Source organism: Lepus europaeus, chromosome 5 (genome assembly GCF_033115175.1).
Source record: "Lepus europaeus isolate LE1 chromosome 5, mLepTim1.pri, whole genome shotgun sequence".
Taxonomy (NCBI): Eukaryota; Metazoa; Chordata; class Mammalia; order Lagomorpha; family Leporidae; genus Lepus; species Lepus europaeus.
In genome coordinates this window covers 29,404,708-29,541,874 of record NC_084831.1, presented here as the reverse complement: position 1 = coordinate 29,541,874, position 137,167 = coordinate 29,404,708, and the positions used below count along the sequence as shown (strand labels likewise).

Here is a 137,167-nt window from a genome sequence, read left to right as displayed (position 1 = left end):
TGCTTGCTGAAGGGACAGACACACCATTGCGCATGTGACACCCGGAGGTGCCCCCCTGAGGAGCACTGCTTTGGAGAAGCTCCCTTGGGCTGATGGAGAATTGGGCTCCCCACACCCTCTCTGTCTCCAGCTGAGATTATGGTGGATTTGGGCTCCGGCCCAGGCCTGGGCCTCCGGCTGCTGACCCAGCCCCGGAGGCGTTAGCAAGAGCCCTGCGCCATCCCCAGACACCAGCCCTCCTCCCAGGGGCCTGGAGCTGGCGAGTGACTATGCGGCTTGGACTGTGTGTGGTGGCCCTGACTCTGAGCTGGGTGCACCTTGCTGCCGGCAGCCGGGGGATCAGGGGGAAGAGGCAGAGGCGGAGTAAGTACCGGAGTGGGCTGGGCCACAGCTGGCCTTGGCAGTGGGAGGGGGCCGCCTGGGGATGCGGGGGCTCGGGCAGTTTCATTGACATGACCGCCACTGGCTTCTACTTTGTCTCTTACAGCTTTGTAGATCACGCAGAGGATTATCCTGGTTGTGTATTATCCAGTGGGTGGATTAATTAGCTGCGATTACCCACCCTATCCATTACTCACTTTGTTTTCCCCCGGTAGAAGGCTTCCTAGATGAAGCCCTGTCTTGGGAGGATCCAGTGCGTGGATTACGCCTTTGGGGATTATGCCCTTTGACATAACACCAGCTTTGTGTGGTATCCATGGAGATGCCCCCACCCCCGCCCCGCCGTGTGCTTGCTGGGTTGTCTCCTCGCTGTCCCGGGAGTTCAAGGCCCCTTTCTTTTAGTGGGAACTGAAGTGTAGCCCTCAGCCCTTTGGGCCTGGAAGACCCCATCTTGCCCACGGGTAACAGGGCTTCCTCTGTCCCGGCGGATGGGGCAGGAGCAGTGGGCTGGGGTGGGGGGGGTTGTTGACTCTCCTCGGCTTTTAAACCATGATGGGGGGTGGGGATTCGGGGAGCAGCAGGGAGGCAGGCAGGCAGGGGTCTGGCCTCCTGCTCTGCGGACCAGGGGGGCTTTGCTTTTCTGTGCTTCCCGTCATGGGCTTGCATGGAAGCTATCACTGGATAAAGGATTCTCGCGGTTTGCAAAGGCAAACAAGATCCTGTCGTGGTCCCGTGGTCCTGGGTGGGCGCTAAAACAGGGGAGAAAGTGGCCTGTGGACACACAGTGTAGGAAGGGCACGGCAGCTTTCTTCAAAACAGAGCTTGATAGAGTTCAAGATGGACCCGCCCTACCCCTGCCCCCACCCCCACGGCCCCCTGGCCGGGCATCTTCAGCTGCTGCTGGACACTGACAGAGATAGGGCCGTTCTGTGTGGGTGTGGCCTCCAGGAGGGAGCAGGGAGGGGAGGGCCTCTCTCTCTAGACATCCCCCCCCCCCCACAGAGGCTGGAAGTCCTTCCCAAGTCTAGCCTACTGCGTCTTGCTTTGCTTTTCCCTGAGGTTGGCCCCTGGAGTCTGACAGGCCGCTTGGAGTTTTGTTGGGTCTCCGAGGGAGTGGCCAAGGCCAGGACTCAGCCCAGGGAGAGGAGCTCAGAGAACTGGTGAAGCTGAAAATCCCGAGCTTAACAAACAATTAGAGACAGCTCGGTTCCATTGGCCATGGTTTCCCTCCGTCCTCCTCTGCCGGGGTGGGGGGGCAGTGTTTGGGACGCCCCGGGCCAGGCGCGGTGTAGCGGCCACAGTTAGTCCTCTCTGCTTCCGAAAGGAGAGGAGCTGCTCACACTCAGGGAGCACACTCGAGTGGCTCTGTTCACATTCACACGCGCCACACCCCCACCTAGCCTGGGACCTAAGGCCCGGGTTCAAGTCTGTGGAACTGAAAAGGAAGTACTGGCTATTGCAGAGGGCCTGGTCCTAGCAGTGGCCAATGCAGTGGACTTTCTAATGCCCCCTTTAAAAGCATGTTTATTTATTTGAGGGGCAGAGAGGCAGAGAGAGCTGTTTCCTGCTGGTTCACTTCCCAAAGGCCCTTGATGATTGGGGCTGGGACAGGCTGAAGCAAGAGGCCTGGAACTCAGTCTGGGTCTCCCATGTGGATGGCAAGGGACCCAACACTCCAGTCACTCCCCGCCAGCCATCACCTGCTGCCTCCCAGGGTCTGCAGAAGCTGAAATTGGGAATGGAGCTGGGACTCAAACCCAACAAGTCAAACCCAACCACTCCCTGATGAGATGTGCGTGCTCCATTTTTTTTTTAAGATTTAACTTTTTGTAAGGCAGAGTGACAGAGAGGAAGGAAAGGAGAGAGCGAGAGAGAGAAAGAGAACTTCCATCCACTGGTTCACCCCCTAAATAGCCACAACAGCAGGGGCTGGGTCAGGCCCACGCCAGGAGCCTGGAACTCCATCTAGATCTCCCACGTAGGTGGCAGGGCCCAAGCATTTGGGCCACCTTCCTCTGCTTTCCCAGGTGTATTGGCAGGAGGCTGGATCAGGAGTAGCCAGGACTTGAACCATCAATACGGCATGGGATGCCAGCCTTGCAGACGGTGGCTTAATCCACTGTGTCACAAGGCCGGCCCCCTCACAGCCATTTAAAAAATGTCTATGTTTTATTTTTTGCTTGAGAGAGAGAGAACTACGCCCACGTTTGGTACAGCCACCTTGAGCAGCCTCAGCAGCACGTAAACCAGCTGTTATTACAAAGCAAAGCAGGGGACAGATGCCCCTGATGGTGAGAGTCAAGGGTGTGGGAGGTGTAGGGGAGGCCTCAAGGGTGCAGCCAGAGCCCCGGATGTGTGGGGGCTCAGGGAGATGTGAGAGAGACTGCGGTGAGGTAGGCCTTGTTCACAAAAATCACCGTCCTAAAGCTGAAATGTATACTGTATTCCTGCACAGGACTAGAGTAAGGATTACATAGAATTAGATATTAATACTAGTAGGTATAATTAATTGGAGAGAGAGAGAGAAAGACAGTGTGTGTGTGTGTGTGTGTGTTCCCATCCACTGGTTCACTTTCCAAATGCCTGCCCTGGCCAGGGTTCAAAGCCAGGAGATTGGAACTCAATCCAGGTCTCTCACATGAGTGGCAGGGACCCAAGAACTGAGCCACAACCTACTGCTGCCCAGGGTCTATATTAGCAGGAGGGCTGGAGTCAGCTGACAGCAGGTACTTCGGGTTGAACCCGGGTACTCCAATGTGGAACACAGGCCTGTTAACTCGTGTCTTAACCACTGGGCCAAGTGCTGATGCTGTATCGATGTATTGTTAACAACCTTTGTAAGATGTGTAAAAATAAACAGCTTGTGGGCCATTTTGTCCCAGGGTTTCCCAGGGAGTCGGGGGAGAAAAGAGGGAAGACCGGGACACTGTGCGTGCTGCCGGGGCCTCCTGACAGCAAGGAAGGTCCCTGGGCATCCTGGGGGCAGCCGCGGGCTTGCAGTGTTGGGCAGCCCTGGGGCCATGACTGACAGCCCACAGCTGCACCTCAGTGGCACTGGCAGGACACCATGGGGAGACCTGAGCCTTGGTCAGGAATGTCTGATCTCCGTGTCCCACTGGGGGTCTCCCTGCACCGAGGGAGAGAAACTGAGCAAAGAACTCCTCTTTGGCCATGAGCTGTGACCACCCCCGGCCAGGACGCCTTCCTCCTCCTCCTCCTCCTCCTCCTCCTCCTCCTCACTCATGCAGGACCGTCCCCTCCTTGAGCCCCTGGCTTCTCACTGGCCTTTGTGACTGCCTTTTCCCACCTGGAGTCCCTGCACCTCCCCGACACCTCCTTCCCGCCCCATCGCGCTCCCGAGTACTCCCCTTACCCAGCCCCTTCTATCCGCTTCCTGGGTGCCTGCCCGGTCCTGCCCCATGTCTTCCCTGAGCCCTGACTTCCCAAGAGCTGGAGTTGCCCCTCCTCACCACCCACCAACACTGACCATCCTTAGGGTCCCTCTTCCTTCCCTGAACCCCCGTTCGTTCCCGGGGTCATTCAGCGAATGTTCCCCAAATCCGCAGATTCTGCCTCTGGAGGGCAGACCTGAATGTTGAGGAGCCCACACTAGGGGGGAGGTGCCAGTTCACCCCCATGTCGTGACGACTGCACACGCAGGAAGCTGGGGGTCCCGGAGCAGGCACAGCGTGTGTGTTCAGGAAGTGTGGGGTACAGCTAGGAGCAGAGTGGAGCTCTCGGGAGCCCCCAGGGCTGGAGCAGCTGTGCTCCTGGTGGTTTTGAATACTGGGGAGCTTTTCTGCCAGAAAGCAGGGTTCTGCTACTCAAAGTCAAGCCCCAGGCCCCATTAGGATAGAGCGCCATGAGCCGCCTGGGGCTGAAGGCAGGCTCCCGGGGACAGGGTGCTGCTGCCACAGTGGGCACAGCTCAGACCGCGGTCAGCTCTTGCCCTGCAGAGGAGTTTGGACTTGACCTGCCTTGAGCTGCAGGTGACCTGGAGCCCTTGGGGGTTTTTAGTCCAGGGAGCACCTGTTCCAGCTGCAGTCCAGGTCGGGGAAGGGGGCCTGAGGTTAGAGGTAAACGGGCTCCTTTGAAAGGCTGTTTGGCCCAGGTGAGAGCAAGCGAAGGTGCGAGCCCACAGCTGAGCTGCAGTCCTGGGTCTTCCCACGGCGGCAGGCTGGCGGCTTGAACGGGCAGCAGATGACCCTGGGCGAGAAAACTGCAAGTCGAGACGGGAACCTCCTGGAAGTTCCTGTGCCCCTTCCTCTGGCCCCATCCTCTCTCCCCCATCCTGGCCAGTGGAACACAGGTCTCTCTTTCCGAAACTAGGTCCTCCCTCCTAGGCCAGACTCCACCATCAACCCAGGTCATCCCTCCTCTGGGTCAGGATGCGTTCTCTCTACCCCTCCCCCACTGACCCGGTCTAACTCTTCCTAACCAGCTCCCCTCCCACGCTTGAGTGAATACGCTCACCACCCCTACCCTGAGCCGCTCTCTTGCTATATCCCAGACCCTGCAACCCCTGGGCAGCCCTATTCAGCGGGGAGAAGGGAAGGGACCCCTTCACTGGGCTCCCATCCAGGAATAAGACGGTCTCTGCCCTCTCTGGTAGAGACAAAGACATAGCCGTTAATAACAATATGGAGTGAAGTTTGCCATGACGGATTCAAGCTCTGAGGGTTCAGGAACAGAGATTAATACTCCCCTAGACTTCCCAAGGATGTGGGATCAGGGAGGGCTTCCTGGAGAAGGTGATTTTAGTTCCCAGTCTTGAAGGAGTCGGTCAGGCTCAGGAGCAGGCAGAGAGGAGTCCAGGCAGGGAGGCCAACTTGTGGGTAGGTTTTGTGGGCACCATGGGTTAAGCAGTCTCTTGGGATGCCCGCATCCCAAATCAGAGTGCTGGTTCAAATTCCAGCTCCAATGCTTCCAATCCAGCTGGGAAGGCAGTGGATGATGGCTCCAGTACTTGAGTCACCTGTCACCCATGTAGGAGACTAGGATGGAGTTCCCGGCTCTGGTCTTTGGCTGCCCCAGCTCGCTTGCTCTCTCTCAGTATGTGTGTGTGTGTGTGTATCATTCTGCCTTCTAAATAAATAAAGCATTAAAAAAAAAGAAGAAGAAGAAGGGCAACTTGAGAAAAGACCCATACATGTGAAGGCGTGCGATGTGTCCAGAGAAACAAAAATCCTCCGTACAGCTCAGGGGCAGTGTGGAGCGAGGAGGTGGGTGGGGTCATCTTGTCCAAGCATTGGAGGCCAGATAAGACGCTGGTATGTATTCTGCAGGTGTCTGGGAGCTGTCGGCTGGGTAGACGTGCTGCTGTCAGAGTTCTGGTTTGTGAAAGTTGGGACCTAGGAGCAGTATAGCCTCTAGGGAGTGTGTACCAAAAGTCATTCCTCAGGGAGGGGCAGGGGCTGGGCCAACCTGGGGCCAGGCTGCGTCTCAGCTTAGCGACTTGGAAGGGTTTTGCACAAGGATGAAGGAGGCTGAGGAGGGCACAGCTGTGCCTCGCTGGATCAGGGCTGTGCGCTGGGGACGGCAGAGCTGTGCAGGAGTGCGGAGGGTTGGAGCGCACGGGGAGGCAGGCTCTTTCCCCTCCTGAGCCCCTTCCCCTTCACAGAATTCCCTCAGCCTCCTCCTCTGCATCCGTCCAGCCGCCTTGACAGCAGGTGCCCTCCTGGGAGGGAGCTTTCTGGCCGGCCACGCCCACCCTGCCTCTCCAATGCAGCAAGGCCTGTGCTGTGCTCCATTCCACGGATGCCCGGAGCCCTTGCACAGGCTGGTCCTGCTGCGTGCTGGCCTCTCCCCAGCTTACTGGGGCGGCGGGGGTGTGTCTGTGTGTGTGCCCTCCACAACTCACCCGTGTATAACCAGCTCAGCTTCTCTCACTTCTTGATGGACTTTTAAAAGTGTGGGTGGTTTTTGTTGTTGTTGTTGTTTTGTTTTTGCTGAGAAAGAGAGAGAGAGACCTTGCATCAGGGTCTCCCACGTGGGTGACAGGGACCCAAGTACTTGGGCCATTTTCTCTGCCTTAACAGGTGCATTAGCACGAAGCTGGATCAGCAGCAGAACAGTCAGGACTCAAACCAGCATTTTGTATCTATATGGGATGCCAGCATCACAGTTGGCAGCTTAACCTGCTATGCCACAACACTGAACCCCAAAGTTTTTCTTTTAATAGACATTTTTCTTTATGTTTTCGAGAGGCAAAGAGATAGAGAGAGCTCCTATCCTGAGGTTCATTTCCCAAATGCCCACAGTGGCCTGGGCTAGGCCGGGTCAAAGCCAGGAGCTGAGAACTCAATCCAGGCCTTCCACACGGCTGGCTGGGATTCCACTACTTGAGCCACCCCCACCGCCTCTTCCCAGGGTGCACTTTGGCAGGAAGATTAAATTGGGGGCAGAGCCAGGAATTGAACCCAGGCACTTCGATGTGAGACACTAGACCAGACACCTGCCCTTGTTTCTAAAATGTTTAACTGACATATGACGTACGTATTTATGAGGTACAGGGTGCCACTGCAGCACTCGTGTACGACGTGTAATGATCAGAGCAGCATAACTGAGCTATCCATCACCTCAAACATTTATCATGTCTTTGTGTAAGACTTAAAATATGCTCTACTATTATTTTGAAATGTGCAATCAGTTGGTGTTACACTAGTCCCCATTGTTAGTGGGGAGATTTGCCCCTCCACCCCGTATTCAACTGTCCTCTCTCCACCACGTCCCACGTGCTCTGTGCCATGGCCAGAGTCTTGGATCCTCAGGTATTGGCTTGTCGCTGTGCCAAGCCTTTTTTTTTTTTTTTTTTGTAAAGATTTATTTTATTTATTTGAAAGACAGAGTTAGAGAGGTAGAGACAGAGAGAGAGGTCTTCCATCCACTGGCTCACTCCCCAGATGGCCACACTGGCTGGAGCTGTGCCGATTCGAAGCCAGGAGCCAGGAGCTTCTTCCTGGTCTCCCATGTGGGTGCAGGGGCCCAAGGACCTGGGCCATCCTCCACTGCTTTCCCAGGCCATAGCAGAGAGCCGGATTGGAAGAAGAGCAGCTGGGACTAGAACCGGTGCCTATATGGGATGCCGGTGCCCCAGGTCAAGGCTTTGACCCACTGCACCACAGCGCTGACTGCCCCTGAGCCTTGCCGTCCCACCCCCACCTCCATCAGCTCTCCCCTCCTTTCTATATCCCTCCTCTGGCTTCTCCTCCAACTCCGTCCTTTCCACTCGCTCCTCAGCCCACTGTGGTTTGGCTCCCATCCGCCCTTCTCAAGGTCACCCAGTCAATGACTACTAATGGTCGAGTCTTGTAGGTTTGCGTCCAGGCCAGCCAACCTTGGCCTCCTCCCAGCCCTGGTTCCCAGAGACCTCTCCCTTGTCCATCAGCCCTCTCTGGGTATCCTCCCACCTCCCCAAGGACTCCTCATTTTCTTGCCCCAGCCCCTCTCTCCCTCTGCTTCTCTCTTCAAGGCAGGTGTTGCCCCTGCTTCAGCCTCTTCTCACCAGCCTGGGGCTGCCCTTCTGCCGCCATGGGTTTAGCCGCCTGTGACAGCTTGCACGGACCGGTGATCCCCAAGCTCTCTGCTCTCTGCCCTCCGGTCCTTGCAACCCTGCTCACCAGGGTGGGTGACAGCCCGTGTGCTGCTGGTTGATTCTGGCATCACGACAGCGTTCTGCAGGCTGGCGCCTCCCTCTTACTGCTCTTGGCTTCCCGGATGCTTTTCTGTCGCCCCTGCCTGTCTCTCGGCTCCTTCTCGGGCTCCGTGTTGCCACTTCTTTCTCTGCCCCTCTCTTCTCACACTGCAGGCCATTCGTGAGCCATCCTTGGATCTCCGTGCCATGGATGACTGTTGCCCTGAGGAAGACTCCATGTTTCAATCTCCAGCCAAAATGTTTCTCTTGAGTTCCAAACCCACGTGTCCTTCTGCATCATGGGCTCCTTCTGGAGGCCTCATGCGAACCACACACCCGACGTGTGTCTCACACCTACACTCTCGTCTCCCACCTACCCTGCCCCCCTCCTGTACCCCTCTAGCTCCCTTTATTCAAGCCCAGCGCCTCCCAATCACCTTGACTTGTGCTTTGCTCTGAGCCTCCCCCAACTTCCCCATCACCTGTTCCTGTGGATTCTGCTGCCTCACTAGCTTTCCCTCCTCTTGGTCCAGCCTCAGCTCTTGCCCCCTGGAGGGCTAACCTGGAAACCTTGCCCCCACTTTTGCCCGCCTCACAGTCATTCTCCCTTCTATGGGAGTGATCCTGCTACCCTTGGGATCCTGACTGTGTGTGCTGTTTTAACCCTTTCTTTAGATCAGAGTCTGAACTCCTTTACGTGAGCTCGACACCTGTGCACATCTGGCCCCTGCGTCTCTCTCCAGCTGCACAGCTGGCCACTCACTCCGCACCCCTGCCGTGCTGACCCCCGAGTGTGTCACTGACCACTGAAGACAAATGCCCTGGGGATTTCTTGCCAGTTGAAAGGGAGGTAGACAGAGGCAAACTGAGAAGGCCTTTTGCAAATCTGTCCCTTGAAAAGGTGACAGGGAAGAAAGGCAGGAAGGGGTGGGACCGTGGAGCTGTTGCGGGCTGCTAAGAGGACATGGGGCAGGAAGCCCGAAAGGAAGCATTCATTCCGACGATGAATTAAGTAAGAGCAGTGAGTAACAGAGGATGTCACAGCCTTGGAGTGGAAGTGCCACCTAAAGTCCACAGTGACATATTCATCCGTAGCACAGCCCAATCACATGAAGGCCCAAGGTTGAAAAACCATCCTAAGCCCGCCCCCTCCAGCAGCTCCACTGCGATTTGTGCTCAGATAATGACGAAACCAACAAGAACTATAGTAACATAAAAAACTTACTGGTTAATTAAATAGTAACATTGACTCTACAAATAAATTGTGTATTTTTTTAATCAAGGACTGGTGTTTGGCACAGCTGTTAAGTTGCTGCTTACGACACTGGCGTCGCATATCGGAGTGCCTGGTTAGAGTCCCAGCTACTCCACTCTGACTCAGTTTCCTGCTAATGCCCACCCTGGGAGGCAGTGAGTGATGGCTCAAGTGCTTGGGTCCATGCCACTCACGGGGGAGACATGCATAGATCCCTGGCTCTTGGCTTCAGCCTGGTCCAGCGCCAGCTGTTGTGGGAGTTTGAGGAATGATCCAATCAATGGAAGATCTCTCTCTGTCTGTTTCCATCTCCCTCTTTCTGTCTGTCTGACTTTCAAATAAAATGTAAAAGATGAAAAAAGTGGGACCGGCACTGAGGCATAGTGGGTGGGGCTACTGCCTGTTGTGCCAGCATCCCATATGGGCACAAGTTCATGTCCCGGCTGCTCTACTTCCGATCTAACTCTCTGCTATGGCCTGGGAGGGCAGTAGAAGATGGCCCAGGTGCTTGGGTCCCTGTGCCCACATCAGGAACCTGGAGAAGGCTCCTGCCTCCTGGCTTCAGATCCGCCCAGCTCTGGCCATTTTGGCCATTTGGGGGGCGGATGGGCCAGAGGATGAAGGATCTCTGTCTCTCTGCCTCTGCCTCTGCCTCTCTGTAGCTCTGTCTTTCAGATAAATAAATATTTAGAAAATAAAAAAAGAAGAAAGTAGAAGTTAATTGATCAGTCTGTCTGTACTCTCAGTGGTCATGCCCCTACTGTTATCATCACTCTGGCTTTTCTGTGCTGTTGACTCTCTATATCTCTGGGTTCCCCATCCCTGGAGTCAACTAATTGTGGATCAAAAATACTTAGAAAAACAATTGTGCCGTCCTGAGCATGTATAGACCTTTTTTTCCTAGTCCTCATGCCCTAAGCAAAACAGTACAACAATAATTTCCATAGCGTTTATTAACAATACAGTATAACAATGATTTCCGCAGCATTTGTTAACAATGAAGTATAACAATGATTTCCATAGCATTTATAAACAATACAATATAACAATGATTTCCACAGAATTATTAACAATACAATAAAACAATGATTTCCATAGCATTTACACTGCATTAGATTTTAGAAGTCCCCTAGAGGGCTGGTGCTGTGGTGCAGTGAGTCAAGCCACTGACTGCAGTGTAGGCAGCATCCCATATGGACGCCAGTTCGAGACCTGGCTACTTCACTTCTCATCCAGCTCCCTGCTAATCTGCTGGGAAACCAGAGGAAAATGACCTGAGCACTTGGGCCCCTGCACCCACATGGGAGAACTGGATCAAGCTCCTGGCTCCTGGCTTCAGCCTCATTGCAGCCTTTGGGGAGTGAACCAGCAGATGGAAGACCTCTCTCTGTCTCTGCCTCTCTTTGTAACTCTGCCTTTCAAGTAAATACATAAATCTTAAAAAGAAAAAAGAAGTCATCTAGAGATAACTTAAGGTATATGAGCAGGTGTCTGTAGGTTGTATGCCCACACCATGTTGGTTGATTCGTGCGTTGGCAGATTTTGGTACTGGGGTGGGTGGGGGGAGCAGTCCTGGCATCAAAGTATACTTTGTCCCCTCTGCCTGCTACCCAAGCTGGCTGAGAAATCTTGTTCAAATAATTTAACCTCTCCATTTCATCTATAAAAATGAGGATTAATAATAGTAAGAGTTCCTTCCTCAGGGGTTGTTGTAAGGACTAAATGAGTTAATATTTACCAAGCTCTGAGAACAAGGGCTCAACATTTGGTGATAAGCTGCTGTCCTCATTATCATTGTGTGGCAATGATGATTGGTGTCTTTGTTTTTCTCTTCCTCTTTCTTCCCCTCGGCTTCCTAGCTCTTCCCCGTCTGTTGTTCAGAAGCCAGGAAGCATCTTGGGGCAACCAGGGGACTTTAGAAAAATCCGTGGAGAATGAAATTACTAGAAAAACTTATATTGGTGCCAAAAAGTTTGAAATCCCATGCACACAAGGGGTCTTCAGAATGTTTGCGGAAAGTGCATGTTATGCAAAAACTGTGCACGAATTTCAGGGATTTTCTTGCACCAAAAATAAATGGATGTTTCCATTTTGTTTCCCCATGAACCCTTGGAAGTGCCCTCTCAGCAGCCATCCAGAGTGGCCCCTGTATCAGTCCTTTCCATGGGCGGGGAAGGGAGGCAATTCCGGGTTTTTGCCAGGTTTTTCCCAGGATTCCGGGTTTTGCCCAGGCTCAGACTGAAGTCTACTTTTAGTGTGGGTCTGCCACACTGCGCCATCTCCTACCACCTTGCTCCTGACTTTCCTAGCTCCCTGTCTCCAGCCAACATCAACAGCTGCTTGCTGCCTGGGTCTCCTAAGCGGCTCATAGCTACTGTCTTTCCTTCTTCACTCTCTTCTCTTCCCATGGGCCTCTTTCACTGTCTGGCCCCATGGTTCACACCCTGGCTGGACACCTGGGTTCCTGGGCTCTGCACGCCTCTCCCTGCCTGTTGGCCTTAATTGCCTACCAGTCGTATTCCCTGAGCATCCCTCAATCTGTCCTTTCCTCCCCTTCTCCACTGCACAGCCTTGTTAAGTCTGTCTCACCGTTGTGACCTGGAAGCTGCATCAGCTTCCTTGCAGGTGGTTCTTGGGTCTCGGGTCTCTGCCCTGGTTGCCCGAGGAACCTTTCCACTCGGTTCCTTGGACCACCCTTACCTCTCCTTAACATTTTCCCAGGGTTCCCTGTCGTCCAATCAGCTCTGAAAAGGTTCCAAGAAAAACTCAGCCCAACAAGGGCTCTGTGGCAAGACTGTTGGGGAAATGGAGCCTACTCTGTCCCTGTTTTCAAGAGTCACTTGTGTAGGAGTGTGACAAAATTGCAAGAAGCCTTGTCCCCAAGGATCCTGTCCAGATTTGTCTGTTCCCCTGGTTCCAGACCTGACAGGTTGCGGGAGGATCTTGCATCCTCCTGTTAACGCTTGGAGGAATGGTGCTCTGGGGAGCACTCAGGGGGAATGGCCACTACAAGCCTGACTTCTCTTTCCCTAGTGTGGTAAAAAGTGACGTTACATTGCTGCTCCCTGCTGGCGCGCCCCTTCCCACCCCCACCGAGCATTATCTGCCGTTTTCCTGTGGGTAGTTCTATGCCTCCGTGGTCCTGCCTCTACCACAGCCCTTTCCTCTACTCCCTGCAGACAAAACTCCATTAATTCTTCAGGAGTTGGCCCCACTGGTGCCTCGCTGGTGAACCCTTTCCCTCTCTGCATTTTGGGTGCACCACTGCCTGGCCTGGGGCCGTCAGCCTTTTCCTGTTTGCAGGCCCAGTGGAAGGACCAGCACCTCTCCTGTTGGGTTTCTTTGCCTCCCTGCACTCACAGTGGCCTGGCCAGTGGGAGGCACTTGGTGACTGCCGGTAACTAGTGAATGGCACACAAGATCCAAGGAACGGAAGGGTCACACTGTCCCAAAGGATGGGTCTAAGCCAGACTCCCTCAACCCCAGCGCCATTGGCATGTTGGATCAAACAGTTCCTGGTCATGCCTCCTACATTGTCAGGTGTCCAGCAACAACTCTGGTCTCTACTCCCTTGATGCCAGCAGCAAGCCCTCCGCCACTGCCACCCCAGCTGTGACAATCAAACTTGGCCAAATGTCCCCTGGGAAGCACAAACCTCCTGGATGAGACCACCGTTCTGGACGTGGGCTGCTCCAGTTGTCTTCCTGCCTCTGGGCAGGTGGTCCTATTTTCAGGCAGTTTAAGTCAAATCACAGTTGTCTCAAGATATTCTCAAGGTTAAAAAAAAAAATCCTCCTTCCATACCTGGGGCTCCATTCCTTTTACTCTGGGGAGAGTCGGGCTCAATCCCAGGGAAGGAGTAGCTCCTGGGGATGGTGGAGCAAACAGAGGTGGGGGCGGGGGGGCAAGCTTGTGTTGTGCCTCGAGCTAGGGAGGCCTCTGGCATCCGTGGATGCCCTTGCTCCAGGCCCCTGAAAGAGGATTCTGGGAACTCATGCAAAGTAACCTGCAGAGAGCTGCCAGGCTGGCCGGGGCTTTCTAAGAAGCACGTTCTTTCTGTAACAGAGATGCCCATCTCCTGACTTCCCTCTTCCTGGGAGCCGGGGGCACGGGGTTGGGGGGACAAGGGTTGCTCCTGCAGCCGCCTTTTCACCCTCGCTCCACCCTTGCAGTCAGTGCCGAGGGGAGCCAGGCCTGCGCCAAAGGCTGCGAGCTCTGCTCTGAGGTCAACGGCTGTCTCAAGTGCTCGCCCAAGCTGTTCATCCTGCTGGAGAGGAGCGACATCCGCCAGGTGGGCGTCTGCTTGCCGTCCTGCCCGCCTGGATACTTCGACGCCCGCAACCCCGACATGAACAAGTGCATCAGTGAGTGTGGGTGCTCCCTGGGGGGGGGGGGGGCTGCACGTGCCAGAGATGCTGTACTGGGCGTGGGGGCTTTGAACAACTGGAGGCTGGGGAGAGGGGTAGAAGTGACCCTGAAGAGAGGAGAGGATGCTCCTAAGCCACATTTCCAGCTGCTGGCCAGACATCTCCCCACACTTGCAACTCTATGTCCCCAGATCTTCAGAACCTCATCTTGCCCCTGCGCCCCCTGCACCCCCTGCATTGCCTGGGTCATTCCTAGCCTGGTATGCCACAGACCTGCAGCCAACCTGTCGCTTGTCCCACCCACATCCACTCAATCACCACGTCCTGCCTGCTCCACCTCCTTTCCCTGCTCCCCGCCAGGGTCTTGCCCAGGCCCCCAGCACCTCTCCTGGCCCATTGCTGGAGCCCTTGCTCCTCGTCTCCAGCCCTCATCTGGTTCCTCTCAGTCTGCCCTTTGTGCTGCAGCCAGGACACAGCCCATTCCATCACACTTCCACTGAAAAGCCACTGTTGGCTCCACACTGACCACAGGGAAGTCCAAGTACACTCAGACTGCTCTTCCAGCCTCTTCTCCTCACCCCACCCCAAGGCCTTCTGGCTCTGCTTCTCTGTACCAGCTGGAGCTCCACATGCTCCAAGTCACATGTGGCCCCTGTCTTCTTCCCATCTCCGTAGCTGCAGCCTTGACACCGTGGGGGCCATGCAGTGAATGCATGCAGGTGCACAGTGCCAGTGCCCTCCCATCTGCTCAAGGTCTTGGATGCATTTCCAGATCTCGGATCAGTGGAGCCCTCATGACAACCTCTGGAGGTGTCAGGACCAAATGGATGTGCTCCCTGTTTCATAGCTGATCTCTGGAAGGGAAATGAGTGGCCCCAGATTAGCCGATGGGGTTCTGATCTTGACTCTGTTACTTGTTCTTCACGTGACTGTGCCCATGTCTTGGCCTCTCGATGCCTCGTCTTTAGTGTGGGAGCTTTAGTTGTCATGAGACGCAGAGGAGGGTGGTGGTGGGGGGAGAGGAGGGGAGCTTGGGGGATGGACATAGGACCCTGGCACCTGCCCTTTTGGTCCCCAGGGTGTTTGGGACAAGGAGTTCCTGGCCCCAGCTCCTGGGGAACTGGCAGCCCAGGCTTCAGGTGCCAGAGATGGGGGGAAGTCAGCCCCACCCACCATCAGTGAAGGGAGAGGTTGTGAAAGACCCTGGAAGCTTCCAGCCAAGCCCTGGGCAACCCACCCTCCCCTGTTTCCTCGGAGGAGAGAACTGGCAGGAGGGAAGCAGGGAGGGCCCCAGGAGCCCAACTAAAGTGGTTCCTGGAACCAGGCCCTGCACACAGAGAGGAATTTGCCCCGAGGTTGCTCCCCTCTCCTCCCAGCAGACTCTCTGTCCTGGGCAGGGGGAGACCCAGAGTTTAGGAGGTTGTCGGTGCCAGCCAAGGGGGGCAGAGGAGGCCACACAGCTGCTCCTTAGGGACCATTCTGTCCCTCTGTCCCACTGGGAGCAGGCTGGTCCCTGGGAAGCCTGAGATGCTGACCACTCCTCCCCCAACTTCTCTGAAACCAGCCTTCCTGGGTCTCCACCTGAGTCCAAGGGCCTGAGACCAGGTTCAGACCAGGGGTGGACAGCAGTGGCAAGAGCCCCAGCAGTCCCCAGAGAGGCCACTTCAGCCTCTTCTCCCCTGTCCTGCCCTTGTCCTTCCTCTCCCTTCCCTGACACTTCTAGGCCAAGGCCTTGCCCTGCATGTTGGGGAGGGGGGAAGGCACTGGGGCCGGGGCTGAGGGAAATGTGCGTTGCAGGCTGGGCTGGAGGCCCCAATCTGGTCCTCTCCGCAGAATGCAAGATCGAGCACTGTGAGGCCTGCTTCAGCCACAACTTCTGCACCAAGTGTCGGGAGGGCTTGTACCTGCACAAGGGCCGCTGCTATCCAGCCTGTCCCGAGGGCTCCACAGCTTCCAATGGCACCCTGGAGTGCGGCAGTCCTGGTGAGCTTCCATGGGCGCTGGGGGCAGAGGGCCCAGGCACTCCCAGAGGAGGGCTGGCTGGGGCTGCAGCCAAGGGAGTGCGGCCTGGGAGAGGGCAGAAAGGCCGTCTCGTGGCTTCTGTGGTTTCGCTGAGGCCCTTCTGGTCCCAGAGGCTCCCCGGGGGGACTGTGGGCTGGGAAGCATTGCTGACCCCCTGCTCCTCTTCTTTCCCCTTCCCTCTCTTGCGGCCAGCACAATGTGAAATGAGCGAGTGGTCGCCGTGGGGGCCGTGCTCCAAGAAGAAGAAGCTCTGTGGTTTCCGGAGGGGCTCCGAGGAGCGGACGCGCAGGGTGCTCCACGCCCCTGCGGGGGACCACGCCGCCTGCTCCGACACCAAGGAAGCCCGGAGGTGCACAGTGCGAAGGACGCCGTGTCCCGAGGGTGAGCTGCAGCCACTGCCTCCCTGGGATTGGGGCTCAGGACCAGGCACAGAGGGCCACTTGTCTCTGAGATGGCCCCAAGACAAGACCCAGGGCTGTCCAACTGGCAGGGAACGGTGCCCCCAGAACCCTGTGCAGTGGGAGCCAGAAGCATGTGAGGCCACCCTCCTTCCGGTCTCCTCATTTCCTCTGAGCTGTAGGGGTTCATGCTTGAAGGGCCCTTGGAGGTCAGATGGGGTGCTAGGAAGGGGCACAGGGTCTCAGAGAGGTGCAGTGACTCAACCAAGGTCGCCCAGCCTGCACTTGGCCATGAGCACCAGCCCCAGAGGTACACAGTTGGGGACGCTGGGGGCTGTTCTGAGAGCTGCATGGAGCACCTGAGAAGGGCTCTTGGCCCTCCAGGATCCTGGGTCTGAGGGAGGCATGGTGAAGAGGAGAACACCTGATGTGCTTTGAGAAGTGGAGGGTGGAAAGGTTCTTGGGAACCGTCTCGGTCCCCAGGCTGCACAGTACCCACGCCGCGTGGTCCTCTGAAGTGGCTGCTACTCAGAGGTGGCCTCGAGGTGACCCAGTCTCCAGGCCTCCTTCCTGCCTTGCCCCGCCCCAGCCTCCTCGCCACCCCCTCTTTGGGCCTTGGCCCAAACGAGGCCCACGTGCTCCCGGTACACCTGCTGATTCTTCCCACCGATGGGGTCATTACAGGGCAGAAGAGGAGGAAGGGAGGCCAGGGCCGACGTGAGAACACCCACAGGAACCTGGCCAGGAAGGACAGCAAGGAGACGGGCGCTGGCTCTCGGAGACGCAAGGGGCAGCAGCAGCAGCCGGGCACAGCCAGGCCGTTCACGACTGCAGGGCCCACCTAGGCCCCGGGTCCAGTGCCAGGCCCGTCCGAAAGAGTTCAACGCTGCTCTGTGTGATGAAGCTTTCCTGGACGGGAATGTCGGGGTTGATGGACACACACCTGGCATCCATCCGTGCACACAAACACACACTCAAACCCCTTGTCCCCAGAGGGAACCAGCAGACACACACACACACACACACATGAGGCCATCAGAAGACACTTCCATCCCCCGGGACCAACAGTACACATTGGCTTATGATGCTCGCAGTAGACATGGCACAGAGAACATTCTGGCATCTGAGCCCATCCTTGCAGCACGGAGTCTTCTGGAGGAACTTCTGGGATCAGATCGGCCAGGAGAGGCTGATGGGAGTCCAAGTTGAAGCCTGATGGGGATCCGGGCTGGAAGTGCCTTCCTGCCCTATCAGGCGCTCCCAGCCAAGTGACTTTATCATTGGAGAGAATTGTTACACATCCATGACGCATATCAGGGCTGACCTGACTCTGAAAACTGCTTAAAAGTTTATTTCAAATTAAAAAGAAATCAACAACAACGCCAGCAATAGCTCCTAGCTCTGAATTCCTTTCCAGGGTGCGAGGGTTGGTGGGGTGCTCATGGGAGCAAGAGGTGACAGGGCCACGTTTCCAGTGATCCCAGCTGGGCCAGAGGGTCAGGGGACAGAGCAGTCGGCTGAGCGCGGAAGCCGGGTCCTGCACAGCCGCGTTACTCAGAGCGCCGTCTGTGGCCGAGTGGTGATGTCGTCCCCCAGGTGGCTTGTAGGATCGTAGGTGCCATCTCAGACCTGACGACCGGGGCCTGCATTTTTAACCAGACTCTCGGTGGTCGGCTTGCACATTTAGGCTGCGGAAGCACCGCTCTAATTAGTCCTACAGATGGAAAAAGGGCCCCTGGCAGCTTGCAGTAGGGCGGACGCTGGTCAGCTATAAAGAAGGACTTTACATTAGAGAGGCGCCAAATCTACAGACTGAGGGCTACTGTGGCATTGCCAGGGCAACGGAGAGCTCAGGCTCTCTCAGATGCAGGGCACAGTCCTACCAAGGCAGCGAGTGGAATGACTTCCTGTGCCGTTCTAAAGTGGCCCCGGGCAGCAGTCTGTGTGCCCGGCTCCGGCCTAGGCACCTGGTCTCTAGCGAGAAGCCAGACACAGGCCTTGCTCTCCTGGAGCCTGGATGTTGGTAGGGAAGGCGGGGGTGCATCGAACGAGTCATCACACAAACAAATGTGTGACAGTTACAAATGGACAGAGGCCAGGCCAGGCCAGCACTGGCAAACGCCCATAGCTGTGAAAGCGCCTGAAATGCAATCAAAATACAAACCCATCATGTCGGGGAAGCTTCTCGGAAGAAGTGCTATTCGAGCTAAGCCCTGAAGGATGAGATGAAGGATTTAAACGGAGACTGCAGGAATTGCATTCTAGACTGGCCCTGCCCAGGAGGAATGTAGGGGCCAGGAATGTAACTCCAAATCTTCTCAGCCACAGTTTAAAAAGTAAAAAGAAACAGAAATTTTAATTGTACCTGTTATTTACCCAACTATACTCTTACTTAACATCTGATCAATATAAAAATTATTAGATCTTTTATATTTTTAAAAACTAGGTCTCCAGCCTTCTGTGTGTGTTTTTACACTTGGAGCAAATCTCAATCTGGATGCCAAATTTTCCCCAGGAATACTTGACCTGTGTTCAGATTTCATGAAAATTACAGTTGAACAAGATTTGCCTACCCAAGCTGCTTCATAAATACTTAAGTTTTCTAATAACCAAGTTGAATATATTTTAAAATGTAAATTCAATTGATTAAAATGAAATAGCATTAAAAATTCAGTCCTTCAGCTGTGTAAGCCATGTTTCACATAGCTAGTGGCTACTCTATTGGATAGGCACAGTTCTTTTTATAAAATGTATTTATTATTTGAGCTGCAGAGAGAGAGAGAGAGAGAGAGAGAGAGAGAGAGGCCTCCCATCCTGTAGTTCACTCCTCAAGTGCCTGTGATGGTTGAGGCCGAAGCCAGGAGCCAGGTCTACTGCACAGACGGCAGAAACCCAACCACTTCAGCCACCACCACCATCCCCTGGAGTCTGCACTAGCAGGAAGCTGGAGTCATGAACCAGAGGCAGGCATCAAACCCAGGTGCTCTGATATAGGACGAGGGCATCCCAACCACCAGATCAAATACCTGCCCTTGAGGAGTATAGCTCTCCATGGGAGGCACAGCACAGGCAAATGTCCTGTGGCAGAGTAGCTTGGTATTCAAGGAACTTAGAGAAAGCCAGTACACCTGGAAAGCCCATACGGTAAGCAAAGTGATGTGATTTTAGAAAGGTCACCTGGATTGGGCCTTATTCTCCTGGAGGGTCTGAGGCAGCAGGGCTACATGCCCAGATTTGTGTTTTGCAAAGAACATGCTCTCTGTAGCATGGAAGACAGCTGAAGACGGGGCTGCTTAGGCGGCTGTTGCTGTGGCCCAGGTGAGAGATGTTGGAGGCTTGGACTGGAGGGAGGGGTGTTGGTGGAAATGAGGAGGAGTGGACAAAGGCAAAAGGTGTTTGGAGAATAAAGTTGTCAGGGTTGTTGATACATAAGAGGGGAGGGAGAGCGATGGAGGTATCAAGGCGGCAGCCCCTGGTCCTGGCCTGCACACCGGGGATGGCGCTGTGTTCTGAGACAGGAGCCCATGCAGAAGACCTGTTTGGGAGGAGAAGAAGGAAGCCCACAGGTCTGGTTGTGGCTGGAGTGGGCTGGAGGCGCCTTTGAGACACCCCAGTGGGGACGGTGAGTACACATTGCCTGGACGTAAATGCAGGCTAGGTCGGTCAGGGCAAGCTAGGGCTGGGGTTGAAAGTAGCGTGGAGACAATGAACAAGGGAGCACTACCTGAAGAGCAGTCTCAGGACCCCGCTCTGTGGCTCCTGAAACAGCAGGCTGGATCGTGGAGCATCAGTTGGCACCGTTCTCAGGGAGGGGGCCAGGCAAATGGCAAAGCGGGGGGACAGCAAGCCCGGAAGAACGAGGATCTGCCCTGTGAGAAAGACCGCTGGGCAAGTCACGCCCCCGTCCAGCCTGCGAGATGCACCCCAGCCGGGTGCCCTGTAAAGCCACCCCCAGACCCAAGTCCAGGTTCCTGGCGCCCCGGACTGAGCAGGGGCTGCCCACATGGCCTCGGAAACATTCGGCTTCCCTGCGTCCCTTTCTCAGAGCTCCCGAGGGCTGCTGTGGTCCTGAGGCAGGCGACACGGTGTGGGCATCGGGACATCCGAGTCTGGGCTGCTTCCCTGTCTGCAGGTCCCCTGCCAGGTGCAGCCCTGGCGACCATGTGCCCCACCTGCCATCCGTCTCACTGGGCCCCTTCTTGAACTGGAGGGAGGCGTGGCTTTCACACCTGCTTGTAGTCCTGGAAACAGGCTGAAAGCCCCTTCCAGTTGGGCCAGAAATTGGACCACGTGCTTTTCTGGGGACTAGCAAGTGCTGGAGAGAGGGGATCCATGTGGAGACGGAGGGTTGCCTAAGCCTATGTGGAGACGGAGGGTTGCCTAAGCCCATGTGGAGACAGAGGGTTGCCTAAGCCTACCCCAGGTTGAGGCGTGACAGCACGTGATCGTGAGCAGTTGTTATCTGCCCACACTGTTTTTCGGGAAAATGTTAGCTCTGTTCTCTATGTTGTCACAGTCTTGCCTAGACTAACGCATTTCTGGCCACATCATCCAGTCCCAGCTCTGGTATATTTCAACCCAAGTCTTCAGAAAATGGATTTGTTTTCCATTTCAGTACTTGGGGTGTTGCAGTTGTGTGGTTTGGATTTATTTTTTGTAAGCAGGGATTTTTTCCCCCTTCTGGCTTGCTTGTTTGGTTTGGTTCAGAATGGCTAAGAGGGAAGTTAGGAAAAGGGTCAGCTTCTTGGAGCCAGCTACCCAGGTCGATGTTTCACTGCTTCTCCAGCTGTGGGCCAGACCGGATCGAAATGGGAAACAGGCAGAGACCTCAGCGGGCACTGGTAAGGTAGCAGTAACAGCTTGAAAGAACAGGTTCCACTTCGAAGGACGAAATGGATTTGCTGCAAAAGGGCTGGAGGGCTGTCTAGGACTGCTGTTCACAGCGAGCCAGACAAAAGCCTAGTTATAGGGGAGTAGAGATCTGCAGATTAGATGCCTCTGGGGTTGCTGAGTTGTGAACATACCAGGGTAGGGTGCACCTGCTTTGGTGTGGCATACCTTCCCGCTCTCCCAGGGGAAAGAGCCAACATGGGGTGAAGAATAAACAGATCTTGGCTGGAGGCTCCCCTGAGGCACTCATAGACTCTTGGGTGAGCCAGCACAGGAGAGGATGGCAGGAATTAGAAAATCTGAACTCCCCCCTTCCTACAGCAACCCCGGGGTCTACCAGGTTGGTGGCAGTGATGATAAGAGACCCAGTCCAGTGGCTGGGGATGGTGGCTTGGGTTCTGCCCTAGAGCTTTCCAGAATTGAAGCAGGAAATTGCGAAACAGAGTTACATTTTGAAAGAGAAAGTATGTGAAAAATGGTTCCTCCCTCGCCTGTTCGCTCCCCCGGAGCTTGGTGCGAGGAGGTGGGTGAGATGGATTCTTGGCTGGGTTCATTCTGGTGTGGGAAGGGGGGCATAGCCGGGCTCCCAGGGGCCCCCCAGACCAGGTCCCAGCAGCTGCTTGCCTTTGATTATTGATCACTGTGATTGGGGATGTGCTTTTGCCATCTGTTGAGCATCAGCCTGGCCCATGGAGAAGGCCGGTTCCTTCCTCTGGCTGAGCTCTGTCTCCTGCAGGGGCTGGCTTCTGAGCGCTCCCGCCGCAACCCAATACGTACCAAGGGCTGCTGATTGAATACTTGGAATGTCTTCAGATTGAGCTAGGCCTGTCCATAAAACGGGAAGCATTTTGGCACTTCCAAGGCCCCTGGCACCCAGGCTTGGCCCTGGCAGGATTGTCTTCTTCAAGGAGCTGGGGTGGGCCTCCTGCCAGCATGCTTCCCTGGGAAACATCGAAGTGAGTTAAAGTCAACAATGAGTTCATCTCCAAAAGGAATAAAGCAGCAGCCTTCAGGGCAGGGGAACGAAACGGGAGTGGGGGAGCAAGGACTTGAGGGTAGCGGAGGGGTTAGATGATGGTGGAACAGCCAGACCAGAGCCGAGCCTGTCAAACAAGCTGGCAGCTCAAAGAACAGAGAGAAGCGTTTTCCCAAGCCAGCCCTGGAAGGCGCACTTGGCAAAGGTGGTGACAATGAGGGTGTCACAATCCACGGGAAGTGTTTTCTCAAGCACTGGGGGCTGGAGCGAGACACTGAGATGGAAAGCAGCTGGGGCGGGCAGGTGGGTGGGTCAGTGCGCTGTGGCTGTGCTGGCCCTAGGCCTGTCTTGTGGGTGCACAAGGACGGCCATTTGGCCAGTTGTGGACCGCTGTCTCATCTTGGAAGATTCGAAGGGGAGGATTTGGTGTCAAAGCCAAGTGATAAGCAGGCTTACGACTGCAGAACCCAGCATTTTCATCTGGACATCTCTACTGTTAGCTTTCGCTCTGAGGGCTGCACAAGTGGATGACGGCTCTCGGTGGAATCAGCGTCTCCCTTCTGCGCTGGTCCTTGTCTGCAGCATGAGGCAACCACATCCTCAAGGACGCTGAATTGACCTTGACTGATTCAACCTGATGTACGTGGAGCCAACAGCACAGCAAGCCCCAAGTGAGCCCCGGGATGGCTGGAGCTGGGGCCACCTCTCCGTGGGCACCAGAGCAGAGTCCCAGCCTGCACAGCCACCTCCAAGGCTGGGCTCAGAGGGGAGAAGCCTGATCAAAAGCCACTGGTGCCAGGCTGAGATACACAAACCCATCTGGTTTAGACTTTGGGTTTGCCCCCGGGGCTTGGAGACTCTGTGAAAACTGCCTTTAGTATACACTTGGCCTTCATCCCAAGGACAGGACCATTGCTGGGAGATTATTTTTTTTAAAGGGTTTTTTTTTTTTTTTGAAGGGGAAAGTTAAAGAGAGAGGAGTGAGAGAGGAGAGGAGAAAGAGAGAGAGAAAGAGAGAGGTCTTCCATCCACTGGTTCACTCCCCAAATGGCTGCAACAACCGGGACTGAGTCAGGCCAAAGCCAGGAGCCAGGAGCTCCCTCCAAGTCTCTCACATGGGTGCAGGGGCCCAAGCACTGGGGCCATCTTCTACTGCTCTCCCAGGTGCATTAGCAGGGAGCTGGATTGGAAGTGGAGCAGTCAGGACCCGAACCGGTGCTATTTATTTATTTATCTATTTTTATTATTTATTTATTTCCCTTTTCCAAACCTGCTTCATTCTGCTGACCCTGAACTCTCTCCATGTTGGCATTGGCGTTGGCTGTTTTGCCCTCCTGGAATCTTCTCCGCCCCCTCCATCATCATCCTTTGTGCCTTTTTCCTTTTTTCCTTCTTGTTTCCCTGCTCAGTGCGTAGCCCTAGGATCTGCACGACCGCTCCTGGCCCAGTCTTTCTCCGGCATATTTGGCCAATGGCATTTATCTCTTGCTACCATTTGTTGAATGAGTGAAAAAAACAAGTGAGTGAGTGAAGAGGTGGTGCTGGAATGTGATTTTTTCTTCACATTGTTCCCGGAGCTGATCCGTGTTGAATGGTGCTGACCCTTCTTTCCTCCTGGGAGGAAAAGCCAGCCACCAAGGCCCTGGGCCACCAGCAATCTGACCCGCTTATTCTGTCATTTGCCCATAACTGGTTGTGGTCACTCACCTTTCTGGCGTCTTCTCCTGTTCTTTCCATGCAGAATGACTCCCTGGTGCCCAATACGGGTGCATTTTCCAATGGCACCCTTTGTCCCTGCTGTCCCCTCCTCCTGAGAGGGGTTTCCCTGATGCTGTCACCAAGAGGTCTTCATTCAATTGCTCTTCCTCCATGATGCTGCCCCTGAGCAGCCCCAACTCCCCCTCTACATCTCCATGGACTTCTGTGCACCTCGTGCAATCGGTGCCTGGGCCCTCGGGGATGGAGCGCTCCTGAAAGCCGGGACCTGAGAGCAGGTGTGGTTGGAGACAGAGTAATACAAATGGATGCAGTGCTTACATTGTTTCGTTTAATCCACACCACAGTCTTGTGAGGTGGATACAATTGTGACTCCCCTTTTACAGATGGGACAAATGAGAGGCAAAGAGGTGAAAGGCTGCCAGTGAGGTCAGGACTGAGCTCTGCTACCTCCTAACTGTTTGCATGTCCTTTCCCCACCCACATACACAGCATCAGCCTGTTCAGCAACTCTTTTGCTGGGAGGAGAGAGTGCCAAGGGTGTGATTGCATGGGTTTGCAAATCATGCTGTAGAGGGGCCGGCGTTGTGGTGTAGCAAGTAAAAATGCTGCTTGAAGTGCCAGCATCCCATATGGGTGTCGGTTCAAGTCCCGGCTGCTCCACTTCTGATCCAGCTCTCTGCTATGGCCTGGAACACAGCAGAAGATGGCCCAAGCCCTTGGGCCTCTGCACCCGTGTGGGAGATCCGGAAGAAGCTCCTGGCTCCTGGCTTTGGATCAGCACAGCTTCAGCCTTTGCGGCCAATTGGGGAGTGAACCAGTGGATGGAAGACCTCTCTTTGCCTTTGCTTCTCTCTGTGTAACTCTGACTTTCAAGTAAAATAAATAAATCTTTAAAAAAAAAATAATGCTGTAGAGTCCACACGGGTATTCACCAGGCTCTGCCTCTCTACTCCAGCCTCTCATTAGCATCCAAGCCTTTTTTTTTTCTTTTTTAATTTTAATTTGACAGATAGAGTTAGACAGTGAGAGAGAGAGAGACAGAGAGAAAGGTCTTCCTTCCATTGGTTCACCCCCCAAATGGCCGCTACTGCCGGAGCTACGCTGACCGGAAACCAGGAGCCAGAAACCAGGTGCTTCCTCCTGGTCTCCCATGCGGGTGCAAGGGCCCAAGGACTTGGGCCATCTTCCACTGCCCTCCTGGGCCACAGCAGAGAGCTGGACCAGAAGAGGAGCAACCAGGACTAGAACCCAGCGCCCATATGGGATGCCGGTGCTGCAGGTGGAGGATTAACCAAGTGAGCCATGGCGCCGGCCCCTAGCATCCAAGTCTTTTGAGACCACCTTGCTATGACTAGGGCTGCCAATGTGTCCAAAGGACATGCACAGAGGCTACCCGGGGATGTCTGTGAAACTACCCATGCTGAGCACAGCCCCTGAAGACCTCGGTGCACCAGAACCATGCCGGGCAAGGTGAACAGTCTCCTCTGCTTTGTGTTGTGCTTGGGCTCACAGTCACCAAAGCTGATCTCGAAGAGACTGTGGACAAAGGGGCTCTTCAGGTTTCTGCCCAACACTCCTTTTCCTTTGGGCTCAGAAACAATCTTCGGACTTGGCCAAGGGACAGACAGATCAGTGATGCTCCCCTAGATAGCAATTTGCTCTCCAGCCCAGGCTCTCTCTGCTGCATCCCTGTGAAACTTCAACCTCTGCCTTGTGCTCGCAGCTGATCCACTCAAGCTTCAGCTACACTCAAGGGTACAGAGGACCCCCTCATCTGAATTCCCAGGGCAGGAAATATAAATGAAAATATGAACTGAAAAATATGAAATGGGCAACATTCACTGTCAGAAAGCCACGGCTAATAGTCTCTGTTAGTCGGTTACATGCTTATAACAAACACCAGCATCCTAGGGTGTGCTTGTAGACAGGCTTTTCACTCAAAGGGTCAGGAAACAAATATTTTAGGCTTTGTGGGCCATATGTCTCTGTTTGTGCAGTGTGAAAGCAGCCATGATCATCATAGATCATATGTAAGCAAGTGGTGTGGCTATGTGCCAGTACAACTTAATTTATGAACCCTGAAATTAGAACTTGATATAATTTTCATGTGTCACAGAATGTTACTCTCATTTTGACTTTTTCCAACCATTTGAAGACACAAACCATTCTTTGCTCATGGGCCATATAAAAACAGGCAGCTGCTGGAATGTGGCCCACAGGCTATAGTCTGCCTGCCCCTGCACTTGAAATAAGCTACTCGATTCCGTTCTTAACCTTTCTGTACAGTGGTGACGTGGGGGAGGGGAAACCATAGCAGACACCTGAGTCCCCATGTCTTGGGCACCAGTGGTTGGGCATCCTGTGGACCTTCCCAGCTTTAGCTGGAAGCAAAGCTGACAATTCTAAAGTCTCTCCAACAGGCATTTAAAGCATCAAGATTCCTCCGCCCTGCATTGCACAGGGAGTTGGAGGGATCACCTTTTCCTAAGGTAGTGGCAGTAAACTTGTCTTTTTCTCATCAGTGCTCTAAAAAGTTACATAACTAAAGGTTTTGACCAGCTTGTGCTCTGCTGTTTGGGAAGGGATTTGCCCTAACTTTATCCCATACCTTAGCTCAAACCTCTATGTGGGAAACAAGATTTATTCTCAGTCTAGACTTGACCAGACAGGGGAGCGAGAGGGACAGTGGAGGTCAAGGGAAACCTTAATGTCTCACTGGGCAGAAGCTGCCCTTAGGGCAAGACTGGCCTCCTGATAGACAGACCTCCCTCCATTCCTACACACACACACACACACACACAACTGAGTTTTTAAATTCCTTAACGAGACATTATTCTTCTGGAAACAATCCAAGGGACCTGGTTAACATTTTTAAAAATGTTTTCCTAAGGAGAAACGGGGAGGTGGGCAGGAGCCGAGGGATAAAGAATTACACAAAGATTGGGTCTAACGGCGTAGACATCAAAAGGATCACTGGACAGATAGATATCGAGGGTAATAGGAAACACGCCGATCTTGGAGAGATGACTGAATATGGGCCCTCCAGTCTCCTCGGAGCTTCCACAATCACCTACGATGTGGAATTCTGCCTTTCAGTTCCCACATCCGTGTGTGCTCTGGATGCACCTCTCGGGATGCAGCCAGCAACATTGAGTTACCCAAAGCAGGCTGAAAATCTGAGGCCACCAGAGGCATCTCTTCCAAGCGCTTCTCAGGTTTTTGGAAGTGGCATGCGCTGAGGACCACGGGGACTCCGCAGGGGGAAGCAGCAGAGCGCCGCTTGCTATTTTCCAAAGATTCCTTAGGAATCTTTCTGAAGAGCCCCTTACCCCGCTGTGAGGTGAACACCAAGACTAACACAGGCGATGTTTTTCCCACTTAGAAGCAATGTCCAGATACATCCTCAATGAAGAGAGGCTTCCCAGGGTTCCCAGAGGTGAGCCTCCACACCCTCCCATGCTGGACAAGCTTGCTAGATCCTTGCCCAGACAATTCCCAAGCACCCCACACTGAAAACAGAAGGCAAGGTGGCCGAGGGAATTCCAGTTTCTTACATCTTGGTTTTCTTATTTTTGCTGAGAAACTGTTTTCTTTGTAAAATAAGTTTCTTATTATTTTCATTTTATTTGAAAGGGAGAGAGAGAAAGTCTTCCATCTGCTGGTTTACTCCCCAAATGCCCACAGTAGCTAGGGTTGGGCCAGGCCAAAGCCAGGAGCCAGGAACTCCATCCAAGTCTCCCATGTGGGTGGCAGGAACTCCAGTACTGGGTCCGTCATCTGCTGCTTTCCAGGCACATTAGCAGGAAGCTAGATTAGAAGCAGAGTGTCCAGTACTTGAACCAGTACTCTGATATGAGATGTGGGCTTCCCAGGTGGTGCCTTAACCCACTGCACAGGGACCCACGCACTTGAGCCATGACTTACTGCAACCCAGAGCGCATGTTAACAGGAAGCTAGATCAGAAGTAGAGTAACTGGGACTTGAACCAGGCACTCAGAAATAGGATGCTGGTGTCCCAAGCAGCAACTTAACCACCCCACCAAATACCCACCCCCATTTGCCGGTGAATTGTTGAAGTTGTATGAGGGGGATCTTCAAAGAGTTCAAGGGGACTGGCGTTATGGCATAGTGGGTTAAGCCACAGCTTACCATGCTAGCATCTCACATGAATGCCAATTTGCATCCTGACTGCTCCACTTCCAATCCAGCTCCCTGCTAATACACCTGGGAGAGCACTGAAAGATCGCCCAAATACTTGGGCCCTTGCACCCGCTTAGGAGTTCTACTGGGGCCATTTGGGGGAGTGAATCAAGCAGATGGAAGATCTCTCCCTTTCTCTCTGTTGTTCTCTCTCTCTTTAACTCTACCTTTCAAATAAATAAATAAATCTTTTTTTAAAAATTCAAGCAAGATGCATATCATGAAAAATCTGCACATGGATTTCAAATTATTTTTGTAAAGAAATAAACTTATCTTTTAATTCCATGTTTCACAAACTTAACAAAAAGATTTATTTATTTATTTATTTTTTGAAACTCAGAGTTACAGAGAGAGAGAGAGACTGACAAAGGGAGAGAGAGAGAGAGAGAGAGAGATCTTCCATATGCTGGTTTGCTCCCTAGATGGTGGCAATGGCTAGTATTGGACCAGGGCAAAGCCAAGAGCTTCTTCCAGGTCTCCCCTGTGAGTGGCAGGGGCCCAAACATTGGGCCATCCTCCACTGATTTTCCCAGGCCATTAGTAAGGAGCTGGATCAGAAGTAGAGCAACTGGGACCAAAACCAGCTGCCCATATTGGATGCTGGTATTGCAAGCAGGGACTTGAACTGCTATGCCACAACCCAGACCACTCCACCAATTTTTTTTTAAAGTACCCGCATATCACCAAGAACATTTTTTATTTAGTACAAATGAAATAAGACAACAAAACCCTGAAAATATTTTCTGAGCCCGTGCTTGCTCTCCATGGCATACCATAGCCTCCTACCTGGGGACTGGATCAGGTTCACATGGAGCAGTAGCCACTCTAGGAGCCCAGCACTTGGCCCCAGCAGGCAAGGGGTCATTGTGTCACGGACGGAGCGGAGGCGAGACACAGAGGGCTCAGTCGAGGAACCTCTGCTTGCAGCTGAACTGGTGAGTATAAACCAACAAGCTGGCACTAATTAAGAGCTAATGGCCCGACAATGGAGCTTTGCCAAAGGATAACGACCCTCTGGCTGCAGCATAGATATCGCAGCATTTGGGGAAGAGCCAAGACGTAGATCTTTAGAGTGCCTTAGACGTGGTTGCAGCCTGCGTCAGTCTAGCTCTGCTGAGAAGAGCGACAGAACAGCAGCGAGGTGGGAGGCGGCTGGATCTCCTAGGGCTGCCTTCTGGTCAGCTGAGCAGAAAACTACAGGTGCCTATGGGAAAAACTTGGCTTTTCAGACCTAAAGCCTCGGTGTCTACAAGAACCCCTGAAATATAGATTCTCTGGGCCTCCCCTCGGGGAGGGTCTGACTTCCCGAGGCTTTGGGGTGAAGCCCAGCAGTCTGCATTTTTTTAAACAGCTGTCCCCAAGTGATCCCCATGTTAGTGACCCTCAGACCACGCTTGGAAAATGCTATTTTAGGAGCTGCTAGTATCTGTCCATCAGACGCCAGCGACCACGTCTTTAATGGGATGAAGATGAAAGCGAGGTCAGTCTCCTGTGCTTCCCGTGAGAATACCAGTCCAGAACACAGCACGGGGCTGTGTGGCGTTTCCAGCTCATCTCTACTGGAATTTTCCCATTCACACCCACTGGGGTGTGAGTAAGATTCCAGGGGATGGGGGCTAACCCTGGGTCCGGAGAAAAAACAAAGCATCCCAGGTGTGTAGCAGGTCTACCACACCTTCTCACATCACACAGAGGATCACACTGCAACCTTCCGGTGCAGTGCAGTTACGATGATGTCCCTTTTTAAAAAAAAAAAAAAATACCTATTTTACTTGAAAGACAGTTAGAGAGAGGCAGAGGCAGAGAGAAAGAAAGAGAGAGGTCTTTCATCCCCTGGTCCACTCCCCAGATGGACGTAACGGCCAGAGCTGTGCCGATCTGAAGCCACGAGCCAGGAGCCTCCTCCCAGTCTCCCACGCGGGTGCAGGGGCCCAAGGACTATAGCAGAGAGCTGTATCAGAAGTGGAGCAGCTGGGACTCAAAACAGCGCCCACATGGGACACCGACACCGCAGGCGGTGGCTTCACCTGCTATGCCACTGCGACAGCCCCATCGATGTCCTATTTTAAAGCTGAGGAACTGTAGGCCTGGAGGTGGGTCTTGCCTGCTGTGTTGGACAGGACACCAGGAAGGAAAGTGAAAAGTTAGTCACGGTATTGCAGTTGCAGCAAGCAGAGCAGGCCAACGGAACCAGTCACAAGCTCGAGCCTCCTCAGGGAGGCTCCTTGTCTCCCCGGAGGACTGAGACTGGTTAGGAGGCTGGCAAATACTGTTGTGAAAGGATTGCCGGGTCAGATCGTAAAAATAGATGGGAGCCTTGTAGGATGCATGCAGGCAGAGGATACGAATAGGAGAGAAAGAAGCAGCCGTATCATCTGGGAAAACGAAACTGCTTGGCAAGACTTCACAACAGCCTGATGCAAAATTTCATAATGAAATTATGTCTCTGATCAAAGCCCGAATGAGCTCATGGGCTGATTTTTGCCATTCGTGTTTATTCTGGTTTGCACTAAGTTGAAGCATCAGAAACACATTAACTTTGACTTGTCTGGGGAAGAAGGCGATCATCCCCTCACTTGGGGATCGAGGGGATAGTACCGGGAGGAAGGGGGCAGCGCCGACCCCCACTGAGCACCAGGCATTTTCCACAGCGCGCTCAGAGTCCCTGAGACACGTGTCAGAGTCGGAGCCTTCCGCAAGAGTTGTGTCAAATATCAGGACAGCTGCCCCTGGGGCAAGAAGAGTGGAGCTCCAGGGAGAGAAGGTGCTTCCAGCTCCCGGCCAGGACCTGGCCTGCATTTGCTCTAGAAAGCTTGTTTTTTTCTTGCCTTTGTTTGTTTCAGACTCAGAGAAATGAAGACTCAATCATTCATCCTTCAATTAGAGTGCCTCACTTTATAATAAGTTGTTTGTTTTTATGCAACAGATGACAGTCATGAACCACCCCTCCCTGTCTGACCATCGCTTCCCTGGACAGATCATTCAGGGAAGAGTTCTCCCAGTAGGATGATTACCGGTTAAAATACAGGATGTACAGTCCAGCTTGAATGTCAGATGAACCATGAATGATTTTTTTTAAAGATTCACTTATTTATTTGAAAGGCAGAATTATAGAGAGAGGGAGAGACACAGAAAGAGAGGTCTTCCATCTGCTGGGTCACTCCCCAAATGACAGTGACAGCCGGAACTGGACCGATCCAAAGCCAGGAGCCAGGAGCTTCTTCCAGGTCTCCCACGTGGGTGCAGGGGCCCAAGGACCTGGACCATCTTCCTCTTTCCCAGGCCATTAGCAGGAGCCGGATAGGAAGTGGAACAGTCAGGACTGGAACCAGTGCCCATATAGGACGCCAGCTTCACAGGCAGCGGCTTTACCTGCCACACCACAACGCCAGCCCCATGAATGATTTTTTTTAATAAAATTAAGTCCCAAGGGCTGGCACTGTGGCGTAGCGGGTAAAGCTACCACCTGCAGTGCCGGTATCCCATTTGGACACCGGTTCAAGACCTGGCTACTCTGCTTCCAATCCAGCTCTCTGCTATGGCCTGGGAAAGCAGGGGAAGGTTGTCCAAGTGCTTGGACCCGTGCACTTGCGTGGGAGACCCAGAAGAAGCTCCTGGCTCCTGGCTTTGGATCAGCCCAGCTCTGGCCATTGCAGCCAGTTGGGGAGTGAACCAGCAGATGGAAGACCTCTCTCTCTGTGCCTCTGCCTCTGCCTCTCTGTAACTCTACCTTTCAAATAAATAATCTTTATTTTTTTATTTTTATTTTTTTTTTATTTTTAACAGGCAGAGTGGACAGTGAGAGAGAGACAGAGAGAAAGGTCTTCCTTTTGCCGTTGGTTCACCCTCCAATGGCCGCCGCGGTAGCACGCTGCGGCCGGCGCACTGCGCTGATCCGATGTCAGGAGCCAGGGGCTTCTCCTGGTCTCCCATGGGGTGCAGGGCCCAAGGACTTGGGCCATCCTCCACTGCACTCCCTGGCCACAGCAGAGAGCTGGCCTGGAAGAGGGGCAACCGGGACAGGATCGGTGCCCCGACCGGGACTAGAACCCGGTGTGCTGGCGCCGCAAGGCGGAGGATTAGCCTAGTGAGCCGCGGCGCAGGCCAAATAAATAATCTTTAAAACAAAAACAAAGTCCTAGGCAATACTTGGGACATACTTACACTAAAAAAAATTCATCGTCTGAAATTCAAATTCAACTGGGTATTCTTTTTCTTAATTCTTGCAGCTCTACCAGTAGCTGACATTTGATCTGAAAATTGAGTGATCAGAAGCAAACAGCTATGCATGAATTCAGTGAAGCAGTGATTCAGGAAGAGGAAAAATGCTAATCGTGAGACTAACCAGAGGCAGCAAGGTGCAAACACAGTCAGACAAGTGGGCAGGGGCGAACCCGGAATTCTGTAGGAACAGCAGAGTTTGAATCTCATCCTAAAAGAACGGTAAGCCACTGGAATTTAAAGGAAGAGAGTGACCTGCCCTGACTGATATTTGGAAGAGCTTAGAGGACAAATCCAAAAGATAATTAAACTTGAGCTTGTGTCATTGGCCTGAGAAGAGGCCTTTTTTATTTGGAGGTGGATCCAATAGAAGCGCTGGGCCCCGCGTCCGGGGTAACTAGACGGTTGCTATGGAGGGGCGGCTTGGCGGTTGCTAGGGCGGGAGTGGGCGGGGGCTGGGATAGGGCGCCGCCTAGGCGGCCGGGCGGGGGCGGAGCCAGGGGAGTGGCAGCGCGCGCCGCGCGTCCCAGGAAGTCGCTCGGGGGGAAGGGAGGGGCGCGAGCGGAAGTGACGTAGCCCTTGCACGCGTGGTCCGCTGTGGTTCACGCGGGTCGCCTCGGCTGGGCCGGAGAAGTTCGGAACTCGTCCACCCGACGTGAGCCAGGCCTAGCCCTCGGGTCCCTGTTCGGCCGGCAAGATGGTGAAGCCCAAGTACAAAGGACGGAGCACCATCAACCCCTCTAAGGCCAGCACGAACCCGGGTAGGGGCGGCGGGGCTCGAGGAGGGTGGAGCTTGGCGGAGGCGGCCGGGGCGAGGCGGGGAGGGTGGGCACCTGGTGGCTTGGCCTGGAGGGACCTCGGGCGGAGTGGCCTTGGGGAGTGGGAAGGAAAGCCGCCTTGGCGGTGGTGTCTTCGGTTGGGAAGCGCCGAGGAAGTCTGACGTCTTGCGTGGCTGACAGGCCAAGGTGTGCCTCACCTGGCCTGAAGTCGGCCGAGCGTGGTCGCTCAGGCCGGGCAGCCTCGGGTCCTCTGCCGGTGTGAGAGGCAGAGGAAGCCATGAAGAGCGCGGTAGGCCGACCCGGGGGCCTTTTGCCCCTGACCACACTCCCCTGCCGCCGTAGTTGGACCATTTATGCGGGAAAAGGCTGGTGGATTTGGTTCCTGGCGTTCCATCCGGTAAAGTACATAGAAAACCCTACAGATCAATAAATAGGGTCGTTCCAACACAGACGTTTTGTCCCGTCTGCACTTGCAGGACCAACAGGGTAGCCTTTGGGAGCATGCCTTCCATTCGGATTGAGTTAATAAAGAATTTGCTTCGGAATGCAGTGTGGAGCCTTTGACGACTTTAGTGCGTGGTGAATGTTTTCCCCGGACTGGTCACCAGTTACTCAGTTGATGCAGACGGCAGCCTCCGAACGCTGGGCCTGAACGGGCCCTTAGAAATCACGGTCGTGTAGCTAAGCAGAGCTGAACCCCGGGCGGGGGAAGTGTTGAGTCCCAGCTGGTGCAGCGAGCGAGCCGGAGAGCCCCCCACCCCGGCGCTGTGATTTCAGCCTGCCTTCTCCAGCTCCCAAAATGAGAAGCGAGGCTAGTGTCTACCTTGCTCCTTTGACATTTCTCTTTCTCTCTGAGATGGTAAGAATCGCTCCCTGTTGTGCTGTGTATTCCATGAGAATCAACAGTTTCCTAATTAGGAACCTGGCACATGTGTGTCAGCACTGTGGCCTCCATGGCGCCTGGCATGTAGCAGGCAGGTGCTCAGTGTTTGTCACACTGAATGAAGAGGTGGTGTCTTGGCAGCGCAGAGTGCAGGTGGTGATTGAAAGCCACGTGCAGATTCTGGCTCTGCCGTGTAGGAGCTGTGTGCCTCAGTTTCTCAGCCTCCAGCGTGGGGATTTAGCGTGATTTTTCTGTGGCTTAAATGAGATGATGCTGGTAACGTGGATGATGAGTGCTAGAAAACAGGAGGTAGAATTGTGTGCAAAGGTTGGCGTAGCTTTGTCGCGTCATGTTCAAGTTGTCACGTGTTGGAGCAGCATCCGGAGAAAGAGATTGTTGTGTCGTGGTGAGGTGGCAGCTTGTCTGGTGCGGGTAAGCTACTTGGTGCGTTTTAAGCCATGAGCATTTCCACTTGTCGGTTACCATATAGTGCACTGTCTCTTTCTGCCTCTCTCAGATCGAGTGCAGGGACCGGGAGGCCAAAACATGAGGGACCGGGCCACCATCCGGCGCCTGAATATGTACAGGCAAAAGGAGCGCAGGTAAGCACGGGGCACTGCCATACTGTCCCTCCTGAAATGCCCTCAACTCGGTGCCTTTTGATCTTCCCACCCCTGCTCCAAAGAGGAGTGTTTTGTAGGAGCGGCGTTCTGTTACCAACTTTTGATTAAAGGCGTGGGTAACGGGTCCTGAAGTGGCGGCTTCACGGGTCTCCAGAGCAAGAAGAGGTCTTGGTGTTCACAGCCCTGGCCTCTGTGAACAGCACGTTAAGTCTCAGAGTTAAGGATCCGTGAGCTAGAGATACATTGCATGTAGGACTGTGGCTACGAAAGCAGCCAGGGAACTTGTTTCTCATGCCAAACTTAAGATCCTGACACTGTGGCCCCCGGAGTCCCATCCCAGCTGCGAGTGGAGCGGACACAGCCTTTGCCGCAGGGACTTGCTGAGTGTGGCACTTTGCTAGCTGTTTTTAATTTGGCCGGTAATTGGATCTTTGTCTCTTCTGAAAGATATGTCTAGAACAAATGTCGATGAACTTAATCTGCCTTAGTCACCTACTTTGCAGTTTGTTTTAGAGTGTTGAGTTCCAGCATCAATCACCCTCTACTTAGAATTCATTTAAAACAGGTTTCAAATAATTACTCAAAAAACTCAAGTATGTGATTTAAAAAAAAAAAAAAAAACAGTAAATGGATTTTTAAACATCAGCATTGTTATTCATCGAGCAGAAATCATTACGTGCTCTGTTGCAAGAGACTAAATGGCTTTTGGGCAATCTGTTTCAAATGTAGAAGTTCTTTTGTTTACTGAAATCTGTATTTCATGATCCTTTGAACCAAAAAAATGAAAAAAGCCCTTTTGATGGAAAGGGTGTTCTGTGAACCAAGCTTTGTGTTGCCTTTCTTGTGTCGTAATCGGAAATCTGTTACTTCCTCAATGTAGGAACAGTCGTGGTAAAGTGATTAAGCCCCTCCAGTATCAATCGACGGTGGCTTCTGGCACAGTGGCACGAGTGGAGCCAAATATTAAGTGGTTTGGTGAGTATTGTCCCCCCTTCCTTTGCTCTCCAAAAGGTGTGTTGTATGGAAGGACTGGAATGTGTAAATATCTACCAGGCAGGATTCTGAGATGAGTGGCACTGTCATGGGTTCCATGGGAGGGAGCTCAGAAGAGTAGTGGTGGTGGGTTTCAAAACGAACTTCATTTTTTTAAAAAAATATTTTATTTATTTATTTGAGAGGTAGAGTTACAGACAGTGAGAGGGGAGACAGAGAGAAAGATCTTCCACCTGCTGGTTCACTCCCCAGATGGCCGCAACGGCCAGAGCTGCGCAGAACCGATGCCAGGAACCAGGAGCTTCTTCTGGGTCTCCCACGTGGGTGCGGGGGCCCAAGCACCATTCCCAGGCCACAGCAGAGAGCTGGATCGGAAGAGGAGCAACCAGGACTAGAACCAGCACCCATATGGGATGCTGGTGCTGCAGGCGGAGGATCAACCTACTGTGCCACAGGGCTGGCCCCCCTAACTTTTGAAGAGAGCTCTCTGTTGTTAAATGTCAGTGGACCCTGCCGTGCCGGCCCGCCAGCCTTAAAGACTAGCCTTCGCGGACCCTGGAGTGATTACTGCTTGAGGCTGGCCTCGGCAGTGCGGTTGTGCTTTTAGATCACAAGCACACTAGCCTCCAGTTCCTCTGCAATACTTTGTCTTAATGAAACTGTATCTGAACCTGCGTGACAGTGAAAGAGCCTCACTATTGGTTGGTCCTTCCAGGAATGGATGGGGTGTCTGGAGTCGCAGGAGGAACGGGGTTTCTTCCTTTGGCATCTCTGCCTTCATCTCAGTCTGGACTTGCCCTTAGCCACCAATAGCCGGGGCGCTAAGGACAGGTCCAAGCTGATTCAGACTGTCAGACCCCACTGCTTGCCTGGTGTTTGATCTCTGTGCTTGGGCACACCTCTTGATAGGACAGCGCCTAAGAACTGCAACAGGAACATGTCCTAGAGGACCAGGTGACTGGGCACGTGACTGCGTAGATGCAGGCTGCCTGAGTTTGAATCTGCTTCTGCCATGCAGGTGACTGTGGGCTAGTTACAGTGTCTGCCCGTTCATCAGTTTCCTCCTCTGCAGTGGGAGTAGAAGTCGTGCCTGCCCCGCAGCGGTGTGGTGGTGATGAAAGGAGAAAAGACGTGGGGTGCTTGGAGGGGCCCCCACGAGGAGGGAGTGCAGTGTAGGCGCTGACTGCTCTTGCCATCACTGCCTGGAGGTTTTGCACTCGTGCTGTAATGCGCTGTTTAATTGAACGCTTCCTCAGGCCTGGTCTCTTACAAGGTGTTCTCCAGGTCCTGTCGTGTGGTCGTGTGGCTCCGAGGTGTAACCTTGGGGAGATTTCTATGTTGATAGCGCCCCCCTCCCCAGCCTCTGTAACCGTGCCTCTGTGCGCCTGACCGGAGACCGATCAGCCGGGAGTGCTCTGGATCCCGTGGCCGGATGGAGCAGGGAGTAGGACAGATCTCAAAGGCAGTTCCCTGCATTGATGTTTGATTTTCAGTTTCATCCAGTCAGGAAATCAGGCTTGGAAAACCATGAAATCCTCTGTGTCTGAGTTGGGTGGATTAGATCATAGTGTGCGAGTGCAGAAGCGGTTTTGTGGTGGTTCCCCGCCTCCGCCCCTCTGAGTTTGAAAGGGCCACAGGAGTGGGTGTGTCTGGTGCTTGGGTGATGGAGAGCAATTAAAGTCTTGCCTTTCCCTGTGCCAGTGGGGAGGTGGCAGAAGCCACACGGAGTTGTTTATTAAATGGCGACACTCTTTGTTTATAAACAGGAAACACACGTGTGATTAAGCAGTCGTCATTACAAAAGTTTCAAGAGGAGATGGAGGCTGTCATGAAGGATCCATACAAAGTCGTCATGAAGCAAAGCAAGTTGCCGATGTCTCTTCTGCACGATCGAATCCAGCCTCATGTAAGCTGTGGGAGATCCCTGGCCATGGAACTTCTGGGGCGGACTCCACACAGATACCTTTCCGGCGTGTTTGTCTCTGGCCTTAATGTAGCAGTGGTGAACTTCCTGAGACTTCCCTGTTCACCTTTGATAGGGGTCTCACCTGTAGTCTGAGTCGAGTTTTGTCAGGGAGGTGCAGTAGTGTGGTGGCTCACAGTACAGGCTTGGGAGTGAGGCCTGAAGTGTAGCGGGTTTTTTTGTTTTGTTTTTTTTTTTTAGATGTATTTTATTTCTTTGAAAGAGTTAAAGAGGTAGAGACGGAGAGAGAGGTCTCCCATCTGCTGGTTCACTCCCAAGATGGCCACAATGGCCAGAGCCGTGCCGATCTGAAGCCAGGAACTTCTTCTTAGTCTTCCACGTGGGTGCAGGGGCCCAAGGACTTGGCCCGTCCTCTACTGCTTTCCCAGGCCATAGCAAAGAGCTGGATCAGAAAAGGAGCAGCTGGGACTCGAACCAGCGCCGATGTGGGATGCTGGCACTGCAGGCCAGGACTTTAACGCACTGCACCACAGCACCAGCCCCTGAAGTGTAGTTCTTGCTCTGCCCCTTAGTGAGGATTCTCTGGGAGCTTACACGTCCCCACCTGTGACATAAAGATGCTTCAGCACCGTGGGCAACTGCGTGCAGGTGCAGCGTGTGGAGAGCACTCGGCCCCTAGTGAGCACACAGCACACCACCTAATGAGAGCTGAGTCAACAGCATTATTATGATTTTTGATCATTTATTTATCTTGGTAGGCACAGCTGCTTCAGTAGTAATTCCATCAAGCTTCGAGGGAATGTAGGATTAGGATTGAGGTGGTGAGGGTCCCTTCCAGCTTCTGTGAGACCCTTGGGGACTTTTCCGCTGAAAAGAAGGTGCTGTCCAGATTGGTGGCTGCCACTGAAGCCTGAAATACGGCCAGGACTGGGTCTGGCTCGAGTGGCCTGAGTTTCACACAGGGCGAAGGGATGGCCTGGCATTTGCCTGCACGTCTTTACTTGCGCTGAATAATAATTCCCAGAAGTGTAGCCAGTGCGTACGCTTCAGTTCGAGCATAAGGAGGGAAGGAGACCGGTGACGTGCGTACATGGATTAAACAGTTCAAAGAGAAGTGTTTACTTGCGGAGCAAAATCAAAACCAAGGCCTGGTCGCTGCCTCAGGTTTTGTCAATTATGTTTTGTTTTCTGACGGCCTAGAAGAATGGCACCTATTAGTGAGATGGCTGTTTTCTTTCAGAGAAGCACATGAGTGTAATTCGTGAACCACAGACAAGTTGCTCATTTCCCTTGTTCTCTTTGTCTGTTCTCCCTAAAGCCATCTTGTAACCAACTCTTGAATCCTGTTTATGGGAAGAACAGAGAAGTTCTATTATGGATTCATTGCTTTGTTGCCTGTTCCAGTGCTCAAGTTTCTGCCCTTAGAACGGCACCCGCAGCTGCCGTTTTGATGCAGCCAGGTTCTCGGAGTCATTGAGTTTTCTGCCTTCCTCCTAGAACTCCTTACATTTTGATGTTAGTACAGTATCTGTTACTTCCTGTGATGTGCAATTTTGAGTTTGTTGGCACAGTAGTGTCAAATCAGACATGCTTTTAACTTGTGCACGTTCACGCCCATGTGTGTGAGAATGTGATTTCTGTAGCAACACAAAGTACTATAGTTTATTTTGCCTACTTAAAATAGGCATTAGTGCATTGCACCTCTTCATGTGTAGGTTTACAGGCACACATCCATGTATCCTGTGCTTAGAGATTGTTAGAGATTGTCAAGGACAGTGTGACTGTACTTGAAGATACCCATGACCTTAGAACCCAGGCCCCATGTACAGTGCTGTTCGTGCCATTCTCTTGTGTGGGAGTTCCGCTGATGCAGGGTGGTTAGTGAAAGTAAGCTAAGAAACGAGCTAGGGAATCTGCCGGAATGATGGTATTTTACAGAGCTCTGGGGCTTGGAAGGGGGGATCATTAAAGTTTAGAAGCCACAAGGTTTGCTCCACCTCCTGAGTTTGGGAGTTAGTGCTTGAGGAGCAGTTTGTACTGAGGGGGAAGTGGATGGTTTTTCTTCCTTTGTTTCTTTCTTTTTAAGGACATTTTCTGCCAGCTGCTGCATTCTGTTACGTGATAGATCCCAACACAAACTTCGCCTTTTATCCTGCTTCAAACATTCCTATGCCTGTAACTCCTTTACAGGCCCATCAAGTTCTAGTTAGTATCAGGTTCCTTTTATCACATCTAAACTTTTATTTTGGACTTTTGCTAGATGTTTTTCATCTGAAGACTTTCCATGTGCATTTAATAAAAGACCTTACCTAAATTAGGGAAAATGTTATCTGAAACTAAAATGCATCGTACAAAACAAGCAATTCCTTTTAGCCATGAAAGAAATTTAACTTCCAAGGAAAAGTTGGCATTTACAGTTGGTTTAAAAAAAAAACACAAATTTGAGTATGATTGTCCCTGACAAAATCTCTGAATTTGGCGAATTTTCCACACTTGCTTGAAAGCTAAGCATAAAGGGTCAGAAATGATAAGTTGATTTTCAGCATCGTGGACAAAAGTTTATGATAAATGAAATAAAGCCGCGTTTTTGGCAAGTCTTCTACCACGGTGCCTATCTGCTCCGGTTGTTTGTGTTACTCTTGTATTTCTCCAGAGAGGCTTACAGAAATTCACGGTGGGGGCGACAGTGCTGTGCTGTTTAAAGAGGCATTTCTGACTGGAAGGCAGCGCGAAGCACCTGCGTCCCGGGGGATTCTGATGTGGGTGGAGCTTTGGGACAGGCTTTTGAGCGTGGTGCCTTTCCTCTGTCCTTTCCTTCGCCTGACCTGTTGTCTTCTCCCTCTAGAACGCAAAGGTGCACATTCTTGATACTGAAAGTTTCGAAACGACTTTTGGCCCCAAGTCGCAGAGGAAGCGACCCAACTTACTGGCGAGCGACATGCAGTCCCTCGTGGAGAATGCTGAGCTGTCCACTGAGAGCTATGACCAGGGCAAGGACCGCGACCTGGTGAATGAGGACACCGGCGTGAGGTACAGTGACAGGGCCTGCGGGGCGCGTCGTCTTTGGCGACCTTCGCCTGCTGAAGCATGGCGATTTGACTGGGGTGGGGCGTTGTCCTCTTCCCCGAGACTAGAATGAATGTGGAAGGCGGCTCCATCGCCCCAGGTCTCCCTTCGCCCTTACAGTGACGTCATGTTAGTAAGTAGGTCACACTGTCCTCTATAGCAGCGGTACGTTCTGGCCTCGATTAGCCAGAAAATACAGTGGAGATGGAAAATGCATAAGCCCCTTCCTCACCTCATAGAGACCCATACCCAGAAGAAGGTCCCTGAAGGGCATTCTTCTAGGTCTCTCTTAGGCTCTTTGTTTTATTTACAAACGTATCTTCAGGCAGTATTTCAACTTGCCTTTTATTTTCATGTGTTTTCCTAAATGAGTTAGAATCTATTTCTAGTCGGCTGTATTTTGTGACGGGCCCATTGTCAGACTGGTATGCTCTTTCTCCCTGTGATAAACAAGGTGAGGGTGAAACATCAACGTGCAAATCTTCCTCGTCCTTGGTTCTTACCAGGGGGCACATGATGACGTCAGAGGGGTGCCTGCTCTCGGATAGGCCCCTACCAGCTTGCTCTCCAGAAAGGGGGCCCCACTTTGGTTTCTCATGAGCAGCAGAGTGAAGGGGATGGAGCGGCCTTGCCTGATCACTGCAGCCATGTTACCCTCATGGCTGTCATCAGCCCGCCAGCTGTGTCTCCTAGGGGTGAGGTCCAGCAGAAGGAGGCAGTAGGTTCGCTCATTCTCAGACTTCTTTGAACTTTCTGGTTGACTCTGTATTCTGCTGATTTGCAATTTTTCCTCCTTCAAAATGTACTGGGGGAAAAGACAAAAAATTTTTTTTTTAAAGATCTGTTTATCTATTTTGAAAGAGTTATGGGGGAGAGAGACAAAGAGAGATAGAGATCAATCTTGCCATCTGCTGGTTGACTTCCCTGTTGCCTGCAACGGCCAGGCACTGGGTCAGACAGGAGCCAGGAGCTGCTTCCTGGTCTCCCACATCAGTAGCAGAGGCCCCGACACATGGGCCATCTTTTGCTGGTTTCCCAGGCCATTAGCAGGGATCTGGATTAGAGGTGGAGCAGCTGGGACTCAAACTGGTGCCCATATGGGATGCTGGTGCTGCAGGTGGAGGCTCCAAGAGAAAGCTGCCATCGTTCCCTTTTTGTTGATTGTGTTTGTGGCTGATAAACAGAAAGCTCATCAGCAAAGGTCAGGCCCTCTGCTGGGCGCCGTGGAGGAGGCTGGTTTGGGTCCTGCCAGTTCTGCTTTGTGTCTGACATGTTACCCATTCACAGTCGTGCTTTTTTTATTGTGGTAAAATGTTCTTGACGTGAAGTTTGCCATTTTGGCCATTTCTTGTGTGTGGTTCAAGGGCACCAACTCCACTTCCACATTCTTGTGTAGCTGTCGCCACCACCCGTCTCCAGGATGTTACCACTCCATGCCGAACCTGTCCCGTTGAGCACTAACCCCACCTCCCTTACCCCGGCCCCTGGCAGCCACTATTCTGTGCCGTGTCCCTCGGGAGTCAGGAGTCAGAGTAGCCAGCAGCGCCTCACAGAAGTGAAAGCTGTGGTGTTTGTCCTGTGTGTCTGAGTGACTTCACTTGGCATCATTTCCGAAGTCCACCTGTGTTGCAGTGTCTGTCACTGTCTCCTTCCTTGTTTGTATGCACCACTCTGATGTCCAGTCATCTGCTGAGGTTTGGCTAGAGTCCCTTTTTTTTTTTTTTTTTAATTTTTTGTTGAGGTTTGTTTATTTGAAACGTGGAATTAGAAAGAGTGAGAGGTATCTTCCATCCTCTGGTTCACTCTCCATATGGCCAAACTAGCAGGAGCTGGGCCCGGCTGGAGCCAGGATCCTGGAACTCCATCTGGGATCTCCCAGGGATTTGGGCCATCTTCCACTGCTCTCCCAGGATCATAAACAGGGAGCTGGATCGAAAGTGGAGCGGCCGAGACTCAAATTGGCACCTGTATGGGATGCTGGCTCTGCAGGTGGTAGCTTGACCTGTTGCCTCTGTAGTTGCTTTTAACACATTCAGTTCGCTGTGCTCTATCCCCACCCAGCTAGTTTGGAAACCCTTTCCTTAGTGTATGGGCTTCTCCCTACAGCATCTTTCCATCTGGATACACTTGCTCATTGGGTGTTTTCTTGTTTAGAAATGAAGCCCAAGAAGAGATATATAAAAAGGGACAATCCAAAAGGATATGGGGTGAGCTCTACAAGGTGAGACCCTCGCATTCTCTCATTGTGTGATTCTGCTGACTTTGTGTTCCCACGTGAAGAAACAGATTTTGATAAACTGCAGCTCTGTCCGATAAAATAGATTCCACTGCCTGCTTTGTCTTCTGCCCCCGACAAAGAAGCTCTGATTGATGCAGCCACGGACATACTACCGTTGTTCCGGCTGACTTAATTTGTACACTCCCTTGTGAGAGAGCTGCCTCATGTACGTTCCTAGTCTGTATTCCCTAACAGTCTACTAGAGTGATGGTGCTGCTTAGATTGCTCATGCCTGGTTCCAGCCAGGTGAGCAGTTCTAAGTTACTTGGTCCAGCCGTCTCGTTTATAGACAGAACACAAGCTCGCCTGCCTTGCCAATGGCAGAGGCTTTGTGCGTCCTGAGTTCTGGCCCAGGGCTCTTTAAGTGCTGAGTTTTATGTCTACAGACTAATAATATTCTTGGGAAGACAGCCCTTTAAGCAGAGTTACGTGTGTAAACAGTAACAGAATAGGAATCCACCACCGATAAGGCCAGCCAGATTAACAGTAGGAACTTACAGAAGGCCCGGAGCCTGGTCCCGCTCTACAGGCCGTGCAGCTGGAGGAGGAGTTTCACCTAAGCTAGTTTCCTGTCTGAAATGTGGCGAGTTTTACATGCCCACAGGCTAACTGGTACCCGATCATGGGACGCTGTTTGGCTACAACCTTCTCCCCCGCCTAACCGTCTTGCCGATGTTTCTGAGTATTATTACTTTTTAGTTTTGTGCTTGTACGGTAGCAGGCCATTTTCCCCTCTGCCATTGCAGGTGATCGACTCATCAGATGTTGTTGTTCAAGTTCTTGATGCTAGGGACCCCATGGGGACCCGTTCCCCTCACATTGAGACTTACTTGAAGAAGGAGAAGCCCTGGAAACACCTCATTTTTGTACTTAACAAGTGTGACCTTGTTCCAACCTGGGCAACAGTAAGTACAGCAGCTAATCCAAAACAGACCGTGCAGGCCACCCGGCCCGGGGAGACTTTGAGTTCTGTTAATAAACCAGTTCATGGTTTTTCCCTAGAAAACATCTGAGACGTTCAAGTGTGGCCGTCTTGAAATTGTAGTCAGTGGAGATCTTTCATGGGAAGACAGAGCTGAAGTGCGCTTTGCTGAGGGTGGGCGGAGCCCCTGCTGTCTTCTGGCAGGCCTGAGGGGGCAGCTGTGGCGCCCCCACCTGGAGAAGGCGTGTGTGCCCCTGCAGAAGGAGACCGCGGCCCTGGCCACCGGCCAGCGTCTCGTCGTGTTAACTGCATTTGGTAGCAGGGAAGGCGTTTTGCGGATCCCGGTTTGCGTTTTTTCAGACAAAAGAGAAAGCACTCGCTGTCGGGGTTGAAGAAGACACACTGTGGAGACTTACATCTAGCCTTTTCAGCACGGGCAACGGCGGACAGCAATGTCTTTGAAACACAGTCCTTCTGTTCTGGCTCTGATTCTTCCCCAGCCTGAAGGTAGACGAGCTGCACTCAGCCTGTTTTCCTCTCTCCCTGTAGAAGCGGTGGGTTGCCGTGCTGTCCCAGGATTACCCGACCCTGGCTTTCCACGCCAGTCTCACCAACCCCTTCGGCAAAGGGGCATTCATTCAGCTTCTGCGGCAGTTCGGAAAGGTATGCGGCCCGAGCTGCTTGTCCTGGGGCGCGCGGCTGCGCTCTGTGTAAGAATCTCCTTCACTGCGTCGTGTCGGAAGCTCCCAGGCTCACGTCCCACACCTGCCTGTGGCCTGGAGGTGCAAGAATGCAGAACTCACGGGAGAGGTGTGCGCGATCGGCCTTTGCCCCATCCCTGACCAGTACGGCTTCCCTTCCTGCCCTTTCCCTGGCCCCTCCCCCCGGCTGTGATTCCCCACCCCTGGGCACTGGCAGTGTCCATCCCTGTGCCCAGACAGGGCCCTGCCAAACCCAAGATCCCTGGGCAAAGCTTGGTTCCTTGGGGACCCCAGCACAAGTGAGCCCTGCCGAGTGTTTGCCAGGTGTCCTGCTCTGCTCCCGTGCTTGTGTACTTGTGTATCTGAGTAACCGTACCTGGCTTCAGGAAAGATGTGCATCTCCTGTCCCGCTCAGCTGAGCAGATGCCAGCGCAGAGCTGAGTCGGGGAGCTGTTCCCCACATGTTTAGTACGTGCTTACCATTTCATCACGACGCCTCCTGCCCCCGGGTTTGGGCCAGTTACTAATTTCCTGCTGTGGGAAGCGGGCACTGAGTTTCTCTTAGCCGTCCTCTGTCCGCACATCCTCCCGTTTCCACTTTGCCATCTTGTTGGGCGATATGTTGGGTTGCCCAGTTTTCTGCATTTACGTGCTTAGGCCTGCGCACACGGTGCACTGTGAGTGTAGTTCCTCCTGAGAGGAGCTTGCCTCGTCTCCCATGTTGAGTTGCTCCTTCGTTGTATCTGTGGAGAAGGAACTGCAGAACATGTGGTCCCACAGAGGGCACAGGCCACCCTGCTCCTCCCTTCCCGTGGGGCTGGCCACTCCCCAGCCGGCTGCAGCCTTCGTCCTGGGCTTGCCTTCCGCCTCTGCCCTGAGGACCCCTGCCTGTGGCTGGTTGCCTGTGTTGGAGCCCTTTTCTTCTCCTCTGGGTTGTGCCTGCCCTTTGATGGAATGTAGTTTTCAAAAGCTTCCTGAGAAGGGGGAGCTTAGAAGGGAGATTATTTTGAGAGGCCCTGTGACTCTGGAAGTCTGCATCCTGTCCCTGCACGGTCTCTCCTCAGTGTCGAAGGCCCCGCTGTTGGCTTCTGACTTCTGGCGTTGATGTTGAGAAATGTGAGATCATTTCGACTCCTAATCCTTTGCAGTTGTATCTTTTTTAAAAAGTCCTGTTTGAAAATTCCACAGTGATGTGTCTGGAAGGGAAGGACTTTGCTGTGCAGCAGGAGGTGGGGCTTTCAGGCTGGTACTGTTTCTTTTTTTTAAAGTTTGTTTAGTTTTACTTATTTAGAAAGGCAGGGAGAGGGGGAACTCTTCCATCTGCTGGTTCAATCTCCAGATGCCCACAATAGGCAAGGTGAGGCCAAGTGGAAGCCAGGAGCTGGGAGCGCCCTCTGCCTGGCCCTCCCGTGTGAGTGGCAGGAATCCAAGCACTTGAGCCATCGTATGCCTCCTTCTGGGGTGCTCATCAGAAGCTGGACCAGAAGGAGGGGCGAGACTCGGTCTCAGGCACCCTGACGAGGGATGTGGACGTCTCAAGCCACAGCTTAGCCTGCTGCGTCACACGCCTTCCCCAGTGCTGTCTTCTGCTATTTGAAATTTCATTTACCCCCTCCAAAGTCTGTATTTTTCTTTAGGAGTTGGGTCCTACCTCCTGGTTTCATTCTAGAACTTTCTTACCTTTTCTTCCTTTCAGTATATACGTGGCGTTTCGGCTCTGTGTTCCGGGCAGCTCCCCTGACTGACTCATCCAGCTGCTGTATCACAACATTTATTTTGCCTATCACTTTTAATTTCTGAGAGCTCTTGTTTAGCTCTGACTCGCCCCGCCCCCTTTTACATCTGTCACAGCTGTGATTTCTCTTCTGCTTCTCCGGCAGTGTTGATGGTGTGTTTTGAAATTTTCTTCTCCCAACGTTAACTCCCTGACCTCCAAGTTTCTTTGTTTTTCTGTCTGTTCTGCTGGAGTCCTACTTCAAATGTCTGCTTAGTCTGGATTCTCCACTCACTTTGAAGAGGCAGGCACGGAAAAGCTGGCAGAGGGGCAGGTTTTGTGGTACAGTGGGTGAAGCTCCTACTTGGGGTTTTCACATCGCCTGGATTGAGCCCCACCTCCGCCTCTGCTTCTGATCCAACTTCCTGCTAATGCATCTGGGAGGTAGCAGATGGTGGGGCAAGTGCTGAACCCATGCCACCCACACAGGAGATCCAGATGGAGTTCCTGGCTCTTGCAGGCATTTGGGGAGTGAACCAGCAGATGAGAGAGATCTCTCCGTCTCTGTTCCTCTGCCTTTCAAATAAATAAACCTTTATAACGTGATAGAGGGACAGGCACTTGGCTCAGTGGGTAAATCCCTCTTTGGGAGGCCTACATTCCTTGTTGGAATCCCTGATTTGAGTTGTGGCCACTCTGCTTCTGATCTGGCTTCCTTCTAATGCACACCCTGGGAGGCAGCAGATCATGGTTCAAGTGCTTGAGTGCCTGCCACTCTATGTAGGAGACCAGACTGAGGTCCAGCTCCTGTCTTCCGCCCAGCCCAGCCCTTGGCTGCTGTGGGCATTTGAGGGGGTGAACCAGCAGATGGGAGATCTGCCTTTCAAATAATATGAAAATAAATGCATAAAAATTTAGACAAAAAACAGACTTTGTTTTGCCAGATTGGGTTTGCTAACTGGCTTCATTGCAGGTTGATTGAATTTTGTTGGTGGACACCCTGTAAGCATCAGATGCGTGGGTCTTTTTTCTTGGGCACGAGTTTGCCCAGAAAAGAGTCTTGTTCTTCAGCTGTAGGGGTGCACAAGCCTGGCTGCTGGGCTTCTGGGAGTCAGGGTGGGTGTGGGCTGGGGTCTCACTGTTCGGTATTTAGACTTTCAGTTTATTGCTCTGGGAACACTGGCCTTTGTTTGCTTTAAAGCGTTGTCAGACATGCAGGGTTTTAACAAATCCCTGTTTCCCCATGCCCTGGCCTTCCGCTGGACCAGGGCAGCTGTGCGCCTGCGCTGGGAGGAGTGGCTGCATCCACGGGCTTGCTGCCTGGCTCCCCTTTGTCTCCCTTTGTGGCCACTTAGCGTTCATGTTTTGTAGTTGGCCAGGTTAGCTTCTGGTGTTTTGTTACCATCACGGGTTCGTTTTTATTGTCTGATCTCTTACTTTTGGTTTTCGAGTGTTGATTTGCACGGCTGTCATGCTGGGGAGGTGGAGGGAGTGAGATCAGCGTGTATGTGGAGGTCACCACCTTTCGTCCCAAGTCCCACCCACCGAACGGACTTTCCTGAACACAAGCTGAGCTCCGCCTCACTGAGACTCCACCCAGTGTCTAACTTTTGAGGTTCCCTTCTCTGAAGACATTTGTCCGTGGGTGGTGGTGGTCTAAGTCAGTGACTAATAAACCAGCTCTTCCTTTGTTCTCAGTCTGTTTACTTGTAACCTTAGCCCATTCAAGGATAATTTCACATGGACAGCTGAGGGATTGACTCGTCTCTGATTGATGCATTAGGACAGGGGTGCTGTGTACTTGACTTGGGAAGGTGTAATGTGATTGGGTGTCCAGACATTTTGTTTTGCACTGTGAGTTAGTTATTTATTTTTTAGATTTGTTTATTTATTTGAAAGGCAGAGAAGAAACAGAAAGAGATCTTCCACCCACTTCTTCACTCATTCCCCAAATGGCCACAACAGCTGGCGCGAAGCTGGGAGCCTGGAACTCCATCCGGGTCTCCCACATGGGTGGCAGGGACCCAGGTACTTGCACCATCCTCTGCTGCTTTCCCAGGCTCATTAGCAGGGAGCTGGACCAGAAGCAGAGTAGCCAGGTCTCTAACCAGCGCTTGGGCATGGGACGCCATAAGCCACAGCTTACCCTGCTGCGCCAGAATGCCGTCCCTGCACTCTGTTCTTTACATTAGCTAGGTAGCACAGCCTGTCTGTCCTGAAGGACACTCATGACTGCATGTCTGTGCTGTGTGTTTTCTTCCTGAGCAGTTGCACACTGACAAGAAGCAGATCAGCGTTGGCTTCATTGGCTACCCAAACGTTGGCAAGAGCTCTGTGATCAACACGCTGCGTTCCAAGAAAGTGTGCAATGTGGCCCCCATCGCAGGTGAAACAAAGGTGTGTCTTGCTTGGGGATCTTACTTTTGCATGTTTTGTTTCCATGGGGGGCTGATTCTTTAAGACATGGAGATTTCTCTTCACTTCTCGCCATGGGGACTTTAGCTTTCCATGTAGTAATTTGGAATGTTTGAGTTTTTTCTGCCCACCTGGATAAGACTGAGTACTGTGTCTGCCCCAGTGTGGCTTTGGCATGATTTGGTTCATGCCATTCATTTCTAAGACTGTTTGAAATGATCACTGCAGCCTTTGGTCAAGAATCGTCATTGCCTGGGTGAAGAAGGGAGACTTGGTGGAGGGTGGTTTCTGACGGTCGGGGCCCTACCCTGGAACCCAGAGTGCTGGGGAGCAGCGTGGCTCTGCTGGAAGGCAATCAGTACTGGGCCAAACAGGACTGTGTTGCAGGCGATGCTGCAAGCCCAGGGAAAGGTCGAGCAGGGTCTCACTGCACAGGGCTGTGTGGAGCTCCTGCCTGTGCAGTGTTTCTAGACCCTTAGGGGATAGAAGCTGGAGTTTGTCCTTACTGGAAGCGTCTCGGGTCTGGCGCAGGCAGAGGAGAGAGTTGGTAGCTTGATTACTCCGCAGGTTAATCTCTCACCTCCCTCCTTCCTCTCGGGCTTGGTATGTGAGTCTCAGGGCTTTGGAAGTGAGACACGCTGTGTGACACAGAGGGGTCCCTGGCTCTTTTCTGTCCTCAGGTCTGGCAGTACATCACCTTGATGCGTCGGATTTTCCTGATCGACTGTCCAGGTGTGGTTTACCCGTCGGACGACTCGGAGACAGACATTGTGCTAAAAGGAGTCGTGAGTACTGGGTCCTGAGGGCCTCCTTGTTTGCTGTCTGCGGGGAGTCCGGGCTGCTTTGCTTCCTGCTCGTTCAGAAGGCACGTTGGGGTCAGTTTGGTCAGCCTGTCCGACCAAACTTTGGGAGCGTGATGCTGAACAGGGCGGCCTCGCCTTCCCACTTCAGCCTGTTGGAGGAGTTAGTGGAACCACGGGTATATCTGGTCAGTATCATCCCACAAGAGGGTTTGTAGTTTACACACTGGGTCCAGAGGGAGGCAGGGCCTGTTTATGTTTAGTGATAATTCATCTTCGTGGGTTTATGGGTTGAGTCATCATGGAACCCAGTCATTTCCTCACTTGTTTCTAAATGCGACCGAAAACTTTGAATGGTTCCACTTAACCTTGACCATGCTTCTGGCTATACATCCTGTGCACATTCCTTCCCTCCTTTCTTAAACTAATCTGTTCTTTTTGTGTCCTGGGATTGGCAGGCTTTTAACCATTTCTGCAAGTAACATGAAGCATCCCAAGCTTAAACTGCTTGCAGAAGCCACATATGGGTAGTTTGTGGTGAGCAGGGTTTAACGGCTAAATTCTGAGCTTCCTGGCACGGCCAGGCTCCCCTTGCCACCTCCCGTAGAGATCTGTTTGCAAACAGTGCTACAGAGAACACTGGAGATCCCACAGCTTCCCCAAGAATGTCCTATTGACATCTAGGTTCAAGTCGAAAAAATTAAGACTCCTGAAGACCATGTTGGTGCCGTACTTGAACGAGCCAAGCCAGAGTATATCAGCAAGACATACAAGATCGACTCTTGGGAGAACGCTGAGGACTTCCTTGAGAAACTAGCTTTCCGGACTGGGAAGTTACTGAAGGTGAGCCGGGGCTGTGAGAATTGAGACTGGTGTGTACCATATGCCTGTGCGTGTGTATATGTGTGTGTGTGTGTGTGAGAGAGAGAGTGAGAGAGAGAGAATGGGCCTTTGGAGTGGGCCTTTCCCGAGCAGTGTGAAATTTGTCAGCTAGGGGTTGATGGACGGCTGAAATGCCCCAGAGTGGGAGGCAGTTTCGTTCGTGGGCTTTGACTGGGAGTCTCTCTGCCATTTCAGGGTGGGGAGCCCGACTTGCAGACTGTGGGTAAGATGGTCCTCAATGACTGGCAGAGGGGCCGGATTCCTTTCTTTGTCAAACCTCCCAACGCAGAGCCTCCTGCAGCCCCCCAGGTAAGACCCGGGTGGCGCCAGCTCTTGGGAAGCAGGGCCCTCACCCAGGTGGGGGGACTTTGCACGGCCTCCCTTTCTTCTCTGCTACATCTTTCAGCCACCATGTCTCACGGCCGAGTGCCCCAGCCGTGAGCTTCTTGGGGGAAGCACTTAGACACGAGTACATAGGAGGGGGGTGAAAGCCCAGTCTGCAGGGCCTGGGGAAGGAGGCCTCAGTGGATGACCTGCTGACCCCTTTAGCTTTTCTTACGCTGGAGGCACAGAGGCTTGCCAAGATTCCTTTGATGAAAACATTCCTCAAGCCAGCTGTGTGCCAGGCCCGGGGGATCCAGGCGTGAATCAGCCCTCGCCCTTGAGATGCCGTGGTCAGGTGGAGAGTGGTAGGGGTGATACTGAGGTTTGGGGCCCGGGGCTGAGTCCGGAAGGTTCCCTGCTGTCCCGCGCCCCAGGCTCAGACTCGGTGCTTTGCTTTGCTTTTGCCTATTTTGGATCTCAGCCAAGCCTCTGGAAGAGGTGGCTTCAGGCTTTGCTTCTGTACTACCACCACTTGGATCTGTCTGGCTCCAGTTTCCCTTTACCTGCACTCAGTCCCCAGGCTGTTCCCAGGGTATACCCGGGTGACAGCTGCAGCTTCGTATTTTCGGTTGAACACTCTCGACTGCATTTCAAAATCAGCGCCCCTGAGACAGATGTTAATGGGCCTTGTCCCCCTCCCCTAGCCAAACCCACCAGCTAACCACACAGCAGTCCCTGACCCTGTGCTTTGGGGGTTAGGTCACCGGTTCTGGACACATGCCTTCAGCAGTCCCCTGTCAGCCTCCCCGTGTACCAGGTACCCTTCTCGGTCCTGGGACTGCTGCAGTAGAAGCCAAGCAAGTCCCTGCCCCCTGCACTGGTGTTCCAGTGGGGAGTGTTGGCGTGGTTACATACGTGTTTTTCCACAACCATTTCTGCAGCTGAGTGCTGACGCTGACTCCCAGAGTTGTGCAGACCCCACAAGATGGCCCCACTTTGGGTGCCACCTGCAGATGGGGTTCCCAGGCGATCCCCATGTATGCCTAGCTGCTTATATATTTTGTGTATGGTTTCCTGAATTCCATGAGTTCCTAACTTACGTAACATTTTGCCCAGCCATTCTTTTTTTTTTTTTTTTTTTTTTTTTTTTTTAAGATTTATTTTATTTATTTGAAAGAGTTAGAGAGAGGTAGAGACAGAGAGAGAGGTCTTCCATCTGCTGGTTCACTCCCCAGATGGCTGCAATGGCTAGAGCTGTGCCAATCCAAAGCCAGGAGCTTCCTTTGGGTCTCCCACATGGGTGCAGGGGCCCAAGGACTTGGGCCATCCTCTACTGCTATCCCAGGCCATGGCAGCAGCTGCAGATGGATCGGAAGAGGAGCAGCGTGGACTAGAACCGGCGCCCAAATGGGATGCCGGCGCTTCAGGCCAGGGCTTTAACTTGCTGCCCCAACAGCCATTCTTGACTTTGGGAGATGACTGACATGTTGCGAGCCTCAGTAGCAGGAAGACAGGGATATGCAAGGGGCGCACCAGTGGAGAGCTCGGTGCACAGCTCTCTTGCAGCACCACTACTACAGCCCCGCCACTCAGTCCTTCCGCTGCCTCGTGTCACATCTGCCGTGTTACATCATGCGCCTTAGTTACATCACGCTGCTCTTAGTAATCAACGCCTGGATGAGTCCTCTAATCCTTCCCAGTCTGCCTGGCTTCATTTTTCTGTCACTGTGCTTGTCCCAGTGGCCCCTCTCCCTTCCAGTACTCCCGGAAAGTCTAGGGAATTTTACAAGTACACAGTGAACAGGGATTGATTTTAAGGGTTGAGTGCTCTCCGTTCCTCTGCTCCTTTAGCACTGGTTTCTGTGCTTAATATACATTGGCTTAGAGTGCAGTAATGGTGTGACTCAGAATTTGGGTGCTTTCTGTTCTTTTCCGTAGTCTTTTTTTTTTTAAATATTTTATTTATTTGATAGGCAGAGTTAGAAAGAGGTAGAGACACAGAGAGAGATCTTCCATCCATTGGTTCACTCCCCAAATGGCTGTGACAGCCAGAGTTGAGCTGATCCAGAGCCAGGAGCTTCCTCTAGGTCTCCCATGTGGGTTCAGGAGCCCAAGCTCTTAGGCCATCCTTCACTGCTTTCGCAGTCTATCACAGAGCTGGATCGAAGAGGAGCAGCCGGGACTCGAACTGGCGCCCATATGAGATGCTAGCGATACTGGCCAGAGCTTTAACCCACTGTGCCTCAGTGCCAGCCCCACTTCTCCTTAGCCTTGATGAGAGAATGCCCTCTTATGAGTTGAGAAATTCAGTTTTCTGGTAGGCATTTGGCCTAGTGGTTACATTATTGGTTATGATGCTCATGTACCACATCACACTGCTTGGGTTTGGTACCTGCCCCTGGCTTCCTGCTAATACAGATCCTGGGAGGCAGGAAATGATGACTCAAGGACTTGGGCCCCTGCCACCCCCTGGGGGACCTGAATTGTGTTCTTGCCAGCTCTTGTCTTTGGTCTAGCCCAGATGCAGCCGGTACAGGCGTTTGAGGGAGTGAAAAAAAAATCTACTTCCATCTTCTGTTTCTGTTCCCCACTGGCCCTTTCTTGTCCTCACTCAGCAGCATCGCCCCTCCTCACCCCTGGACACTGCCATGGAAACTCCCCAGAACAACCCAGAGGAGACAACTCCAGAAGCCAGCAGCAAAGGGTCGGAGCGAGTGACGGAGAATGAGAAGGAAGGGGACGGTCACTGCACTGTTAGCTCAGAGATGCAGGAGATCCTGGCGCGGGTTCGGCAGAACTTCGGCAAGATCAACGTGGTGCCCCAGTTCTCTGGGGACGACCTGGTGCCCGTGGAGATGTCAGACCTCGACGAAGAGCTTGAGAGCTTGTCTGCGGGGGAGGGGGAGGAGGAGGAGGAGGAGCTGGAGCAGCCAGGAGTCAACGAGGAAGAGTCTTGCCAGGAGCCCCAGGAAGAGCCTGTGGGAAGCAACACCAAAGCAGTTCTTAAAGCCCTGGATGAAAAGATCGCCAAGTATCAGAAGTTTTTAAACAAAGCCAAAGCCAAAAAGTTTTCAGCAGTCAGGTATTGATGTCCCTCTTGTCTCAAACCTCAGTGTGTTTGTCGCTTTCCCCCAGACCTACCATCACTATTAGAGCAGTGCTTTTGGAGGGAAGACGGTTGGCAATTTTGATCCTCGATGGATACATTTTGTAACATGTGTGCTAGTGGATGTATGAGATTGGTGTCTGGGCTTGTTAGAGACGCCCGCAGGGCTCCGGGGGCTGCTGGGCATCGACCCTTCCCTGTGGTGATTGTGGCCGTGGGGTGCCGCCTCTGTAGCCTGGAGCTTGTTCCCGGCCTGCAGGTCAGGGGTGAGCTGTGCCATTGAGAGGAGCGTTGGGTGGCTTCGTGACTTTGCTTTTCTGTTTCAGGATATCCAAGGGGCTAAGTGAAATGGTTTTTGCGAAGTCTGAAGAACAAAGAAAAACATCTGAAGAGGCAGACGATGCAGGTGAAGGTAAGTGTTTTAACGCTGTAGATGCGATCTGGATCTGCAGATTCTCTCTAGTGCTGTCCACCGCTCAGGTCCTCAGTGTATCTGCTGCACGTGCTGTGTATCGTATGAATTACACCACATCCACTTTCTTTTTTTTTTTTTTTTGCAGGTAGAGTGGATAGTGAGAGAGAGACAGAGAGAAAGGTCTTCCTTTTTGCCATTGGTTCACCCTCCAATGGCCGCTGCAGCCGGCGCATTTCGCTGATCCGAAGCCAGGAGCCAGGTGCTTCTCCTGGTCTCCCATGCGGGTGCAGGGCCCAAGGACTTGGGCCATCCTCCACTGCCTTCCCGGGCCATAGCAGAGTTCTGGCCTGGAAGAGGGGCAACCGGGATAGAATCCGGCGCCCCAAGCGGGACTAGAACCCAGTGTGCCGGTGCCGCAAGGCGGAGGAGGATTAGCCTGTTAAGCCACGGCGCCGGCCTCACATCCACTTTCATTCCGCGCGTTTCTTAGGATTCTTTTGGCAATTCAGGAAACTTTTTTTTTTAAGTTTTATTTATTTGAAAGTCAGAGTTACACAGAGAAGGAGAGGCAGAGAGAGGAGAGAGGTCTTCCATCCACTGGTTCACTCCTCAGTTGGCCTCAATGGCTGGAGCTGCACCGATCCAAAACCAGGAGCCGGGAGCTTCTTCTGGGTCTCCCACGTGGGTGCAGAGGCCCAAGGCCATCTTCTGCTGCTTTCCCAGGCCATAGCAGAGAGCTGAATTCGAAGTGGAGCAGCCAGGACTTGAACTGATGCCCATATGGAATGCTGGCACCGCAGGCAACAGCTTTAACAGCTACGCCACAGTGCCAGGCCCCCAGGAAACTTTTTTTTTTTTCTCCCAGAAAGCTTTTATTTATTTATTTATTTATTTTTATTTATTTATTTATTATTTTTATTTATTTATTTTTGACAGACAGAGTGGACAGTGAGAGAGAGAGAGAGAGAAAGGTCTTCCTTTGCCATTGGTTCACCCTCCAATGGCCGCCGCGGTCGGTGCACTGCGGCCGGCGCACCGCGCTGATCCAAAGGCAGGAGCCAGGTGCTTCTCCTGGTCTCCCATGGGGTGCAGGGCCCAAGCACTTGGGCCATCCTCCACTGCACTCCCTGGCCACAGCAGAGAGCTGGCCTGGAAGAGGGGCAACCAGGACAGAATCTGGCGCCCTGACTGGGACTAGAACCCGGTGTGCCGGCGCCGCAAAGCAGAGGATTAGCCTATTGAGCTGCGGTGCTGGCTTTATTTAATAAATTTCATAGGTACACCTTTTGGATTATAGCGGTTTTTCCCCCCATACCCTCCCCCCCACTCCCGTTTCACCTACTCCCTCTCCCATCCCATTCTTCATTGAGATTCATTTTTAACTACCTTTATATGCAGATCAACTCTATATTAAGTAAAGATTTCAACAGAGGAAACCTCTTAAGAAGGGTCTATTAACCTTAGAACCCAAGGGTGAGACCACAGACAAATTGGGGAACAGAGCGTGTTTCATTTATTCTTTACCCCATTTGACGACTGGCTTCACATCCAGCCTGTGTTTACCTGACGTAAATGCAGATCCGGCTGTGGCCTGTGACGTCCGTCCTGGCCTGGCGCCCTCCCAGCCTTACCCTGCTTTGCTCACCCTCTCTGTCCACACCTGCCTTCCTCCTCCTCCTTCCGACACAATCAACCTGTTCCACCCTAGGGTTTGCAAATTTTGAACAGAAAATTCTGGTTTGTTTACTGTGTGTCTGTGGATTGTTCTTATCCAGCACCTACCAACAAAGGCAAGAAGCGGAAGGCACAGAGGGACGAGGAGCGCTCAGATAAAACACACAGGACGCTCACGTGTAGAGAAGTAAGTACAGCCCGGGCAGGGCTAGTTGAGGGGAGCCCAGATCTCAAGACCCACTCTCGAAACTGATGTTCCGGGAACCCCAGCTCTCAGTGACCTGGGCACCCTTAAATAGGATCAGTAGGTGGCCCGCTGGGTGGAGGCTCTTGAGTCCCTGTCCTCCCACACATGGAAATCACGTGGAGGAGTTGGTTTGTTTTGTGGTCCCAGGGAGATGACGTGTGATAAGCAGAGTGTTTCAGGGTAGGGACACTTTTTTCTGCCCAGGGCCATGTGCATATTTATAACGTCATTCTCAGGCCATCCAAAATTATCAGCTTAAAAATTAGCCTGCTGTGGATTTATTGAATCTCGAATCCCCGACCCCTGGCTTAGGTGGACAGGTAGGCGACCTCTGTAAAGGACAGCTCTGTCCCAGAGCTGTCAGAGCTGGAGTGGACCCTCCGGGCAGGAGGGTGGTTTGTCCTCACAGGTGTCCAACCGTACTGACCACACCCGGCCTGAGTGAGAATGTGACTCGGGGATGGCTCTGGACGTCACCCGGGGAGAGCGCGCTGGGTCTGAGCGAGCCCTCCCTCCTCGGTGCCGCTGTGGGAGCCCGAGAGGAGGCAACTGAGGCTCTTGCTTTGTGACTTCCGGTGTTTGACTGCTTTCTCCTGTCTGCCACCTCTTACAGCGGAGGCGAGCGGCACGGCAGCAGCAGTCCAAAAAGGTTGGGGTCCGCTACTACGAGACACACAACGTGAAGAACAGGAACAGGAACAAAAAGAAGACCAGTGACTCAGAGGGACAGGGACAGCGACAGCGACAGCGACACAAAGCATTCAGACATAAGCAGTAATGCTTCCAAGGTTTATTAAATTATACAAAAATACGCAACTAGAACGTGTGTCCGTTTTCTTCCACCCAGTTGGCATTTCTAGGGCCACAGTGCTGCCGTCTGCTGACAATACTGACAGAGCCCCTCACGCTTCCGGGTTTCGTGGTCAAGTCCACTGGCACTGCATGCTCCAGTGAGCCCTCCCGGTCCCTCCGAGCGCAGCCTTGCTCTGGAAATGCCTGGCGGAGACGGGAGGTGAGGTCTACATGGTGGAAAGTGGCCTTTCTTGCAACAGAACTGTCAGACGCGCATGGCAAAGGTGCTGGTGGCCATGGGCCAGCCTTTCATACATGCGGGAAAAGCTCCAGCAGCTCCTGTCTCTCACTGAGTCTGTCACGTGGACCCATTTAGGATCTCAAGGAACAACAGTAGCCTCCTGTGGAAATGCCCGTGGGTGGGTCACCTTACAGCACTGGACAAGGGGAAGAGCTGGGACAGCAAGTTACAGCGAAGAGTGAGTCAGGTGTCTGGACTCCCCGAGCAGGAGGGATGTCAGCTTGAGGCTGTGCCAGGGAGGGCGCCTCTTCTCACGGCTGCACGGGACACTGAGCGCTTCAGGCCCCCAGCAGGCTTGTGAGCGCTGCCTTAGCTCATGGCACTTGTCAGCCTCTACTCCATCATGGGGTCGCCCAGCTTGCTGCCCTGAATTACAGATTTATGTCACTAATTCAGTCTTCTGAGTCTGCCAAACGCTTAGAGACCTAAGCCTCCTGACATTTAACTTAGAGGAATAGAAAAGTGCGGCTGTGTAGAGGCCACGGCCTGGTCATTGTAATGAGAACTGTGCGTGAGATTTGGCTGCCTCTGTGTAAATCAAACACAGCTAGTTTGGGAGGTGTTTGGGGTCGGATCTCTGCAGAAGGTGACCAGATCTCATCCAGTATGGAGGAGCTCAGGTGCACACAGTTGCCAAGCTAGGGCTTGGCCTCCCCTCCAGCAAACATTTCCTCCCTCCAAAGCTGCAGGTTGCCTGTCACTGCTCCCTCACCTGGGCTGTCTGAAACTAAGGAGGGAGGGGAGCTGACTTGGTAGGTGGGGATGAGATGCTGCAGTAGAAAACCAAAGTTCCACAATGAGTTAGTGGAAATGTTTTGGAGGAGGAAAAAAGACACACAATAAGGGAAGAGAGACCAGAGAAGCCCATGGTAGGGTTTGCGGTGCGTCGTGAACCCAGCCTTGGAGGGGCAGACAGCTTCATTTGACCAGGAGTTAGTGATGGTGTGCGGAGATGGCAGGGGAGCAGTACTTTGAGAGTCAGAGTTGGCAGAGCCCCGGTCAGTCAGCCACCTACGGAGACTCGGCTACGCCACCTTCCATTGCCCAGCCAGGGGCCTGGCTGCCAGAGCTCAGGTGGCTTCTGGCACATGCAGGTGGTGATCAGGGGAGGGATGGCTTGTTCACTCAGGAAACTAGCTTTTTATTACCAAGGGCTTTTGATGGGGTGGTCACGCTTGCTAAGGCCCATATGGAAATTATCACTTCTTCGGTGCAATAATGCCTTCCAGTTGGGCCTGAAAAACAAAAACAAACTCCGTTAATATTTGAAGCTTGCAGCCTGACACACATAGCTGAGAGGTGATAAAAGCCTGTGGGGAAGAGCCGTCCAGACACTGCCGCTCCACGTGTTCTCTTTCCCTTCATTCCCAGCTCCATGTTTTCTGGATTAGCTAGTTTTCTGGCTTGGCAAACGGTCTTGCTGCATTAGGAGAAACCAGAGCTGCCCTGGTTTCCATACAATAACGGCTCATTGTATCATAGAAAGCATTGAAAAGGAAATTGAATAAAAGTTGTTGAAATAGCGGTTTCTCATGGCTCAGGTTTCAGTCCTGAATATGTGTGCTAAGTTAAACATTTGGCGTTCTGGTTTAAGATCCTAGGAACTCTGCCGGGACCAGAGGTTTGGGAAACAGCAGATTTTCAGCCACCGAGACAACTTGACACCCAAGTACAGGAAGTTGCTACCAGTGAACGGGGAGCTGTCTGTCTTGTACATAAAGCTGAGGACACCCGGGGGAGACTTCCCCTGCGCCTCTCCCAGCCAGTCCAGTAATTTCCTGGGATGGGATGCGGAGAGATCTTTAAGTAGGCCTGTCCTGGGGACTGCAAACACTGCTTTATGTACAGTGCAGCCTTGAGCCAATAAAAACAACTCATCTAAAGAATCCTTCACCCCAGGGAGGACACGGCTGCTTTGAAATGTTAGCAAGATGCTAAGGTACTCTGCTCTTGCTGCTACTACTGCAGGGGGTGCCAAGGGACTGGGGACTGGGGTAAAGGGATGTGGCAGGAAAGGAGAGCCCCTTCAGAGGCTTTACGTCAACAGATTCACGTCTGGTTGGGGGATTTTCAAGAAAATCTGTGGTCCTGCGTGGCGGTTCGTATGAAGCCGTCCCTCTTGGGCATGGCAGGCCATTATGGTTCGTGGAGTCACCAGGTCCACTGATCTCAGAATGTGAGCTTCCCGTGAGCCTGGGGAGCAGAGGACTACTTCCAGAGGCACGGGAGCAAGCCACTAGACATCAGTAGGCCTTATGTGAGGGTCCTCAGGATGGAGAAAACTATGGGTGCATTTCCATTTTGTTTGCATCAAGATAAGCCCGACCCTTCATTCCATGTTGCACATACTTTTTGAAGTACTCTCATCGTCTGTCTAGACAGTGATTCTGACTTCAGCAAGTGTCAGAGTCACCGAGACCTTGGTAAACCGGATGCTGTGCTGAGTCCCAGCTGTGACCCAGCAGGGCAGAGACAAGTGAGCAATTTGCATTTCTGAGAATTCCCAGGTGCTAAGGAGAGTGCCTGTCAGGGGCCCAACCTTTGAGAGCCACTGCACCATGCAGCATGGAGGTGCAGGGGCCAGTGCCATGGCCTCTTCATGGGTCTTCCTCCCTCCTGTCTTCAAAAAACACCTGCCCCACACCCACTGGGAAAGGTTTCCAGTGTGCCTGCCCACCAGTTCTGCCTTCCTCCTGCCGCTGTCCCCACACATGTCGACACTCCCAGGGACTGTCAGCAACAGAGCCTGCTGGTGGGGCCCAAGCCACTGGAGAAAGCCTCTGGGGTAGCAGCTTCGAGGAGACAAAGCCCCATCCTGTGCTGTATCGAGGTGTCTCCTCTCGCTCCGTGGCAGTGCAGGGCACACATTGGCAGGCGTGGGTGGGGAAGGGATGAGTGCAGGCCGGGCCGGCAGGCTTGCAGGCCCTGGGGTGCGCCTCTACCTTCAGCTGCTGGTTGGTCCGCTTCAGGAACTGAATCTCCTCATTGTGCCGCTTCTCCTCCACCTGGCGCTTCTCGCTCTCCCGCTTCTCCGTGGCCTCACATTTTGCCTTCTGCTCGTTTACTTGCCTCTCCAGGTCTCTCTTTTCCGTCTCCAGTTCTGCAATCTGAAGACAGAATGTCCCGTCATCCTGGGTGGGTGGGGGAGGGGAGCCGCGGGGGCACAGCTGTCCAACCCCAGCCATGTACTGCCACCCAGTGGGAAGCCGGCGACTGGCACGCAGCAGTGTCCACCGGGAGGCCAGGCAGGCGTCATACCCCACTGAGGGTCCAGGCTGAGGCGAAGACGCGGGGCCCCCCAGGGCTGCCGGAAGAGTCGCAGAGGGCCAGAGGTCCCCTGCACCCTACTCACTTTCCTCTCCATGTCCGACTTCCCCTGCTCGGCCTGCAGCGCCTTCCGCATGCCGAAGGCCACGCTGCTCTCGTACAGGGTCTGGTAGGCGGCGATGGTCATGCGGATCTCGTCCCGGACGCGCAGCAGCAGCAGCCCCCGCTCGGCGCAGTTGATCGTGACCTCCCGGATCAGCTCGTCTTCCGGGGTGGGGGGAGAAGGCAGCTGAGAGGGGGACTGCGAGGCACCTGCTGCAGACCCCCTGCCCCTTGAGAAGGTGCCTTCAGAGGCCCAGGGGGGACCTGCCACGCAGCTGTCCTGAACTTGGCACTTGGGCGCAGTAAGCGCTCACGAGCCTGACCTGGCCAAGGCCGAGGGAGCCCAGGGTTCAGGGCTGTGTGCAGCACAAACTGGGCAAATCTGAAGATGGTGGTCAGTGGGAAGCACCAGGAACCCTTGGCTGGACCAGTCGGCTGGGGTCTGGAGCTCGCCTACCTCTTTCCTCCCTCCAGGCTGACCTGCAGGACACACCACAGCCCTATCCAGACTTGGGGGAACCCCGATAGCCCCTGTAGCTGCTTGAGGGTTTGGGGGCCATTTGTAAATCCTAGGCCACAGGGCCAGCGGGACTGGGCCAGGGCACAGCAGGGGACACCAGCACTCAAGGGCGTAGAGCTTAAATCCTTCGTGTCTGTCAGTCAACAAGCTACGCCATGTTTTTTCTGGACTAAAGGCCAAATGTTGATGAATGGATGGAAATACAGAACCAGTTTTTCTGATTAAAAAAATTAGCACATACATACGTACTACAGAAATCTTTGAAAAAAAAATGCAAGATTTAAAATGAAAATTTTTGTTTTGCCCCAAGTATCTGCTAAGGGGTGAGGATCCCAGGTTGTCAAGGCAGAGCTAGGTGGGGAGTAGACCATGCACTTGGCAGTTTCTGGGTGGGCCGGGCTGGGGGAGAAGAGATGATTCTGTTGGGGTGGGCTTCTGTTTGGGGGTGCAGTGCCCACCTCCCCCAAGCCCACTCACCAAAACACTGCGAGTAGAGCTCCCTGCGGACCGGGCAGATGCCAGTCTCCCTGGCCTGCCGCTGCTGCAGCTTCAGGTCTAGCTGCTCCTGCAGGTGTACCACGTCCATCCTGGTGCTGGGGGTGCTGGACACCTGCTGGATCCATAGCTGCGTGTCTTCTACCCACTCCCTGTGGCACAGAAACAGCCAGGCTGAGCCAGACACACCGACCTGAGCAGGGCCTCCGGGCCCTTGGAGTTCTCTGCCTAAGCAGGAGTGAGGGGCAGCTCTGTCAGCTACCCAGCAGGGGCCTCCAGGCCTCTCTCGCCACCCCCACCATGCTGCCTCCACAGGCACTCTACTCTGGGTCTAGAGTAAGTGGGTGATCTCTGTGAAATCACCCATGCTCCAGCTCTTCCCCCTTCTAACACGCTGCAGACAGATTCAGGGTCACTGGGGCTTGATCTGCACCGAAGGCCCGGTGGGGACTCTCCACTAACTTAGGGAATGGGAGACGCAGGGCCTATAAGCCACAAAGAGGCAAATGTGTGGAGTAGAGTGTGCAGAGTTGTGTGTTTTTTGTTTTTTTTTTACAGATAGAGTTAGACAGTGAGAGAGACAGAAAGGTCTTCCTTCCGTTGGTTCACCCCCCAAATGGCCGCTATGTCCAGAGCTACACCGATCCGAAGCCAGGAGCCAGGTGCTTCCTCCTGGTCTCCCATGTGGGTGCAGGGCCCATAGGGCTTGGGCCATCCTCCACTGCCTTCCCGGGCCACAGAAGAGAGCTGGGCTGGAAGAGGAGCAACCGGGACTAGAACCCGGCGCCCATATGGGATGCCAGCGCTGCAAGCAGAGGATTAACCAAGTGAGCCACGGCCCCGTGCAGAGGTTCTTTAAGGTATGTGCACAGGCTTCCCGCAGTGAACTCTGCGATCCAGGCTCAGCCCGATTCAGGAATCACAGTGAGGGGGCTTGGGGACAGAACCACCGCAGGGGAGGGGGTTTCTATGCCATGGGGGAGGGAGAGAAGCAACCGAAGAGCCACCCCGCTCCCTTGACCTCCAACTTGGAGCTCAGAGTTTCCCCTTTCATCATCGCCTTGCAAACTGTTCTGTGTTACTGCATAAGGCATTAAAAGGGTGTATCTGTGATCAGTGTGGCTGTGGGAGAAAAAGGCCAGGGAAAGGGGTCGAGCTGGGCTGGGGTCTCAAGGAAGGCCTCCTGGGGGGAAACGACATTGAGCAAGGACCAAGCAGAGACACGCAGGGAACCATCAGGGCTGGATCTCAAGGGATCTGCGTGGCCGGCAGTGAGGACAGCAACTGTCCGGGCCCTGAGTGAGGGGGGAAGGACCAAGGTGTTTCAGAAACCCTTTGCCTTCACGAGAAGGAGGATTACAGGTGATAGGATTAGGGACTGCAGCCCGGGCCAGATCGTGCCGCTGCTCTGGGCCATTCGTAGGCTTCAGGCTTCCGTGTGAGTGGCATGGGACGCCAGTTTCTGGCAGAGGACTGGCACAGTCTGACTCGTGACTTGGGGGCTGTGTGGGGAACAGGCTGTTGGGGCAGGAGTAAGTGGGGTTTCCAGACAAGAGGCTGAAGCGCAGGGGACAAACAGCACCTGGGAAAGAGGTGGTGCAGGCAGACGCGGAGAAAGTGGTTGGACTGGGGTTTGAAGGTGGGGCCAGAATCGTTTGCTGAAGGATACAGGACACAAAGACCAAAAGGAACAAAAAGTGGCCTGAGTTCCCCCAGCAGAAAGGAGAAGATCAGGGATGAGTGGTCGGGTGAGTGCGAAGCTGTGAGTGAGTGTGGACACACTGAGTGGGAGATGTCCATTGGGCACCTTCACAGAGCTACTGAGGAAGTCCTGGAGTTTAGGAGAGAGGACAGGGCGGGAAATACACCTTCCAAGATGGCATTCCCAGCCCTGAGGTCGGGTGGGAGCACTCAGGAAATGAGATGCGGTCTCCCGCCACCCTCCGGGGACTCGACTCCAGGCCAGCAAGGGAGGAAACCCTGGCCAGGCACGGGGGCCGAACGCCTCTCCCCACACTGCCAAAGTCTGGTCTTCTCCCAGCCTCTGCGCCCACGCTTTACCTTGGGGGCAGAATGGCATTCAAAATTTCTTCTGCCTGCTTTGTAGGATCTGGGACACAGGAAGTTGAGGGGAGCTTGGTCTTGGTTATCTGTGGGATTGGACTGGAGGGTCCCGGCTGCTGGGGGCTGGCTTTCAGCGGCCGAGCCTGGGAAGAGATGATTCAGGCCTTCAGCCCCCTGGACGCCTCCGGGTCTTGCGCACCCCCTCCCCTACTCCCAGCCCGTGAAGAGTCCCTGGTCCCAACGCAATGCGCGGACCAGTGTCTCTGGAGGAAGCGGCCAGGCGTCTGCGCTCCCACCTGTAGCGGTGGGGACATCGACACCTGACCTGTCCTTGAACCCGGCTACCGGGAGAGGAGTCCCGACAGTCTCCCCACGACCAGGTCTAACCTGCGCTCTGCGGCGCTCACACCCAGCGACATCTGGACCACCCGCACCACTCGCTCCCTCTCCGCCCGTCCCCGGGCCCGTCCCCGGATTCCCGACGCTGGCCGCGGGGATCTGCCTGGCCCGGCCCCCCGAGGCCCGTCCTCACTTTGGGGCTCCGTTTCTCCGTGTTCCGGCTCACCAACACCGGGGTGTCGTACTTGAGCAGAGAGTCGGCCGGGGGGATCATGGCGGCGGCGGGAGCCTGGCTTGCGGTCACTATGGAAACCGCCCCCCCCCGCCGGCCGGGGCGGGGCCTCGGGGTGGGCGTGGCGCGGCACGCGGCCCCGGCGCTCGGCGTCTTAATCTTGCTGCCAGCCGGGTCTCCCGGGAGACAGGGGTTCGAGTCCCTGCGCTGCGTCTAGCGCGCAACTCGCGTGAGTGGGTAGCTCCCCCTTCGCTAAGCCCCAAGTTTGTCACCTCAGTGAAGGGCTGGGGACCATTCCCCAAAAGAGGGCCTCTGGAGTCCCCAGGGTTTTAAAAAGTATTCCTTAAGGTTAAATGGCGAACTGACGTAGCAGGGTTTGTCCACGGGCCACTGTGATTGCATTTCTGTATTTCCAAAGCCAAATGGAATCACGGGTGGCGCACAATGTCGTCGCCTTGCTCTACCGTGTCGGTCCGGGCTTTTTCCACGAAGCCGTACATGGTCGTGACAGCGTTACCAATAGCTACGTAATGTGATTGGCTAAGGAGCCCCCTACTGCTGTACATTGAGGTTGCCCACATGTTCTGTCGACACGCGGTGAAGGACTAGCTTGAGAGGTTCGCTTTTCCCCAGTAGTTTGCTTTCCAAACTTAAAACTCCCGCCCTTCGGGCCGGCTCCCTGCAGCCCCGCCCACGAGGGGCGCCGTCACGTGTTTAGCGCTCCGCCGCGAGGGTTGCTGGGAGAGCACCCACCCCGGAAGCGGAAGTCCAGAGGTCAAACTCGTCATTTCCTTCGGAGAGAGTGGCTCAACGGACCTCTTTTCTTTTGCCCGACCCGAGTCGCAGAATGAAAGAGGTGAAGAGCGAGCGGGAGCGGAGGAGCCGGCGGAGGCACCGGGAGGGGGACGTGGCGGCGGCGGCCGCGGTGGTGGTGAAGCAGGAGCGCCTGAGCCCGGAAGCCGAGCCGCCCGCCCCCCGCCGGCCGGACCTCGGCGCTACTCCGTCCCCGCCGGCCGGCGAGCCGGGCCGCCCTGGCCACCGCGGGAGCAGAGCCCGGGGAGATAGCCGGTAAGCAGAGAAGAGCCGGGGTGGACCTTGGGTCGGACTCATTGAGAAAGGAGCACAGGGCCGGCGTCAGAAGTGGGCTCTGAATGCCGAGCCCGGCAGCGGGAGGCGGTGGGAGTGGCCGGGTCGCGCTCGGGTTAAGGAGTGTGTGCCCCGGTGCTGGTCACTTGCGTGACAGCTGGGGTCGAGCTCCTGATGCCTGAGGGGCAGGGCCTCGCCCCCTCGTTCGTGTGTCGCCAGCACTTCGCGGAGCGCGTGGCCCAGCGGCTAGCACTCATCGTCCGTTAAGTTGAAAGGGGATTTTTTCCCCCGTCTGCCCGCGCAGGGAGTGCGGGCGTTGTCTTCGCCCTCATCCACCCCACGCGAGTATAAGCGATCTGCTAGGCGCGCTGTTTGTTCATCGTTCAGTGTAGTTTTACTGAATGCCTATAGGGTACTAAAGAGTGCACTAGGGACCTGGGCCACATGGGTGAGGCTTTCGTGATATTGGGCGAGCTTGAGCCCCAGGAAGACTGCCAACATGCAAACAAAACAGTTTCCGATGGCAACAGGTCTCAGGGCTAGGTCGGCCCAGTAAGGTGATCGTGAGAGATTGGAGGGAAGCGGCGGCGGAACTCTTTGAAAGAGGTGCCGTTGGAGCAGAGACCTGAGTGATCTGGCCGCCGAGGAAACGTGCAAGGAACGTGAGCTAGAAGTCGTTGTGATCGTGGTAGAAACTGGGAAGGAAAAAAAAAGGCCTGTCGTTGGAGTGTGGAGGAGGAGGAGGGTGGTAGCGAGGAGGTGGGCCGGGGAGGAGGTGGCGCTACAGGACCTGCCGTGGGTTGTGGTCATGAGAGCACAGAGCCAGAGTGACTTCTGCGTGGTGGTGGGCAAACAGCCGAGGGACAGACCTGGACAGGAGAGCCTTCAAAGGGTCGGGGATCGAGAGCCGTGTTCCCGTAGTGAGGAGGATCCGAGGCAGCGGCGTAGGCGGGAGAGTAGGGTGAGGAACGGGAAGCCCCCCCACCCCCCCTTTAGTGCGATCAGCAGTCTTTCACAAATGTGTTTGTGTTAGGTAAGCCCCATACCAGAAGCTAACTTATGTGGGGGAAGGGAAACTGAGATAAAATCCTGTGTGTACCATGCCCTGAAAGGTCCCCAGCCAAAAAGAAAAACAAGTCCTCGGGGAGAAGAAGCAAGTCTCCTCGGAGCAAGAGAAGTCGGAGTCCTCACCACTCGGCAGTCAAAGTGAAGCAGGTGAGTGGGCTGGGCTGTGTTGAGGTGGGGTCTTAGGCCAGCGCCTCTTCCTGCCGCCGCAGCCGGGGAAACAGCCAGCCAGACGCACACCCACAGAGACAGCACCTACACCTGCAGCGGGCTTTTCTGAAAACTGAGTGTGGGGGTTGGTTTTGGTTGTTAGTAAATTTCTGCTGGTTTTCTTAAGCTTTTTTATTTTGAGATAATTACTGATTTAGATCAGATTTAATAAAGACAGGTGTTTCTCCCAATGGAAGTATGGTACAGAAGTGTAGTCATAGTATCACAATCAGAAAATATTGGCATAAGTTACAAAACGTTTTCCCTGCCACCTGGACATGGCATGTTGTCCTGTTATAGCCACACCCACTTCTTTCCCACCTTCTCCCTTCCATGAGTCCTGGCAACTTTTAATCTGTTGGTTTAATTTTGTCATTTCAAGAATATTACATAAGCGGCATCACACACCATGTAACCTTTGGGATTGGCTTTTTTCACTCAGCAAAGTTTTTCGCTCAGCAAAGTTCTTTGGCGTTTAGGTTGTTGCATTGATCAGTTCATTCCTTCTTCTTCTTGAGTGGTGTCCGTAGTATTAGTTTAGTCATTCGTCCATTAAAGAACATCTGGGTTTCCAGTTTTTGACTCTTACAAATAAAACTACTGTATAAACATTTGTGGACAGGTTTTATGTGAACATAAGATTTCATTTCTTTGGGATAAATGCCCAGGAGTATAGTATATAGTATAGAATAGTATATAGTATAGTATAGTATAGTAGTTGCATGTTTAATTTTTAAAGAAATTGTTTATTTTCCATCCATAGTGGCTGTGTTTGTTTGCTAGGACTGCCATAACAAAATACAGGCTAGGTCGTTTAAATATTAGAAACTTATTTTCTTGTTATTCTGAAGTCTAGAATTTGAAGAATAAGGTGTTAAATAAGGTGTCAGGTTTAGTTTCACCTGTGTGGGGGTGGGGAACTGCTTTTGGCTTGCAGGTGGTAAGTTACCTTCTCATGCTGTTCTCACATAATCTTCCAGAGTCTTACCCTTACCTTAACTTAATCATCTATTTGAAGAGTTCATCTCCAAAGGTGATTATATTCTGAGGTATTGGAGTTTGGGGTTTAGACACATTCATGTTAGTGGGCACCATTTAGTCTACAATAGGGGCTGCACCTTTTTTTTTTTTTTTTTTTTAAGTTTATTTATTTATTTGAAAGAGTTACAGAGGGAGAGGCAGAGAGAGCGAGCTTCATCAGCTAGTTGACTCCCCAAACCAGTGCCCATATGGGATGCCGCTGTCTAAGGAGGCAGCTTAACCCTCTGTACCACAGCACTGGCCCCTGCGGTTCCGTTTTGCACCTCTACCAGCAGTGCATGAGTGATCCAGTTGCTCCATGTCTTCACCAGCATTTGGTGTTGTCACTGTTTTTTCTTTTAGCCATTCTAATAGGTGTGTAGTGATATGTCATTGTGATTTTTATTTGTGTTCAATAATGGTCAGTGGTGCTAAACATCTTTTAATGTGCTTGTTGCCATCTGTGTGTGCAAATAACCTCCCACGTGAAGTGTCCTTCCTGCCTTTGCCTGTTTTCTAGTCAGATCTGCTCTTTTACTGTTGAGGCTTTAAGAGTGCTTCTTATACTATGACTACAAGTCCTCTTTTGGGTGTGTGATTTGGAGATATTTTCTCCAAGTCGATAGCATATTTTTTTACTCACTTAGCAGGGTTTTTCTCAAAGCAGAAGTTTTTAGTTTTGATGAAGTACAGTTTATCCATTTTTCCTCTTAGGAATTGTGCCTTGGCGTTCAGGCTTCCTCCTCCAGTCCATGATCTGTTTTCAGTTTGTTTTAATATAAGGTGTAAGAGTGACACCAGCACTGTGGCACAGCAGGTTAAACTGCCCCCTGCAACTCCAGCGTCTCATACTAGGAGGCCAGTTTGAGTCCTGGCTACTCTGCATGTGATGCAGCTTTCTAGTGATGTCCCTGAGAAGGCAGTGGTTGATGGCCCAAGTACTTAGTTCCTGCCACTGGTATAAGAGACTCAGATGGTGTTCCTGGCTCCTGGCTTCTGCCTGGTACAGCCCTGGCTGTTGCAGGCATTTGAGGATTGAACCAGCAGATGGAAGCTATTTCTTGTGCCTTTTTCTTCCTTCCTCCTTCTCTCCCTCCCTCCTTCCTTCCCTCCTTCCCTCCTTCTCTCTCTCTCTCTCTGCCTTGACTTTCATATATAATTTATTTGACAGGTAGAGTTATAGACAGAGAGAGAAAGGTCTTCCTTCCATTGGTTCACCCCCAAAATGGCCGCCATGGCTGGTGCTGCATCGATCCAAAGCCAGGAGCTAGGTGATTCTTCCCGGTCTCCCATGCAGGTGCAGGGGCCCAAGCACTTGGGCCATCCTCCACTGCCCTCCCGGGCTACAGCAGAGAGCTGGACTGGAAGAGGAGCAGCCAGGACTAGAACCCGGTGCCCATATGGGATGCCGGCGCCACAGGTGGATGATTAACCAAGTGAGCCATGGTGCCGGCCCAGATATTTTTAAAAATAGTAAACTATGAGACTTAGGTCAAGGTTAATTTTGTGTCCTATGAATGTGTTCTTGGCTTTAACATATTTGTAGAAAAGGTTGTCTTTCCTTCATTGAATTGCTTTTGCATCTTTGTTTTAAAAAAATTGGCTGAGTATATGTGTGTGGGTCTATTACTGGATTCTCTATTCTCTTTTTTCCATATGTCTGCCATTCTGCCAATACCACACAGTCATGACTACTGTAGTTATGTAATGTTAAGTTTGAAATGCCTTTAGATATCCAAATGGAAGTGTTGACATGAACAGTGGAATTCAGAAGAGACATCTGGGCTGGAGATAAGCATTTGGGAGTCACCTGCATATAGGTATATGTAAAGTGTCAGTATCAGATGAGATTACAAAGGAAATGTTAGGAAACAGAACATGAGCGTAGACCAAGGTCTGAATCTAGTGGCATCTGTTGGGAAGAAATTGCAGAGACTGTATCAGCAGACTAGAAAGAAAGAAAAGCAAAAGAATCTAGTAACTGAAGCCTTAAGAAGAAAATATATTGTGAACAAAATGGTCAAATCTGGTAGATGCTGCTGACAGTTAAGTAAGTGAAGACCAAAAATTGGTCATTGGATTTAGCAGTGTGGAGATAATTGGTGATCTTGACCAGCAATTTTAGTGGAGCAGTAAGAGTGAAACCTGATTGGAGGGGTTCAAGAGGAGAGGACTTGGAACCTATTTGAAACAACAAAAACAAAATAACTCTTTCAAGGTAGTTTACTGCAAAGAGGAGTGAAGAAATGGGGTGGAAGTAGAGTGTGGAGAAGAGCATATTCCCCTGCTGGTCCGAGTGACCCAGTGGTGGGAGGAGGGGTGGACTGGTTAGGAGGGTACAGTTTAATAACTTGCCATGGGATGCCAAATCCCCATAAGTGGGGTGGTAAAGAAAGCATTTTAAGTGTTAAAGTGATCATGTGATCATAAGATAGGATTAAGTGTTACAGTGAAACACATAGGATTAAGTGTTTGGTGATAATAATAGAATTAAAAAGGTATGAATCCTTCAACATGGGAAGCAATCCATACAGCAGACTCATAGAAAGACAATTGCTGTTTTATGGATCTAGCATATTTGTAATCCTTTCATCAGTGGATGGACACTTGGATTGCTTTTACCTTTAGGTAGTAATTGTTTATTTTTTTTTAAAGATCTGTTTATTTATTTGAAGGCAGAAGACAGGCAGAGGCAGAGAGAGAGATCTTCCTTTTGCTGAGGGAAAGAGGGGGGTCCTTCATCCATTGGCTCACCTCCCAGTTGGCTGCAATAGCCGGAGCTGGGCTGATCCGAAGCCGGGAGCCAGGAGCTTCCTCTGGGTCTCCCATGTGGGAGCAGGGGCCAAAGGACCTGGCAGCTCCACTTCCAATCTAATTCTCTGCTATGGCCTGGGAAAACAGTGGAAGATGCCCTAAGTGCTTGGGCCATTGCATCCAAATAGGAGACCCAGAAGAAGCTCCTGGCTTCTGATCAACCCAGCTCTGGCTATTGTGGCCATTTGGGGGTGGGGGTGGGGTTGAACCAGCGGATGGAAGACTCTCTGTCTCTGTGACTGTGCCTTTCAATTAAGTAAATAAATCTTAAAAAAAAAAATCCTTTTGCAAGAACTCCCAGTGTCCTAGGGACCTCCCACTAGGGCTGCCTCCCAAACAGTATAATTGGTTAAGCATCCCCCCCCCCCCCCCCAATACTGTTAACTTTTGACTTTGGGTTTAAATGTCTGCATTAGTTCAGGAACCAAGTCATGTTCAAACTATGGCAGGGACATTAGGTTGTTTACAGTCTTTATTAAAATAAGATTGCAGTAAGCTCATACAAATCGTGCTCTTTTTTTTGGCTAGTATTTCTGTAGGATAGATTTCTTTAAGTGGGATTCCTGGTTGATGAAATTTTGATGAAGTGCTGCCAAATTGCCCTCAATAGCCTATATAGTTTATCCTTGCCTAGTAGTGACTGGGAATATTCATTCTCCTGTACTTTCTTTTTGACACGAGCTATTGATCTTTTTAATTTTGTTATTCTAAAAAGAAAATTCATATTTATTTTAGTACTGTTGGCTGTAGTTATTAGTAAGGGTAAACATAGTCATGTATTAGACTCTTGAAAACTGCTTGTTAATGTCTTTGGTCCCTTTTTCTGTTGAATTGTTTGTCTTCTGCTATGCTTTCATATTGATGTATTAGCGTGTGGCATATGTTTTAAACATCTCCCTGGCTGATTGTCAGTGCTGCCTTTATCAACAAACCATGATGTGTTTCTGCATCTTTTCAGATCTTCAAACATGTCAGTAAATTTTTATAGTTTTGTTCTTATTTGTTTTTCATTTTTCTTAAGCTTATTCCTAGGTATTGAATAATTTTTGTTACTGTCTAATAGGATCTTTTAAGATTATTATTTTTCGGGGCCAGCACTGTGTGTGAAACCACCGCCTGCAATGCTGGCATCCTGTATGGGCGCCGGTTTGAGACCCAGCTACTCTACTTCTGATCCAGCTCACTGCTATAGCCTGGGAAAGCAGTAAAGGATGGCCTAGTTGCTTGGGCCCCTGCACCTGCATGGGAGACCCAGTAGAGGCTCCTGGCTCCTGGCTTCTGATCAGCCCAGCTCTGGCCATTGAGGCTATCTCAAGAGTGGACCACAGATAGAAGATCTGTCTCTCTGCCTCTGCCTCTGCCTCTCTCTAACTCTACCTTTCAATAAATTAATAAATTTTTAAAAAAAGATTATTATTTTTCATTTTGTTTTAATAGCAAGCCAACTTTTTTCTTTACATATCTTTTACATTCCTACTTAACTCTCTGTTAAGTTTTCTGCGTTCTTTTTCCTGCAAGGTTGTCTGTAGTTACCTTTGTTTTGAAAGCAAGGGAGTTATTTTTCCTTCTCCTTTCTATACCAAATATTTTGTTTTTAAGCCTCTGGCCATGGGCTTATGCTGCTGGGGCATAGCTGAGTAGCAGTGTAGTCTTTGTAACCACCACAAATAACCTTGTTATTTTGTTCTGAACACCAAAGTCCAAATCCCAAATGATTTTTAGAATGTAGGTTGTTCACAGATTGCAGACTGTCTTTAATCTACTGGATCTGAATTTTAGGAACGTGAGGATCATCCCCGGAGAGGACGGGAGGATCGGCAGCACCGTGAATCATCGGAACAGGAACACAGGAGATCTAGGAACAGTGACCGAGACAGACACCGGGGCCATTCACGCCAAAGGAGGAGCTCCGCCGAGAGGCCTGGAAGTGCACAGGCTCAGGGACGGGACCGAGACCTTCAGACCCTGCAGGCTCAGGAAGAAGAGCGGGAGTTCTACAACGCCAGGCGTCGCGAGCATCGCCAGAAGAATGAAGTCAGTGCAGGTGGTAATGAGTCACAGGAGCTGGGTCCCCGGGCTGCTGGCAAGAAAGAAAAAGTGGTGCCTGTTAAAGAAAAACCAAGCTTCGAACTTTCTGGAGCACTTCTTGAGGACACCAACACCTTCCGGGGTGTCGTTATTAAATACAGTGAGCCCCCAGAAGCACGTATCCCCAAAAAGCGGTGGCGCCTCTACCCCTTTAAAAATGATGAGGTACTTCCCGTCATGTACATCCATCGACAGAGCGCTTACCTTCTGGGGCGACATCGCCGCATCGCCGACATTCCAATCGATCATCCGTCGTGTTCCAAGCAGCACGCCGTCTTTCAGTATCGGTAGGTGTACAGGTGAAGGGAGAATGGAAGTGCCAGGAGAAGCAGAAGGGCTCAGCTCCTTAGGATGACTAAGATTTGCATTCATGTATCCGGGAACCCATACCCCTGTGTCTAATACTAGTCTTTTTTTTTTTTTTTTTTTTGACAGGCAGAGTGGATAGTGAGAGAGAGAGACAGAGAAAGGTCTTCCTTTTTGCCGTTGGTTCACCCTCCAGTGGCCTCTGCGGCCGGCGCATCTCGCTGATCCGATCCGAAGCCAGGAGCCAGGTGCTTCTCCTGGTCTCTCATGCGGGTGCAGGGCCCAAGGACTTGGGCCATCCTCCACTGCCTTTCGGGCCATAGCAGAGAGCTGGCCTGGAAGAGGGGCAACCGGGATAGAATCCGGCGCCCCAACCGGGACTAGAACCCGGTGTGCTGGCGCCACAAGGCGGAGGATTAGCCTGTTAAGCCATGGCGCCGGCCTTTTTTTTTTTTTTGACAGGCAGAGTGGATAGTGAGAGAGAGACAGAAAGGTCTTCCTTTTTGCCGTTGGTTCACCCTCCAATGGCCGCTGCAGCCGGTGCATCTTGCTGATCCGAAGCCAGGAGCCAGGTGCTTCTCCTGGTCTCCCATGCGGGTGCAGGGCCCAAGCACTTGGGCCATCCTCCACTGTCTTCCCGGGCCATAGCAGAGAGCTGGCCTGGAAGAGGGGCAACCAGGACAGAATCCGGCGCCCCAACCAGGGCTAGAACCCGGTGTGCCGGCACCGCAAGGCAGAGGATTAACCTGTTAAGCCACGGTGCCGGCCTAATGCTAGTCTTAAGGAGCATTGTAAACATACCTGTCCTTTGAATAGCCACTTATGTTTGTAGGAGCATTGAACCCTGTGTCAGGAGACTAGACTTTGAATCCTGTGCCTATACCTTAGTAAATACTTGCCCAATAACAAGCCACTCCCTCAGCCGCAGTGTCCATCCACTCCATGTGCTGTCAAGATGGCTAAATATAATGAAAACGGCTGGCTTAACTGTTAGCCACTTCTGGATCTTGCAACTTGCATAGTACATCTGTTATCTGCAGCTTAAAATGATCCTGTGAGGAAGATAAGTTAGGTATTAATGTCCCCATTTAACAGATGAGAAGACTGAAGCTCAGCAGAGCCTAATAAATGATTGCCATAGCAGAACTCTGACGCAGATTCTAGCTCCTTCTGAAGTTCAAGTCCACTGTGTTTTACCATTTGGATGGCAGCTGAATTACATTAAAGTGTCAGTGAAAGTATTTTATCCATTGTACAACAAAAAATGTTTTTTTCTACTAGGTACTATTAGGAAGGCACTTTTAAAAGTTTGTGGAAAAAGAATTTGGCATATAAACAGTTTGTTTCATAACACATGGGAAATGCGTATTATGAAAAAACCATGTGTGGATTTCAAATTGTTTTTGCCCTAAAATAAACTCATACTTTTAAAGTTCATTTTCTCATGAACTTTTGGAAGTACCTACATATTTAAACTGCTCCCAATATCCCTGTGCAATGCATGCCTTTCCCTAGGTTTCTTGATCTTCCAGAGTTGTAACTTGAATCGTGTTGTTTACATCATCTGGGCAGTGTGAGCGAAGGGCTTTAGAGAGACTGGATGATGTGAGGCAAAATTTTCCTCACAGGTTTCTCTTTTCTTTGCTAGGCTTGTGGAATACACCCGTGCTGATGGCACAGTTGGCCGAAGGGTAAGGCCATACATCATTGACCTTGGCTCAGGCAATGGAACCTTCTTGAACAACAAGCGTATTGAGCCACAGAGATACTATGAACTGAAGGAAAAGGATGTACTTAAATTTGGGTTCAGTAGCAGAGAGTATGTTTTGCTCCATGAGTCATCGGATACCTCTGAACTAGACAGGAAAGACGACGAGGACGAGGAGGAGGAGGAGGAAGCCGTTTCCGACAGCTAGCAAACTAAGAAACAACCCACGCTAAAAAGACTCCTTTTCCTTTGTGGAAGGCGTTTGGATTGACTCAGAGAGCACTGTGGTGCACTCCGTAATGCCTCTTGTTGCCTTAAGTCTTTACTCTGTTGCTGGCCAGCTTATGTTCAAGTGTAAGGACACTGACTTGGGTTTTGATGAACTTTTCTCTGGCACCTCAGCCACAAGCCTGTGGACATTTGTTTTCAGAACAGTCTCGCCAATTAAAACACCATGTTTTAGTAGAAGCGTTGTGGCTTTAGTTGGTGCTGCCTTGGAAACGAAACCCTTGGCTAGAGGGGAATCTCCGCTTGTTCTCTTTGTACAGGTACTTCATTGATACAGGGGTGAAGCTTCGTGGGCCAGCTGTTTCTGTTCCGGAGCAGTGACTCTTAGTAAGCTTTGGTTATCACAGCAGCCTCCATGTGCACCAAAGCTTTGACCTGGTTGAGCTCTTGAGTCATAGAAGTTTATTTTGCACTTAGTTTTTTGGGGGTGGGAATCTACCACACGACCTCATTCCTGGCTGTCAAACAAATGCTTCATGGCCCCTGCTTAAGTGTAGGACTGTCTGGGAAGAGCATGGCTGCTACCAGCAGGTGCTGGTTTAAGAACACGTGAGGCTGGAATGGGTCGTGGATCCATTTCCTTTGAGGGAATTCCTGATTTCCCCATGGAACGTGTACATAACAGTTTTGATCATCTGTTCTCCAGTTTTGTGTTTTTATTCAATTGTTACCTCTTTGTTTTTTCTTCTTTGAGAAAGAATTTACGCCGTTTATGTGGCAGGGCCCTTGCTTTATTCTAACAGCGTGTATGTATTTCTGAAGGAGGGTGTGTAGCCTCCGTGTTTCTACACGTTTTAAAAAGTCACTCAGAGAGGTGGTATCTGCCTTCCCGAGACTGGAAAGCAAGAGGAATGCCCGGTTTCCTGATTTCCCACCAGAGGAATACGTGTGAGTAGAGAAGTATTGACTGCTTACATACAGTGTGTATGTGTGTGTGTGTGTGTGTATATATATAAATTGTGTGCTAAAGAGCTGCGTACTGATTTTCATATGACAAGGTTTTGTGATAAAATGTAATACCACATGATAGGCAAAGGACTTCCTGCATTTGAAGAGCAGGTTTTCATTTATATGTATTTTTGGGATAAAAATAATAAAATTTGTAAATATAGCCCATTTCAAAGGGTAATACTTTCCCAGCATAGCGGTCTGTTGGCTGCTGACGGAGTCGCTCTCAGTGTTTTTAAGGTCAAAGCAGGCAGTTATGTAGGTGTCCCGGGCAGAGACCTGGGAACAGTGAAGTTGGGACATCCAGCCGCACCGGAGCCTAGATCCTCCCGGTTCTTCCGGTGACACAGCGGTGCTTTCTGAGGTGACTGTGCAGGGCTTCCTCCCGGGATGGGGCTCTGCCTCCATACAGAGTTGGCCTTCACGCCAGTGCAGCACCCGTCTACACTGTTTCATCCTAGGACGCGGGGCCGGGCCAGGGGAAGATGATGCAACTCCAGTCAGTGCTGCTACGAACTGTTCCTCCTGGGCTGAAACTTCCGATGCTTTCAAATTAGAATCTCATCTTTTACCTTGTTCTTATGTTGTGGTCTCACATATTCATGTGCTCAGGGCTAAAGGTTGGCTGGTTTTGGGTGGGGTGGGGGTGCCCGCTGACCAGTATCCAGAATTAATTAAAAAATCCTCTTTGAGGAACGAACACTTCTTTTCGGTCGACTAGATGAAAGATAAGATCAGGGGACACTACAACCAGCATTTACACAGTCTCCCACATGGGTACAGGGGCCCAAGGACTTGGGCCATCTTCTACTGTAGCAGAGAGCTGAATGGGAGGAGGAGCAGCCGGGGCACAAACCGGTGCCCAGATGGGATGCTGTTGCCACAGGTGGAGGCTATGGCCCCCTGACCTTTTCTTCTTAAAGTAATTGTTTTTAGCAGCTGATGTTCATATTAGCTATTAACAACTTCTTCATTCTCTTCATCCACCTTGGCTGGCTGGTCTGCAGATCAGTGCTGTTAGAATCAAGCAATGGGCAAAGTGGCCCTTTGCTTCTGAGCCCCTCCCCAAGTCCTCTGTTGTGGGCCACAGTTCTGCAGAGGTCTGGGACTAGAACTTTGATTTTCCCCCTCAAACTCCTCACCTTCATCATGTTCTGGTCACTTCATTCTAACATTGACAAACCACAACTCATTAAATGAAACTGGTCATGTGACTTTCAAATACTGGTAATACATTAAAACAACTTATTAAGTGAGATAATGGAAGATTAAAAAAAAATTTTATTGAATATGCCAGTATATATATTTGATTTTAAAAGCTTAGCTTAGAATTAAAATATTTATATATTTTTCCAGTTGATTATCATTTGATATGATACATAGATGTTTATATGTTTTTTAAAGATTTATTTTACTTATTTTAAAAGAGGGAGAGACAGAGAAATATTCCATCTGCTTGTTCACTCCCCAGATGGCTGAAATGTTCAGTGCTGGGCCAGACTGAAGCCAGGAGCCAGGAGCTTTCTCTGGGTGGCAGGGTCCTGAACACTTGGGCCATCTTCTGTTTTTCCCAGGCCATTAGCAGCCTGCTCCACTTCCCAGGATCAGGAACAGGATCCCAACAGCTGGGACAGGAACTGATGTGGGACACTCGCGCCCAGGTGGCAGCTTTACCTGCTCTACTGCAACGCCGGCCCCAGAGGTGGGTCTGTTTTTGTCTAAGGAATAAAATGTCATGGTCGTTATATGCAACGTGACGCTGACGCCATGCCATTGATGCTGCTTGTGAATTCTGTTCTGACCCCGTGTTCCTGTTGTGTGAGTTTATCCAGTGAAAAGACTACTTGATTTAAATTAAAGTTTTGGAATTTAAAGCTTCCTTTGGTCTTTTGGGTAAAGCTTCTGGTATATTTATCCAATGGGAAACTTTATTTTTTGAAAATATTTATTTATTTGAAAGGCAGAGAGAGAGGGAGATCTTCATCTTCCAGTTCACCCCCAAATGTCTACAGCTTTCTGGCCCAGGCTGAAATCAGGAGCTGGGAACCCTGTCCAGGTCTCCCACGTGGGTGGCTGGGACTCAAACACTTGCACCATCATCCCCTCGCCCCAGGGTTAGCAGGAAGCTGGATCAGAAGCAGAGGTCTGGCTTAATCCTAGGCGTTCTGAGATGCAGGCCTCCCAAGAAGCAGTTTAACTCCCCCCTACAATACCTTCCCTAGGAAACTATTTAAAAGACAATAGATTTGCTTACATTTGTGCTAAAGATAAAATGAATGGATCCAGTCTGCAGTGGCACAAACAGTACTGTGCTAGCAGCTGGTTGGCAGCTGTGAGAGTTGCAGCAGTACTGGGAGGAGGGCTCCACTCTGGAAGAGATGACATTTGAGGGATGCTTGAGAGAACAGACTGGTTCCGAACCGGTAGGAGAGGAGGGTGTTGTGCCAGACTGAACGGTTCAGAGAACAGCAGACTGGACTAAGTGGAAAGGGTCCTGTAAGATGAAATTGTTTACCCAAAGCCCCACAGCAAGTCGGTGGCAGGGCTGGGATGCGAAATCACCCCGGTCCCAGTTCAGTGGTCTAGCCCCTGGACTGTCCTACCTGCAAAGCTTAGTGGAGGGCTCAGGGGGAGGGAAAAGACAACCAATGCATTAGGACGCCCAGTTCACAAAGGGTTCAAGAAAATCATAGTGAGTGAGGACTGTCATGGGTAGAGTGCACCAGGCCAGTCCTCACCCGCTCACAGCCAGAGCTACTTGAAAATTGTGTTAGTAAAAGCACACAGGTAACTCAGCACTTGAGTGCCGAAGAAGTGCCATGAACTGAGACTTCAATAATAAAACCAGCCAGTACTGAGAAGCGCTTTGTATGTAGCAGGCACAGCTCTGAGTGAACTCGTTTCATCCTCATAGCCCAGTGAAACAGAAAACGAAACCTGAAACATACAGAAGTGAAGGTCACACATTGGTAGGCCGGACTGGGACTCAATTCTGATTGCAGATGCCATGTTCTTTTTAAGATTTATTATTGTGGCCAGTGCTGTGGCGTAATGGGTAAAGCTGCTGCCTGCAGTGCCAGCATCGCATATTGGTGCCGGTTCAGGTCCTGGCTGCTCCACTTCCTGTCTGGCTCCCTGCTAATGCACCTGGAAAGGAAGCGCAAAATGGCCCAGGTGCTTGGGCCCCTGCACCCCACGTGGGAGATCCAGAGGAAGCTCCTGGCTCGTGGCTTCAGACCAGCTCAGCTCTGTCAATGGTGGCCATTTGGGCAGTGAACTAGCAGATAGAAGACTTTAATCTCTCCCTCTCTCCCTCTCTCCCTCTCTCTCCTTCTGCCTCTCTGTAATTTATTATTTATTTGAAAGGCAGAATTAGGGAGCAGGAGGGAGAGAAAGAGAGCTTCCGTCCACTGGTTCACTCCCCAAATGGCTGCAATGGCCAGGGCTGGGCCAGGTTGAAGCCAGGAGCCTGGAATTCCATCCAGGTCTCCCATGTGGTTGAGGGACCCATGGGCTTGGGCCGTTCTCTGCTGCGTCCCCAGGCAGATTAGCAGAGAGCTGGGTGGGAACTGGAGCAGCAAGGACTCGAACCAGCGCCCATGTGCGATGCCTGCGTTGCAGGCAGTGCCTTTACCGCTGCACCACAGTGCTAGCTCCCAGATGCCACATTCTCAACCACTGTACTCTACCACTTGCTGCAGTTTGCGATTACAAGGTCTGGCCCTTGCAGGTCCATGCACCCAGCAGCCACAAACAAAATAGCCACTTCTCCTATACAGCCTTGCTGTATAGGAGAAGGGTTGAGAATTATGAAAGCACAAAGAAAATCAGGTAAGAAGGAGCAGGTAGTTCGAGGAGGCTGGGGGGAGACCAGGAAAGAAAGGAATGTTTCTAGGCTTGCAGGACGCCACTTGGAAATGCCTGGGTGATAACCTCGTAAAGCCCTGTGAGCACCTCAGTGTGGGAGTAGAGCTCTGCTGGTAGTGGTGGACTGTTATCTGCTGAGCCTTCCTGCTGAAAACAGCTAGCACACCCATATAAAAAATAACAAACATCTCTCAGGGCATCCAAAAACTGACAATTTAGTAAAAAAATTACCAGCCACGAAAAAAACACCACAAAAATCCAGAAAGAAATGAAGAACGCATTTGGTTCTGGCAAATCAGACCTTACTCTGGGTTGGATGGGACAGAAGTGAAAACCCAGAGCCCAGAGAGGAATCCAGTAGTAGCAGGTATTTCCCAGAGAAAGGAACCAACCTTTCAGAGTGAAGAGTGGATTACATGTCGAACCGTCCCAGGCTTCTGTAGCCTGGAACATGAATCTTAACCCTGAACTGTTAGTGTCTCTAGGTCTGCTGAAAAAACTAAGTTAAAATTATTTTCTGGAGGAAGGAAATTTTTTAAATTACCTTTACAAGTGTTTTTTTTAAATATTTATTTATTTACTTGAAAGGCAGAGTTACACAGAGGAGAGGCAGAGAGAGAGAGAGAGATCTTCCATTTGCTGGTTCACTCCCTGGATGGCCACAACAGCTGGAGCTGTGCCTATCCAAAGCCAGGAGCCACGAGCTTCTTCCTGATCTCCCACGCAGGTGCAGGGGCCCAAGGACTCTGTCCATCGTCTACTGCTTTCCCAGGCAATAACAGCTGGATCGGAAGAGGGGCAGCCAGGACTCAATCTGGTGCCCATATGGGATGCCGGTGCTTCAGGCCAGGGTATTAACCTGCTGTGCCACAGCACCAGCCCCTCAAGTATTTCTATGTTCTTCCTCTGAAAGATATGATTTTATTTCTGAAGCACACAAGAAAATAAGGCACAGTAGGGAAGAACCAGCAAAAACCAAAAGGTCACAAATGGATTTTCATAGACTTCAGTACTTGAATTATAAAACACTATAAAATGATCATGGTTACTATATTTTTGTAAAGATTGATTTATTGGGGCCGATGCTGTGGTGTAGCACGTAAAGCTGCTACCTGCAGTACTGGCATCGCATATGGGTGCTGATTCGAGTCCTGGCTGCTCCATTTTCTATCCAGCTCTCTGCTATGGCCTGGGAAAGGAGTGGAAGATGGACCATGTCCTTGGGCCTCTGCACCTGCATGGGGGACCTGGAGGAAGCTCCTGGCTTTGAATTGGCCCAGCTCCATCCATTGTGGCCATTTGGGGAGTGAATAGTGGGTGGAAGATCATTTTCTCTCTCTCTCTCTCTGCCTGTGCCTCTACCTCTCTGTAACTATGCCTTTCAAATAAATAAGATCTATTGAAAGGCAGAGTTAGAGATCTTCCATCCGTTGGTTCAGTCCCCAAATGGCCACAATGGCTGGAGCTCAGCCAGACGAAAGCTGGGAACCAGGAACTTCTTTCGGGTCTCCCACTTGATTGTAGGAGCCCAAGCACTTGGGCCATTTTCTGATGCTTTCCCAGTCACATCAGCAGGGAATTGGGTTGGAAGTGGAGCAGCTGGGACAAGAACTGGTGTCCATATGGGATGCCCACAGCGTTGTAGGAGGTGGCTTACCCTGCTATGCCAGAGCGCCCCCATGGTTACTGTTTTCAAAGAAGCACATGACAAACTTGAAACTACCCAAAGGGAAAAAGAAATGGGAACCTGTGAAATGGGAGTTAAGTGGCCGGCGCTGTGGCATAGTGGGTAAAGCCTCCGCCTGCAGTGCTGGCATCTCATGTGGGCACCGGTTTGAGTCCCAGCTGCTCCACTTCTGATCCAGCTCTCTGCTATGGCCTGGGAAAGCAATAGATGGCCCAAAAAGAAATAAATGGAGTTAAAAGACCAAGTGGAACTTTTAGAAATTAAAACAAGTGGGCCAGCACTGTGGCATAGTGGGTTAAACCTTCACCTACGGCACTGACATCCCATATGGGCACCAGTTTGTGTCCCAGCTGCTCCTCTTCCAATCTAGCTCTATATTTATGGCCTGGGAAAGCATGGGAAGATGGCCCAAGTGTTTGAGCCCTTGCACCTGCATGGGAGACCTGGATGAAGCTCCTGGTTCTTGGCTTCGGCCTGGCCCAGCCTGGCAGTAGCAGCCATTTGGGGGAGTGAACCAGCGGATGGAAGATCAATCTCTCTCTCTCTGTGTTTAGAATAAACAAGTAAATTTTTAAAAAAAGAATTAAAACAATCAGAGAGTTTCAGAGAGAATCTGAACAGAAGACAGGTCTTTTTTTTTTTTTTTTTTTTTTTTTTTGAGAGAGCATGAGCCCTCTCATATGGGATGTTGCAAGCATGAGTGAACCACTGACTGGTTCACTCCCCAAGTGTCTGTAATTGGCTGGGGCTGGGTCAGGTTGAAGCCTGGAGCCAGGAGATCAATCTGGGTCTGCCACATGCAAAGCAGGGATCTAAATACTTTTTTTTTTTTTTTTTTGACAGGCAGAGTTAGAGAGACAGAGACAAAGGTCTTCCTTTTCCGTTGGTTCACCCCCCAAGTGGCCACTACGGCTGGTGCGTTGTGGCCGGCGCACTGCGCAGATTGGAAGCCAGGAGCCAGGTTCTTCCTCCTGGTCTCCTATGCGGGTGCAGGGCCCAAGCACCTGGGCCATCCTCCACTGCACTCCCGGGCCACAGCAGAGAGCTGGACTGGAAGAGGAGCAACCGGGACAGAATCTGGTGCCCCAACCGGGACTAGAACCCAGGGTGCTGGTTCTGCAGGCAGAGGATTAGCCTAGTGAGCCGCGGTGCTGGCCAATATTTTTATTTTTTTTACTTTTATTTGGAAGGCAGAGTTGAGAGAGAGAGACAGAAAAAGATCTTCAATTCACTAGTTCACTCCCAAAATGGCCACAATGGCTTGGACTGGGCCAGGCCAAAGCCAGGAGCCAGGACTTCTTCCAGGTCTCCCATGTTAGTAGCAGGGGCCAAAACACTTGGGCCATCCTCTTTTGCTTTTCCTGGGCCATTAGCAGGGAGCTAGATCGGAAGTGGAACAGCTGGGATTCCAGCCGTTGCTCATATTAGATGCCGATGTCACAGGTGGCAGCTTTACCCAATACACCATAACGCCAGCCTCAACCTTTTTTTTTTTTTTTTAAGACATTTATTTGAAAGGCAAACTTAAAGAAGGAGGGAGGGAAATCTTCCATCCACTGGTTCACACCCTAGATGGCTGCCATGGCCAAAGAGCCAGGAGGTTCTTCAGGGTCTTCCACATGGGTGCAGGGACCCAAATAATTGGGCCACCCTCTGCTGCTTTCCAGGTGCATTAGCAAGGACCTGGATTGGAATGGAACAGCTGGGACTCAAACTGGTGCCCTAATGGGATGCTGGCATTGCATGCCCCAGCTGTACCTGCTGTGCCACACACTAGCCCCTTTACTTGGCGGGGGGTGGGGGGTGGGCAGCTAATTAGTTGACCCGTAATCCATTGCCTTCCAGGGTCTGCACTAGCAAGAAACTGGAAATGGGAGCAGATCCAGGATGCAAATCCAGACACTTCATCTCACGAGGGGATGAAGATGTCCCAACTCATAGCTTAATCACAAGGACAAAGGCCTGCCTCCATGTACATTAACTTAGGTAAATGGGCCAATTCCTTGCAAACCATAAACTACCAATCTTTCCTGATCTGAGTAATCCTGTAACTATTAAAGAAATTGAATTTTGGATTAAAAAAAGCTTCCAAAAGAAATCCCCGGCTCAGCTGGTGAGGGTATCCTGGAGAATTCTACCGAACATTAACGCTGGGCATCATCCTGGTGGTGAAGATGTCCACAACCCTAGGGCTGGCACCGTGGCTCACTTGGTTAATCTTCCACCTGCGGCGCCAGAATCCCATATGAGTGCCAGGTTCTGTCCTGGTTGCTCCTCTTCCAGTCCAGCTCTCTGCTGTGGCCCGGGAGGGCAGTGGAGGATGGCCCAGTGCTTGGGCCACTGCACTCGCATGGGAGACCAGGAGGAAGCACCTGGCTCCTGGCTTCAGATCGGCGCAGTGCTGGCCGTAGCGGCCATTTGGGGAGTGAGCCAACGGAGGGAAGACCTTTCTTTCTGTCTCTCACGGTCCATAACTACCTGTCAAATAAATTAAAAAAAAAAAAAATGTTCACAACCCTGGGCCTGGTGCTGTGGCCTAGCCGGTGGAGCCATTGCATGTGGTGCTGCCAACCCACGTGGGCGTCATTTGGAGTCTGGCTGCTCCACTTCTGATCCAGCTCCCTGTCAATGCTCCTGGGAAAGAAGATGGCCCAAGGACTTGGGCCCCTGCACCTACATGGGAAACCTGGAAGAAGCTCCTGGCTCCTGGCTTCAGACTGTCCCAGCTCTGACCATCATGGCCATTTGGCTAGTGAACCAACAGGTGGAGAATCTCTCTCTCTGTAAACTCCGCCTTTCAAATAAATAAATATTTTAAAGAAAAGTAGGGAACAGGAGCTGTTGCTATGGTACAAGGGGTTAAACTGGTGCCTCAGCATCGGCATCCCAAATGGGCACCTGATTGCTCCACTTTTGCTCCAGCTCCTTGCTAATGTGCCTAGGAAAGCAGTGGAAGATGACCCAAGTCCCTCCCACTCCCACATGGTAGACCAGATGAAGCTTCTGGTTCAGCCTGGCCCAGTCCCAGCTAATGTTACCATACAGGGAGTGGCAGATGGGAGATCTCTTTCTGTATCTTATTTTCTCTCTCTGTAATCCTGCTTTTCAAATAAATAAATAAATCTTTAAAAAAATTCAGGGGCCAGTGCTGTGGCATAGTGGGTAAAGCCGCCACCTGCAATGCCGGTGTCCCATATGGGCACCGGTTCAAGACCCAGCTGCTCCACTTCCAATGCAGCTCTCTGCTATACCCTAGGAAAGCAGTAGATGATGGCTCAAATCCTTGGGCCCCTGCACTCATGTGGGAGACCCAGAAGAGGCATCTGGCTCCTGGCTTCAGATGGGCCCAGCTCTGGCTGTTGTGGCCATTTGGGGAGTGAACCAGCAGATGGAAGACTTCAATTTCTCTATCCACCTCTGCCTTTCTGTAACTCTGACTTTCAAGTAAAATAAATCAATCTTTTAAAAAAAAAAAAATCAGGGAAACTTTCACATCTCATTTAAAATGCCAGTAATACATAGGACAGTACAAAAGAAAAGCTACAGATCAATATTTCTAATGAAGTTAGCTGCAAAAATCCTCAACAAAATATTAACAGATTGAATACAGCAGTATATTAAAAAGTTACACAAGATGGCCAAGCAGGGTTTATTTCAGATAGGCAAGTCTGGTTCAACATTTGAACGTGAATTTACATAATCCAAAGCTGACGAAAAACACTCACGTGCTGGTGGTGTGGCCCCCACTTGCAACATCCTATACCGGGGCTCAAGTCCCAGCTGCTCTGCTTCCTGTAATTGCACCTTGGGAGGCAGCAGATGATGGCTCAAATGCCTGGGTCCCTGCCACCCATGTGGAAGTAGAAGATGGAGCTCCTGGCTCTTGTCTTCAGCCTCACCCAGCCCTGGCTACTGTGGGCATTTGAGAAGCGAACCAGCAGATGGAAGATCCCTTTCTCTGTCCCTCTATGTATGTGCGTATCTCTTCCTCTTTGTAACTCTGTCTTTCAAATACATACATACATACATCTTTAACAAAGGAACATTCATATGAACGTGTCAGTTGGCACAAGAAAAACACCCGATGAACGTCAATACCATTTATGATAAAAACTCTCAGTACCCTAGGGACACAGAGGAACTTTCTCACCATGATAAACAGTACCTACAGCCCTCCTGCAGCTAACATTATACCTCATGGTTAAAGATGGAGTGCTTTTCCCCAAAGATAGGAAATAAGGCAACTATGTCTAGTTTCCTCACTCGTATTTATTATATGACTGGGAGTGCTGATCAGCACAGTAAGACAGGAGAGGAAGTAAAGAGCGCTCAGGGGCTGGTGTCGTGCCACAGCAGCTTAAGGTGCTCCTGGGGATGCCCACATCTCGTATCAGAGTGCAGGCTGGAGTTCCAGCTACTCCATTTCCAGTCCAGCTTCCTGCAAGTGTGCCCGGGAAAGCAGCTGGGGATGGCCCTGCTACCGATCTGGGAGACCTCTATGGGTTTAGGCTCATCCAGCCTGGCTGTTGTGGTCATTTGGGGATTGAACTAGTGGATGGAAGATCGCTCAATCTCTCAGTCTCTGTCTCTGTCTCTGTCCCTCTCTCCCTCTGCCTTTCAAATAAATAAAATAAGCCTTTAAAAAGTAATATTTTAAAAACAGTATACATATTGGGAAGGAGTAACAATATAAGACAATTCCCTATTTGCAAATAAAATGATTATCACAGAAAAAATTCCAAGGAATCTGGACTACAAAACCCTTCCTAAAATTAATAAGGGAGCTCGGCAAGATCCCAGATTACTAAATCTATACACGAAAAGAAATTTCCAAAAGTTAGCAGATAGACAAGATGGAGAATATAGATAGTAAAAAGTAAAGCATTAAAGACGTTTTTCCCTTACTTGAAAGGCAGAGAGGGCTGGCGCCATGGCTCAACAGGTTAATCCTCTGCCTAGCGGCACCGGCACACTGGGTTCGAGTCCCGGTCGGGGCGCCGGATTCTGTCCCAGTTGCCCCTCTTCCAGGCCAGCTCTCTGCTATGGCCCGGGAAGGCAGTGGAGGATGGCCCAAGTGCTTGGAACCTGCATCCCATGGGAGACCAGGAGAAGCACCTGGCTCCTGGCTTCGGATTAGCACGATGCGCCGGCCATAGTGGCCACTGGAGGGTGAACCAACGGCAAAAAGGAAGACCTTTCTCTCTGTCTCTCTCTTTCTCACTATCCACTCTGCCTGTCAAAAATAAATAAATCTAAAAAAAATTAAAAAAAAAAAAAAAAGAGAGAGAGAGGCAGAGAGCTTCCATTGGCTGCTTCACTCCCCAAATGCCCACAACAGCTGGGGCTGGGCCAAGCCCAAGCCAAGAGCCTAGAACCTAACCCAGGTTTCCCAAGTGGGTGGCAGGATCCGATGACATCCCCTCCTGCCTCCCAGGGTGCAGGTTGGCAGGAAGCTGGAATCCGCATCCCCAGGACTGAAACTGGGGCCCTTGGATATGGGACACCAGCATCTCAAGCTGGTGCTTAACTCCTGAGCCAAATGCCCACCCCCAAATAAAGGATACTTTTTTAAAAAAATTATTTGAAAGGCAGAGTTACAGCTCCGCAAACGGCTGCAATGGCCAGGGCTGGGCCAAGCCAAGCAGGAGCCAGGAGCTTCACCCAGGGTGGGTGGAGTGAGGATAACCCGCAGGCTCTGACTGGGGCCCCTCGGTGGCAGTGAAAAGTCATTCCCCAGGGGGGCTGTACAAGAGACTAAGAGCTTTAAGCAGGAGCCTGGCTTTGGACACTGTGAGCGCACGGTGCCCCTAAAGCCCGCCGGCCAATTCCAGGGCCGAAAGGCAGATCCCAGCAGGTGCAGCAGCCCCGCCCGCCGGATCCATCCCCGGGGCAGGGTTCCCCAGCGCCCCGCCCAAGCGCGGCGCCCGGCGGCGCGCGTCTCCGGAAGCCGCTCGCGCAGGCGCAGTGCAGCGGGCGCCCCCTGGCGGTCGGCCGCGGATCGCAGGGCCCGCCCCCAGCCTCCCGCCGCTGCTGCCCGCCTCAGCCCAACATGGCGATGCACAACAAGGCGGCGCCGCCGCAGATCCCGGACACCCGGCGGGAGCTTGCCGAGCTCGTGAAGCGGAAGCAGGAGCTGGCGGTGAGCGGCTGGGACCCGGGGCTCCGGCGTGGGGCCCCGCGCCCGCCCGGCCGCCGACCGGCAGCCCGGCCGCAGCAGGCCGGCGGTTGCTCCGGGGACGCAGCGCGCGGCCCGGGAGTCCGGCGGCCTGGGCCGGGGGCGCGTGCCGCCGAGCGCCGTTTCCGGCGGTGCGGAGGCGGAGCGGCGGCCGGAGCCCGGAGGGGGCGGGGAGCGGGCCTCGGCGGCGCGGAGGAGGACGGGCGCCGCGGGCCGGGGCGTGTGCGTGTCGTGGGTCGTGCGGGTGGGCGCGGGCAGAGGCGGGTCCCGGCCTGCGGGTGGGCTTTGGGGATGAGCCGAGTGTGGGAGCCGGTCTGGTCTCTGAGAGGATGGGGGGGGGGGGCATCCTTTTGGTCCTGGGAGTCCATCCGTGGGAGGGTGTTTGGGATGGGCAGGGGTGTGATCGTTCCAGAAGGTGACAGGCGGGGGACGAGGACTGGGAGCCGTGACGTGCACCCCGCGTTTGGGCGCACCTGCTGCCGCCCTTCCAGGTTTCCATGACAACGGGCAGCCCGGGGCCGGCGTCCTCGCCAAGCCCACGGGAGGGCAGTGCCCAGTGCCTCGCTCTTCCCGCGCCTAGTGGCGGTCCCCTTTGTGCGTGGGCGTGGAGCCTCGGCCCGGTTCTTGACACCTGGGTTTCCGAGAACCCTGTGCAGAATTCCGCACGTGTGGGCGTTTACCTGGGGACAGGCTCTGGGGAGTCCGTTCTGTTCCCAGAGGGGTCGGGCCATCACCCCGAAAGATCCAGACTCTTGGACTTGAATGGCCTACCGTTCCTGGAGTCCTCCAGCCTTCCACGAAGGTAGTTTAATGTGGGTGAGTTTGGGTTTATGATAAGCCCAGTGTCAGGCTTTCAGTGTGGGCACAGCTAATCCCCGGCCTGGCTTGTCATCTCCCAGGAGACTCTGGCCAACTTGGAGAGACAGATCTATGCTTTTGAAGGAAGCTACCTGGAAGACACTCAGATGTATGGCAATATCATTCGTGGCTGGGACCGCTACCTAACCAACCAAAAGTGAGTTTCCAAAGGTTGTGCCCTCGAAATACCTATTTGTGGCATTGTGTGTTGTTGATAGCCGCGGGGCCGGGAGGCAGCAGCCGGCAGGTGGTGGTGTGCAGGGAGGTCTGGGCTTGGGTGGCACTGAGGCTCTGCCCCTGCCTCCCCGAGTAGAACAGGGGGAGTCTGGCCCTGCCCAAGAGCTGCATAAGGCTTGGATGGAGTACGGCGTGTGACAGTCCCGCACCGCTCTGTTAGTGTTTTCCACATTTTAATCAGTCGTGAGTTCAACCCTCGGAAGTTTTGCCATACCTGTGTGGCAACTGTACTACAGTGTTATTCTTTGGGACTGGCTTTGTGGCACAGGGGGTTAAACTGCACCCTGTGATGTCAGCATCCTGTTTAAGAGTGCCGGTTCTGATCCCAGCTGTTCTGCTTTCAATCCAGCTCCCTGCTGATGTGCTGGGAAGGGCGGTGGAAGATGGCCCAAGAGGTTGGGTCCCTGCCACCTGTGTGGGAGACCCAGGTAGAGTTCTAGGCTTTTGATTTTGGCCTGGCCCAGCCCTGGCTGTTGTGGGCATTTGGGGAGTGAACCAGCAGATGGAAGATCTCTCTTTTTTTAAAAATTATTATTAGTTATTATTATTATTTTTGACAGTCAGAGTGGACAGTGAGAGAGAGAGACAGAGAGAAAGGTCTTCCTTTGCTGTTGGTTCACCCTCCAATGGCCGCCGCGGCCGGCGCACTGTGGCCTGCGCACCACGCTGATCCGAAGCCAGGAGCCAGGTGCTTCTCCTGATCTCCTATGGGGTGCAGGTTCCAAGCACTTGGGCCATCTTCCACTGCACTCCCTGGCCATAGCAGAGAGCTGGTCTGGAAGAGGGGCAACCGGGAAAGAATCCGGCGCCCCGACTGGGACTAGAACCCAGTGCGCCAGCGCCGCTAGGCGGAGGATTAACCTGTTGAGCCACGGCGCTGGCCAGGAAGATCTCTCTTTCTCTGTCTCTCCCTTTCTGTTACTCTGCCTTTCAAATAAATAAATCCTTTAAAAAATATTTCATTTATTTGAAAGGCAGAGTGACAGAGATCTTTCATCTGCTGGTTCACTCCCCAAATGGTGCAACAGCTGGGGCTGGACTGATCTGAAGCCAGAAGCCAGGAACTCCATCCAGGTCCCCTGCATGTTGCAAGGGCCCAAGCATTTGGGCCGTCTTCAGCTGCCCTTCCAGGCATATCAGCAGGGAGCTGGATTGGAAGTGGAGGCACTGGGATAGAAACCAGTGCCCATATGGGATGCCAGCAGCCACTTAACCTGCTACGCTACAGTGCTAACCCCCAAATAAGTAAAATGTTAAAAAAATGATTCTTTGGCCGGCGCCGCGGCTCACTAGGCTAATCCTCCGCCTTGCGGCGCCGGCACACCGGGTTCTAGTCCCGGTCGGGGTGCCGGTTCTGTCCCGGTTGCCCCTCTTCCAGGCCAGCTCTCTGCTGTGGCCAGGGAGTACAGTGGAGGATGGCCCAAGTGCTTGGGTCCTGCACCCCATGGGAGACCAGGATAGGCACCTGGCTCCTGCCATGGGATCAGCGCGGTGCGCTGGCTGCAGCGCGCCTACCGCGGCAGCCATTGGAGGGTGAACCAACGGCAAAGGAAGACCTTTCTCTCTGTCTCTCTCTCACTGTCCACTCTGCCTGTCAAAAAAAAAAAAAAAAAAAAAGATTCTTTACAACTTTGGGAAATTTTTAAAAATTTAAGTAGAATTTTTTTTTTAAAGATTTATTTATTTGAAAGTCAGAGTTATACAGAGAGAGGAGAGGCAGAGTGAGAGAGAGGTCTTCCATCTGCTGGTTCACTCCCCAGATGGCCGCAAGGGCTGGAACTGCGCTGATCCAAAGTCAGGAACCAGGAGCCTCTTCTGGGTTCCCCACATGGGTGCAGGGGCTCAAAGACTTGGGCCATCCTCCACTGCTATCCCAGGCCATAGCAGAGAGCTGGATTGGAAGAGGAGCAGCCGGGACTAGAACCGGCGCCCATTTGGGATGCTGGCGCTTCAGGCCAGGGCAATTAACCCGCTGTGCCACAGCGCCGGCCCCTAGTAGAATTTTTTTTACATTTATTTGGAAGACAGAGTGACAGGCAGAGAGATTTTCCATCAGGTTGAAGGCAGGCTGAAGCCTGGAGGCAGAACTCAGTCCTGGTCTCTCCTGGGTGACTCCTTGAGTCACCACCTGAAGCCTCCCCGGGCGCACATTAGCAGGACATTAGAATTGGAAGCAGATGGGACTCAAGCCTGTCGGCTTCTCTGGGCCTCCCAAACAGCGGCCTAGCCGCTATGCCAAAGGCCTGCCCTTTGACAATTTTTGTTTCTATGGAAAAGTTGAAAAAATAGTTCATGAGCACTCGATGTTCTTCATCTACATCCACCAGTTGTTAACATGTTGCCAAATTTGCTTGGTTTTCTTTACTGTAATCTACCTATGTAAACACCTATATCTACCTTAAAATTTTTTTTAAGATTTGAGATATTTATAGATTAATAGGAAGTTGCAAAAATTGTGCAGAGGCCCCATGTAGTCTTCACCAAGTTTGCCCCACTGGTTGGGTTTTGTATAACTATATGGGACCACATCAAAACCGGGACATGCACATTGGTACAATGTGTATCTACAGTTGGATGTCATTTTATCACATGTGTGGGTTCATGTAACCACAGTCAGTGCACAGAACTGTTCAGTCGCCACACAGGTTTCCTCCACACCATTCTGCGCTTCTGTGCCTGCTCCCCTTAGACTTTCTCTTGTTGAAGCCTTACAGAGTTAGAGCAGAGGTTATGCGCGACACTTTGTAGCTGTCAGCGGCTGCCTCCTGAGAATAAGAACGTTGACCTAACCACAATGATCATACCTAGAAAATTAATACTGCATTAAAACATCCGGCACACAGTCTGTTCATCTTTCCTCGGTTGTCCCAGAACGCTCTGCTTTGTTCCGACCCAGGATCTGCTCAAGCTTCATTCACCACGTTTGGCTGTTATTTGTCTTTGGTCTTTTTTTAAGATTTTATTTTATTATTTATTTGAGAGGTAGAGTTACAGACAGAGAGAGGGGAGAGACAGATCTTCCATCCGCTGGTTCACTCCTCAGATGGCGGCAATGGCCGGAGCTGAGCCAGTCTGAAGCCAGGATCTGGAGCTTCTTCTGGGTCTCCTACATGGGTGCAGGGGCCCAAGGACTTGGGCCATCTGCTGCTGCTTTCTCAGGCCATAGCAGAGAGCTGGACTAGAAGAGGAACAGCCGGGACTCGAACCAGCGCCCATATGGGATGCCGGCACTGCAGGCGGCGGCTTTACCTGCTATGCCACAGCGCTGGCCCCTCTTTAGTCTTAAGGTTTAGGATAATCCCTCATTCGTTTTGTTTGTTTAATGTTTGTCTACTTTTATTTTATTTGAAAGGAAGGAGACCGAGTCTTTGATCCACTGGCTCACTCCGCAGATTCCTGCAAGGCCGGGGTTGGGTGTTCCACACCAGCAGCCTAGGCTGCTGCCCTAGATGCCTGTCCCTTTCTCACTGCTTTTGGTGGTGTTGTGGTTGATGATATTGTCTTGCAGAATGCTCCAGTTCCAGATTTTTCTTGCTGTGACTTCATGAGAGATCCTTTAGACATTTCTGGAGTAACATTGCATGTTACTTTATACCTCTTATTATCTGTCTCTGTTTTATCAGTGTCAGATTGTCCCATTTCGGATGCTGTTAAGTTGAATTGCAGGATTTCTCTGCTGTGAAAGTACATTTTTTCCCCCACTGTAATTAAAAAGTAATTTTGGACATTACGCTTTCTCAAATTTATTTCAGTAGTCATTGCCACTCTTGATCCTTTTTTTTAATTATCTATTTGAAAGTCAGAGTTACACAGAGAGGCAGAGAGAGAGAGAGAGAAAGAGAAAGAGAAAGGGGTCTTCCATCCTCTGGTTCACTCCCCAACTGGCCACAATGGCCAGAGCTGCGCTGATCTGAAGCCAGGGGCCAGGAGCCTCTTTTGGGTCTCTCACATGGGTGCAGGGGCCCAAGGATTTGAACCATCTTCTACTGCTTTCTTAGGGTATAGCAGAGAGCTGGATTGGAACTGGAGCAGCTGGGACTCAAACCGGTGTCTATATGGGATGCAAGCACTGCAGGCGGAAGCTTTACCCACTACATGACAGCACCAGCCCCTTGATCCTTTTTTAAAACAGATTTTTTATTGTTTTCCTTTTATTTAAAAGGCAGAGAGACAGAGACAGAGCTGTTCCCTCTAGTGGTTCACTCCCCAAATGCCCACAGCAGCTGGGATTGGGCCAAGCTGAAGCCAGGAGCCCAGAATTCAATCCAGGTCTCCCGTGTGGGTGGCAGGGATCGGGTGCCTCCCAGCTGACACAGCAGGAAGCTAGAATCAGGAGCAGAGCTGGAACCTGAGAGCAGGCTCGTGTATGGGACGTAGCCCTCCTACGCAGCATCTGAGCCTCTGTGGAACAGCCTCCCTGCACTGTTGATGGGTGCTAAATCAGTTATTGCCCTGGAAGTTGCATAGTGATGATTCTAATGTTTTTCTCTTCACATTTATTACTGATATTCTAGAGAGTCCGTTCCTTTCTTCTCTTTGATTCCCTGTATCTCTTGTGTCATTATGTAGTCATGGGTTTTTTTTCCAAGAGTCAATGGGTTGAGATCTAATACTTTTAAAAAATTTTTTCTAGTATAAGTTTTTTTTTTAAGATTTTATTTATTTTTTTAGAGAGAGAGCCACAGTGAGAGGGAGAGACAGAGAAAGGTTTTCCGGGGCCAGCGCCGTGGCCCACTTGGTTAATCCTCCGCCTGCGGTGCCAGCATCCCATATGGGCGCCAGGTTCTAGTCCTTGTTACTCCTCTTCCAGTCCAGCTCTCTGTTGTGGCCTGGGAGGGCAGTGGAGGATGGCTCAAGTCCTTGGGCCCTGCACCCGCCTGGGAGACCAGGAGAAGCACCTGGCTCCTGGCTTTGGATCGGCGCAGCGCACTGGCCGTAGCGGCCATTTGGGGGGTGAACCAACGGAAGGAAGACCTTTCTCTCTGTCTCTCTCTCTCACTGTCTAAATCTATCTATCAAATAAATTAATTAATTAATTAAAAAAAAAAAGGAAAGGTTTTCTGTCTGCTGGTTTAGTCCCCAGGTGGCTGCAACGACCGGAGCCGTGCCGATCTGAAGCCAGGAGCCAGGTGCCCCCTCCTGGTCTCCCATGTGGGTGCAGGGGCCCAAGGACCTGGGCCTCCTCCACCACTTTCCCAGGCCACAGCAGAGAGCTGGACTGGAAGAGGAGCAGCCGGGACTAGAATTGGTGCCCACATGGGATGCTGGCACCGCAGGGAGGATTAACCTACTTACTATACCACAGCGCCGGCCCCTAGTATAAGTTTTTTTTATTGAAATAAATACAGAGATGTGCACATATCCTGGTTATTCAGTACAATGAGTTTTCACAAAATAAACACACCCACCATTACCTTTCATTTTTGCCCCCTGATGCGGTCAGAGGAGTCCCCTAAGCTGGCTCCTTGGCCTTTTTTATATGACCCTCATTAGTCTTGGAGCACTTTGCTGCTTTCTGGCCCCCAAATTATTCCACGCTCGACTTTTCCTTTTCTTGACTTAGACTTGGTATCCACCATTTCTCTAAGGAGCTCTGGTTCCTTTATCTGTTTATTTATTTATTTTTAGATTTACTTATCTGGAAGGTCGAATTACAGAGAGGAAGAGAGAGAGGGAGCTCTTTCGTCTACTGTTTCATTCCCCAAACGGCTGCAACAGCCAGGGCTGTGAAGCCAGGAGCCAGGAGCCAGGAACTCCATCCAGGTCTCCCAAGTGGATGGTAGGGGCCCATTCACTTGGGCCATCTTCCATTGCTTTCCCAGGCACAGTAGCAGGGAACTGGATCAGAAGTGGAGCAGCAGGGACTTGCTGGCTTTGGAAGCTGCAGCTTAACCTGCTGTGCCACAATGCTGGCCCCTAGTTCTTTCTTTTCTTTTCTTTTTTTAAAATTTATTTGAAAGTCAGAGTTACACAGAGGAGGGGCAGAGAGAGAGAGAGAAAGAGAGAGGGAGGGAGGGAGGTCCTCCATCTGATGGCTCACTCCCCAAATGGCCGTAACAGCCGGAGCTGTGTGGATCGGAAACCTGGAGCCAGGAGCTTCTTCTGGGTCTCCCACGTGGGAATTGGGCCATTTTTTGCTGGTTTCCCGGGCCATAGCAGAGAGCTGGACAGGAAGTGGAGCAACCGGGTCTCAAACTGGCGCCCCTATGGATGCCAGCACTTCCGGCCAGGGCGTTAACCCACTGCGCCACAGTGCCAGCCCCGACCCCTAGTTCGTTCGTTCGTTCGTTCGTTCTTTCTTTCTTTCTTTCTTTCTTTCTTTCTTTCTTTTTTTTTTAAATTTATTTGACAGGTAGAGTTATAGACAGTGAGAGGGAGAGACAGAGAGAAAGGTCTTCCTTCCGTTGGTTCACTCCCCAAATGGCTGCTATGGCTGGCGCTGCGCCGATCTGAAGCCAGGAGCTGGGTGCTTCCTCCTGGTCTCCCATGCAGGTACAGTGGCCCAAGCACTTGGGCCATCCTCCACTGCCTTCCCAGGCCACAGCAGAGAGCTGGACTGGAAGAGGAGCAACCGGGACTAGAACCCGGCACCCATATGGGATGCTGGCACCACAGGCGGAAGATTAACCAAGTGAGCCACGGCACTGGCCCCCTAGTTCGTTCTTTAAATTTCAAACTTAAACTTTTATAACTGAGATACTTCCTATTACTGGTCTCTGCTGGTTATTTCTAGTAGAAAGCATTAAAATCAATCCATATGCAAGTGTTTGTGAGACAGCTGTAACACTCGTGTCTTCCCTGGGTGGGCACAGCCCAGCCCAGCCCTGGGAAACGTGGCTGGCTGTGTGGTGTGAGCATGGGCCATCCACCAGTCCAGGTGACCTGGAGCTTTTCTGGGTGGAACTCGATTAAATAGAAGCAAAGCTCTCTGTGCATCTGCCCTGGGGCATCCCTAGCCTGAGCCATAATCATAGACAGCTTGGTGCTTATGATGTAATCCTTCTGTGTGTTGTAGAAACTCCAATAGCAAGAATGATCGAAGGAACCGGAAGTTTAAGGAAGCCGAGCGGCTCTTCAGTAAATCCTCGGTGACGTCGGCAGCTGTAAGTGGAGGCCAGCTGTTGTGGGGCGGCTGCCTTCTCTCCCTTCCTTCCGTGTCTGTGCCCTCCTGAGGCCTGTGGTCACTTTTCTAGTAACTGGTGGCTTCTCTTTCAGGCAGTGAGTGCGTTGGCAGGAGTTCAGGACCAGCTCATTGAAAAGAGTAAGTTTATTTTTTTGACTGTGTTCATCAGTGTATTTTTAAGCTTCCATGGCCCCTGATTTCGGTTCACCTCCCACTGTGTATCTAAGGACTGCATCTCCTGTGCTCTCCCTCCTCCTTCTAGAAGCTGGGAAGCTTTTGGGTATCCTGAATCATTCTTCCTTTTGAGGAAGAACCCTCTGTGTCTTCCTGCCTCTTCGGTCACGTTCAGGTCGGTTTAGCAGCCCAAAGTTATGTCTCTGCTCCTGGCAAGTCTTTTCTAAGGGAACTTTTTTCCTAGCAATAAGAACAAAACTTTTATGGAGCATCTCTCACACACCTAATAAATCCAGATGGACCCAGCCGAGGGGGGTTCTGACCCTGTAAACAGAGTGTATCTGTGTGCTGTTGAGTACAAGATGGAGAGTAGGCGCTGTGCACGTGGTAAGCAGTGATGATGTTTCCGTGTGTGGCTGTGCAGCCTGATTCTCTTTGCTTGCCAGTGATGGGACAGAGATCCGTACATTGGTCTTTCCGAGTCAGACTCTGGGTAGCTCTGCTGGTGTTATCCTGGGTTGCCTGTCTTTGAGACACAGCCTCTTTTTTAGTATTGCACCTGTGTGCTTCCTCCAGATGGTGTATTTTGTGGGATCCAATTCTTTTTGCAACGGGGCGCTGGTTTGAGGAAAAGGAATCTTAGTTTGGGAGTTAGAACTACCCAGTGACTGCAGTTATGGTCTCTGTATACAGATTTCTAAAATTGTTGCTCTACCCCTAACCTTTTTGTTTTCTTCTAGACATTTCTACTCAGATGTTCAAATGCAAACATTTTGTCTAAAACAAAGCTTGTATTTCCTTTAAAATTCATGTGCCCAGTTTTTGGTTCTATTCTTCCTCCATTACAGCGTTAGAGTCATTTTTGATACCGTTTTGCCAGCCTAGTCAGTTGTACCGAGTCCTTTTGATTTTCCTTTACCATGACTCAGCTAAATCTTATTTATGCTCAGTTAGTGCCACTTCTAGAATGCAGAGCTGCGTCATCTCCCCGGGTTGAGCCACACCCTTGGAACGCATCATGTCAGTATTCCTTGGTTGTTGCTGAGTCGTCCTGAGTGTAGAAGGTGGCCCGTATGTTAGTGTTAGGGGGCTGCAGACCTCCGTATCAGCACTAGTTATCATCCCCTCTTGGAACAGTTTTTTTTTATACAACTTGTTTGATTTTTTTACTGAAAAAAAAATTTTTTTTTAAGATTTATTTATTTGCCTGTCCAAAAAAAAAAAAAAAAACCCACAAAGATTTATTTATTTGAAAGGCAGAGTTAGAGGGAGAGACAGAGAGAGATCTTTCATTCGCTGATTTACTCCCCAAATGGCCACGATGGCTGGAACTGGTCTGATCCTAGGCCAGGAACCAGGAGCTTCATCCGGGTCTTCCATGTGGGTGCAGGGGCCCAAGCACTTGAGCCATCTTCCACTGCTTTCCCAGGCCATAGCAGAGAGCTGGACTGGAAGAGGAGCAGCCGGGACACAAACCGGCACCCACGTGGGATGCCGGCACCACAGGCGGAGGATTAACCTAGTGCGCCACAGCGCTGGCCCCGTTTTATTGGATTTTATTATGTGGATCCTAGTAAACTACCTTGAGTTCTTTTTTAAAGAAAATTTTCATTTATATGAGACACAGAGACAGAGCGCCCATCTGCTGGTATATCCCCAGATGCCTACAGTGGCCCAGCAGCCAGTTGCCTCCCAAGTTCTCTATTACTTGGAAGCTGGAATTGGGAGTTGTGGCCAGAATTTGATCCCAGGCACTGAAAAATGGGACACAGGCTGTGTTTTTTTTTTTTTTTTTCAATTGATTTATTTATTTGAAAGGGTTAACAGAGAGGCGAGACAGAGTGAGATTTTCCATCCACTGATTCACTCCTCAAATGGCCATGGCTGAGGAGGCTGAAGCCAGGAGCCAAGAGCTTCTTCTCGGTCTCGCACATGGGTTCTGGGGCCCAAGGACATGAGCCATCATCTGCTTTCCCAGGTGCATTAGCAGAGAGCTGGATTGGAAGTGGAGCAGCTGGGACTTGGACTGGCGCCCATATGGGATGCCAGCATAATAGACAATGGCTTTACCTGCTGTGCCACAACACTGGCCTGGGAACATGGGTTTCCTAACCAGCAGTTAACTATTGGGCCAAATACCTGCCTGCCCATCCTGTTTTCAAAAATTCTATCTCATTTTGATTTTCTGCAGTTATACCCACAATATGTCTAAGTATAATTTCTTTTTATCTGGCTTGAGTTTGTTTTTTTAATGATTTGTTTTATTTATTTGAAAGGCAGAGTTAGAGAGAGAGGGAGAGACAGAGAGAGCAAGATCTGCCATCCACTGGTTGACTCCCAAAATGGCTGAAACAGCTGGGGCTGGGCCACACCAAAGTCAGGAGCCAGGAGCTTCATCCGGGTCTCCTATGTGGGTGCAGGGACCCAAGCTCTTGGCCGTCCTCTGCTACTTTCCCAGGCACATTAGCAGGGAGCTGGATTGGAAGTAGAGAAGCTGGGACTTGAACTGGTGCCCACATAGGATGTTTTAAGACTTATTTATTTACTTGAAAATCAGAGTTATACAGAGAGAGGAGAGGCAGAGAGAGAGAGGGGTCTTCCATCCTCTGGTTCACTCCCCAATTGGCTGCAATGGCCGGAGCTGCGCCGATCTGAAGTAGGAGCCAGAGCTTCTTCCAGGTCTTCCACATGGGTGCAGGGGCCCCAGGACTTGAGCCATCCTCTGCTTTCCCAGGTGAGCTGGATTGGAAGAGGAACAGCTGGGACCAGAACCAGTGCCCATATGGGATGCCGGCGCTTCAGGTGGAGGATTAACCTGTGCTGCAGCTCTGGCCCCATCCCTCAGCAGTGTCCTAACGACTGTGCCACACACCTGTCCTTCCAGCTATTTTGAAATCTATATTGTTGTTAATTAAAGTCACCCTGCTGTTCAGTAGAACACTAGAATTTATTCCCACCACCTGTCAGTTTGTATGCATTGTCACAGCTCTTCCCCTCTCCCTTCCACAGTTCTACTTTCTATTCCTGAGATCAACTTTTTAGATTCTACAAATAAGTGAGGCTCATGTACTGTATATTTGTCTTGTGCCTGGCTTATTTAACATTTCACTTAACATAATACTGGGTTCATCACTATTGCAGAAAATGCCAGTTTCATTCTATTTAATGGCTGAATAGTATTTCACTGGACTTTTTTTTTTTTTTTTTAAGATTTATTTATTTGAAAGTCAGGCAACAAAGAGAGAGAGAGAGGAGAGATCTCCCTTTTGTTGGTTCACTCCCCAAATGCCAGTGGCTAGGCTAAAGCCAGGAGCTGGGAACTTCATCTGGGAACTTCATCTGGGTCTCCTGTGTGGGTAGCAGGAATGCAAGTACTTGAGCCATCTGCTGCTTTCTTTTTTTTTTTTTAAGATTTATTTATTTATTTGAAAGAGTTACACAGAAAGAGAGAAGGAGATGCAGAGAGAGAGAGAGGTCTTCCATCCGTTGGTTCACTCTCCATTTGACCAAAATGGCCGGATCTACACCAATCTGAAGTCAGGAGCTAGGAGCTTCCTCTGGGTCTTCCCACACAGGTGCAGGAGCCCAAGGACTTGAGCCGTCTTCTACTCTTTTCCCAGGCCATAGCAGAGACCTGCATTGGAATTGGAGCAGCCAGTACTCGAACGAGCGCCCACATGGGATGCCGGCAGTGCAGGAGGCAATGGTTTTACCCACTATGCCACAGCACTGGCCCTGCCATCTGCTGCTTTCTAGGCACATTAGTAGGGAGCTGGATTGGAAGCAGAATATCTGGGACTTGGCACTTCAGTGTGGGATATGGGTGTCCCAAGATGTGGCTTCACGTGTTATGCCACAGTGCCTGCCTGTCCTTGTGCTTCTTGAAACTTGCTTGGGGGCTGGTGCTGTGGCATAGTGGATAAAGCCACTGCCTGCAGTACCAGCATCCCACACGGGCACCGGTTCGAGTCCCAGCTACTCCATTTCCGATCCAGCCGTCTGTGGCCTGGGAAAGCAGTGGAAGATGGCTCATGTCCTTGGGCCCCTGCGCTCAACGTGGGAGACCCAGAAGAAGCTTTTGGCTCCTGGTTTGGATCAGCCTAGCTCCAGCTCTTGTGGCCATTTGGGGAATGAACCAAAGGATGGAAGACCTCTCCTCTCCCCTCCTCTATCCTCTCCTCTCCTCTCCTCTCCTCTCCTCTCCTCTCCTCTCCTCTATCCTCTCCTCCATCCTCTCCTCTCCTCTCCTCTCCTCTCCTCTCCTCTCCTCTCTCTGCCTTTCAAATAAATAAATACATTTTTTTTTTAAAAAAAGAAAAAGAAACTGTAGTTTTCATCAGTTCTCGAAAATTAGCAACTGTTTTTCTTCAGATATGGTGTTTGTCTCATGCCCTCTTCCTTATTTTTCTGGTACTCTGGTTAAATGTATTTGAACCTTCTCCAGTTACCTTTTATGTGTTTTACTGTCTTTTTGTCTTTGTGCTATATTATGAACATTTTTTTCTGTCCTATTTACCAGTACTCTTTTCAGCTGTTTCTGATCTGTTGTTAAACCTTTCCTTTGTTTTTTATTTATTTGAGAGGCAAAGAGAGAGAGGGAGGGAGGGAAAGTGAGAGAAAAAGAGAATGTGCCCCTGGGCACTGGTTCACTTCCCAGTTGCCTGTGACAGCGGGCTGGGCCAAGGCCAAAGCTGGGAGCCAGGTACTCAATCCACGTTTCTCACATGGGTGGCAAGAACCCAGTAACTTGAGCCATCACTGTTGCTCCCCAGGGTCTGCATAAGCAGGAAGCTGGAACAGGAGCTGGAGGTGGGTGTCAGTCCCAGGTGCCCTGGTCTGAGAGTGGGGGTGTCTTATAGGCAGCCTAACTGCTAGACCTCATAGGCTCCCCTTCTCCTTCATTTTATATCTCGTTTTCATTTTAATATTCAGTGGTTTGTTATAAATCTAGTGTTTAATTTTCTAACAGCTTTCTCTAGAATTATTATTATTAAACTTCTCTTTTACTTTGTGAAAATGATCAGAATTGAGATGGAGTCTCTGTGTCAGAACCTCACGACAGCAGAAGCAAAGATGAGAAGTTCTGAAGGAGGAGCGCTCATTCCTGACAGGAGCCGTCTCGGAGCTCTGCTCCAGGGCCACAGCCTTGTGCAGAGGTCACTGACGCCTTATACAGGAAGTACTTCCGTAGGGATGTACATCCAGCAGCTGTCTGTCCAACTTTGAACTGATGCCACCTTGTTCCTGATCTTGATAGCCAAGTATTACCGACCCCAAAAATATGTGTGTGTGTATACATACATATATGTGGACATACACACACATGTATACACATTCAAAATTGGTTGAATCATTTTATTGGATCAGGGTTGATGGGAAGTGTGGTTCTCCTTGTTTTGCCTTTAAAAACTTCTCCTTGGGGCACGTATTGTGGTCCTCTGGGTTAAACTACTGCTTGGGACACCGCGACTCATAATGGAGTGCCTGTTGTCCTGGCTTCTCTGCTTCTGATCCAGCTTACTGCTGATGCATCGTTGGGGACTGCAGATGATGGCTCAAGTGCTTGGGTCCCTGCTACCCACGTGGGAGACCTGGGTGGAGTTCTGGGCTTTTGGCGTCAGCCTGGCCTAGCTGTGCGTGTTGTGGGCATTTGAGGAGTAACTCAGCAGATGGAAGCTCTCGATCTCTCTGTGTGTGTCTCTCTCTATCACTGTGCCTTCAAGTAGATGAAAATAAATCACCACAACAAAATACAAGCAAAACTTCCCCTTGCCCCAGTCTCATAGTTTACTGTGTCACATGTGTAGCGCTCTGTTACTGAATGCAGTTGATCTTCTTTTATTATTTGTTCAGCAGCTTCTTAAGCATAGTGACTCTTCTGTAGTCTGTAGTTTCAATCTCTGAAGTCTTCGGGGCTGTTTCTGTCATCTGGTGTTTTTCTTGGTTAAAATGTGATATCTTTGTTTGCCAGGTTATCTTTGTGTGCTGTTCATTGTAGTTAAACGTATGGCCATCCTTCAGTGCCCTCCGGGCAGGATACCCAAATCTACAAATGCTTAACTTCCCTATATATGGTGTTTGTAGTTACTTGTATATAGCCTATGCACCTCATTCTATATACCTTACCGTAAGTGGTATGCGACAGTTATTGCACTCTGTCGTTTGGGGGATAACGGTAAAGAAAAGTCTGTACATGTTCAGTACAGGCACAGTTTTCCTTTCCAAATATTCTTGATCTGCGGTTTTTTGAATCCACAGTTGTGGAGAGTAGAGAAGCAGAAGGCTGACCGTATGCAAAATAATTCGAGGGCTAGGATGGTGGTCCCATCTTTCAGAGAAGACCTTGCCTTCTGCTAAGTGCTTGCCCCTCTTTGAACTAGGCTGAGGCCTTGAGAGTGCTAGACGACCCAGGTGGTGTACACCCAGCTTTGCTTCTGTGAGAGGAATGTTCGTTGCCTCTTGTTCCCTTTCCTCTGCACAGAATCCCTCCATTGCCTCTGATATTTTTTTTTCTTAGAATTTTGACTAGAATTTGGAAAAATTTGATCTCAAGGATTCTTGAGTTTTCCACTTTTGGTAGTTTACTTTCAAGCCATTCTGAAAATGCTCCTCAAAAGTGTGTTCCTGTCTGCTTCGTTTGGCTTCCTGCGTACCCAGGCGAGGGTAGAGTGCTTTCACCTGGGCTCCACTGGAGAATTTCATGCAGACCCGTGAAGCATTGCCTGTTTTTGTGAGAAGAATAGAGAACAGGCAAGTTTTGTCTCGTTGGCTTTTAAGGTTCAGCACAGTCTCTGCTGTTTGTTTTACTGGGCTTCTCAGAAACCTGCAGCCAGCCAGGTCTCTTCAGGACTCACAGTGTGCCAAGGAGGAAGTGTCCTTCCTGGTGTCTTCCTCCATTAAAACTTTTTAAAAAATATTTTGTTTATGTATTTGAAAGACAGAGTTAGAGAGAGAGAGAGAGAGGTAAATCTTCCATCCGCTGGTTCATTCCCCAGGTGGCTGCAGTGGCTGGAGCTAGGCCGATCCGAAGCCAGGAGCCAGGAGCATCTTCCGGGTCTCCCCTGTGGGTGCAGGGGCCCAAGGACTTGGGCCATCTTCCACTGCTTTCCCAAGCCATACCAGAGAGCTGAATGGGAAATGGAGCAGCCAGGACTCAAACCGGCGCCCATATAGCATGCCAGCACTGCAGGTGGCGGCTTTACCCGCTACACCACAGTGCTGACCTTCCCTTTGTATCCTAATAGTGTAATCCAATCTCCGTGGCTCTTCAATTCCTGTTATAAACCACTTCTCTCACATCCTCAGGAGTTTGTAAGGAGAACGCAGATAGCCATTGTTTTATGTCATTGCTCTGTTGGAAATCCCTTCCCCTTACTAGGTCCTGCTTACAGCTGTTTTTCCACAGCTGATCTTTCCTGTTTTTAGAGTTTGACTTGCATGCTTGCATTTCTGTGTTCCAGACACTGTGCTTCCATTACCTTCTTTAATCCTCAAAGCTTGTCCTCGAAGGTTGGCATAGATTGCAAGTTGCATGAAATTAGGGAACGTTGCTGCGGCTCAGGGTCCAGCCAGGTGATTCGCCCTAGAGAGTCGCACGGATATTTGACACAGGAGACTGTGTTTTGCAGATGGGGAGATGGCTCAAAAGATTAAAGGGGGACAAGTCAGTTTTCTTAGCTAACTCCATCCTGTCTCTCTTGGACTCAAACATGTGCACCTGTCCTTCCGTGTTACCTTTCACTTCTCTAGCTCCCTGTGTGAGAAACACTTTCATTCGTTTGTTCCAAATGCACCTTATGTTGCCTACCTCTGTGCCTTTGCTTGTGCTGTTTTTTGTATTTATCTTGACTATTCATTTTTCAGTTTTTTTTTTTTTTTTTTTTTTGGACAGGCAGAGTGGACAGTGAGAGAGAGAGATAGAGAGAAAGGTCTTCCTTTGCCATTGGTTCACCCTCCAATGGCCGCCGCGGCCAGTGCGCTGCAGCCGGCGCACCGCGCTGATCCGATGGCAGGAGCCATCCTGGTCTCCCATGGGGTGCAGGGCCCAAGCACTTGGGCCATCCTCCACTGCACTCCCTGGCCACAGCAGAGAGCTGGCCTGAAGAGGGGCAACCGGGACAGAATCCGGTGCCCCGACCAGGACTAGAACCCGGTGTGCCGGCGCTGCAAGGCGGAGGATTAGCCTATTGAGCCGCGGTGCAGGCATCATTTTTCAGTTTAAATTCCATCCCCTGCACTAAAGTTTCTTCTCAATAGTCTACTGTTCTCTGACTCCCAGGGTATTTAATGTCCGTGTCAGTTTTTTGCATCATCTGTTACTGCATGGGATGTTAACACGGGTGACAGAGAGGTCTTCCATCCACTGTTTCATTCCCCAAATGACTGCAACAACCAGGGCCGGTCCAGGCCAATCAGGAACTAAGAATGCCATCCTGGTCTCCCACGTGGTTGGCAGGGACTCGAGTACTTGACCCAACATCTGCTGTTTCCCAGGGAGCTGGATGGGAAGCAGAGCAGTTAACACTCAAGCCAGCACTGTGGGATGGCAGTGGCTTGATCTGCTGCACCACAGCACCAGCCCCGGAACAGTCTTTGTAAACTGTAATCTCTGGTTTTTAAAATCAGCAAATGGTAGTCATTCAAGTAATTGTTCAGATAGGAATGTGAAAAGGGTTCATTAGCTCCTATGCTGCCTAACTTCCAACTTTCTGGGAGAACCAGCCCAAACAGCTTGGTGTTATCCTAACTCATCTTTCTGAGTGGCTTATCACCATTTGGATATCTTCTTGGGAGAAATGTCTATTCAAATCTTTTGCCAACTTTTTAAGTTTGTTTCTTTTTAGTATTGAATTCTGAGTTCTTTACATATATATTAGATAAAAGTCCCTTTCTTGAAAAAATTATTTATTTAAAGGCAGAATTACAGAGAGAGAGAGACAGAGATTTTTCATCTACTGGTTCACTCCCCAAATGGCCTCCACAGCCAGACTAAAACCAGGAGCCAGGAGGGCCTCCCACGTGTGTGCAGGGGCCCACACACTTGGGCCATCTTCTGCTGCTTTCCCAGGTGCATTAGCGGGGAGCTGGATCAGAAGTGGAGCAGCTGGACTTGTGCCAGCGCCCATACGGGATGTTGGTGTTGCAGGCAGCAGCTTAGCCCTCTGTACCACAACGGCTGGCCCCCACATACGAGTCCATTTTCAGATACTGTATATGATTCACAAATCTTTCCTCCCATTCTGTGAGCTGTCTTTCAATTTCAGGATGGCATTTTTTTGTGTTTCAGTTTTTAAGTAAATGATATAGCCCAATTTATGTTTTTCTTTTGTTGCAATTGCTTTTGTGAGCATATCTAAGAAAGCACTGCCTAACACAATGGATCCCAGGACTTCTAGCTCTTATATTCAGGTGTGTGGTCCATTTTGAGTTACATTTTGTGTAGAACTGGAGAGAGGTCCAGCTTCATTCCTTTGCATGTGAATACCCAGTTGTCCCAGCACCACTCTTCCTTCTTCATTGAATTGTTTTGTCACCCTGTCACAAAACTGCTGACCATGAATGTGAGGGCTTGTGTCTGGACTCTGAATTCTGTTCCCTTGATCTCCATGTTTATTCTTATGCCAGTACCATGCAGTATTGCTTACCGTAGCTTTGTGTAGTAAGTTTTTGACTTCTTTTGTCATTTTTATGTGAAATACATGTTTTTGAATTTAGAAGGATACTTTTTCTAGTTTCATATCTCTAGTACTCCCTCTCCTGTGGTTTTCATGAAATGTGTTCAAAAATATTGTTGCGTGATTTCTCAGATCTGGCTATTTCTCTTTGTTTTTGGGACTGCTTCTTGACTTTTTTTTTTTTTTTTTTGACAGGCAGAGTTAGAGAGAGAGAGAGACAGAGAGAAAGGTCTTCCTTCCGTTGGTTCACCCCCTAAATGGCTGCTGTGGCCGGCGTGCTGCGGCTGGCGCGCTGCGCTGATCCAAAGCCAAGAGCCAGGTACTTCCTCCTGGTCTTCCATGCGGGTGCAGGGCCCAAGCACTTGGGCCATCCTCCACTGCCTTCCCGGGCCACAGCAGAGAGCTGGACTGGAAGAAGAGCAACTGGGACAGAATCTGGTGCCCCGACCAGGACTAGAACCCGGGGTGCCGGTGCTGCAGGCGGAGGATTAGCCTAGTGAGCTGCGGCACCGGCCTCTTTACTTCTTGTATCCATGTGCTACTCAACTCAAAGTCTCTTCCTAGAAGTTTATCATAAAAAGGCAAAAAGAAGAAAACCAGGGTGCAGGGATTGTGGCATAGAGCGTAAAGCTACTGCGTGGGACACCTGCATCCCATAGGAGAGTGCTGGTTTGAGTGTCAGCTGCTCTGCTGCCCACCCTGTTTCCTGCTAATGCTTCTGGGAAGCAGTGGAGGATGACGTAAGCACTTGAGTTCCTGCTCCTTATGTAGGAGACCTGAGTGGAATCCTGGCTCCTGGCTTCAGCTGGCACAGTGCTGGATGTTGCTGGCATCTGGGGAGGGAATCAGTAGATAAAAAAATCTGTGTCACTTTGTCTTTCAAATAAATAAATCTTTAAAAAAGAAAGAAGAAAACTGATTGCTGATCCTGCTGCCTACGTAACCCCTTTAGATAATTTTTAGAAACAGATAATGTTTGTAGTTATGGTCCCCCAGGAGTTGGGTAAAGTGGAGTCTTCACCTGTCCATTTCTATTAAGAAATTGCTGGGGTGAGCATTGTGGCACAGCAGGTTAAGCCACTGCTTGGGATGCCTGCGAGACACCTATCACAGCATGCCTGGAAACAAGCCGCTTCCACATTGTGTGCCTGGGAGGCAGAAGGTGATGGCTCAAATACTTGGGTTCTTGCCACCCACATGGGAGACCCAAATGGAGTTCTGGGCTCACCTCTTTGGCCCAGCCCTGGCTGTTACAGGCATTTGAGGAAAGAACCAGTGGATGGAGGATTTCTCTCTATATATATCTTCCTCTCATTCTGTTACTCTGCCTTTTAATTGATTATTAAAAGTTTTAAAAGATTCCTTCCAGGAAAGTAAATATATATTTATCAAAATATATCCAGTTATATCCTTAAAGGCATATACGAGTTCATCTTGATTTTAATTAATACGTGATGATTTTTCACATTAGAAATGTGTGTCAGCTGAAGAGTATTCATGCTTTTTAAAAAACACTTTTTGAGGGGGTGCTAGTGCTGTAGCTAGTAAAGCCACCACCTGCGGTGCTGGCATTCCATATGGGCACCGGTTCAAGTCCCAACTGCTCCACTTCCAATCCAGCTCTCTGCTATGGCTTGGGAAAGCAGTAGAAGACGGCCCAAGTCCTTGGGCCCCTGCATCCGTGTGGGAGACCTGGAAGAAGCTCCTGGCTCCTGGCTCCTGGCTTCAGATCGATGCAGCTCCAGCTGATGCGGCCAATTGGGAACCAGTGGATGGAAGACTCCCTCCTTCCCTCCCTCCCTCTCTCTCTCTTTCTCTCTCTCTGCCTCTCCTTCTCTCTCTTTGTAACTCTTTCAGATAAATAAAGAAATAAATCTTAAAAAAAAAAAAACACTTTTTTTTTTTTTAAGATTTATGTTTCTGAAAGGCCGAGTTATAGAGAGGGAGAAACAGAGAGTCTTCCATTGGCTGGTTCACTCCCCAAATGCCTGCAACGGCCAGGGTTGGGCCAGGCCAAAGCCAGGAGCTTCATCCGGGTCTCCTACATGGATGCACGGGCCCAAGCACTTAGGTCATCCTCTGAGGACTTGGGTCATTTTCTACTGCTTTCCCAGGCCAAAGCAGAGAGCTGGATTGGAAGTGAAGCAGCCAGGACTTGATCCGGCACCCATATGGGATGTCGGCACTGCAGGTGGCACCTTTACCTGCTATGCCACAGTGCTGACCCCTCTCCAAACAATGTCTTAACCGCTGTGCCAAAAGTCCACCCTAAGAATTCTGTCTCTAAAGAGAGGCCCAAGGAGACAAGCCTATTACCCGAATAACTGAGAGGTTTCGTTTCTTTTCAAGATTTGTATATTTAATTATTTAAAGGCAGAGCAACACTGCAGGGTACAGGTTGGGGGAAACACAGAGATATCTTCCATTTTTTGGTACACCCCCTAAATGAGCACAACAGCCAGAATTGGGCCCCTGCTACCCATGTGGGAGATCCAGATGGAGTTCCTGGTTCCTGGCTTTGGCCTGCACCAGCCCTGGCCATTGTGGTCATTCATAGAGTGAACCAGCAGATGGAAGATATCTCTCTCCCTCTCTCTTTCACTCTCTCTGTAACTCTGCCTTTCAAATAAGTAATTTATATATAAATCTTAAAAAAAAAAAAAAAAAAGAGGAGCTAGTGCTGTGGCATAGTGGATTAAACCACTGCCCACAGTGCTGGTGTTGGTTTAAGTCCAAGCTGCTCCACTTCTGATCCAGCTCCCTGCTCATGTGCTTGGGAAAGCAGTAGAAGATGACCCAAGCCCTTGGGACCCTGTACCCACATGGCAGACCCGGAAGAAGCTCCTGGCTCCTGGCCTCAGATTGTCCCAGCTTTATCTGTTGTGGCCATTTGGGGTGTGAACAAGTGGATGGAGGACCCTTCTCTCTATCTCTCCCTCTCTGTCTGTAACTCTGCCTCTCAAACAAATAAATCTTAAAAAAAAAAAAAAAGCCATTACTTGGGATGCCTGTATCGCATATTGGGGTGCCTTAGTTCGAGTCCTCCTGGCCCTATTCTGGTTCCAGCTTCCTGCTAATGGGCACCGTGGAAGGCAGCAGGTGGTGGCTCAGGCAGTTAGGTCCCTGCTACCCACACCGGAGTCTTGGATTGAGCTCTGGACTCCCGGCTTCAACCTGACTCAGCTCCAGCTGTTGCAGGTATTTAGGGAGTGAACACGTATGGGAATATATAGTCTCTCTCCGTGTATCTCTTTTCCTCTCTTCTGCTTTTCAAATAAATTTTAAAAAGGAAAAAGATGAGCTTTGTTTAAAGAAGAAAAAGGACTGCTGTATGATTTGGGAAAGGATTTAGTCCCAACCTTGGGCTTTTCCCCAAGATATCCTCTACCCCTTGGAAGCCTATCTCCTGCATAATTGTTAGTCTCGCCAGCATGGTCTCTGCTTAAATTCCCTTTGTGCAGTGGGGTCATCCTGCCTGTGTGTTTCTCCCCATGGTGTCCCAGCAGTGAGCAGAGCTGCTGCCTCTGGCTGCCCTGTTTCCCAGGCTGTGTTTTTCATGACCCCTGGTGACCGTGATCTTAGTATGGTTGTGCTCTGGCCTTGAGAATGTCTGACCTTGAGGACAAGGAAGCGTTTTTTCCTGTCTCAGCAGCCCTTTCCGGGCACTGGCGTGATTGCCCTGGGGACGCTGATGGCGCTTGGCGGGCCTGTGTTTATTCCCTGCAGGGGAGCCGGGCAGTGGGACGGAAAGTGATACCTCTCCAGACTTCCACAATCAGGAGAATGAGCCCAGCCAGGAGGACGCGGAGGAGCTGGACGGACCTGTGCAGGGGCTGAAGCCTCAGAAGGCTGCCTCTTCCACCTCCTCCGGGAGTCACCACAGCAGCCACAAAAAGCGGAAGAACAAGAACCGGCACAGGTCAGTGACCGCTGCTGGGCAGGAACTCAGCGCAGGACACTTCAGGATTGTTGCAGAAGAGCTGCCTTTGGCCCAGATGGACTGGGCTGATGTTCCCTTGCGGGGCGGGGGGCATAGAGTAACCCAGAAGAGAATTCTAGGACCTCCCTCCCCCCGTTTCTAGTGCAGAAGGGTTTTGTTCCATAGCAACATTGACACAGTGCATTGGAATCCTTTTGGAAAAGAGGGGAAACGGAAGCAGAACCTGTGTGTTGGCGTTTCACAAATGCCACAGGTACACAATGGGGAGCTGCCCAGTGGGGTGCGGTCTTTTGCTGTTAATCCTGACCCTTTCTACCCTGTTCCTTTATAGATGGAGAAAACTGATTTAGCATGCCTCCCCTCCCCCCCCCCCCCCCTTTTCAGTGCAAGTATTTTGGTTGCTTGTGGTTTTCTGTTTTTGTATTTCTTCGCAACGTGCTGACTTTAGATACTGGAAGAACCATAGGAAGCCTGCAGAATAGGAGACTGCTTTCCTAGATAGCATTGCTCCGTCGTGTGTTTTGCAGCGAGTCCATAAGGAGCCAGGACATCCGTGGACAGAAAGGTCAGGTGTCACCCAGGTGATGGTAGCGCTCCCTGTGCCTGCAGTTTGTATGATAATGTTGGGGCCTGGGAACTCAAATGTTGAGAATTAAGCAGCTTCACTGAGAGAGAGAGTAATGCACGGTTCACAGAGTAAGGCGTCTTGCCCTGGCCTCAGCCCACGCATGCGTAGGCTGGCGCTGGTCCTACTCCTCGCTATGCTGAGTAGCGAAGAGGGCCGTGCAAGGAATGGGTGAGTCTGGCTTCCTTTGCAGGCCTGTAGGCTGTTTCTTCATGCACCCAGGTCACTCAGACTGTTGGCCTCAGGAAGATGGCACGATGGGATCATGTAGGATTAACTCTTAGGAGCCTCCTCGGCACCAGCTGATTGTTTAATTCTTTTGAGAGTTTTTGTTGTTGATGGTAGTGGTGTTTGTGAACTACAGAAATAGTATTTCTTCTGAACAGTGATGATGGGCTGTTGTTTAACATTTTTCTGCAAACCAGAATTCACCATGCTAATCTCATAACTGTAGTAAGAAATAACAAAAATTGCATTTTTTTTTTTTTTTTGTAAAACTTCAATCTATTTGGCCACTGTGATAGAACTGGTGCTAGCTTATCACAAAGATCAGAGAACCATGCTCTTTAAGAAATACTTTCAATTTTGTCAAGATAGCTAAATGTCATGCTCACGTTGTTTTTATTAAACTTGCTCCAGTGTGATTTGAAAGTAATCATTCTTTCCCTACTCCAGGGCGTCTAGAGTAGGGAGAAGATTCCTTGAGTTTCTGGGGCTCCTTTTCCATGGCTGGGCAGTGGACTCGAGATAGCTGTCTGTTTCGAGTAACGCCTCGTTGTTGTTAGTGAGGGATCAGCTGATCGCTGACACAAGGACTGAACAGAGCATTCAACAACTTGCTTTGGTATCGGCACTTGTTCCACATCCTTTCAGCTCTGCACCTTAGGAGGCATCTGCTTCCAGAAAAATACTAGCATTTATGTCGATCTCTGGTGTTAGGGATTGCTCGCACACTGGGAAGGATCCTGGCTTTTATTGCTGTCCCTCCGTCTTTCCTCTGATTCAGCGTCCAGCTGGTCTTCTCCTCTGCCCCAAGGGAGAAGGGAGCTGATGACTTCTGTCCAGGGAAGCCAGGTTCGGTGGCCCATGGGGCCGCGACTCTGGGGGCCAGTACAGGTTCTTGGATTCCTGCCATCTTTAGTCAGGAGCTCTGGCTGGGGTGGGACAGAGCACCATCTACAGCACTGGGAAGTTTGCAGCCAGCACAGGCTTTCCCTGCCCACATGCCACGTCGGGTAGACCGTCAGCAGTCCGTTGCTCCAGCAGATGTTTGAAGGCTCACTGCGTGCCAGGCACTGTTCATTTACTCAAGGCAAAGTACAGATAGCAATGGTACTTAGGCAAAAAGAAGTTGCTTTTGAATTTGCCCTCTTCAGGAATGTGAAAATTTATCAGATAGTTTTTAGCATAAATGATCACAGTGTCCTGATATTTTACACGATATCTGAACAACAAGTCCCAGTGCCACTAATGAAAACGATGAAATGATAACTCACAGCTGCTCTTGATACCAAGCCCTAGAATTCTCCCAGGGAGTCTGTCAGTACTGGGTAACCAGGTCTGGTGCATTTCAGTCTGTGAGCTAAGCGGAGTCAGGCTGAAAGCGGAGTGTGGATAATCCCTCCTGTACACTTACCGTGTCCCCTGCTGAAGTTCCTGAAGGAAGCGACTGTGAGGGATGCCGATGGGAAGCTGTCTCCCAGCGTCACTCTTGGAAACGTTGGGAGGAAAGTGTGGCCATTTGTCTATGTGGTTTTACCCCCGCCTGCAGTCTGAAAGGCATGGGAGCCATCGAGGGAGCCGGGTCCAGCTCCAGGGTCGCGTGTGCCTTTCAGACCAACCTCTGTGAGTGGTGATGTCACAAAGTGGCCGTCTGTTCCACTCCCATGTAGGCCCCTGAGCCTTGGATACTAATGGATGCCAATTTTCCTTTGTTTTAATAGGGGCTTGGCAAACTTCCTTGTCCTTTATGTAGCCCTGATGCGTGTGGGTCCCTATCATCACCAGCCTAGGGGCAGTCATACTGCTCTTCTGTTTGTGGACCTGCCCCCGAGTGTGCTTGTTCGCCTGTGGGCTGGTAGCATGGAGGCTGTGGCAAAGGGGTACCGTGTCTCTTGACCACCTTTAGAATATGTCACTTGAGTCAAAAATGGCCATGTGTTTTCCTGCTTTAAAGTTTAGACTGTTTTTGTCATCTTTTATTGTAGTGAAAGTGTATTGCCCTGAACTGTTGGCACTGTCTTAAATGCCTTTCGCTGTGTGACCAAGCCTTCTTTTCTGTTTCTTCTAATGTCCTAATGATATTTTTCAATTTAATTAAATATGTTAAAAGTTCTAACTCTGAATCTGGCAGCTGGTAAAAGGGCTCCAGGTTTCTGTAGCTTTCTAATGAAATAACGTTTCTTTTCATAGTCTGTTCTTCTGATATGAAATCCGTTGAGGGAAGGGAGTCTCCTGACCACAAATCTTTGGTGCTTTGATGTTTGAACCTTTATTGCTTAAGATTCCTAAAGCTGATTTTGTTTCTACAAATCTTGCTAAGGTGGCTAATCGACTAATTGATTCAATTAGTGTATTAATCTCTACTGCTTTCTTCCTTTCCAATGCTGCCCCAGCCCGTCTGGCATGTTTGATTATGACTTTGAGTAAGTTTGATTTGAATTAGTATTTGTGCTGTGTTGTTTAGTGTGTAGACACCAGTATGCCTTTTTGAGACCTTTCTAACCCATAGTTTATCTGTTTAATTGTAGGTATGTATATTAGGTTAGGCTGGGAAGTTTTTTTTAAAAACAGAAAAACGTGATGGAGGTAACATTTTATTTAATAACTTAAGCAAAATTAAGTAAACTTCACTTTTATGCATTTTAATTTCTTTTTGAATAGATAACCTTTAATTCATATTCAAATTGATTTTCTGGCTTTGCTTCATAAGGAGATTAATAGTTTAAAAATTTGATACTTTGCTTTGGAAAGATTTAAAAAGTTAAAATTCATTTAATTTCTTTTGTGTTTCATGTTCAGAAATACAAACTCCTAGTCTCTTTCCTGTTCTTAATCACCTGTGTCTCAATAATTCTCAGTGATAAATAGTTAAGAGTTAACACATTAACATAGAGCATGCCCTCTTAATTCAATCTTTTTAACATATAATATGGGAATAGTTTTAAAAAATTGTATGGCTTTTTTTGTAACTGCGCATATTTCCTTTTGAGTCATCCAAGTTTGCCTTATGGCAAATTACCTGCTCGCTTTTTAATACTTGCTTAATACTATCCGGGTAGACAGCTGAATATGACATAGTCTAATGAAGAATGTGGACTTGACTTAACCCAATAGTCTCTGTTATAGCCTGTGCCCTATGCAGTAGCTGATTGTTGGACCCTCTTTCCGTGCTTTAAAATGCAACTCTCTTTTATCTTTCCTCTCACAGGATTGATCTGAAGTTAAACAAAAAACCTCGAGCTGTAAGTATCCGACCACTTGGTACAGGCTGGCAATTTTGTGACTGATTAGAAAAATGTATCCGTTTGCAGAGTTTGAGGGCTCCTCCTGAGATCAGTGCTCTCCTTTCGAAGTCAGGGCCATCCATCTGGGTACTGTGCAGTTTCTAGTGTTAGTTACTTTTTTTTTTTTTTTTTAATGTTTTGGAGAGAGAAAGGTCACACGCAGTTTTACTAAAGAAACATTCCCTTTGATTAAGAACGCCGGCCTCCCACCGCCAGCTGCTGTGTTCAGTAAGAGCGGAACGGATGTGTCAGCCCCTGCCCGGGCCGTTTGCTGACGTTGTGGCGCGTCGGGCTGTACGTCACACTAAAATGGAATCCAGCTACAGAACAGTCCCCTAGCAGAACTGTTGCTATGACTTTTTTCCTTCGACTCAAACCAGTGTTGTGCCGGAAGTAAGCCGGGGCTCTTGTCTCTGTCTGCAGGACTATTAGAAGACTCCTCCGTGCAGAAGCCGCCGGCCGCGCAGAGCCCTGCTTCCCTCCTCCAGCCTCACGGAGACGCGCATCCTTCATCTGAGTGTGTGGTCGTCCGCTCTGCTCTCCCAGACCCAGTGCCTGTGACTTCGAGTAGTTGTCCTAAATGTGACGAGTCATTTCTGTAAGACATTGGACCCTTTACTTTGTGTCATTTGTAGTGACAGAACCGCAGGAAGACCAAGACACGGCTGTGCTCCCGGCAGGCTGCTGCCGCGCGTCCGTGCCCTCAGCCTGGCTGGCACCTGCGTCGTCTGTGCTCTGGTTTTGTTTTGTGCTGAAAGTGGAGCCCGAGTCACATTGTGGATGGAGGCTGTAAATAGCTGGCGCCGTTTGTTTTGGTTTTGTTGTTTTCCTGGTGTTGCTTTGACCATCTCAGTCCCTGGGGACTTGTCGCAATGCCTTCGGACAGCTCATCCCTCCCTGTCCGCAGACACGGCAGCCGGCGTGCCTGAGATCCGTTCCATGCACTTGCCAGTGCCCTTAACTGAAGAGTCTGCTTTGCCGTCTGTAAAGTGGGGCGCTCGGCTCTTTGTCCTTTGCAGGGGGAAGGTAAAGGTGTTTATTTAATGATTACCTATCTTAAGGCTTTCTGAGTTAGAAACAATTTCATGTTCACAGAACAGGAAACGCTGAAAAACATCAGTTCAAATCAATCCTCTTAAAATAGATCTTTTTATTCTTTTGTATGAATAAAATTTCACAGGCCTTGACTTCTCATGCACTACTTTTAAACCTGAGATTGTTGTTCGCCTGTTCGTTCATATCATGCCTTGTGGAGATTCTTTCTTTGCCCACCTTTTCTCTCTTTGCTGGTGTTTACCTGATTAAATATTGCTCTAAAAATCACCAAAGTGTATGGAAAGGCTCAAAGTTAACGCTGAAAGCCGGTAACGTGTGGCACTCCTGAGCGGAGAGCCCCCAGGGTTTGCGAGCCAGTGCTGCCCAGCAGATGGCCCGTCCTCGCCCAGGAACCTGCGCCGTCACTCCCTGCCTCTGAGCAGTGCTGGTCCTCAGCTGTGCACCGGGGTCACCTGGTGAGCCTAACACTGACGCCTGGACCCGCCCCAGACACTGCAGGGGACGGCTACAGCCATGTGACTGGGATTTTCTTTCAAAGAGTCCTTGGAATTCTGATTAAAAGCCAAGTTGAAGACCTTTGTGTTGGGACACAGAATGGTTTTTGAGTTCAATCCCGTGTCAGGAGTCAGTCCAGGGATACAGTTGGGGCCTCACCTTTCCCTTAACTCTAGTTGGTCCCAGTCCTTTACTTCTGCCCATAGTTTTGAAAGAAAAACCCATTCCACTTGTGATACTGGTGAAGCTGAACATGGGTGACGAGGGCCTGCCTTGTCTGGTGTGCAGAACCTGCACCCACGTTCTCAAGCTTTTCTTTCTTTTTTCTTTTTGGACTCTGTGGCTATTTAGATGTCGTTGCTAACAGAACTCCCATGTCAGGGTTTTTAAGGAAATAGTTTCTTGTATTTAGATTGTTCCTTAAAAAAAGAAAAAGAAAAACAAAACCTGAAGCATCCTGTTTCCTTTTCTCCTGTCCTCTTATGGGGGGAGGGAAGAGTGGGGTGCCTGCCACTTCCTTAACTCTGAAAAGCACACAGTGGGCCTTAGAGTATGTCTGACCCTCAGAATCTGGCATTTGCCAGAAACACAGTAGAACTGCCCCTGGAAAGCTGTATTGTCGAGAAGCCTCTCTCTGCATTCGAATACACCATAGTCACGGTTAGAGACGGGCTACTTGCTTTCTACTTAGCTTTTCTCTAAGGTTTAACCATTGGGTAGGGGACTAGGGGACCTATTCTGCCGTAGGTGTTCCCGTCCTGAGAAGTTGTTTGCAGTTCCCACACAGGGCTGGTTTGGAAAAAGGCACCCCCCCTCCACCATGCTCATGACATTAGTTTTGGTTAAAAATTGGGTTTGCCTTACTTCTTAGACAGTATGAGCTAATGACTTTGGACAAGTCGTTGATCCAAAGCACAGATATGCTAACCTGGAGGGACAGTAGGTGACTTCAGGTGGAGTCCACCAGTGGCCTGCGGCCTCCCATCCCAGAGCCCCCAGCAGTGATCCCTGGATTGGGACGACCGCCAGGGCAGAAAAGGCACCTCTGTCTCGGGCGTGTTTCAGTGCCGCAGCTGTGTGTGGACAGTGCTCTGCAGCGCTTGGTGGGGACAGAAAAGGAGCCGAATCACAGAGCTGAGCCTGGAACCTGTCTGTCTGGTAGGCCAGAGGGGCCAAGAGGGAACCGGAGGGCTGAGAGCAAGAGCCGTCCTGCTGTGTTCCTGCACTTTATCCTCCTCCCTCTCAGGAGGAAGAGTTTGTCCTTTACTCCCTTGGTAGTTGTAAGACATGTAAAAAGCAAGCCTAGGTCCATTGTCGTTGGAGTTCTTGTCTTCGACTGGGAGGCTGGTGCCAGCACAGAGCGTTGGGGGTTTCCGGGTGAGCTCTTCCTTAGGACTGGGGAATCTCATCTGTCTGAATCCCAAATGTCCGGCCCTACAAGTTCAAGATGGAGAACGTGAGCAACCCACAAGGTGGAGGAGTGGAAGCCACAGGAGGCTGGGGGAGGCACAGTGTGGAAGCTTGTTGGCGTGCACAGGGCCAGTGTGGGTTGAGAGTACGTGGACTTCAGAGCTGCTGCACTGCTCTGGAGAGGCCATGTGTCCAGGAGCCTGGAGCTCTGCAAGAAATTGATCAGTAGTTGGATGGATTTGACATTCTTTCCTATTGATCAGTAATAGGGTAGGTTCAACATCCTCTCCATGATTGGGTTTATTTTCTTAGAGGAAAACCCCTTGCTCTGAAAGAGCAGGAACGGGCATCAGAATTATTTCCAAATCTAGATCTGGATATATGCAGTAAAGAAGAGAATTGAAACCCGTGTTCAGTAGCCAAAGCTTGAAAGTAGGCAACTGTGTTGCGTTGGCTTTGTCTGCATTTATAACGATTCCTCTCAGCCAACTCCAAATTACTGAGGCATTATTATGCTGAAACATTCCTATCTGGGGGATGGGCATTTGGTGCAGCCCCTGTCCTGGGTCCCAGCTCCCTTTCTGACTCTGGCTTCCTGCTGTTGCACACCCTAGGAGACAGCACGGAATGGCTTAGGTGCTTGGATCCCTACTGGCTACGGGGGAGACCCAGACTGCATTCTGTCCTCTGGCTTTGTCCTGCCCAGCCGTGGTTGCTGCGGGGGGTTTGGGGAGTGGATGATACCTCTCTTTGAAATACATTAAAAATAAAAATTCCTATCTGCAGCCCCAGCTGCAGGGGCCCTGGTTTGTTTTGAAAGTGTGGGGAGAATGCGGGGTGCTGCTTTGTTTGCATCTGCTTCTCCCAGGATGCTGTGGCATGTGTGCCAGGAAGGTGGTGTGCATATGAGGTGCAGCCGTGAAGAGGACTTGGAATTTTCCATTCCAGATCAGTCTGAATTACCCTTAGCTACTCTGCATTTTCTAAGGGGTAAGCTTCATTGTTTTAAAAAAAAATTATTTTATTTGTTTGAAAGATTTACAGAGAGGAAGTCTTCCATCTGATGGTTCACTCCCCAAATGGTCGCAATGGCCAGAGCTGAGCCAATCCGAAGCCAGGAGCCAGGAGCTGCTTCTGGGTCTCCCACGTGGGTGCAGGGGCCCAAGGACTGGGGCCATCCTCCGCTGCTTTCCCAGGCGCGTTAGCAGGGAGCTGGATTGGAAGTGGAGCAGCCAGGATTTAAACGGGCGCCCATATGGGATGCTGGCACTGTAGGCTGAGGCTTTAAGCTGCTGTACCACAGCCCCAGCTCCAAGCTTCATGTTTTGAAACAAAGTTTTCATTTTGACAAAACTCTGTGGAGTAAAAGTTGGCGGCTGAAAGTGAGGCAGCACGGTGGGTGGCAGGATTGTCGCTGACCCTCGCCCAGCACAGCACTGTCCACGGGAAGGAGTGTGGGGTGGGATCTGGCCTTTGGTCTGCACTTCTCACGTGCAGCCTTCCTTAGTGCCTCACTTTGAGTGTGTCCCGTGGTGCATGGAAATACGAGTTCAGTGCATGCAGATGGCATATGTCATTAGGCTGAACAATTAGAAGTTGCTGGTACTTAATTATTTTGTTGTAGACAAATGGCAACTATCATAAGGGGTTTTTTTTTTTTTTCTTATAGTTTATTTGTAAGAGTTGAAGAGAGAGGGAGAAACGCAGAGATATTCCATCTGGCCACAATGGCCTGAGCTGAGCCAGCTGAAAGCCGGGAGCCAGGATCTTCATTCTGATCTACGTGCATGGCACAGGGGCCCAAGCATCTTCCGCTGCTTTCCCAGGCGCATCAGCAGGGAGCTGGATTGGCAGTGGAGCAGCTGGGACTCGAAGCAGTGCCTGGATGGGATGCTGGGATCACAGGCAGCAGCTTGACCCTGCTACGCCACAGCACTGACTGCCCTCATGTTTTGTTTTGTTTTTTTTTTAATATTTATTTATTTATTTGAGAGGCAGAATTATAGATAGAGGGAGAGACAGAGGTCTTCCATCTTGGTTCACTCCCCCAAGAAGGTCTTCACTGCTTTCCCAGGCCAGTAGCAAGGAGTGGGATTGGAAGTGGAGCAGCCAAGACTTGAACCCGCGCCCATATGAACTTAAACCAGCTCACAGTGCTGGCCCGTATCATTAGTTTTGCAGCATACACATGTTGGGGATGTGTATCGAGTTTTACAGTTTATATACAGCAAATAACTTTGGAGAACTCTGGCCAGTACAGCTCTTCCTGCTCCTCACCCATAAACCCATAACTTATTTCTCTGTCATGAGGTGGGCATAGGGGAATGGCTTTAGAATACTTACTTAATTTGCATACGTGTGTCTTGGTCTCTTTGGACAGCTAAATCAAAAGTTATTTATTGTATTTCTGGAGGCCAGGAAGTCCAAGATCTGGTAAGGACCCCCTTTCTGGCTCAGAAATGGTCCCTTGCCGTGACCCCCCGGTCTCTTGGACAGCAGCCCCATTCGTGAGGTCTCTGTCTCCTGATCTGATCACCCCTCAGAGGCCTCGCTTCCTAGCCCTGTCACCCTGGGGGATAGGATTCAGCACGGGGGCTGTGCAGGGGACACACATTCAGACCATGCACCAGGCAGAAAGCATCCAATTCAGTGGTACCCAGGTGTGTTCAGTGAAGCCAGTCCTGCTGTGCCAGGGCCTCCAGCTCCCCTGCCCAGAGACAGCCTGAGTGGTGTACCTTCACAGGAACTGTGGGAACATAGGGCAACTGCATACTTACCTGAGTGCCTGGCAGCATGGTAGCCCACCATGCCTACTGACCTGGCCTTGTTTTATTATTTTTTTAAAAAGATTTATTCATTTATTTGAAATGTAGAACAACAGAGAGAGCTTCCATCCACTGGTTCACTCCCCAGATGGCTGCAATAGCCAGGTCTGTACCAGAAGCCAGGAACTCCATCAGGGTCTCCCACATGGTTGGCGGGGACGCAAGTACTTAGGCCATCACCTGCTGCCTTCCCAGGAGCAGGGAGCTGGATCAGGAGTTGATGCTCAAACCAGCACTCAAAAAGGGGGTGCAGATGTCCAAGCGGAGGCTTAACCCACTGCGCTGCAACGTCGGGCCCTACCCTTGCCTTTTTCATCTAGCAGTGTAACTTAGAAAACATTCCATATTTATAGTGACCTCAGTTTATTTGCTTAATATTCCATTGCGTGTGTATACCAAAATACATTTAACCAGCCCTGTTTTGATGGCGTTGATACTATTTTCCATTTTGGCTGCTTCCAAGCTTCCAATGGTATTACAATGGATAGTCTTTTTTTTTCTTTTCTTTTCTTTTTTTTTTTTTTTTTTAGACGTATTTATTTATTTGAAAGGCAGAGTTACAGAGAGGCAGAGAGAGAGCGGTCTTCTACCCACTGGTTCACTCCCCAGCTGGCCACAACAGCTGGAGCTGTGCCCATCAGGAGCTTCTTCCAGGTCTCCCATGTGGGTGCAGGGGCCCAAGGACTTGAGCCATCTTCTACTGCCTTCCCAGGCCATGGCAGAGAGCTGGATCAGGAGTGGAGCAGCTGAGATTCAAATCAGCACCCATATGGGTGCCGGCACTGCAGGCGGTGGCTTTACCCGCTACGCCACAGCGCCAGCCCTGTGGCTAGTCTTACACACGTGGTTTTGCAAGTATGAGTGCCCAGCAGGGAGGTTGCTGAGTCAAGGGGTAAGGGCTCCCCCCATCCCAGGGAACCTAGAGCTCTGGCTCCGCTCCATTGTTGGCATCCCTGCCAGCAAGAGGACCGAGCTGAAACGAGAGGGGCAGGACACTGGCACCTCACTTTCATTTGTTAAATGTGAATCCTTGTACTTTTTTCTTCCATCTGCTGCTGTTCTACTTAGACTTTTTTTTTAATGCCTGGAAGAGTTAGCACTTTTAGGAGCTTTAGACTTTGCCAAAGGCATCGCAGTGACCTCTGGTGTTGCTTTCCAAGGCGGAGCTGCAGGTGCCGTGAAGCATTGCCCACTTTTGCCTGGGTCCTGCAGGAGACCCTGGTCTCCCTGTGATTCGTGCCGGGCAGTAGTGCCGGGAGGTGCCAGCAGGTGGCAGGCGAGGTGCCAGCAGCACTTTGGCCTTCAGTGAGGCCTTCCTCTGGAGAGCAGCCAGAATCTGCCTTGAGGCCGGCCCCATGACCTGATCTCCCAGCCGCAGGTCCAGTTCAGTGTGTGGTGGGCTCCCCGAGCCTTTCCTCTCGCCTCGTTTCGATGCCCTTTCTCAAACAGGTGAATATTTGAAGATCACCAGCAGCTGTGTTCAGCCACGCCCTGGGTGACAACACGGGGCCTCCTCCCCTCCAGGAATGATCCGGAAGGATTTACACGCCACCGCCTTGGGATGGCCTGGATTTCCTTAATTGTAGGGCCCCACTTCCTGCCTCCCGCAGCCAGATCTGCCCCCACCTTCCCATGAGCCGGGGGGTCCCCAGAACGGGCTTCCACCACCCACTTGGCTGTGGACTAGGAAGAACAACATGAGCTGTGGGTTTGAGAAGCCCGCGGGCAAAAGTCCTTGGGCTGCCTTCCCTGAGGTCAAGAGCCCCTGGGAACCAGCTCCTCCCAGCTCCCTGGAATCCAGTTTTCTGTGCTGGGCACACGGTCTCTGACAGGGCCTGCCCAGCACCTTGCACAGTGCGGGAGGCTGGCCCGGCCACTTCTCAGCTCAGCCTGCAGGGGGCCAGCAGCACCGCGGGCCTTGGGAGAGCCCAGAGCACGCCCTCCTGCTGCTAGTGTAGGTCCCTGGTTCTTAGCGACTGCCAAGCTGCCCTGGTGGGGAGGAGGGAGGCGGGGCCTGCGGGGCCTGAGTGGCCAGGACGCCTTCCTGTTGTGGGCTGCTTCCTTCTCTGCTGGGCAGGCCCTGGTCATCCCGGCTTCTGCAATCTGCACCCCAAGCGGGGGTGAACCCCTGTGCGAGTCAGAACTTGCAAGACAGCCCAGGGTTGGGCGCCTGTCCAAGACAGCCACAGGCCAGGGTGGAAGGAGGGCCTTTGGGGGTGTGGGAAAAAGTGGGTGGGAGGCACCAGTCCTCTGTCATTTCCCAACAGCGCAGGAATTTGCATACTGGCCAGTTTCCCCATCAGCTTCTTGGCTCCTGGAACCAGGAAAGCCAGAGGAGGAAAGAGCGCGTGGGGAAGCCACCTGCAGTTTGATCCCTCTCAGCAGCTGCCGCCGTCTCCCCGGTTTGAGCTTTGGCCTCAGGAGTCACATTCTGTCCCTGCCACCCTGTCCTGCACAGCTCATCAGAGGGGGGTGGGGATGGGAGTTGAGGCTGTCGAGAGGGGAAGTGAGTGGGCCTGGGTGAACCCAGGCCACTTCCCTCTCCTGCTGCCAGCACAGACTGGGGTATCCTCTTGGGAAGTATAGAAGGTGGAGACAGACCCTGGGAGGGTCTGTTTAAGTCACTTGAAGGAGTATGTGACAGGAGGCAGTGGGGAGAACTTGCAGAGTTAAAACCTAAGCCAGGAGGAAGAACTAGCCTGGGCCCTGGGCCTGGAAGCCTCTGAGTAGCTCTGCTTGGAAGCCAGGTTGAGAAAGAGGCCCCAAGGGAAGCTCCACACATCAATGGCCAGCGTGGTGTGGCCGAGACTGATGGAAAGCACAGGCCACAAGCTTGGGCCCACAGGGAGGGCAGAACGGACCAGATCCTCTGCGGAGCTCAGCACCTGCTGCACGGGCCCTGCTGTCATCGTTGGCACCTATGGATAAACCTGTAGGACCAGACCACACCTCCAGACAACCACAGCCAGCTGGCACCTGCTGCCCGCTGCCCACCTGCCTGCAGTCGCTCCCCTCCTTGCCCCTGCGTGCGCGCACACACACACACCCACACACACGCGCAGAAGCAGCAAGTGACCAAGAGTTCAGCCCCAGTCAAGAAGCAATGTGAGCTCCCAAGTCCATGGCCAGTGGACATGTGGGGTGGGAGGAGGGGTCAGAGAGCTCCCTACTTCCCCTTCTAGGTGACCCGTGAGGCCTCAGAGCCTCCAAGCTCCACAGCACAGGAGCGTGCGGCGATGGGGCTGCTCGGGCACCTGGTGTCTGAGGGCCGGGGGACCAGTACAAGGCCCTGCTCCAGTCAGTCCTCCTCCATGGAACCTTGGACAAGTCCCTCGGCATTGCCAAGTGCCTGATAATGAACTGGACAATCCAGTATTTCAGCTTCCTGCCCCGAAAAACAGGGACCCAAAGGTAGCCATTTAATCTGGAATACAGTTCTTGATGGGAAAAAAATCATTTGTAAACAAGGCAGTGCCACTTCTGGAAGCAGCAGGTGTGGGACACCATGAAGAAGACTGTGGGAGGCTTTGAGTTCCACTTGGCAGAATCACTTCCCCCTGAGTCCCGCCCCAAGCACAAGGTGGGGCATTGTGTGCAGGGGGCACCAGGGTGGCGTCTCCCTCAACATGCGGCTCAGTGGTCTTGTGCCAGAGCAGTTTCCAAACAAAACAATGCCACGACCGCCTCTCAACACCAAGGACCAATTAAGTGAGACCATCAAAGCTAGCATCACCGAGACTTTTCTCCTGGGCTGGTGTTGGGCACGGGTTCGAGTCCCGGCTGCTCCACTTCCAATCCAGCTCCCTGTTAATGTGCCTGGGAAAGCAGCAGAGGATGGCCCAAGTGCTTGGGATCCTGCCACCCACATGGGAGACCCAGATGAAGCTCCTGGCTTCAGCCTGGCCCAGCTTTGGCCATTACAGCCATTTGGGGAAGTGAACCAGTGGGTGGAAGATCTCTGTCTCTCCCTGTCACTCTGCCTTTCAAATAGATAAGAATTTTAAAAAACAAAAGCTTTCCCATTTTCCCCCTGCTGATGGTGTGTGTGTGGCAGTCACGGGACAGCCCAGCTATTTGACACCACACCCCATTTTTTCACAGGGGTGGTGTGTGTGGTTCTGCAGGTGTCTCTGCGGGTCAGGTAAGTCTGAGATGCTGGATGGAGGGAAGACTCAGCGCACGGAGCCCTTGGGGAGTCGCACCACAGGCCTCTCGGTGAGCACCTGCCCTGCGCCAGGTGTCAGGCCTGTAGGGTGGATACCGTTATTACCCTCACTTTGTAGAGAGCACTGAGCCCCTGCCAGGAGCACTCACTCCTCCCAGGTGACAACCAGTGGCAGAGGGCTCCTCCACTGCCCGCCCCGCAGCCTCTGCCCTGCCTGCTGAGCTGGGATCCGGAGCACAGGGCCAGAGCTGAGACCTCAAGACTCGCCAGTCCTTCCGGCCAACCCCTGGGAGGCCATCGCCCTGGCCGGGCGCTTTCCCACAGCGCAGAAAAGAGGAACAGCCCCGGCCGTGCACGGCCACAGGACTCCAGGCCCTGTCACACTTCCGCTTCCTGGGCCGGTGCCCACGCCTGCCCAGGCCCACAGCTGCCTCCAGTGCAGGCGCAGCACGCGTGGTGCGAGCTGGCAACCCTCCTTCCTCACCCGCAGGCCGGCCCGACGCTGGAGGCAGGAAGGCGACGACAGTGCCTCTGAAAAGGCTCACACTGCTTTATTGACGTTACGGGAGGGAAGGGCTTTCCACACAGAACACAGACACGCGTGTCCTCCCAGCCTCGGGGAGCGCGGAGGGCCCCAGGTCCCTGGGGCAGGTGAACGGAGTGGGGCAGAAGGTAGGTTATTAAGAAGCATCTTGCTTACTAACATGAAGCCTTGCGCCCAGTGAGCGAGCATGGGCAAGGCCTCATTGGCTTAGAGGAGGGGCCCCCGGAGGGCAGGCACACGGTGCCCAACTGACCAGCCAAGGCTGGCATCCCAGGGACAGGGCGGAGGTGGGGGGCCGTGCACAGGGCCCCCAGCCCAGGCCTCTGCTCCCCCCAGCCTCCCTCCCCGCCCTCTGAGAGAAAAGAGGGTTTGGGCTTCAGCCACAGACCGACGGCCGTTACTGGCAGCGTCTGCTTAAGCTACAGATACAATGTGCATCAACAGGGCGATCGCTTCTGACCCACCGACACGCGGCTGGGCAGCCGTGTGGGCCAGAACCAATCCTACAATATCTTTGGTTTGCGGGCTCCCTTCCCTACTTTCACCCTCCTGCTGTCTAGCCTCCAGGGCTGCCCCCGGGGGGCTGGGAACGAGCCACTTGACCGCACCAGGCCTGGCTAGACAGCACCCCCCCCCCCACCGCCGGCCACCGGCTGCCTTACTCACTGGGGTGCTGGGACTTGTAAGACAGGATCTCGGCTGCCAGCTGCTGGGGGTCCAGGAGCTGCGGGAAGCGCCCCATCACAGCCTCCACCAGGTGCGGGGGGAAGACGCCGCACAGCTTGGTGTACACGCTGGCCCGCTCCTTGGCCAGGCTGCCCACCCCGCCCCAGGGGCCCCCACCGGGCCCTGGGCTCGGCCCCTGGGGATCCTGAGGGACTGGCGTGGGTGGGGGCAGCGGGTATGGCTCCGACCAGTACTCTCGAGGCGGAAAGGCGGGTGGCGGGGGTGCGTAGTCAGTGGGGACGCTGAAGTGGCCGGCGCCCACGGCCCGGCCAAAGGCAGGGTAGGCCGGCGTGGCTGGGAGCTCAGAGCCGTAAGAGTGGTAGCCAGCGTAAGCACGAGGCGGGCCCGGCTCTCCCAGGCCTCCGCCTCGAACCCCCCACAGTTCTGACATCTGGCTCTCCAGGGAGCCAATGCCCGAATCCAGGCAGTCCTGGGAGGTGTACGGGAGGGAGTCCAGGGTCTGTGGGATCCAGTCTGAGGGCCCAAAGCTGCTGCTGCTGCCCCCGCTGGCTGGGAGGGTCCTGCTCGCTGGGGCAAAGGTCTGCGTGAGCCCCTCGCGGCGGGGCCCTGGGGAGGCTCGGGCCCCCGGCTTCTTCCCGTCCAGGCCACCCAGTTCACCTTCTGTGGGCAGAGAGCCGGGCTGTGGTGAAGGTACAGGGCGCTGGGCACTTTTGTCCTTGCCTGGAGCCCGGGGGGGCGAGAGGAGGGCATTGGCACGGAGCTCGTCAGCCACGGAGCGCTGGGGGCGGCTGGGCCGCTCCGGGTGGAAGAATCGGCATTTGATCCCGTAGGTGCACTTCTTCCCTGCACAGGGAAGGAAGAGGAGCTCTAAGCAGGGGCCAGAGCGGGTGCTGGGGTTGGGTGGTCCCCAAGAGGAAGAAGGTGGGGCGCAAGCAGGCTCAGGTCAAATGGGGGGCCTTGGAGGGCTGAGCCGGGTCTCATACCATAGGGGCACTGCTGTTTCCTGTGCTCAGAGGGGAGTGGCTTCTTACGCAGGAAGTTGTCCAGGCTGGGCCCGTGCCGGCCTAACGGGTCGTCAGGAGGCATGAACCTGCAAGGGAAGAGAGGACTCTGGGGAGGTGGGGGTGGCGAGCCTCGCTGGGAAGGCCAGAGAGCAGCTCCCAGGACTGCTGTATCCACAGGGCATCCAGAACGGTCAGGCCCAGGAGGCAAGGGGTATCGCCAGGCAGGAGGGCCCCAGGCCAGGGGCTCTCTGAAGGCGTCAGAGGTTGCATCTCTATTGACCCAGGCTTCTGCTTGGGGGGCAAGGCAGTAGGGCCGGAGAGGCTGTCCCCAAACACTGACATTCTGGCACAAATTCTCCCACCCCCGCCCGGCCCAGGCCCAGAGCCCACGCCTCGCAAGAGCAGGCCTGGCTTCCCCTCCAGGCCTGGTGGGGCCGTGGGGCCGGCTCCTGGTGTGCACGTACTTGTCGTTGACGAAGGAGTACATGAGCAGCCGCTCCTCGATGAAGCGCTTCCACTCCTGCCGCTCGGCCTGCAGGTCCCGGTAGGTGTCGTTGGAGACCACGATCCCGTCGGACTCGAAGGCCAACTTCACGATGAAGCGGTCGTCGTAGCACACCACCCGCTTGCCGCCCACTCGCCGCGACGGCGTGAACACCAGGATCTTCTTCTTCTCCAGTTCCCGCAGGATGTGCTGGTCTGGGAGGGGGACGGGTGCAGGTCGGAGCCCTGCAGGCCCTAACCTCCTGGTACAGGTGCAGGTGCAGCTATGCCGAGGCCATGGCCACACCCCGGTGCCCGGCTTGGCCCTGCCCACAGTCTGCGGCCTGGAGACCGATGCTGTCTGAGCTCTGTGAGCCGCAGGTCCCACGCAGCAAACGCCCAGGGCACAGGGCTGCCCATTTTCTTCCCCTCTGGACATCATGCCTGTGCAAGCCAGCCTGGATCTTGAGACTTCTAGAAAGATGGACTGTGTGTCCAGCCCTGCAGGCTGGCAGTCCTTGTGAGAGCAGTGGGACAGCTAAAGTGGATGGAGCGCTTAGGGCGTGCAGGCCTTCTCAGCACTTGTCACGCGAGGCACTGACGGCAGAGCCCTGGCCCTACCCACTGTACAGATGCGGCACGAGCAGCTCAGGGCAGGGCTGGCTAACCCAGGTCACAGAGCCAGCCAGTATGGGGCACAGCCGGGATTCCGACACTGCCTGTCAGCCCACAGTCCACCGGCTTCACCATTGGCTGCTCTGCCCCTCTGCCACTGAGCACGTTGGGAGAGGGGCCCGCCCACCGCTAGGTTGAGGAGGTGCCCAGTACCTGAGGCTGGAAGCTGGACAAGGTCATCTCCGATGGCCCCCATTCAGAGCAGCAAAACCCAGGGAAGGAGATGCTGGCCCCTGCCCAAGTCCGCAAACTGTCGCGCTGGCCCGCAGGGTCTTTCTTGGGCAGTAAAGTCAGCCCGCTCACCTGTGATGGGCACGTCAGGCCGAGGCTGCTCCTTCCTCCAGGATGGCACAAACACCGTGATGTCTGTGTGACCCCGCTCCAGAAACCAGTTCACGGCCAGCAGGATGCCCCGGCAGGAGAACACCTCCTTGTTCCCGTGGCTGGGGGTGGGGGTGGGGGGAGGCACAGGTCAGCCCAGGGCGGCCAGCCTGGGCAGGAGGGCAGCGGATCACTCGCCGGCCCAGGCAGCCACACACAGGACTTCCTGGAGATCCTGGGAAACACCCAGGAATCTGGCAGCACCTCTCCCCGCGGTGGGGGAGGGTCTGGTCCCCTTGCAACACACCTGGGGGTGGGGAAAAGGCGCTGGGAGACTTCTGGTTCCTGCCCCGCCCAGCAGCTGCCGGGACCACAGGACAGAGATGTGCTCAGCGCACTGAGTCACCGCCCCTCCCTGGGCTGTGCGGCAGCGCGCAGCCCGCCGTGGAGGAGGGGGAAGCACCGGCCTGGCGCACTGAGGAGTAGCCAGGCTGTTCCAGATTAAAGTTCAGTCCCTGCGCTAAGCCTCAGGGGCTGGGACCCCGGGAGGTCGAAGGGAAAGGGGCCGGACCATCGCGTGGTCCTGGCAGCATTCACCGCGGGACAGGAAGTGACCAAGGGGAGGAGGCTGCTGAAAGTGAAAGGACACTGCTCTTCCTCCCAAGGCAGGCGATTCCCCACAAACGCCAGGCCGCCCCATCCTCAGAGGGCGTGGCTCAAGACAGGAAGGCCCTGGCAACACACCCGGGAAGGCTGCCAGCCAGGAGCGCCAGGAGCCGGCACATCCTCCCCGCCCGGGGCTGATGACCAAACGTGGCCTGGCACAGAAGACGGCCTCCATCCTGGCACAGTGGCTCCTGTCGGGAAGGAGGGCCTGGCCGTGGGCAGCTCTTCTGCTGGCTTGAGGCCAGACGGTCCACCCAAGTTCCCAAGTTCTAGCTGGGCTTCCTGGGAGGGCGGTGGGTCTGGGCCTGGGGCTCCCTTCCCACCAGCCCCTGCTTTCTTGCTGCCCCCTGGGGTGAGCACCTCCAACTCTCACAATTGGCAAATACGACAGAGTAGATGTTACGCAAAAGGGGCAAGTCCATGGCCAACCACATCCTGTACATGGCTTTGGCGGGTGGTAGCTGGAGCCCCATGAGAAGGCGCGGGAGGGGAGGGCGGGGGGTACAGAGAGGCTGCTTGGATGTTTATTCTGGGCTCTAGGGTCTGAAGGTCTCTGTGCACCATAGTGGGGACCAAGCCCAGCCAGCCCTAAGGCAGCACTTGGCCCTGCCTGGAGCCCCAGCCTGTTCATGATGAAACCGGGCACTGGGAACCAAGCAGTTGGGCGAGCTTCGTCCTGAATCACTGCAGGCCCAGGTGGGGGCACCGTCACCATGGTCCCCTTCCCCCAGCTGAGAAAACCCCAGAGCAGAGGGCAGCATGGCCACTGGGGTCGTGCTCATGACCGCTGTGTGTGTGTGTGTGTGCTCAGACAGGTGCAAGCCTGGTCCCAGGGAAGTCATGGGCGGGGCACTGAGCTCAGCGGGGAGTCAGACGCGTCCCTTCACCCTTACGGGGGCTCTGCGACTCACCCAGGAGTCACCCAGCTAGTGGCGAGAGGCAGGCAGAATTTGAAGCCAAGTGTGAGGCTGCTAGCATGCCTTCGTGTCCCTAACTGAAGACCCAGAGTTCAAGGGGGGGGGCAGAAAGCGTGCAAAGTCGAGTTTGAACAAAGCGTGTGCAGAGGGAGGTGTCGGGCTGGAAACAGCAGAGCAGGACAGGACGCTCTGGGACACGCCGTTCTTCCTTCAGGACCCATGGGAAGTGTCACCGCCTCTGGGAAGCCTTCCCTGACTTGCCAGGATGGCTCACGGTGCCCAGAGCTCTCCCTACCCCACCCTCCCCTGTGGGGGTGTGGTCACCTCAGGCTTGGGTCCCGGTCTCAGGTGTGCAGACTGCACCTGCACCTGCCTGCCCCCTCTTTGTCCACACGCGCGTACATACGTGTGTACCCCGTGCTTAGGCCAGCATCTCCAAACTCGCAATCTCTTGGATGCCAGCGCTCCTAGGGCAGTGCACTGAAAACCTGGCTGGGGCCAAGTCCACCCTCAGCAGCCCTAGCATCTCGAATGCTCCCTCCGCGGGCAGGCAGAGCCCTGCGCTTGCACTAGTGGGACCCGGGAGGCAGAGTGCCTCCCTGACAGCTAACCTCAGTCCCTGTTGCTGCAATGGAGCAAGTTCTGCTGGCGCAGGAAAACCAGACTTCCTCTCACCCTGCCGAGTCCCCTGGGCCCAGAGGGTCAGGGCCCTCAGCCAGGCTAAGCAGACCTGGGGGGGGGGGGCGGGTGTTTGCTGGAGATCCCAGAGGAGCTGCTCCCGCCCCAGGACAGAGGGCGGGGCCAGGCCAGTCTCCCCAGGTGAAAAGATCTGCCAGGGCTGGGCTTGGCCAGTGGAGAAAAATTCCCTTAGAAGGAAACAGAGGTGAATTTCCCCACGATTTGCATATGGTGGGGGCTAGCCCGCTGCCCGCCCGAGGAGGGGGCGGGGGAGGGGCGGCAGGGCAGGAACCCAGCAGCAGCTGAGACAGGAAGTCTGAGGCTGGAATTCCCCCCGTGGCTGCGCTGCCCCGGCTCAGAAACCCCCAGCAGCCGTGCGGGCTCGGGGTGGCTCCGCCAGAGCCCAAAGTCTACCACTCCTCCAGCGGGGACACAAACACACGGCGCCCAGGGCGGCCCCCAGGCTCAGCCACTCCTGGGCTCCCCGCCCCCCAGCGCAGGGGCCACAGGAACACACCTAGCCATCCCAGCACAGGGCCCCTGGCACGGAGGCCCTCTCTTCTCAGCCTCCCGCCCAGGGACGGAGACACTGACCCGGAAGGTGGAAGGAAGAGGGCTCACCTGGCCTGCCGTGCTGGGCCGGGCCCAGAGCTGACTTGGCCCAGCTGGGCCAGGGGTGGGCGGGGCCAGACGCCGGGGAGGGCAGAGGCTGACGTCAGCCCACCTGGGAGATCCCTCTGGGTGGCGGGGAGCTGTCTGGGGTCTCCCTGTCAATGCCAACAGGAACTTTTCCTCCAGAGCGACGCACCCAGCCCTGACTCACAGCCCACCTCGGAGGGAAGTGGGAGAAAGCAGGGCCAGAAGGCGGGGCCTTCGCTCCCAAAGGCCAGCAGTGGCCTTGACCCTGGCCTCACTTTCTGCCCACACCCAGCCGAGTCCCTGCAGTTTCTGCAGCCCCCAGCCAGGTCCAGCCCAGGCAGCGTCCGTGCAATCAGTGAGGATCCCAGTCACAGCTGAGCTGCAGCAGGCCGCCCGCCCACACCCCTCCTGAGCCCCAAAGCCAGCCTCGAGGTCACTCCCGGTCACAGCCACGAAGGCTGTGCAGCCAGCAGGCCTCAGAACCCCAGCCCCTGAGTATCACCAAGGGCCATCGCCACCCTCATCCTGAGCACCGGCCACTCCCTACACACCCCACCCTGGGGAAGGCTGGGTCAGCCCCGACAGGTGAGCAAAGAGCTCCCAGGACACAGCCATGGCCCCCAGGCCAGTCCCCTGCTCTGCGCCGTGCGGGCCTCAAGGACAGAGCCACGGCACAAAGCCTCCAGATCACTCTGGACTGGAGCGCTCGCGCCAGCACCCCCTGGCACACTGACCCTACAGGAGGGCTAGGGACCCGCTCTTAAAACGTCATGAGGAGCCGGGGGTGGGGGTGGGGGGCAGCTCCTCTAGGGCTCCCCCTCCCTCCGGGAGCAGAGGTCAAGCCCCCACCTGAGGGCTTCAGGGCCAACTGGCCAGCGAGCCACGTGCCCTGGCCACAGATGCACCGCCTACCTCATGGCCACATTGCTGCCATCGATGACCACGGGCCTCAGGTCGCTGCCCTCCTTGTCCTCGTCTGGGAGCGGGGGCTCCAGGGTGGGAGCCTTGGGGGTGCCCCCGCCGCGGGGCACCAGCGGGAGCTGGGTGCAGGGGTCCGGCGAGGCCTGGCGCTCCCGCTCCGCCGCGGCCCCGTGTTTCAGCAGCTCTCCCAGCACGGTGTTGGTGTCGGCCTGCAGCCCGAGCTTCTGCAGGACGCTGTGGATCTCCGAGGAGGAGTAGCCCAGCTTCCGGAAGAAGTCCACCTTCATCTGCAGCTCCAGAGCCGCCGCCTCGTCGGCTCGGGGCTCCTGGGCCGGCCCGGGGGTGCCCCGACAGCCGCGGCCGTCCTCCAGCGCCCACAAACTCATAGTGGGGCTGGCTTCCGGGACAGGCGTCTCTCCACAGGAGCTGCTCATGGCTCAGGCTCCCGAAAGGCGCCCGCGACAGCCCCTGCGGGACCAGCACGAGGGGTAGGGATGTCAGCGCCCTGCGTCCTCTCTCCCTCCGGCACTACCCACCAGGATGAGGCAACCCCGACTGGTGGCACTAGACATGGCCCCCGTCACGTGGTAGCTCTCGGGTGAGAGCGGGGGTAAACTGAGGCACACTCAGACGTTGCTCAAGGTCACCCGGCTGTTAGCTGGCGGCCGAAGATTCCAACCTAGTGTCCGACTCCACCCCCACCCCAGCACCCACCCAGGGACCCAGAAGGCAGGGGCGGGGCTCCCGGATGGAAACCGGGGCTCAGACGGGTGCTAGGGGCCGGGGGCTTCCCCGGCGAGGCCATCGCCTCCGCCCGCCCGCCCGCCCGCCCCGCACTCGCGGCCCAGGCCCAGGCGGCGCAGGGCCCCGACCGGACTCCCGGGCCCGGGCAGGCCGAGTTTCCGGGGTGACCCACGCCGGAGAAAAGTTGCCGGGAAAGTCTGTTCGGCTGCCGGGCGCCGGTGACGCGGGGGCTGTCCCGGCCCACAGGCCCGCGCTCCCACGGCCGCCCCCTCGGCGCTCCCGGCGTGGGCTGAGTGGAAGGGGTCGCGGGGACCGGCCCCAGGGCCCTCCCTCGAGTCCGACCCGGCCCCGCCGCCCGCACCCCTCCCGCCGCGCTCACCCAGCCGCGCGCCGCCCTCGGCCGGCGGCGACTCCATGGGGCCGAGTCCCGGGGGCAAGGCCAGCAGCGCCTTTATACGGGGCCGGTCGACAGGCAGGTGGCGTTAAGGAGGGTGACGCGGAAGCCGGGCAGGGCCACCGCCCCTTCCTGCTCCGCCCCGAGCACCGCCCCGCCCCGGCCCGGCCCGCGGCCCCGCCCCCGCGGCTGGAGCTCGGGGCCCGGCCTGGGATGGGATCGGCCGTCCGTCCAGAGACCGGGCGGGGGACCGCGCGGGCAGGCGCCGTCCGAGCCAGGCACGTGTCAGGTGCGGCACCGACCGAGGGGCGTGCAGCAGACAGGCGCGGCCACCAACGTTCGGACCTATGAACTTGACCCGCACTCAAAACAGCCAGGTGCAGTCTGGGGCACCCAGGGCCTGCCTACTCTAAACAGTGCTGCAGGTGGGACAATGGGTGTCCCAGGACAGGTACTTTTCCCACGGAGACAGGACCGCTCGGCAGGTGCATGGCTATTGAAGCAGTTGAGGGAGGGGGGCGGACAGGTGCACTTTTCTGCAGTGAGCACCTCACCAGGATGGAAAGGGAAGTAGCAGGCACAGTGACCGGGACGGGAGGGATGTGTGCACCATTCACCGGGTTGGTGCTCACAGGATAGCGATGTTCCCTCCACAACTCGCCTGACTGGCCCTCCGTGACCGCATGGGAGCCTTCTGGGTCAAAGGCTCAGGATCTCCCACAGGAGCACAGCACTCCACAGTGTCCACCCACGGCCTCACACGGAGGTTGCAGTGTCCATGTTGCCCTTGAGATACAATCAAAGCTCAGTTGCCTGAGCAGCAAAGACTTGGACCCAGAACCAAGAGCTCCCATCCCCGTGGCAGGTATCACCTCGGCCACTGGAAGTCACTGTGACCCAGGGCTTCCATCGGGCCCATCGTGCGTGTAAGGGAACACTCTAGAACTCCAGAGACTAGAGGACAAGGCCACCCCAGCGCCAGCAGCTCCCAGCTGAGGCCGGGGAGCCAGGGCACCCAAAGCCAAGGGCTCGTACTCTGTGCACCGGCACTTTTCTTCCTGTGCATGCGCCCTGCAAGGTGGGTGTTTGTGTCACCAGCAAAGACAGTTCACGGTGAAGGCCAGCACAGAGCCATGCAAGCCTTGAAGAATACTCGTGATGATAAGGTAGTCTCCACCCAACTCGTAGCAGGTTCTTTGAGATCCGCTGGGTGCCCTCCTCCTCTCATCTTACCTTTCTGAACTTTAATTTGAATCATCCTCAAGCTTTTTTTTTTTTTTTTAAAGATTTATTTACTTATTTACTTGAGTGGTAGAGTTACAGACAGAGAGGGAGGTCTACCATCTGCTGGTTCACTCCCCAAATGGCCTCGACGGCTGAAGCTGGGCTGATCTGAAGCCAGGAGCCAGGAGCTTCCTCCAGGTCTCCCACATGGGTGCAGGGGCCCAAGGACTTGGACCATCCTCTACTGCCTTCCCAGGGGCCACAGCAGAGAGCTGGATGGGCAGTGGAGCAGCCGGGACTGGACTTGGTGCCCATATGGGATGCTGGCACTGCAGGCGGTGGCTTTTCCTGCCACTCCACAGCGCCGGCCCCTCTCTTGCTTTTCTTTTATTTCTACGATCTTTGTATGAATCCCTAAAGAGTATATTATTTAGTTATCCTTTTGTTTTGTTTTGTGTAAAATGGAGTCATTCTATAATTTTGTGACTTCCTCTTCTTTCTTTTTAAAGATGTATTTATTGGGGCTGGCGCTGTGGCGTAGCAGGTATAGCCACCGCCGCCTGTGACATCAGCATCCCATTATGGGCTCTGGTTCATGTCCCTGCTGCTCCACTTCCTACGAAGCTCCCTGCTAAAGTGTCTGGGAAAGCAGCAGAGGATGACCCAGTGCTTGGGCCCCTGCACCCATGTGGGAGACCTGGCAGAAGCTCCTGGCTCCCAACTTCAGCCTGGCCCAGCCCCGGCTGCTTCGGCCATTTGGAGAGTGAACCAACGGATGGAAGACCTCTCTATCTATCTCTCTATTCTCTCTGCATCTTTGCCTTTCAAATAAACAAATATATATATATATATATATATATATATATATATTTACTTTTTGACAGGCAGAGTGGCTAGTGAGAGAGAGAGGCAGAGAGAAAGGTCTTCCTTTTGCCATTGGTTCACCCTCCAATGGCCGCCGCGGTAGGCGCGCTGCGGCTGGCGCACCGCGCTGTTCCGAAGGCAGGAGCCAGGTGCTTATCCTGGTCTCCCATGGGGTGCAGGGCCCAAGGACTTGGGCCATCTTCCACTGCACTCCTGGGCCACAGCAGAGAGCTGGCCTGGAAGAGTGGCAACCGGGACAGAATCCGGCGCCCCAACCGGGACTAGAACCCGGTGTGCCGGCGCCACTAGGCGGAGGATTAGCCTGTTGAGCCACGGCGCCGGCCAACAAATATATCTTTTAAAAACAATAAATAAAGAGATGTATTTGTTTATTTGAAAGGCAGAGTTACAGAGAGAGAGAGAGAAAGAGAGATCTTCCATCCGCTGGTTCACATCCCAAATGGCCTTAATGGCCCAGGCTGAGCAATGCTGAAGCCAGGAGCCAGGAGCTTCATCCAGGTCTTCCACACGGGTACAGGAGCCCAAGGACTTGGGCCATCCTCTGCTGCTTTCCCAGGAGCATTAGCAGGGAGCTGGATCTGAAGTGGAGCAGCTGGGACTCGACCCTGTGCCCATATGGGATGCCTCACCCACTACACTGCAATGCCAATATCGACTTTCTTTTTCACACAAAATTATTTTAAAAATCCATTTCTAGGTGCAGGTGCTTGGGGTAATGGTTAAGACTTTGCTTGAGGCCGGCGCTGTGGCTCACTAGGCTAATCCTCCACCTGCGGCACCAGCACCCCGGGTTCTAGTCCCGGTTGGGGCACTGGGTACTGGTCCTGGTTGCTTCTCTTCCAGTCCAGCTCTCTGCTGTGGCCCAGGAGGGCAGTGGAGGATGGACCAAGTGCTTGGGTCCCTGAACTCACCTGAGAGACCAGAGGAAGTGCCCGGCTCATGGCTTTGGATTGGCGCAGTGCCGGCCATAGCAGCCATTAGGGGGGTGAACCAACGGAAGGAAGACCTTTCTCTCTGTCTCTCCTTCTCCCTGCTTATAACTCTACCTCTCAAGTAAATTTTTAAAAATCCTTTAAAAAGGGGCTGGCGCTGTGGCACCATGGGTTAAAACCCTGGCCTAAAGCGCTGGCATCCCATACGGGCGCTGGGTCTAGTCCCGGCTGCTCCTCTTCCAATCCAGCTCTCTGCTTTGGCCTGGGATAGCAGTAGAGGGTGGCCCAAGTCCTTGGACCCCTACACCCACGTGGGAGACCCAGAAGAAGCTCCTGGCTCCTGGCTTCAGATCAGCACAGCTCCAGCCATTGCGGCCATCTGGGGAGTAAACCAGCGCATGGAAGACCTCTCTCTCTATCTCTACCTCTCTCTGTAACTCTGTCTTTCAAATAAATAAAATAAATCTTTCAAAAAAGTCCTTAAAAAAAATGCCCACATCCTATACTGGCGTACTAGGTTCAAGTCCTGGCTCTGCTCCTGGTTCCAGCTTCCTGCTAACGTGCATGCTGGGAGGCAGTGGGTGATGATGGCTCAAGTATCTGCTTCTCTGCCATCCACATAGGAGACCCAGGTGGGGCTCTGGCTCCTGGCTCCAGACTTGCCCAGCCCTGGATGTTGTGGATGGAAGATCTTTGTCTCTTTCGTCTCTCTACCTTGTGAATAAAATGAAGCCATAATAAATAAAAGAAAGTTAAATCCACGTCTATGGCCTGCACACCCATAATGTATTCGTTTTATTTGAGTAATGGGCCTTCTGTGGATACAGCACCGGTTCCCCTCCCCCATTGTTGAATGTTGTTTCTAGGAGTTTTTAAATTGCTGTTTTAAAGCGTGCTTTGGATATTCTTGTACATATCTCATGAGCGGGAGAACTGGAGCTCGGAGACTGTGAGAGGTGTAGTCGCCTACCAGGGCCCAGGACTGGTGGCCCTGGGGTCCTTTTGGCTCTCCGCGCACCCTGGGAATGGCCGCAGACGAGCCCAGGAGCAGGGAGTGTGCCTGTCTAGTGGGATCCTCGTGCTGTTCCTTTGGCCTTGGCTGACTGCACCCAGCCACGTGCCTGCATTGTTGGAAGACCCCACAGTGTCTTCCCTGTGCCCTCCCAAGGCCCAGAGGCTGCAGACGGCGGGAATACGGGGCCCCTGCCACAGCCGAACCAGGCACTTGGCGTGCTCCCCGGCACTCCCGCTGAGCACCTTGTACGCTGCAGCCCTCAGCGCACGACAGCCCTTTTATGGGCGAGAAGAGCTCGGCGATGTCAGGCGGCCCTTGCGCGTGGTACCTTTCAGAGAGGACAAGTACGACGTGGTGTGTGCAGGTTAGTAATAGCAACAGTAATCCCCCCACGGCGGCAGGGCCTCCCACTTACAGAGCGGGCACGAGGCGGCGGGCGCTCTGCCAGCGTCTGCAGGCACTCCCAGGCCTCTGCTGCGGCTGCTTCCTCAGCCAGGACTGCCCTCCCTGCTCCTGACGCTGCTTGGCCAATTCCATGCGTCTTTGCAATGATGCCCCCTCCTCTGGGAAGCCCGCCGAGACTTCTCAGTGCTCCGGCAGCACCCAGCCTATGTCTCTATATGCTGAGGTGTCACTGACAGTCCGGGCCCTCCTCTGAGGCTGGGGACTGGGCTGGGACTCCACTCCTGCTCCCAGGTTTGGTGCTGTCCAGCACCGAGTCCAGTGGGAACCCGGCGGTGAGTCAGGCAGCTCCCTGCCCGCCCGAGCGAGCCACAGTCTCACCCTCTTCCGGCTCTTGTGGCACGGCCTTTGCCAAAAGCTGACTCTTCTGCAGAACCGGGGAACCCCTGCTCCACTGACAGCTGGATTTTGCAACCGTTGGCTCCGATCCCCAAGGACCCTGTGGATCGAATGGCATGGAGCCCACGCTACCCCTCCACCTCTTGCATGCTCTTCTTGGCAGGTAGATGTGTTTGCCAACTTCCTTCCTGGGCCTGCCTGCCCTCTGGCCACCTGCCTGTGCCAGCCACACCTGCCAAGTTCCTGGACTGGTCACCTCCCTGGGACGGGGGAGGCTGGAAAGGGAAAGGTCCCAGCAGTGACCTTGGCCTTCAGTTGTCCTGCTGGCAGCTTGGCCTGGGGAGGGCGCAGCAGCCTCTGTAGCAAA

At 52.5% G+C, this 137,167-nt stretch overlaps 6 protein-coding genes across 10 annotated transcripts in view; 4 read left to right on the top strand and 2 right to left on the bottom strand.

Annotated features, from left to right (window-relative positions):
- Nucleotides 1–17,433, top strand: part of RSPO1 (R-spondin 1) — a 21,916-nt gene extending 4,483 nt beyond the window's left edge. Inside the window, exons 3-7 of the mRNA XM_062193267.1 lie at nucleotides 1–363; nucleotides 13,442–13,633; nucleotides 15,470–15,619; nucleotides 15,851–16,039; nucleotides 16,741–17,433. The exon at nucleotides 1–363 is cut by the window's left edge and continues 17 nt beyond it. Of these exons, the coding sequence (XP_062049251.1) occupies nucleotides 270–363; nucleotides 13,442–13,633; nucleotides 15,470–15,619; nucleotides 15,851–16,039; nucleotides 16,741–16,901 (786 nt within the window). The 5' untranslated portion in view covers nucleotides 1–269 and the 3' untranslated portion in view covers nucleotides 16,902–17,433. The remainder of the gene's footprint in view (nucleotides 364–13,441; nucleotides 13,634–15,469; nucleotides 15,620–15,850; nucleotides 16,040–16,740) is intronic.
- A 15,196-nt stretch (nucleotides 17,434–32,629) lies between these two features.
- Nucleotides 32,630–56,650, top strand: GNL2 (G protein nucleolar 2). 2 transcript variants are annotated; one of them, XM_062190992.1, is made up of 16 exons: nucleotides 32,630–32,823; nucleotides 34,242–34,326; nucleotides 35,228–35,322; nucleotides 37,107–37,246; nucleotides 40,110–40,294; nucleotides 42,485–42,551; nucleotides 43,355–43,513; nucleotides 44,080–44,193; nucleotides 48,214–48,342; nucleotides 49,041–49,145; nucleotides 49,845–50,003; nucleotides 50,238–50,351; nucleotides 52,985–53,448; nucleotides 53,799–53,884; nucleotides 55,663–55,748; nucleotides 56,422–56,650. In XM_062190992.1, the coding sequence occupies exons 1-16, from the start codon at nucleotides 32,760–32,762 to the stop codon at nucleotides 56,584–56,586; spliced, it is 2,217 nt and encodes a 738-aa protein (XP_062046976.1). In that variant the 5' UTR covers nucleotides 32,630–32,759; the 3' UTR covers nucleotides 56,587–56,650. The 2 variants fall into 2 exon arrangements, with proteins under 2 accessions (XP_062046976.1, XP_062046975.1); XM_062190991.1 differs by having other exon boundaries at nucleotides 52,982–53,448.
- On the bottom strand, nucleotides 56,594–63,982 carry DNALI1 (dynein axonemal light intermediate chain 1). Of its 2 annotated transcripts, none has more exons than XM_062190993.1 (6): nucleotides 63,882–63,982; nucleotides 63,347–63,492; nucleotides 61,268–61,437; nucleotides 60,254–60,432; nucleotides 59,844–60,008; nucleotides 56,594–58,136 (listed from the first exon to the last, which is right to left on the bottom strand). In XM_062190993.1, the coding sequence occupies exons 1-6, from the start codon at nucleotides 63,960–63,962 to the stop codon at nucleotides 58,101–58,103; spliced, it is 777 nt and encodes a 258-aa protein (XP_062046977.1). In that variant the 5' UTR covers nucleotides 63,963–63,982; the 3' UTR covers nucleotides 56,594–58,100. The 2 variants fall into 2 exon arrangements, with proteins under 2 accessions (XP_062046977.1, XP_062046978.1); XM_062190994.1 differs by having other exon boundaries at nucleotides 63,915–63,968.
- A 734-nt stretch (nucleotides 63,983–64,716) lies between these two features.
- Nucleotides 64,717–77,327, top strand: SNIP1 (Smad nuclear interacting protein 1). Its single transcript, XM_062190990.1, has 4 exons — nucleotides 64,717–64,988; nucleotides 66,119–66,221; nucleotides 71,895–72,490; nucleotides 74,158–77,327. The coding sequence occupies exons 1-4, from the start codon at nucleotides 64,768–64,770 to the stop codon at nucleotides 74,423–74,425; spliced, it is 1,188 nt and encodes a 395-aa protein (XP_062046974.1). The 5' UTR covers nucleotides 64,717–64,767; the 3' UTR covers nucleotides 74,426–77,327.
- Nucleotides 77,328–87,027: 9,700 nt separating this feature from the next.
- Nucleotides 87,028–115,257, top strand: MEAF6 (MYST/Esa1 associated factor 6). Of its 2 annotated transcripts, XR_009865914.1 has the most exons (8): nucleotides 87,028–87,146; nucleotides 88,082–88,197; nucleotides 95,293–95,380; nucleotides 95,493–95,538; nucleotides 108,975–109,167; nucleotides 112,564–112,621; nucleotides 113,244–113,277; nucleotides 113,743–115,257. XR_009865914.1 is itself a non-coding variant. In XM_062190988.1 (7 exons), the coding sequence occupies exons 1-7, from the start codon at nucleotides 87,057–87,059 to the stop codon at nucleotides 113,749–113,751; spliced, it is 576 nt and encodes a 191-aa protein (XP_062046972.1). In that variant the 5' UTR covers nucleotides 87,028–87,056; the 3' UTR covers nucleotides 113,752–115,256. The 2 variants fall into 2 exon arrangements, 1 of the variants encoding a protein (XP_062046972.1); XM_062190988.1 differs by lacking the exon at nucleotides 112,564–112,621 and having other exon boundaries at nucleotides 113,743–115,256.
- An 8,520-nt stretch (nucleotides 115,258–123,777) lies between these two features.
- Nucleotides 123,778–132,009, bottom strand: ZC3H12A (zinc finger CCCH-type containing 12A). 2 transcript variants are annotated; one of them, XM_062190986.1, is made up of 6 exons: nucleotides 131,929–132,009; nucleotides 130,797–131,273; nucleotides 126,967–127,106; nucleotides 125,970–126,204; nucleotides 125,485–125,591; nucleotides 123,778–125,344 (listed from the first exon to the last, which is right to left on the bottom strand). In XM_062190986.1, the coding sequence occupies exons 2-6, from the start codon at nucleotides 131,237–131,239 to the stop codon at nucleotides 124,473–124,475; spliced, it is 1,797 nt and encodes a 598-aa protein (XP_062046970.1). In that variant the 5' UTR covers nucleotides 131,240–131,273; nucleotides 131,929–132,009; the 3' UTR covers nucleotides 123,778–124,472. The 2 variants fall into 2 exon arrangements, with proteins under 2 accessions (XP_062046970.1, XP_062046971.1); XM_062190987.1 differs by lacking the exons at nucleotides 130,797–131,273; nucleotides 131,929–132,009 and adding an exon at nucleotides 127,292–127,376.
- Nucleotides 132,010–137,167: the final 5,158 nt, after the last annotated feature.

Coding starts and splice junctions, on each gene's coding strand:
- GNL2 (XM_062190991.1), top strand. CDS start 32,760: ATGGTGAAGCCCAAGTACAAAGGACGGAGCACCATCAACCCCTCTAAG. Junction 53,885..55,662: donor GGCAGACGATGCAGGTGAAG/GTAAGTGTTTTA, acceptor GTTCTTATCCAG/CACCTACCAACAAAGGCAAG. Junction 55,749..56,421: donor GGACGCTCACGTGTAGAGAA/GTAAGTACAGCC, acceptor CACCTCTTACAG/CGGAGGCGAGCGGCACGGCA.
- DNALI1 (XM_062190993.1), bottom strand. CDS start 63,962: ATGATCCCCCCGGCCGACTCTCTGCTCAAGTACGACACCCCGGTGTTG. Junction 61,438..63,346: donor AATGCCATTCTGCCCCCAAG/GTAAAGCGTGGG, acceptor TCTGTGCCACAG/GGAGTGGGTAGAAGACACGC. Junction 60,009..60,253: donor AGTCGGACATGGAGAGGAAA/GTGAGTAGGGTG, acceptor TTCTGTCTTCAG/ATTGCAGAACTGGAGACGGA.
- SNIP1 (XM_062190990.1), top strand. CDS start 64,768: ATGAAAGAGGTGAAGAGCGAGCGGGAGCGGAGGAGCCGGCGGAGGCAC. Junction 64,989..66,118: donor AGAGCCCGGGGAGATAGCCG/GTAAGCAGAGAA, acceptor ATGCCCTGAAAG/GTCCCCAGCCAAAAAGAAAA. Junction 66,222..71,894: donor CGGCAGTCAAAGTGAAGCAG/GTGAGTGGGCTG, acceptor TCTGAATTTTAG/GAACGTGAGGATCATCCCCG.
- MEAF6 (XM_062190988.1), top strand. CDS start 87,057: ATGGCGATGCACAACAAGGCGGCGCCGCCGCAGATCCCGGACACCCGG. Junction 95,381..95,492: donor CCTCGGTGACGTCGGCAGCT/GTAAGTGGAGGC, acceptor CTTCTCTTTCAG/GCAGTGAGTGCGTTGGCAGG. Junction 109,168..113,243: donor AAGAACAAGAACCGGCACAG/GTCAGTGACCGC, acceptor TTCCTCTCACAG/GATTGATCTGAAGTTAAACA.
- ZC3H12A (XM_062190986.1), bottom strand. CDS start 131,239: ATGAGCAGCTCCTGTGGAGAGACGCCTGTCCCGGAAGCCAGCCCCACT. Junction 127,107..130,796: donor GGCAGCAATGTGGCCATGAG/GTAGGCGGTGCA, acceptor CCCCACCCCCAG/CCACGGGAACAAGGAGGTGT. Junction 125,592..125,969: donor TACTCCTTCGTCAACGACAA/GTACGTGCACAC, acceptor CTTCCCTTGCAG/GTTCATGCCTCCTGACGACC.